Below are 144,179 nucleotides of genomic sequence, written 5' to 3' on the forward strand. Positions count from 1 at the left end.
TAAAATCTGTTGGGTAGGAGATCAGAAAGGACAGTCTCATGGGTAGGGCACTGGAGTGAGACTTGTGGGGTCCTACCCTTCCCAACTGACTTGCGGTGTAACCTTGGCTCATAAGTCACATAAGCTATCTGTGCCTTTCCCCCAGCTTGTGTAGTCAGATCGTACATTCTCTGGGGAATGGACTGATTGAATAGCACCTAGCACCACAGAACAACAATCTTGGCCGGGCCGCTAGACTCTGCTGCAGGAGTTCTCAAACTGTGGTCAGGACCCCAAAGTCATGACTCCATTTCAGTGAGGTTGCCGAGGCTGGTGTTAGACTTGCTGGGGCCCAGGGCCAAAGCCCCAGCCCCACTGCTTGGGGCTGAAGCTAAAGCCTGAGTCCCTTGTTCAGGGCTAAGGTTACAAACCCCTGTCAAGGGCAAAAGCCCTTGGACTTCAGCTTTGCCTCCCTCCCCGGCCTGGGGCAGCAAAGCTTGGACAGGCTCCATCTGCCTGGGGGCGTAGTCATTTTTGTTATCAGAAGTGGGTCATAATGCAAAGAAGTTTGAAAACGGCTGCTCTGCTGTAATAATAATACGGAGGATGCATCAGAGTAGTGAAGTCACAGTCATCCTGTTTTAGCTGCAAAGCCCACCAGCAAATGTACGTACAAGCAGCAGGGCCAACTGCCTGGTTGGGACCCTGGGCAAGGTGGGAGCCTGCTCTGCAACCACAGAAAGGGGCAGGGCCTTGGGCAGGGCTGGGGCTAGGCAGGACTCAGCACTGCCTGGGGAGTGCTGCCCCTCCCCCAGGCAGCCCTCAGTGCTGCTCCGAGTGTGCAGAGCAGCACTCCAGCAGTGATTTAAAGGGCCAGGGGCTCCAGCTGCCACTGTTGTTGCAGTAGCAATGACCGGGAGTTCCCAGCCCTTTTGTATCACCAGGCCCTGGGGAAGTTGCTCCTTTTGCCCAACCATATCGGTGGGTCCGCATACAAACCATGTTTTTCATAACTGCACCTCATTTAGAAAATAATACATTTTAATTTCACATTTTGCCATCATACCCATCTTACCTTCAAATACTTTACAGGGGATAAATAAACTTGTAATGGTAAAAGCAACACCAACCGCAGAGGACAAAACAAGTTAGGAGGCAAAGAAGATATAATCTTCGTTGAGATTTGATATGGGTTAAAAAGTGGACTATGGGAATGTGCAGAAGTCTGCTTAATATGTCAAAATCTGCGGAGATGAAGACACGTGTACAGCCTTTTTCTTCACGTTTGATACCATTTTTATTTTTGTAAGCAAATGATATTGCAAACTATGAAATGAAGATGAGCGAGAGTTTCTTTTGCCCAGTGGTGAGTTCTTTTGTATGCCAGGATAATGTACAGAATACATGTTTAACTTTTTCCAGATCATGGATTGATGCAGTTCATGTGTTTGTGTACACACTGGGGCTGTGTCTACATTGGCACCCTTTTCCGGAAAAGGGATGCTAATGAGACACTTCAAAATTGCAAATGCCGCGGGGGATTTAAATATCCCCGCGGCATTTGCATGAACATGGCTGCCGCTTTTTTCCGGCTCGGGGTTTTGCTGGAGAAAAGCGCCAGTCTAGACGGGATCTTTTGGAAAATAAAGCCTTTTCTGGAAGAGGAATAAGGGATCTTCCGGAAAAGGCTTTATTTTCTGAAAGATCCCGTCTAGACTGGTGCTTTTCTCCGGCAAAACCCCGAGCCGGAAAAAAGCGGCAGCCATGTTCATGCAAATGCCGTGGGGGATATTTAAATCCCCCGCGGCATTTGCAGTTCCGAAGTGTCTCATTAGCATCCCTTTTCCGGAAAAGGGTGCCAATGGAGACACAGCCATTGTGTATCTGAGCCATCAGGCATTAAAGTATTTTCAGGGAGTTAGTTCATACACTGAGAAAGTGTCCTGACTGTTGAGTCATTCTAATTCCTGTTCTATGGAATGTGGTATGACTTCCCTAAGGGCTGAATGCAAGACTGGAATTTTGTATTATTATTTTCTCATACCCAAGCAGGTGAGACTTTTAAAACTGTGGTGACTCGACTGGGATGCAAACCCAGAGATTAAACTGGCATGTAACAATACCTGTCTAACACACGAGTTTCAGACAAAGCTGTCATAAATCTTTAAACCCCACAGTAAAATTAATGGGAATGGCACAGAGCAAGACCTTGTCAGTTTCATAATCGGTCTGTGGGTGGAAAAAATTCTAGTGGTTTCTTTGAGGCATTCGGCACTCAAGCAGTTGGCACATTGTGGCCATTATCCAATTACAAATGCTTTTTGCTCAAAAGAATTTGGTAGTTATTGCTTTTAATGTGTCCAAGTTAAACAGTCACTAGTTCAGAGTGAAGGTGAAGAAAAGACTGCATAGTATTAATGATATAATGCTTGGCACCTACACCATTCTGTTTATCTGTAGATCTTAAAGCACTTTAAAAGGGGAGGTAAGCCCTTCCTATTTTGCAGCAAGGGAAACTGAGGAACAGTAATGATACAATCTGTGGAAACTACAGACTGGCTACATTTGACCAAGTAAATGTTTGTCTGGGAGCCTGAGGGTATGTCTACACTACAAAGTTAATTCGAACTAACGGACGTTAGTTGCCAACACCAGGGAAACTCTACTGCCCCCCTCCCGGCCCTGGACCTCTTAAAGGGGCACGGGCTGGCTACGGTGCCCATGCCAGGTGCAAGCCTGTCTGCACCCAGCCAACAGACCCTGCACCTGGCACGGATCGAGCCACCCACCCGATGCCCCCCAGCCCTCCCCCTCTTCCCGGGACCAGGCTGGCGGCTCCCGGGAGCTTGCCCGGGACCGCAAGAGGCGGGCACCCGCCTGGGCCAGTGCGGACATTATGGACCTCGTCCACGATCTCCGCACTAGGCACAGGAAAGTGGCCGGCTTGGGCAGGAGAGCTGCCAGCCTGGCCACCCAGGAGCAGGTGTGCAAGAGACTCAAGGGGGTCCACTGAGACCCCCGACCCTGAGCCCTGAGCTTATAATGGCCGTACTGGGTCAGACCAAAGGTCCATCTAGCCCAGTAGCCTGTCTGCCGACAGCGGCCAACTCTAGGAACCCTGGAGGGGATGGACCGAAGACAGTGACCAAGCCATTTGTCCGTGCCATCCCTCTCCAGCCTTCCACAAACCTTGGGCATGGACACCACTCCTACCCCCTGGCTAATACCACTCCATGGACCCAACCTCCATGACTTGATCTCACTTCCCTTTAAACTCTGTTCCAGTTCTAGCCTTCACAGCCTCCTGCAGCAAGGAGTTCCACAGGTTGACTCTTTGCTTTGTGAAGAAGAACTTTCTGTTACTAGTTTGAAGCCTGCTACCCATTCCTTTCCTTTGGTGTCCTCTAGTCCTTCTTTATGGGAACTAATGAAGAACTTTTCTGTATGCACCCTCTCCACCCAACTCCTGCTTTTAGAGACCTCTATCCTGTCCCCCCTCTGTCTCCTCTTTTCTAAGCTGAAAAGTCCCAGTCTCTTTAGCCTCTCTTCATCTGGGACCTGTTCCCAACCCCTGATCATTGTAGTTGCCCTCCCCTCTCCCAGCCTCTCTCTTCCCCTCTCCCACCTCCTTTTCCCAGTCTCCCCCAGTTTTGTTCAATAAAGACAGATTCCAAAAAAAAATACTGGAAAATGCTTAAACTATGGATTACTGCACAGCAGGTACAGTACAGGCTTTCTCTGTTTACATGTGTGAACTGAGCCTAACAACACATCTATGACATGAGCAAGGATTATTATTACATAGCTGGGCACTTAGGTGATAGAGAAGTGGAACAAAGCAGTTGCACAAAGTTACATAGTGTGTTAATGGCAGAGGTGGGAATAGAAAACAGAAATCGTACTGCTTAGCTTGGTACTCTCATCTCTAGATCATGGCAATATTTTTCAATATGTCATGAATTTTTTCCATATATAGCATATCTTTTCAGCCTGTATTTCTCCCAGCAGCTATGCCCTCCCTGGAAGCAATAAAGTGCATTCATAAATATTTTCATGATGAACTGTGGGAAAGAAGCTGTGAGTAGCTTTGACCTCTGGGCAAGGTTAGATTTTAGAACGTACTGTCATCGAAAAATCAGCGCACTAGCAGAGAAGCCCTAGAGACTGCCGCCGTCCTTAGCTGCTTATCGGCTGCTGGGGGAGCAGCCACTGGACATTTTTGAGATTTTTTTAAACTATCCACTGTTGATATGGAAGTAAATATGATAACTAAAAATAAATTATTCAAAAAATACACAGTAGATATTTGTTCCAAAGTTGTTTCTCCATACCCAGCCTGGCTTTATATTTAGACAGTTGTATAGTGCCAGATGTTCCGTCATTTTCAGTAACGCGGCCACGTCTCAGAAGATTTCGCTCACGAATGTAATTATATGAAAACATGCCTGTAATTTTCCATTGCAAATGGCAGATCATGTTTCTCCACTGTGAGTGATGGGTTGGAGGAACAAGCAGCATGTTGATTTGAGATGCTCACTCGGTGGCCTCATCCCACAATTTCCATGGGACCAGGGGCCATGTAGCTGATCTGAATATCCAAATGGGTAATTCCTCAGGGGCAGGGGAAGTCCTCAGGCGATATCAAGTTGACCTGACTGTCCCTATGCAGCCTTTCTGTCCTGGCGTATGGAGCATGTTGGGAGGAGGCAGGGACATGGCCAGAGCAAGCCGTCCTCTAGCAATCACCCAATGGTCGATGGACTCGTGGGGGTTGTTGAACGTGCAACATATTTCAGAGTAGCCCTAGGGCTGCTCTAAAGTAGGCTGGGGCCTGAACTTGTGGCTGGTAGTCTTCAGAATCAAGAAACCTCACAGACTCTTTTGTGGCTCCCCTCCTGTGCTGTGCCCTGCAAACGTAGGGTGCAGCAGAAGCTGAAGCTAAGTACATGAAGTGAGTGCTACACACATGCTTCCCTCACTAACAAAGTGTATGAAGGTAGGGGGTCAGTAACCTTTCAAACAGCTGAGACAGACACGTGGTTTCATTTTGCACCCCTTAAAGTCAAGGGCAGAGTGACCGTATGGCACCTTTTGGCCAGGACAGTAGCCCTTTTTAAGCTCAATCCTGGACATCCCAACTTTTTTGGCAAAACTGGGCATTTCTTCTCATTTGCTCTTGCAGACGGCTCAGCAGTTGGCAGGAATAAATGGGACAAAAAGTCCAGTTTTGCCAAAAAAAAGTGTGTGTATGTGTTTTGGGGGTGGAGGAACATTTGGGGAGCAAGTAGCAATGTCAGGCACCAAGCTTTGGGTTGTCACACCCAGGGCCTCAGGCCAGCTCTGCGCTGGGGTCAAGAAGGGCTTAAGTGAGTGCTACACAGTGGGGGATGGACTTGAGCTGTCAGTCATTGTTAGTGGGGCTCAGGTTGCTGCCCCCGCTGGAGTTTAGTCTGTAAACCCTGTGCCAGGGAAGACGCTAGGGCCAGCCGTGAGTAGTGTACTGTTTTCCTTTTGGGAAATATTGTCAATGGGAGCTTTGCTAATAGCTTTGTTGGCAGCAGGACTGGGCCCACAATGGGGAAGAGCTCTACAGCAGCGTGCAAAGTGACCGAAGAGTGCTCTACATTAAAAGCATCTCTTAAGTATTGGACTTCTATTCAGATAGTGAGTATAGCTCATCAAAGTGGTGGCACAAAGCCACAGACCACTGCTGGGGACCTCCCAGGAGCCTCCAAGCAGGGAAGTCACCATGACCACACTGCCACTCTTTAAGAAATGAACACTCCTGCCTATGGTCAGTCCACACCTTGTGCCAAGGACATGTGGTCTCACAGACCCCTGTGCTTTCTCCTCCTCGCATTCACAAGAACCAGGAGTACAGTCGTGGCTGTAACCTGTTGAGAAGGAGGCACCATGTTGGGTTTAAACTGGTGACCTCAAAGTGAAATGTTCTGTAAGTCATGTTCAGTCTGCTGGGCCACCCAGTCACCTGACACTTACCAATCCCACGGGATGATAGGGCCAACGCAGCTACATTGAGTGGAGAGTAGAAGGGAAAGCAATAGGGCGTGATGTCACAGTAATGTGAGAGGAAGGGGGAGCTGCGAGGGGCAATGGAGGGGTGTGTGTGGGTGGGAGAGTAGAAGTAGAAACGTCTGTAACCCTATCAAAAGCCTAGTCTAATCAATAACGATCCAGAGACTGAAGATATTTCGGACCTGCAGATGAGCGCCGAATAAGCGCAACAATTTGACTTGCTTACCAACAGATGTTGATCCAATAAAAGATATTCCCTCACTCACCTAGTCTCTTGAGGACTATTGGATGCATTTTACAGAAATTCTCTGCTATAACCGGTGGGTGTACAGATATTAAGAAAGAGGCAAGCACAGGTGAAAGATAATTATCTTCCCTGAAAAATAAATCCAGCCCTGGAATCCCAGGTGGGTTCCCTCAATCACAGGATCAGATAATACACTGGAAGCAGCAGTGTCTATTCCTCATAGCAAATTCTGCCTCTCCAGCTCATTCTCATGCACTCTAGAGATTTAAGAGGGTTAGCTCCTGAAGACACACAATGTCGTACCAATACTGTGTAAGTATGTAGGGTTGTCAACTGTCTAATTGTGCAAAGCCAAAGATGTTTGCCCTGTGCCAACCCTTTCTTGAGGCCACATCATCCCATTCACTCAATTCCCTCTGTCACTTGCTTTTTTCAATCACTTTCCCCAGGCTGGGGCAGGAGTTTGGGGTGTGGGAGGTGATGCAGGATCTGGGAGGGAGTTTGGGTGCAAGGTTCAGGCTCTAGGCTGAGCCAGGGGGGCAGGGCTGGGATGTGGGAAGAGGCTGAGGAACCTGGGGTGGCTCTCAAAAGCCACTTGCACACCTCTCTGGCTATAGCTTCTAGGTGGTGGTGGGAGGGTCTCCACGTGCTGCTGCCCACAAGCACCACCATAGCAGCTCCCATTGGGCACAGTTCCTGTGGCGGGGGCAGCGTGCAGAGACCACCCCCTCATAGCCTCTGGGATCGTGCCAGCTGCTTCTAGAAGCCTCACAGAACCCAGGCTGGTAAGGCAGCTTGTTCTAGCCCTGTCAGATTGTTAGCACCCCAAATCTCACAGCTTGACTGAAGTAACCTCTGAGAGATAGGGTCTGATTCTGGGAGACTCCTGGCAAAAGTGGGAGGGGGTGGCCAAGCTACTTACTACAGTAATTAGGTACTGGGACAGTAATTAGGTAAACGAGACATCGGCCTCCCTTGCTCGGAAGCCAGTGCCCTCCTGTGCAGCTGTTTCAAGCTGCTGATTGACAGAGTTGTCTCCAGACTAAATTATGAGACCTACAAGCACTGGTTTGATTTGTCATTTGCCCGGGTGCCCCATTTACTGCTGCCAAAGCCCTCCAGCCACTACAAACGCAGCAAGCTACACTGTATTTAAAGTCCCTCTACATAAACTAGCTGTGACAGGGTGTCTGCCCCACACTGGCCCATTAAGAGTTAAAACCTACCCCTGGGAGAGGGCTGGAGCAGTGGAGCCAGCAGCTGAGGGAGAGACAGCTAATTAGGGATCAATTGAGGGCAGTATAAATTAAGGCTCCTGGAGGGGTGGAGACAGAATCACTCTTGCTCCAGTGATGGAGCAGGAGGGACCTGGCTGCCAGGGAAGCTAGAGGCTTCCTGATGTAAAGCAGGGCTGAGGAAAGGCAGGCTGAGCTGGGGAAGCTCTGGCAGGGCAAACCCCCAGGATGCCGGACCTGAGGGTGCTAGGGCAGCAGCAGGTCCACACCCCCTTGCCAATGATGAGTGGCCATTTCAGACTGCAGTTTGCCCCTGAGGCAGGGGCTAGATGAAGACTAGCAGAATGGTCACTGAGGCAAGGTAGGCATAGGGGGTTGTAGGTTCTCTGTGGCAGGCAGGCAGTGCCCAGAAGGGAGGATGCTGCCATCTGGGAGGGATGTGAGTCCTAACACAAAGTGGTGGAGAATAACAGCTAATAGCAGGCATGACACCAGCCAGAAGGGGGCACTCCAGGGCTAAAGAGGCTAATTCTTGAGTGACCAGCAGGAGGTGCCATGGCATTGAGTCACACCTGTTCTTTCCATGTTGATTTGTGGGTCGAGGTAGTCTCTGCACATGTATCTCTCCTGCCCCTGTAGAAGTCTGCTCTACAATAGCCTCTCTGGCTCTGTTGTTCCTGGTTCTGGACCATGTGATCAGCTCTGTGCAGGCAGGGGGTGTGCCAAAGAGATGTCTATCATGCCTCACTGCTGCTCAGAGAACTGCAGAAGGTCTAATATCGTTTGAGACTGCTTTACATTTCCTTAGGAGCCAGAGTAGGATTGCATGGGAGGCAAATGCCAGAAGGGTGAAGAGAGCTCTAGAGTTGGTGTGCAGTCCCTACATTTCTGCATGGATCTTCCCCCACTCAAAGATCCATGCAGGTTTTTCTGGATTTTGGAAGCTAAAATACTTCTTCCGTGGTGAGGCAAACCCAGTTGCAGGAGAATAGAATATGGTCTTTCCAGTCCCCTGTTTTTATCGAAGGGGAGGGAGAGAAATCAGTGCACTGTGAGATAATTAACCTCTTAGTTACTGATTAATGGACTACACCCAGGATGTGTATATCAAACAGAGTAGGTGTTACCTACACTATAGTTCAGTCTCTGTGCCTTTGGGCCATTCCTTTTCAGTATCACTGAATGATTTTACTTATGTTAGATATAGGCCTTTAGGTTTGGTTTTAATTTCCTGCAGCCTTAGTTTCAAATGAGAGCAGGAGGGACGATGGGGTCAGCATGATTTGGATCCTCATTGCCCTGATATTCTGCAATTGTCTGTTGGTTTTCTGAGTACCACAATCTGGCCAAGTCTAATGACTGTAAAGATAAAATCACCCCTGTGCAGAGGGACTACATTTGAGAGCCCTCAACAGAGCCATTCCCTACAGTACTGTGAATCGGGGCCACTGCTCTGGGCCCCGCACTTTCGGAGGCCTTGCAGACAGGCACAATTGCCAGCACAGTCAGTCACAGAAGTGACAGGTTGGTCCCAGAAGTGATGGATTTGTCGCTTCCACCCCAGGCACCCCCTTAGGAACAGCCCTGCCCCTCAACATAGAGCAAAAATGTGATTGATATAGTACTTAGCTCTTGTGCTGATTCTTTGTGCATGGCTTGAATTTCACCAGAGAATAAAATTCTGCTGTATAACAGCTTCCTTTTCCCCTTGCATTGTGGGTGTCAGAACAATATTGCCAGAGATGTAAACAGGAATAAGAGATGAGACTGTTGAAATCATATCATATTTATTACATACATGAGATATAAAAACAGATTACCAAAACAGCATCATTTTTTGTGAGGACCCTGGCAAAGAAATACATTGATGAAGCAGATTGGCAGGCTTGTAATATTTATGGCATTGCAATTCCCCCTATTTTCCTCCTCATGCCCATGAACAGAATACACTCTATCAACTGAGGTTTAAAGATGGGATACAGAAAAGGTATAATCTAGTGCTGAAAATGGCAACGACAGTGAGGTGACCCATACATTGGTATTTAAATGGAAAATGGCCATATATACTGCTGTAAATAAAAACACGGGGGAAAACAAATTGAATGTTCAGTTTTAAATTCTAACATTGAAAATAAAATAAGCTCAAAGTCCACCATGAAAAATGGGGCTGTGATATGTGAAACAACCCTTTTCGCTTAACAAGTCCATTTTTTTGTTAGCAGGCAGAGTTCTTATCCTCTGGCAATTGCATTCTTGCTTCTTGTCCTGTGTTGTTTGCAAAGTCTCAGGGATAGTCAATACCTATGGGGTCCAAACGCTGTTCTGAAGCTGGGACCTCAGTGCAAGTACATTATCTGTCAGATTGCATCCTTGAATTCTCTGAGTGGTCAGTGCCAAGACCACATGAGGATTATTCCCTTTTTAGCATTAATTTTGTCCACATTTAGGGGTCTCCTGGAGTGTTTGTTTCAATAGGGTTTTGTAGGCCATCTTCACCCCTTTTCTCCAGCAAAATTAAATGTGACAAACAATGAAGTGGCAGGTAGTAAAGTGCTTTATACAATGAAATATTTACATTTGGATAGGATCAGTTTTAACACTTTGTGGCCAAAACGTCACATACGCTGCCCCTCTTTAGTAAAACATCGTTGCTGACGAAGAGCTGTGTTTGGCTCATAGTTATGCTGGTGTAAACACAGAGTCATTCCATTGACTTCAACGGGGGTTCACACCGGTGTAACTGAAAAAAATTGTTCGGCCCGTCACCTATAAGTAACCTAGCTGAAACCCTACACATTCCTTTAAAGGCACATGGGACCTCTTTTTGATGATGGTACATGGGACCTTGTGCTATTAAAGAGCGTTGCCAATGGAGCTCTCCCACTGATACAAACATAAACTCCAGGGCTACGTCTACACTGGCCCCTTTTCCGGAAGGGGCATGTAAATTTCACTAGTCGTCCTAGGGAAATCCGCGGGGGATTTAAATATCCCCCGCGGCATTTAAATAAAAATGTCCGCCGCTTTTTTCCGGCTTTTAAAAAAGCCGGAAAAGATGGTCTAGACTGGCCCCGATCCTCCGGAAAAGCGCCCTTTTCCGGAGGCTCTTATTCCTACTTCAAAGTAGGAATAAGAGCCTCCGGAAAAGGGCGCTTTTTCCGGAGGATGGGGGCCAGTCTAGACCCTCTTTTCCGGCTTTTTTAAAAGCCGGAAAAAAGCGGCGGACATTTTTATTTAAATGCCGCGGGGGATATTTAGATCCCCCGCGGATTTCCCTACGACGACTAGTGAAATTTACATGCCCCTTCCGGAAAAGGGGCCAGTGTAGACGTAGCCACTGGGTCACTTCTACTCTTCTTCCTCTGACTCTGTGGCGAGGCAAAAGTTCACAGCCTGCTGCATTCCTCTTCTCTCCTCCCCTCTGCTGCCAGGAGCGAGAGGATGGCACAAGCTGAGCATTTTCCCTTCACTCCCTGATAGTCAGGGGAAGAGGAAGAAGACCCAATACTCACGGCTGCAGCCCCCGCCCAGGCCACTGGGGAAAAGGGCTATGGACTAAGCCCCTTTCACTTATCTGGCTATCTGCTGCTTAGCAAGGTAGCCTGCAGGAGAGCCCCAGGAGAACGGCAGGGATCAGCTCAACTGCAGCTGAGCACCCCAGTCAGTCGACTTCTTGCTAGAGCGCATTACTGGGTTATTTTCACCTCTTGTTTCAAAAGAAAAGTAGACATAAAGGTGTCCTGTTTTGTATCGACAGGACAGAGGGCAGAGTAGCACAAAACAGGACTGTCCTGCATTAATGAGGACAAATGACCACCCTAATTCCTGGGGAGTGATCACAGCATGAGCTGACGTACCCAATCTCATTTTAATCTCGCCAGCTCAGGTCCTGGAGCAGTAACACCCCTGCAGTGCAAGCTTCAGTGTCAGAAGCCTGGCAAATCCAGATCTGAAGACGGGTTTGCTCAGCCTGTGCTGAACCATGAGCTGCCACAGCTCCACTGGCCCAGGATTTAAGCTATGGAGATTGAAGTTAGTTGTGTGTTTTTGCCCTGAATGGCAACCACTCCCAATGACTGCAGTCAAGCCATACACTCGGAGCATAGCCATGTAAATACAGGGAGCTCCCTCAACTTCACTGAGGTTAGTCAGGATTTACATGGGTGTAAATGGCAGCAATTTGTGTCCATCCTCTTTAGTTTATGGGCATGATTTCCTCCTCACAATTTTATAGTGGTGTAACTTCGCTGTCTTCAAGAGAGTTACTCCAGAATTACACTGTGCTATGTGAGGTGAAAATCAGGCCCTATATTTTTTTAATTTAACATTAGGTCACATGAGCACCCTTCCAATGAAGATCCAGGAGACTACATGACCCATTGACCAGGAGGGGTTACACTAGACAGAGCCTCTGCCTTGGAACACTGATCTACACATTTGGGCACTCTTTTCTGATGTTCCAGTTTTCATTGGAGAGGTCTTTTGTGTGTGAAGTTTGCATAAAGAAATGCCGTACCTGGTTGTTCACTTCTAGTTGCAGTCTCTTTTTAAAATCTCTAAGACTTTTCTTCCAAGAGCTGATTTCCACTGGTGGACAAAACTTTTCATATTGACTATCAGTCTCCCAGTCCGTACCTCCTCATGCCCCGCTACAAGGTATTCCAAGCCTGTAAATCATCAGAGAGGTCAAGGGTTGTAGGGCAGAATGCTTACAAAGGTATCTACATGGAACATTAATAGAAGTGGCTGTTCTGAAGGAAAAAAAACATTTATTGGTGTAGAAATAGTGTACATATGGAGAGATGCATCACAGTCAGCCTTGTGCCAGTGAGATCTGCATGAGACGCTGTGTACAGGCTCTGAATCTGGTGGTGACTCACATTGTACAGGTGTGAGTGGGAAGAGCTGTGATGGTAGAGGAGCAGAGGGTGTAAAAGGTGCTCATTTTCATACCCTTTGTTTACAGTCTTAATAGAAGTTGCTACATTAAATTAACTCCAGTGCAGCCAGCATAAGGCTTATGCAACACTCAGACCCTCATTAAAATCCTCAAATTAGGGCATACATGGGACATAAATGATCTATAGGCCTCATGTTGACCTTCTTCTGCGCAGGGGCAGATTTCACTCCCGTTAAGCCCCAGATGGCCAGGCACAGCTGGCATGGTGTGTGTATAACTTGTTTTCTGTTTGTGCATGTGTGTTATAAGAGTTGCACAAAAAGGGAAAATCATGAAATATGCAAACAAAACAAAAAGTTCCACGCTGCTATTTTTTAGCTCTTGGTCTGAAGGTGAATTAAGATTCCGAATTTAAACAGATTAGTACAATGTAGCCTAGGAAAGCAGTTATTCTCATCAATAATTCATTGATCTATTGAATTTCAGATATTTAAAAATACAGGATCTGCTGCAGACCAGTAAGGCAAGTTCCATATGTATTTCTAGCCTGTCATGGAAATCCACAGCTGCAGGTTAAACGCCTTTAGGAACACAATTAGCTACAAGACACTCCAGTGAGGCAATGGGGCTATTAGAAGAACTGGAATGAGCACCTGGAGGGTGCCTGAGGGCTTGCATTCAAACCAAAACATGCTTCCTTACATTCTGCCTCACCTAGACTTTTCAGAGATATGTTAGCAGCATCCTTCTAAAATCTTGCCTGATTTCTAGATATTTCCACAATCCAGTGAAAAGCAGCAACACAGAATCCTGCACATGGCTCCATTACCTGCTTTTGATGCCATAGGCCTGATTTTGAACTCACCTGATTTTACATAGGTGTAACTCTTCTGTTCATGGGAGTGGAACTGCTTAAGTTATACTAGATTACTGGCACTGAGTCAGGAAAGTACTTAAGCAAGTGCCTGATTTTAAACACAGGAGCATTGTAGTTGGCATCATCATGTCAAGTGACAGCCACTTAACAAATGTACCATACTTAGTGACTGACAGACACTGTGTGTGTGTGGGAGGGAGGGGGGGAGGGGTTTTATGTCATTCAGTCATTCAACGCTTTTTGAAAAATTACCACAGAACTCAAAATTTTTCTCACCGACACTAGTGTCCATGTACAGACATGTTGCTGACCAAGCAGTCCTATTGAAATCAATGTGATGCCTCGCATCAAGTTAGGCACACCTTGTTGAGACAGGGCTAGTGGGAGGCAGAGGGAAGAATGTGTCCCTAGATGTTTCATATAAGGCTGCAAGTTATGTGAAGAAGCCCTGATGGCACACAGGAATCTGAAAGCTGTCCTAGATGGGCAACTGACAATGCCCCTGGAGTCAGGGAATGATGATGATTATTAATATTCTGATATTTATATAGCACCCACAGGCCCCAGCCAAGCTGAGGGCCCCTTTGTGCTAGGGGCTGTGCAAACAGTTTAATGGATAACCACAGCTGGTATGAAGACGCCATAGTGGCCTCTGTACCAGACCCTTCTGGCTCCCTCTGACCATTCTAGGGGCTGTTTCAAAGATAGCATGTTGGGAGTGTGGCTGGATGCTCTCATATGTCCCAGCCAGCCTCAAGATCTGGACAAGAGAAAGCTGGCTTGGAGCTATCTTTGCCACCTACAACTCCCTAGACACAGCTGAAGATTTAGCCCAATGTAGGTTGTAGTTTTTAGCAGAGGAAGGGAATTTTAAAAGAGCTAATTCCACAAGTAACGGAAATAAGCTAGCTATATAATTTGATACAATTTACTATCTGTTTCATCTGAGTTTTTGGGTACACACAGTCATTTGGTGTAAGGTAAACACAGGATACATATTACAATATGACGCTTTGCAGGGCACTCATTATGGCTAGATCAACATTTCTGTTAGAAACATAATTTTTTTAAAGGACCATAAACTCCCCCTAGACGAGGCAGCTTGGCATGAAGCTCTAAGTAGGGAAGCAAGTTATTTTTTATTTAGCAGTTGATTTTGCAGACTTGCTTTTTAAAAAAAAAAAAGTGGCTCAGCTGCTTTTATGGAAATGCAAATAAAACTAAAAAGCTTCCTGAGATGTCTGATTCTGGTCTTCAAGGTTGTGAATTTCATCTCAAATTCCTTGTTTTCAGTTATGAGGAACGCTGTGTTCTTTTCCGATGTTTGGCAGCACTGCGATTAGGAAGTGGAATCTGTTTCCTTGAAGGTGATTAAGACACTTACATCTTTTGTGTTTACTGCCCTCTTAAAAGTTCACGTGTGTGTTGGAAATATTCCTTGTAGGAACTCAGCGAGCTTATCATCGGAACAGCGGGGTGGTGCAATGTGATTTGATGAGTGTTTTAAGATTTTTGTGGCTGGAAGCTCATGATCCTAGCTTCTGTTCTGTATTGCTGGGACAGAGTGAAAACAGGCTATTTTTACAGTATTGTTTCTCTTTGATCTTGTCCATGTTTTAGGGAGATATCATTTTCAGAGCAGTTATGGGTGAGAAAATTGTTTCATGTCTGCTTTGACTTTTTTGTGCAATTGTTCATAGTTTTTACTGATCTGAAGGTTATGCGTTCTTATTCTAAGAAAAGAGTAAATGGATCATTTATCTTAAAATAGAGTACTACCAACTGACCAAAAATTTGGAATTCTTTTTTACTCACTTTCTAGTTTTTGGGCATGAATGTTGCACTTGGTTCATGCTTTCAAGCTTTTCTCTAGGACACTGAGGACTAGATTCTTTTGCAATCACAGGCCTCCAAGAGCTGGGGCATTAAGAAAAACACCAAGTTCTGAACCAGTGATGAGCTCCATGGAAGCAGATCCCTGTGCCAGCAGCAGAGCTCTGTGTTGGTACAGGGTCTTCTCATACCATCTCATTGCAGGATTGGGGGATTAGTCCTTTTTCCTGCTTAGGGTATATTTGTGAGAATATCACTATTTCCTTAAATGTATTCATTACTTGAATTCATTCAATTAATTTTATAGAAGTGTTTTTACTGTACTGATGGATTCCAATTCACCCAATATCGGATGGTTTGTCATTGTGTTACTCCCGTTACACACTTGCATGAAAGTGAAGTAGGACTATGGTAGAGTAGGGCCACAGAATTAAAAATCTGAGTTCTGTTGCTTGCGATTGGTCCAGATAAGTCACAGAATTGGCTCTGTGCCCTGATGGGAAGTATGTACAAATATGTATGTGTGCAAAATTAAAGTGCAGTGGCCATGACAGTACACTCCTTTTGCTTTTCACAAACTTTTCTGAGAGGAAAAGGCTCATCATTTTTTTGAGGGTGGGAGGGGGGTTAGCAGTAGTTTAATTGCTGCGAAGCTTCACCTACAAAGGCGCAGGTAACTATAGTAGTAGCGGCCCACCAAGGGCTAACCCTGGTGAACTGGATCTGGCCCGCTGGTCAATGTTTGCCCATCTCTGATCCCTTGATCTTCATTATTCAACCCTAATGGAGTTTCACTAGAATTACACCAATAAAGCTGAGATCAGAATCTGACCTTTCCTGTTTGCTTTTGCTTTACATATGGAAACATTAAGAACCTGTATCTATTGCATTAAAATGTTTACGGATTTTTGCAAGTATCCATATCTTATGTGCTTAAATAACAAACTCAGGCACAGGGATGCTGTTTCACCCTAATCCCTGTGCCATGAGAAGTATATTAAAAAGAATACATAAGTACATCAGCTCTATCTTCTGTAGGTAATCCCTGAAATTCCATGTACTGTAGGGAAGAAAGCATTTTATAAAATGTTTTAGAAATGATATAAAAATCTAAATAGAATAGAACAGAAAGAAAATGTTTCAGCTAATAACTGATCATTTGTGCTGAATAGTGAAAAAGATAGTTTGGCGGGATTTTGGTTTCTCTCTATTGAAAAATTCTCTCTCTGAATTTCTGGGTTTCTGTGATGCTCACCAAGGTAGCATGCATTGCTTTACCGGCATTGAGAATACTTCATTAGAAACCTCATCATCTGGTCACTAAGGGCATGTCTACACTAGGAAATTATTTCGAAATAACAAATCATAACTCCCGAAATAACTATTTTGAAATAAACTTATTCCCCAAGGAAAGCAGGAGTACAGATTTTGAAATAACCAGTCTGTTATTTCAAAATAACGAGCTTGGCAGTGTGGACGCTCCACTTATTGTTTTGAAATAACTCCCTAGTGTAGATCAGGGCTGAAGGACAAGCAAAGATGATCTAGCAAACACCCCCTCCCTCCCAAGAAAGAGCACCTTTTGCATCATCCTACTCTAAGTTAATTCAATACTACTTTCGAAGAAGGTATTCTAAGCCTGCACCCCTTTGGGAGAAGGTTATAACAGTAGAACAGTAATATGACCAGAGCTAGAACTGAAAAAACTGGAATGTGTTATTCTGGATCTCAAGCAAAATTAGATTTGAAAATAAGCCTCTCTTGTAGGTGCCTGGCTCTACAGACAGCTGCTTTCAGGAGCGAGGGCAGCGAATGACTTGTGGGTTAGCTATATAAAGCTGTACTACTGTAATTATGCTTTACAAAGAGCAGTTTCACTCTTCTCAACATGTGAAGTGAATAAGCATTTTCTATACCAAATACAAGTAGTCCACTGAAATTACACTTAGTGTTTAAATGATGGAGTAAAATCCAGTATTTTAGTGAAGAACTATAAAGTAAATACATTTGAGGATGGGGATGGAAGGACGAAGAAGCAATCAGTATAAATTTGTTGGGGGCATAGTTCTCACGAGGCCAAAGCCAAATACCTACCAGGATTAAGAATTGGACAAGTGCAGCCTCTGTTAGTCCAGGATTCCGGGTAGAGAGTTCGCTTTCCTCGCAGAATCTTAAACTTGGTTGATTTCAACACTTTCTTGATCTTCACATTTACTTCTGCATGGGAGCCTTTGTCATGAGCTGATAAAATCTTTGCTTTCACCACTGGGAGGGCACAATTTCAAAGGAAGGAATACATAACATGGTTACACCCACCTCTCTTTTGAATGCAGTTCTCAGAGTTGAGGACCAGCATGAATACACATTTGCAGAATTAAATGGAAAGTTTGCATTCGCAGAGTGGGTGCATCTACACAGCAGTCGCAGAGTGTGTTTGCAGCTGAAACCCAAAGCTAGCTCATGTACAGCTATCTGAAGAGAAAATGACACCTACAGCTCCAGTGTAGACATACCCATACAATCTTACTGCCATGCTATGCCGGCTGCTGCAGAAATGACCTCTAAAAGAGCAGTGATGCCAGTAAAGGGATTTAACACCTTATAACAATGTGTCTTTATTTAGAGTCCATATTAAAAATCACAAGAAGACACCTTTTCTATACTGCAGCACCTCACTTCAAGCTTCTGATGAACCCTTCAATTCAGCTCTTGTCTTTGTAATTTAGCTGACACCATGTTATACTGAGCAATGAAAGGGTGGGAACCCTGAGTGCACTTCAGATAAGATTTATGAAGTTGTTTTTTGCTTTTATTTCTTATCTTTTGCTAGATTAAACACTGTCACTATCGCAGTCAGGAAGCAGAGCAACACAGAGATGGATTTTTTTTCTAATACTGCTAAGCCAGGGCCATATTTCAATGACATGCGGCCCCTTGAACTTCTCTTTGTGGGTGACTGTGCAGGCTGTAAGGGCCTGGATTATCTTTCACTGCATTTTAAACTCTAGCACGAGACAGAGCAGGTGCAAAAAAGTTTGAAAGCGCATGAAATGAAGGGAGTGTTATACAAAGAATTCCTTCCTCTGCATGGTGTCAAGACAGTTCACTGGCGTTCAGCTGCATGCTCACCATGGACAAAGTTTTCCCCTTACTCCTTTAAGTCTCAATATGCAACCACTCTAACATCACCCCGTTCCCACCAGTGAGCTCTTGTTGACAGGAGGCTGGTCTTTAGCAGTGAACTCTTAAGGGTTGATGGAAGAGATTTCTCAGTGAATGGTCTGTGCCTATGGAAATCATTTCGTCTTGTGAGACATCAGAACTCAGAGCTAATGGCTTCCAGACAATGGTGCAGGGATGACTTTCTGGACAAGGTCTATCTCTTAGTATTGGTCCTTGAGCCAAGAGGCTTTTCTAGTGGTTAGAGGGTGGATAATGGAGCTAGACACTTGATTGTGCTTGGCCATGATGCGTAGTGTGTACCTCTGTGTGTGTGTGTGTTTATAATTATATATTTTGCACATTGCCTAAATACTTGTGGTGACTTGCATCAAATAAAGGCCCAGTCCTGCATTTCTTGTGTACCCTGTCCTCCCACTGAAAATCAAGGGGGTAATGAGGATGTAAAACATGCAGGGAAAAGTTCCAAATGTATGAAGGACCACATGCTGAGGCTGGCAGTTGGAAGCTGTGAGCTTCTTAACGAGGATTTGAAACCTTGAACCCTCTGTTTGTTGGGCAAGCCTTAACCAGGGTGGGGCTATCAGGAAGGCCAAGGCTATATAAAGCTCACTAGTAAGCAACCAGGGAGCTTAGTGAACAGGAGCAGCTAACAGGGAGTTTCATGAGGGAACTAAGAGGGGGAGTTGGAAGGGGGCTAGGTACGCCTGGTATTCTTTAAAACATTTAAACTAAACTAAAACCAAAGCTAGCTGATTTAAATAAAAACCTTATCAATAATCTAATTATCTGTAAGAATGCAGACAAAAGCCCAGCAGCAGAGTGGGGGCTATCCTGTTTATTGCACCTAACGCAGCATGTATAATTACCTGCCCTGTGGACGGGTGGCGTATGTGTGCATTTGGTGCAAAGAGCTCCTGGCCCTCAGAAACCATGTACAGGCTCTGGAGGTCAGGATGGCTGAATTGGAGGAGCTAAGGGAGGCAGAGAGGTATGTAGATGAGGCTTTCTGGGACACTGGAACTATCTCACCTCTAGTCAGGCAGCTCCTGTGCTCTTAAGGAGGGTGAAAGGCTCAGGGAAGGAGAACAGTCAATGGGAGCAGTGGGAAACCATCCCATAGCTGTGATCCTCCTTCCAGAAGATGTTGTGGTATCCTCTCACACTGAGGATACCTCTCTGGGGGAGGGAACTCCAGTCATTAGGAAAAGGCAGGTGTTAATAATGGGGGATTTGATCATTGGGAATATAGACAGCTGGGTTTGTAATGACTGGGAGAACCGAATGGCAACTTGCCTTCCTGGTGTGATGGTTTTGGATCTCTCAAGACATCTAGATAGTCTTATGTGTAGTGCTGGGTAGGAGCCAGTGGTAGTGGTACATGTAGGTACCAATGACAGAGCGAATGGTAGGAGAGAGGTTCTGGAGGCCAAATTTAGGCTACTAGGAAAGAGACTGAAATCCAGCACCTTGATGGTAGCATTCTCTGAAATGCTTCCAGTTCCATGCACAGGGCCAGGTGGGCAGGCAGAACTTCAGAGTCTCAATGCATGGATGAGGGGTTTAAATTTATTAGGAACTGGGGAAACTTTTGGGAAAGGGAGAGCCTATACAGGGAGGATGGGCTCCACTTAAATCAAAATGGAACAAGATTGCTGGTACTTAACATTAAAAAGGTCATACAGCAGTTTTTAAACTAAGGGCTGGGGGAAAACTAACAGGTGCAGAGGCGTACATGACATCTCTTAGGGGAGGGTCTATTAATAGAGATTCTCAATGTTCTGGTAAAGAGGAGAGGATAAAGTACAGGTAAGATCACATGAGAAACAATCAAATGAAAAAGAGTCTAACACTTCAGGAAATGGCAGACAAATAATGACAAATTATTGAAGTGCTTATACACAAATGCTAGAAGTCTAAATAATAAAATGGTTGAACTAGAGTGCCTTGTATTAAAGGAGGATATTGATATAAAAGGCATCACAGAAACTTGGTGGAATAAGGACAATCAATGGGACACAGTCATACCAGCGTATATTGGAAGGACAGAACACGTTGTGCTGGTGGGTGAGTGGCACTATACGTAAAAGAAAATGTAGAATCAAATGAAGTAAAAAGCTTAAATGAACCAAAATGTGCCACAGAATCTCTAAGGGTAATAATTCCATGCTCTAATAATAAGAATATAGCAGTAGGGACCACCTGACCAGGATAACGATAGAGACTATGAAATGCTAAGGGAGATTAGAGAGGCTATCAAACTAAAAAGCTCAATAATAATGGGGGATTTCAACTATCCCTATATTGACTAGACAGGATGGGTTTCAGAGATAAAATTTCTTGATATCTTACATGACTGCTTCTTGGAGTAGCTGGATCTGGAATCCACAAGGGGAGAGGCAATTCTTGATTTAGTCCTAAGTGGAGCTTAGGTCCAAGGGGTTAATATAACTGGACCGTTTGGAAAGAGTGACCATAATGTAATAAAATTTCCCATGTGGTGGGAAAAACAGCTCAGCAGCCCAACACTGTGGCATTTAATTTCAGAAATTAAAAGGTACAGTGACAAAAGTAAAATTTCTGCAAGCTGCATACAGACTTTTCAAAGACACCATAATAGAGGCCCAACTTAAATGTATACCCCAAATTAAAAAATACAGTAAGAGAACCAAAAAAGTGCCACCATGGTTTAACAACCAAGTAAAAGAAGCAGTGAGAGATAAAAAGACATCATTTAAAAAGTGGAAGTTAAATCCTAATGAGGAAACTAGACAGGAACATAAACTTTGTCAAATTAAGTGTAAAAATATAATAAGAAAAGTCACAAAAGAGTTTGTAGAACAGTTAGCCGAAAAATCAAAAAGTAATAGCAAGATTTTTTTAAGTACATCAGAAGCAGGAAGCCTGATAAACAACCAGTGGGGCACCTGGACAATTGAGATGCCAAAGGAGCACTCAAAGATGATAAGGTCATTGTGGAGAAACTAAATGAATTCTTTGCTTTGGTCTTCATGGATGAGGATGTTAGAAACCTAAGCCATTCTTTCTAGGTGACAAATCTGAGGAATTGTCCCAGATTGAGGTGTCATTAGAGGAGGTTTAGGAATAAATTGATAAACTAACAGTAACAAGTCACTGGGACCAGCTGGCATTCACCCGAGTTCTAAAAGAAATCAAATGTGAAATTGCAGAACTATTAACTGTGGTTTGTAACCTATCCTTTAAATCAGTTTCTGTACCTAATGACTGGAAGATAGCTAATATGATGCCAATATTTAAAAAGGGCTCTAGAGGCGATCCTGGCAGTTGCAGACCAGTAAGTCTAACGTCAGTACCGGGCAAATTAGTTGAACCGACAGTAAAGAATAAAATTGTCAGGGACATAGATGTACATAATTTGTTGGGGAAAAGTCAACATGGCTTCTGTAAAGGGAAATCATGTCTTACTAATCTACTAGAGTTCTTTGAGGGGGTCAACAAACATGTGGACGTGGGGGATCCAGCAGATACAGTGTACTTTTATTTCCAGAAAGCCTTTGTTAAAGTCCCTCACCAAAGGCTCTTAAGCAAACTGAGCTGACATGGGATAAGAGGGAAGGTCCTCTCATGAACTGATAACTGGTCAAAAGACAGGAAACAAAGGGTAAGAATAAACGGTAAGTTTTCTGAATGGAGAGAGGTAACTAACGGTGTCTCCCAAGGGTCCATATTGGGACCAATCCTATTCAACCTATTTATAAATGATGTGGAGAAAAAAGTAAACAGTGAGGAGGCAAAATTTGCAGATGATACTAAACTGCTCAAGATAGTTAAGACCAAAGCAGAGTTTCAAGAAAGAGCTTCAAAAATATCTCACAAAACTAAGTGATTGGGCAATAAAATGGCAAATGAAATGTAATGTTCATAAATGTAAAGTAATGCACATTGGAAAACTATAATCCCAATTATACATACAGCATGATGGGAACTAATTTAGCTGTTGTTACTCAAGAGAGAGATTTTGGAGTCACTGTGGATAGTTCTTTGAAAACATCCACTTAATGTGTAGTGGCAGTCAAAAAAGCAAACAGAATGTTAGGTATAATTTAAAAAGGGATAGAGAATAAGACAGAGAACATCTTATTGCCTCTATATAAAACCATGGTATGCTCACATCTTGAATTCTGCATATAGATGTGGTCACCTCATCTCAAAAAAGAGATACTGACATTGGAAAAGATTCAGAAAAGGGCAACAAAAATTATTAGGGGTTTGGAACAGGTCCCATATGAAGAGAGATTAAAAAGACTGGGACTTTTCACCTTAGAAAAGAGGAGACGAAGGGGGAGATATGATAAACGTATATAAAATCATGACTGGTGTGGAAAAGTGAATAAGGAAAAGTTATTTACTTGTTCCCATAACATAAGAACTAGGGTGACCAAATTAAATTAATAGATAGCAGATTTAAAACAAACAAAAGGAAGTTTTTCTTAACACAGTTCATGGTTGGCCTGTGGAACTCCTTGCCAGAGGATGTTGCGAAGACCAGGACTTTAACAGGGTTCAAGAAAGAACTAGATAATTCCTAGATGGTAGGTCCATCAATGACTATTTGCCAGGATGGGTAGGAATGGTTTTTCTAGTCTGTCAGAGACCTGGAATGGATGATGGGAGAGGGATTGCTTGATGATTCCCTGTTCTGTTCACTCCTCTGGGGCATCTGGCATTGACCAGTGTTGGCAGACAGGATATTGGGCTAGATGGACCTTTGGTCTGACCCAGTGTGGCCATTCTTATGTTATAAATAAAAATGTAATTTTCTCTATAATTGTTCCTTGAAAATGATCGTGGGTAGAATCAGAACACAGGCAAACTGGGTGTCTGCCAAGTGACATGCCTAGTGAGTGTTCATGGGAATCCACCTCTGACTCTTGGCATTTCTTGTAAAGTTGCAATAAGAGAGGTAAATATTATTGCATCCTTTATTCAGTTTTGCTGGTTTAATCCATTTTCATGGGGCACCAGCCTCGCTGACCTTACACTTTTATACCATCTCCTCAAACTGCCCTTGAGGTGCTAACAATAACTCAACCCAACAAGAATATGTTCACCTCGTAACTCACCATATGTGTACTTCATTCCACAGAAGACCTTGGGATTCCCTAAAACTTGTTCTTTGCATTCACATTTACCTGTGGAAACAAGCCAAACCCAAAATGTCCCATGAATAGTATCCAAAAGATTGAAACATGCAGCAAAGGAAGGGAATGGACCAGAGCAGTAGGTGGGTAATGGGATGTAGTAGAGCTTTTCAGTCTATCATTGCAGGTTTAGGTCAGTCTGCGTGGGTAGAGACAGGGTCTAGCTGAAATCCTTGCCCCACTGAAGTTAGTGAGATTTCTGTTAATAACTTTGTGATGGCCTGGATTTCACCTCTTGTTCTTATCCCACACTAGCCCTATAAGGTGCAACTCCATTGACCTCACTTGAATTACTCTGCTTTACAGATGAGAAAGTAAAAGGAGAATGAGGCCCACAAAATCATTACCCAATGACTCTGCTTATTCAGTGGTCGGTGTGAGAGGATTTTGAGGGCTCCCTCACTTTCCAGCAGTCATAAGCCACATCTTAAGGGAACACCTCCACAGAGAGTGAGAATACAAGGGTTGTAAGCAGTGGTAACCAAATGCCAGCAACATGCAGACCGCATGGGCACATGATTATTCATATTTTCATTAACACAACTCCACTCAGAATGAGGTCTGAAAGCACCCATAGGACACCAGGTGAGACACAACTGAGCATGTTTCCCTATTGCATGCCCCTCTCCTCAACTCTGAAAAGCACTTATACATGGCTGAAGCACAAGCTTATCTTTCAGAACATACAAGCTCCCTTTCATCAGATGACACATTTATTCTAAAATTGTAATCTTCCTATTTTTACCTTTTAATAGTATAAACTCTCCAGTCTCCCACCAGACCTGTCTCTGTGCCACCTTAGGATTCCCCTGGGCCAGAGGAATGCTCAGCTAGGGACATCCACCAGCTCTCCACCCCATTCGTAGTACAGTATAGGGGTGCTGTAAAGGGGCCTGAGTCCAAGGCCTTCTCAATATAGCTTGTGATGTTCTGTAGTATTCCTCATTGCAATATAGGCGTATTTGTACAAATACCCTTTACGTCTAATAGTGATGGGTTTGGCAGAGTTTTCATTTTAAGCTCCTGACCCAGCAATGCATTTAAGCAGGAGCTTAATTTTATGGATATGTGTAGTTCCACATCAATGCCAATTGCACTGGATCGTATGCTCAAAGTCAAGCACAGTGCTTAAACATTTTGCTTGGTCAAGTTCCAATCCCCTATCTTCAGAAAACTGGGCTCCAGCTTGAAGATATATTCACAAGATCTTAGCCCAAGAGGAATTTTTTTGCACAAAATCTGAAGGGAAGGGGAGAAAAAACCTCTACTATGTTGAGTTACATAAAAAACATAAGAAGCGAGTCTTTTCTGATTCTATCTCTGCATTTTGACTTGTACTGATTCCTCAAACCACCCTTTTTTGAGAAATTGAACTAAAGTCATTAAGGGCAACTTGAGGATTTGGAATTAAAGTCAAAATTTGTTTAAAATGAGATGTTACAGATGGTCATTCTATAAAGCAAATTAATTTCTATTGTGCTCTTGGAACAAAGATTTATATTTAAAAGCCTCATGGATAAACACTAAGTCCCCCCCCACACACACTTAATGTATCCTCAGGATTTTTATCATGCAATTTATTGCACACAAAGAAAATGGCACTCGCACATGACTTGATGAGATGGAATGACTTCAAGAAACAGGTGTACAGCCATTCTACAAAACATAAACGCCCCAGTTGTGGAACTCTTCTGGTGGTGAATGCTTACTCACGTGAGTCATTGCGCTAAAGTCATTAAGATTAGTCATGTAAGTAACTGACAGAGGAACTGCACAAACAGGCTTCTCGTATATGCATCATGGCAACACTACACAATATTTTTAGGAGGACAAATGAAAAATAACTTCTTCATTTGAAATTACAGCTGGACTATGAGTAGTCTGTAGCTATGTCACAAACCACAACAGCTTCCAAACTTGATATGAGAGTCTGAGAAAATTATGGTGTTGTCACTCTTATTTTAGAAACTCTTTGATCCCATATCTAATTTATCTGGGTGGTATCACACTCTTTAAATAATATTATCATCAATTCACGCAACAGAGCATAACAGCTCTGGGCAAATATCACAAAAAACAAAGTAAAACAAAACCCATTTAAAATTACTCTGATGTAAATGTGCAAAAGCCTGAGAATTCATGGTTCAGGATGAAGTCTCACGCAGATACTCAAGTTATCAACCTCTGCACATTGGCATGAGATTTTAAGATGGGACTTTCTGCCTAGACTTTAGAGATCCTTGTGTATGTGGGTCAAAGTAAGTTTTTAAATGTTCCTTATGGTTTTTTTGGGGGGGAGGGGTAGTTGAACAGTACTGAACATTGGACATTATATTCCTCGCAACCACCATTGCTAAGGCATTAAACCAAAGCAACGCTCTGCTGCATTTTCACAAGTCACTTTCAAAGACTCTTTTCTTGTTCATGAAATTCAATCTCTTAGTAATGAGAGGGGAGATGAGAAATATGTTTGAATCGGGCATCTCACCTGAATGCCGAAGAGCAGAGAATCCTTGTTCATCCTCCCATCCCCATGTTGGCTCACTCTCATTAAACACAGAACGGAAATCAGAAATTTCATGATGCCAGACTATATCTGCACTGTTATAATAAAGGGAAACTGAGAGGCATTTCTTAAGAAATCAGTCGAAAATACCACAAATTCAATAAATTATCACATTTACTATCAATAGTCCATTTCTCAGAAATTTACCATGGAGTTTCTCCAGAATTACTGGTATTGTAAAACACACAAAAATGAACAGCCTTAGAAGGTGAACAGCTTGATCATTGCAAATTCTTATATTTGTGTTGTGCTTTTTATATGCTCATAGACTTACAGACTTTAAAGCCAGCAGAGACCATTATGATAATCTAGTCTGATTGCTGGGCATTGCACACCACAGAACCTCACCCACCCGTTCCTGTAATAAACCCATAACCTCAGGCTGAGTTACTGATATCCTCAAATCATGATTTAAAGACTTCAGGTTACATAGAATCCATTACTTACACTACTTTAAACCTACAAGTGACCTATGCCTCATGATGCAGGGGAATGCAAAACCTCTTTCATGGTCTCTGCCAATTTGCCCCAGGAGAAAATTCTTTCCTAACCCCAAATATGGCAATCATCTAGACCCTGAGCATGTTGGCAAGACCAACCAGCCAGACACCAGCCAGCTTGGCCTACAGATGGTCATTGGTAACCTTGCCTCCTTAGCTGGTTTGATTTAAAATGTGTTCTTCTCTACCATCCAATAAAATAGGGCTTGAACTTGGTCCATGTAAATCAATGGAATGTTTGTGATGGACTTCAGTAGGAACAGGATTGAGCTCTTCAAATGCATGGAAAAAAACCCCACAGAGTATGGAAAGGGCTTGAAGGTATCAGCAGCAAATACCTAGATGTTAGGAAGGGGAGGTTATATGTCATCACCCATGATACTATAATAAAATGGGCCAGTCTCCTGACATAGTATTGTTAATAATTCAAATGTATTACTAACCCCAGATCCCGCTGCTGGATCAAAGTCTGAGAGTATGTCTAGACTACATGCCTCTGTCGCCAGAGGCATGTAAATCAGACTACCCGACATAGTCAATGAAGCCGGGATTTAAATATCCCCGGCTTCATTAAAATAAAAATGGCCACCACGTTGTGCCGGCTCAACTGATCGTTGGCACAGTGCGGTAGTCAAGACACGGTTTACAGGAGCGGTCGATAAAGGCTTCTCCTGTCGACCAATCCACGTCTTGACTGCCGCGCTGTGCTGACGATCAGCTGAGCCAGCACAGTGCGGCGGCAATTTTGTAATTTTTATGAAGCCGGGGATATTTAAATCCCAGCTTCACTGACTATGTCGGGTAGTCTGATTTACATGTCTCTGGCGACAGAGGTACGTAGTCTAGACACATCCTGAGTTACTAAACTCTGAAGCCCAACAGTAAAATAAATCTAATTATGGCAGGGCCAGTGCATCCCCTGTGCATATGCACGTGAGGGTGGAAGGATTTCCTCCTATTTTGGTGGGCTCTGTGCTCCATATAGGCACAGGAAGCAGGGACACTGGAGGAACACCAATGAATGGAGGACTGGCTGAATTCTACAGCACCAGCTGAGTTCAGTCCTGCTCTACTAACTCTCTTGGGCTCCCTGCTGAAACTGCTACAGAGCAGCTGCAGGGCAACTTAGACAATGGGAGCACACCTCCAGCTGATGCCCTGCTATCTGGGGGATAGCTGGGTCATCAGAGAAACACAGCAGGATAGCCATTCATATATGTAGATAGTGCCTTCTCTGTGGATCCTCTAGATCTGAAGGCTTGGAGGGTATAATCCACTGCTCACCTGGCAGTCAGCAAAAGCCCACCCATCAAAAGCTCTGAAATGTTTTGCAGGAAATGGTGCCAGGTAAAATCACATGGAGCATTTAGTCCTCTCTGCCTCTTTCCAATAGGTTTCTTCATGGGAGGAGGACAATTTGGCCCAATATTGGCAACATCTATCCATTTATATACTAGGTATTATCAGGTTTTCTGTAGTACCAGTCCAAAGAATAAAGACTATCTAAAATAATTAACACTTATTAATTACGGGTTTATGATCTAATTGTATTTGTGAGTCTCAAGCAGTAGCATGTCTGTCTACTCACCTGCTGATGCAGTCACCAGTCAGGGGGTCACAGCTTCCAGCACAGTCACATGGTCTGCAGCCATACTCTCCGAAGCCCCAATACCCCACCATACACCGGTCACACTGAGGACCTGCCACTCCAGGTTTGCAGGGGCAGTCACCATTGCTGGGGTCACAGAAGGTATTAGTGCTGAAAGGAAGCAAGGCTGATCCAACCGGGTGGCAGGAACACACTGCCGTACAAAGCAAGTATATCATATAAGTGTATTTGGGATGGAAATTAGCAATGCTAGATAAGAATGCAGAGTAAACAGATTAGTTCATACAACACACAGCTGAGCTGGAAGTGCTCATTATTTTACACTCTTGTGGAGCGAGGTGTAATAGTTACCCAGAACTACTGGACTGGCACAGCACACACATTTTCCAGTCATTACATGAAATGTGAACTGACAATCAAGCAACAATTTTGCATGAAATAGTGTGACACACATGCTAAACCTAGCGAGTCTACTCATGATGATGTTGTTTCTGGACCTTATTCTCCTTACTTGTATGAACCTGACTGGAGGAATTCCCTCTAGAAATGACAAGACTTTAATTTTTATTGTATTATAATTAGTCAAATTAGCTTGGTTGCGTGTTGTGTTTCGCCAAAAGTGGAAAGTATTACCACTAAGTATTTAGTCAGCTTATCGCTCTAGGGCCCCAACTCAGCAAGGTGCTTGAGCACATGCCTAACTTTAAGGTTCACACTGAAGGACTTTATTGAACCAGGACCTGGATCATCATTGTACATTCTCCAAAAAAGAATCATAACACAACTGCTTTCTGAGGTAACAATTCATAATGCTTTTGCTGCAAGACGGTTTGAAAAAGTCAATTTAATTTAAATGAATGATGGGTACAATTTAGTCCTTTTCTGGCATTTAAAAACGAAGTGGCCATTTTGAAATGCTGAATAAAAAATGAGGGCCCTGATAACAAAGGGTCACTCAGGTTGTATACAAAGCACCATCCTGCTCTTGTATACACCCTGAAACACCAATTTTTCTGAGTTTGTGTAAAGTTTTCTAATCAGAAAACTGAAAAGATTCATCATCCCTGAACAAGGAAAAGGTCTTCTTCACTCTTCTTTCATTTTCCTCTTCCCTGTTTACAAGTCTCATATATCAGAAGCTTTCCTTATGAGTGGAAAAAATCTACATGTGGTTCTTTCTGAATACCATCAGTGTTGGTCAATATAGCAGCCACAGGAATTGTCAGAAAGCAAGGTTACTTTTCTTCTCGGAGAAAAGAGAGGGTACAGTAGGGACAGACAAGGAGACAGAGAGATAAATCCCACCTTCCAAAATGGAAAAAAATGGAGGCACTTCTACATGGAAAAGTTTGGAATTTTTCTCCCCTTACATTTTCCCATATGAAATCTAAGCCTCCTTTTGCTGTCTTTGGCATCCAATATAGACAGGGCTGAAAAAGGGTCCAAATTTAAATCAGGGAATTTTTTTCAGTTTTTTGGGGGGTTCAAATTCAAATACCAAGAAATTTAGACTGAAAATAAAAATAATTTGGTCTGGAAATAACTGCTAGGGAGTCTTATGGGAGCTGCCATTTGGATGCCTCAAACCTCTGATTCTCTATTATAGGCTCTCTGGTCAGAGCACATCTCCCATGATGCATTAGAATCTTTTTAGAGAGGGGAGGCTGTACATCATGGAAGTTCCTGGCTGTGGTGCATTATGGGAGCCCAGGATAATGGGGACATAAGTAAATCAAATGGCTACTCCATTAGGGCATGTCTACACTGGGGAGTTATTTCGAAATAATGGGCTTGTTACTTCATAACAATAACTCCTGCTTGTGAAGAGGATAACGCTTATTTCAAAACTGTAATTTCGACATAGTGTTAGTGTGGATGCTCATCTGTTGTTATTTCAAAATAACTACTCCCCAGAGTCACTGAAAGTAATTGCACCCCATGCTTCCTGGGGCGTTAAGTCAAGATAGCTCATCCCCATTAAGGAAGCCTGCCTCAGACTAATTTTGAGGCTTCCCTGTAGTGTGGACGTGCTATTCCAAAAGTTATTTTGGGAGTTATAATTTTGAAATAACCTATTTTGAAATAATTTCCCAGTGTAGACATAGTCCCAGGCACCACAGTGTCATTTCCAAATCTAAATATTACAGTTTTCAAGCATTTTTTTTTTACAAAAAAATCATTTTTTTTCACAGAAAATTTAAACTTACATTTAGCTAAAACAAGATTGGGCAGATTCCGACCCATGGGCTCGATCTGGTCTGGATCCAGTCCGCAGGGTTAATCCCCAACAGTCCCCCACCTCCATATTTACCTGCACCTCCACAAGTATTGGAGGATTGCAGCTCTGGTTGGCCATGAATTACCATTCGTGGCCAATGCAAGCAGCGGGTAGCAGGGACCCGGTCTGATCTGATGATGTTTCAGTAGTTTGACGTACCTGAACTGCAGTTTTAACAGACTAAGTTAGCCTTTAATATTGGCAGCCAATTCACAATACTGCCTGTGGTATAGAATCTGCAAAACCCCCCTCCCAAAAAATCCAACAGTGTCTAAACAAACAAAACACCCCCCTCTCCACTCCAGCCCCTTCTTCCCCAAACAAATACAATTATAGAAAATAAGACGATAAAAAATCCTCTACATAAACTGCATAACTAGCTGCAGGCAATAGACTTTAGTACCTTTAATAGCATAGTTTTCAGCAGTGCTCACTGAAGCTCGCATACCTTTGTCCTGAAGGCTGTCAGGTATTTTACACTTGACACGGGCATTCAAACATGCTATTTTCTTACTCAATGCAATGGATATTTATGGCATTTCTCAACCCCCTTAGGGGAAAATAAAGTACCCTACACTCTTCTGGTCTCATGCATTCAGTGGGCTAAATTCACCAGTGACATACATGGATTCAATTCTGCTGAAGTCAATGGAATTGTATTGCCTTAGGCTAAGGATGAATCTGGTACAGCAGGTTACATTTTAGCCAATATTTTCTCCATTTTTTCCTAAGAGCTGCTGTTTGGAGACCCAGTTCTCACAGTTTAATGGATTCTGTAATACCATGGCCAATAACTAAAATTATCCCATGAAAGCTGGTAGCAAAGATCCAATCTGAGCATAAGAAAGAGCTGAACTGAATCAGAGACACACATTTAGTTGATTATATTTTAACTTTCCTTTTACAGCCTGGAAGAGTCAAATTTTCAAAGACCCCCCTCACCCTCACATTTGCTCACCTACATTTTTTGTCTTTATATTTTGAGATTTGGAAGCATCTCCTGGCAGTTTGCCCCTAAAATCAGCATTCACAAGTATTCTTGACACTTCAACTCAGAAGTATGGCTTGACGGCAAAATCATTTTTCCCTTGGCCATCTGAGGCAGGGTTCTTGGAAAAGTCTCTTTGAACAGGTGAGAGTTGCCTTTTGAAGTTGGGAATACAAATTATAGAAGATGCTTTGCAATCCCCCAACCTCTGCTCTCCCCCAAAAGAAAACATTTTAAATTGCTAGAGACTAAGGGCCAGAAAAATTATTCAAGCAAATTCATACTATTCTTGCTAATCTTAACTAGGAGGATGATCAGACCAGAGCCATTGTAACTAAAGGTAGTTACATATGTAAGGAACTAAAAATTAGAGCTGGTGTAACTAGATGCAACTCCCACAGAAGCCGTAGGGTCAAATTTAGTCAAGGAAGCAAACTATTGTACAAAAGCTACACATTGATGTAATCATAGAATCATAGAATCATAGGACTGGAAGGGACCTCGAGAGGTCATCGAGTCCAGCCCCCCGCCCTCAAGGCACGACCAAGCTCTGTCTAGACCATCCCTGACAGATGTCTATCTAACCTGTTCTTAAATATCTCCAGAGAGGGAGATTCCACCACGTCCCTTGGCAATTTATTCCAATATTTGACCACCCTGACAGTTAGGAATTTTTTCCTAATGTCCAATCTAAACCTCCCCTGCTGCACTTTAAGCCCATTACTCCTTGTCCTGTCCTCAGAAACCAAGAGGAACAAATTTTCTCCTTCCTCCTTGTGACACCCTTTTAGATATTTGAAAACCGCTATCATGTCCCCCCTTAATCTTCTTTTTTCCAAACTAAACAAGCCCAGTTCATGAAGCCTGGCTTCATAGGTCATGTTCTCTAAACCTTTAATCATTCTTGTCGCTCTTCTCTGTACCCTTTCCAATTTCTCCACATCTTTCTTGAAATGTGGTGCCCAGAACTGGACACAGTACTCCAGCTGAGGCCTAACTAGTGCAGAGTAGAGCGGCAGAATGACTTCACGAGTTTTGCTTACAACACACCTGTTGATACAACCTAGAATCATATTTGCTTTTTTTGCAACAGCATCACACTGTTGACTCATATTCAACTTGTGGTCCACTATGACCCCTAGATCCCTTTCCGCCATGCTCCTTCCTAGACAGTCGCTTCCCATCTTGTATGTATGGAACTGATTGTTCCTTCCTAAGTGGAGCACTTTGCATTTCTCTTTATTAAATGCATAACATTTGGTCAGAAAATGATGCAGGCAGGAAAGCGGTGTAAAGTTCACTGATCTGGCATTCAGGGAGTCAGACCATCAGGCTAAGACTATCTGCTAAGGCTGCTTTGTAGCAATGTACCAATGCAAAACAGCTACAAGATCTATCTGAAAGGCCCCCTGAGAATTCCAAGGGAATTCTTTAGTGACATAAGCCGCTCCCTTGCTAGCACCCCCACTGTAATGGGCATGGCTGGCGTACAAGTTGGTGATTCCAAGCTGGAAAGTCCCACGAGGCTGTTCTCTGTTATGCCTGGCAATCCATTCCAGGATCCTGCAATCCTCTGTATCTTTTTTGCTCCTGAACTTCTCCAGGTGCACAGAAACTGGCTCCCAGGATCTGGCCCAGTAGCTGCACAAAGTAAATGTAAGTTATGGGGCCAAGAAGAAGAAGGTAGGTTTTCAGGAAAAGCAACAAGAAGAGGAGTAGCAAAATAGAGGTAGGTAATTAGCTGCTTTCCTCTGTCCCTTACAAGATATATAACTCCTGCTGCCTCCTTGGCATGTCTGTAATACTTGTTTCACATCTGCTGGCAGGGCCAGGGATGGGGGTGGAAAGAAAAGTGAGCCTGTTAATTTAAGGAAGCAGGGGCTCCCAACTGCTGCCACTGTTACTGGAGCCATGGCAGCAGCTGGAAAGAGGCTATGACACTATCTTAACTGATTACCTAGGGATTCACTACACCAACTCCTATCCCCGGGGCCCAGGCTAGGGGATGTGACTGGGGCAAAGAGAATGTGGCTGTACTGTCCCATCATTCTGGAGACTCCTGATTGCTTGTTGGCACACCAAAGTCAGTTTGGGGGGTGATTTCTGTGGTGTTTTTATACTGGCAAAATCCCTAATGTACATGTATTTATACTGGCAAAAATGTGCTTTAGCTGGCACAGCTTCTGTTTGGGAAACTGGTACAAACTACTCTTGTTAAAACCATCCTTTGCTAGAATAAGGTGAGGCTAGACAATGAGCGTTTCCCAGGGCAACTAGACTGAGCAATTTTTCTAGTGTAGGCTACATCCAAGAATGCTCTCTTGGACAGGAGCAGATGGTACAACTTAGAGTAGCTTGGAGGCAGTGCTATGTAGCACCAACCGCCTACTCGAGCTCACAGCCTACTCAGCTCCCTGATGGCTTCACAATTGGGAGAGCTCAGAGGTGGATGCTTGGTTCATGGGGATATTTTTGCATGTTGTTTTGAAAATACGGTAACTGTGTGACTGCAGCTTAGGGTAGGCGCATGCAGTGAAACACTGTAAAGAAATAAATTGCACCCCACAACTGTGCAGAACACATGCAATAGGCACGCCACATCACAGAGAAAAGCAAACAGATAAGTACCCAGACAACACAAGGATTTCACATAAAGCAGAAGGAATGTGCAAGTGTGTGTACGGTCAGGGCATAGCAGGAAATTAGTTCCAAAGGACGGACAACTTGGAGCTTGGCAGTTATAGCTATTTCTGTCTGTGACAAGAGCAGTTGGTGAATATAGGGTTGGGGGAGGAAACCCACCAGCCTTGACTTTTCCATCTGAGCCCCGCCCCTTAGAGCCATGCCCCTGCACTCCCACTGCAGGGGCAGATTTCCAGTCACCTGCATGAGCCTCCTTCACCCCGGAGCACAGGTAGGGCAGACGGTATGCAGTCCCAGCTTCTCCTGCCCCAGAGCACAGGAAAGGCAGGTGTCCCCATGGGATACCTCCTCAGCCCCTGGAGCACAGGCAGGGTGTACTACTCCAGTGTCCCCAGCCTCAGTGCAGCTGAAGCTCTAGGGCATCCCAGGAGCTACACTGAAGCAGGGGACGGAGTGTGGGCAGGGCCACTCCTAGCAGCTTGGGAAGGCAGTGCCTCCCCCTGCCTCTTATACCTGCTACCCATGGTCTATGACCCGATGACCTGCCCTTCTCAGAGCTGCTTTTGGACTCTGTTTTCTCCTGCCAACTACCCTGAAGAAGCTGGGGGGAAACTATAAAGCAGAAGCCACTAGAGTAGTGAAAATCTGTGGCCATGGGTAGATGGGATGGTGCTCCGTGGAGAACACATTTATAACCTTAGAGAGAAGGTTCAGGGGAATTCCTATCACACAGGGGAAATGTGGCTTTATTGTGCACAGCGCAAATGAGGATAGAATTATGGAAGTGAGATGGGGGAAAAAGCTGTTAGGCCATCTAACCCTCCCTCCTCAACAAGACTGTCAGTCTGTACTTCAGGGCTAGCTATGACTAAACTCACCCGGAGACAGTGTTTTCTCTTCCTCATATTCACGTGATGGCACTGAGAAACCAACACACTGTGTAATGCATAAGAATACTTGGAGCTCAGTAGGGCTGGTGACAGGCCTGCTGGGACCCTGGGCAAAGTGTGTGGGAGGGTTTGGCTCCGGGGAAGGGGTAGGTTTAGGGGGTTAGGCTTCCCCAGCTAGCCCTCATCACTGCCTGACCCGCACCACACTGGGTTCCGGTGGCGTTTTAAAGCGCCCAAGTATCTGGCCATTGCTGCTGCCGCGGTAGCAGCAATGGTGGGTGGCAGCCCTAGGTCCTTTTAAAACACGGGTCCCAGGGCAGCTGCCCCCTTTGCCCTCCCCGTTAGCAGGCCTGGAGCTCAGTAATCACAAAGTGCAAATATTAACCATCTGTCTGCCTTTGGGAGTTGCTGTCTGGGACTAGGAAACATCTTGGCTGAAGATGGGGGAAACATCTTGGCTGAAATCCTGCCCCTGTTGAAGTCAATGGGAATTTTCCCATTGACTTCAATGAGGACCAGGATTTCCTCCCTAGCTCTGTGTTATGAATGAAGGTTTCGTTTCCGGAGTTCCCAGATACCTTTGGCAACACCAAATAGCTACCCTAAGAACCCTGTAGTATAAAAGCAAAATTAAACTCAGCAATTATGAAACCTGCCTTTTTGTCCCTGGCTACACTGTAGCTGAGACTTAAAAATCTATGAGGTATATAAAATAAAACTGGACATAGGGGAGGGAGAAAGGAAGTTACCCTCAGTCAAACTGCTATGTTAAATGGTAGAATGCCCTGTTTTATCTGGTACACACCTACTCCTGAGCAAATACTATATACTGCTAACCTAAAAGTATCTTTAAAGATTATGGCCTAACAACTCCTATATTTACTTTGACCTTGGTACTGTTTTAATTTTCATTGCTACTTTGTGGTTGAGCAATAATGTTGCCTTGAGCTAAGTACAGCATTCTACAGTCTTCTCTGTACGGTTATCAGACACGTCCCTTGTTACTACAACAAACTATGCGCAACACAAAATTTGGAAACATTTCATGCACAAACTGTAATTGGAATTATGTAGGTTGAGCTCACAGTGTTCATTCACCTGCTGTTCAATTGGAGAGCTATCCAAAATACCATTAACCCTGTATTAGGAAGACTCTTGAAAACCTTTGGGGACACTGAAATATTCCACACGGGATTAAAACAGTCTAACCTGCAACATTACACTCTCCATGACCCCATTCCTCAGTACTGCACTATGGGCACCCCACAGATGAGGACAGCTGCTAAGAAGGCTGGGATGAAGGGATCTAGGCAGGAATGGAGGACTAGCCATTATCACATAGAAGAAATCACTGAAACAGGGTTGGGAATTTTTCAAAGAAAAATTTTTTCATCAGAAAATGTTGATTTGTCAAAACAAAAACTATATGCAAGAAAGGGTAGGTTCTGACAAACTTCCTGCTTCAATGTTTAAAAAAATATTCAAAAATAATCAAAATGCTCCATTTTCATATCTTCAAACAAAAGCTTTTTTTTAAATGATTTTGTTTAAAAAATTATACTTTATACTAAAAAAGATTAAAAGGTCAAAACTGAAACAAAATGCTTCACCATTATTGAAACAGAATGTTCCAATTGATCCAGTCCAAATTTATCTATGTATTTAGATTATCAGTATGTGAGAAAGATTTGAGATCTTGATTTTCATACAGTTCTGGAAGAGAGAGAAACAAATTCAAATCTCAAACTCTAACAGGCTGTGGAAAATAATTTCCAGGCCAGCTCCAGCTGTGTGGCCTATTCTGGAATGCAAAGTAAATTGGCCAAGAGGTCAGAAAGGAAAGCACTAAAGGGAGTCTGAAGTTGTGGGGGTGTCCAGAAGAGCAATTATAGGAGATTTTAAGTCTTTGTCCTCAATAAAGTCAACTTTGCCCCATTAATTTGTAAGTTTTCTGTCAAGTGTACATCTTCATTAAGCCAGTTTAATGCTGTCCAAATTATCTTGCTGGGTTGAATAAATAGTCTATGTTCTGTAACGGCTGTTCTACACAAGAAAATTAATCCAAATTAACTAAGGTTATGGCAACACTAGATAGTTTACAGTGGCACAGTAGCACCAATGCAGTTGTGCTGCTATAAGATCTCTAATAGACCTGCTCTAAGCCAACAGGAGTGAGTGTCCCTGTCAATTTAATTAATCCATCCCCAATGAATGGCAGTAGCTATCTTGGCAGGAGAAGCTATCCCACCAACACAGTGTTGTCTACACTGGCACTTAGGTTGGAGTAATTTACGTCACTTGGGGGTGGCTTATTCACATCTTTGAGCAACATAAGTTACACTGACATAAGCAGTAGTATAGACATAGCCTTAAAGTGTACATTTGAGGTTGACTAGTTAAACTGAATTAAACTCCTTAGTAAACACCATCATTCAGAAGTAAAGTGACCTCAATAGTTTATCCTAATTAATTTCCAAAGTGACTAAACTAAAGTGCATTCAAAACACCTAGGCCACATGTACACTGTAGGCTTCTTGTGCAAGAACTGTTTTGTGCAAGAGTTCTTGTGCAAAAGGTCTTCCACAAGAACGCGTCCACACTGCCATGTGCTTTTGTGCAAGAGATGTGTTTTTGCGCAAGAGCATCCATGGCAGTGTGGATGCTCTCTTGCGCAAGAAAGCTCTGATGGCCATTTTAGGGCTTTTTTGCGCAAGAAATTCATGTTGCCTGTCTACACTGCTTTCGTGTGGAAGAGCTCTTGTGCAAGAGGGCTTATTCCTCGTGGGGAGAGGAATAACTCTTCCAGAAGAAGCCCTGTTTTCCGATGCTGTACTGTAAATTTACTTACGCAAGAACGCGCGTGCAGTGTAGACGCTCTGCAAGTTTTTGCGCAAGAACAGATATTCTTGAGCAAAAAGCCTGCAGTGTAGATGTAGCAACAGGGATTTGATGTGGTTTAACTAATCTACTTCAAATTCATACCTTTAGTTAACTTAGATTAATTTTCCTGAATCTCCCCATGTAGACAAGCCCTAATATACTCCCAAATAATAACAGTAGGAAAGCAGACATTATTAAAACCAAAGGTAAATTATTAAGACTTTGCCTTATTGTAGTAATTCCTGTTTTATGTATCGTTTTAAACATACATTATCATTGGGATTTAAATAACACAGATTTCCTAAATATAGAGAGCTCCTTAAATGGATTTGCTAGTTACATTTTTAAAAAGAGACATTATTAAGACACAAAATCCTAACCCTTTATTGTCAGGAATATACCATTTTACACTTTTTAAAAAATGAGATGCATGAGAAAAGTAGAATGTTTTGTCAGTAAAAATATCCATTAATCTTATCATCTGTACAAGTCTACCTCTTACCAAGATTGCTAAACTTTTCAGCCTGGTTCTTAGCAGTTTCCTAGGATTTAGAGTCAGTGGTAATATTTACAGATAGTTAATTCTGTGACATGATGGTTGATTGTTAGTTTGATTTTTTTATACACATTGGTATTTTTCCATTTGAATCATAATCTTCATTTTGGAGTGGAACTTTCCAGTAATTACACTAATACTTATTTTGCAAGCACATTTTCTCTGTGTTAGACCATACTCAATAATGACCCTTCCCAATCCAGGCAAGGTTTGCATTGGAACTACTCGACCTGGGAGGACTGACTGATACACTATTTGTAAAACATGTCAGTTCAATTCCTAGATTTGTCAAGCAAAGGCCACTACCAATGTACTGGTACAACCCACTTCTTCCATCCCCCAGCTGGAATGTGCTATTTCTCAGGTGCTATCTCTCAACACCACATTCAACTCCCATTAAAGTCAGTGTAAAAATGTATATTGGTTTCAATGGCCTTGTCTTTACTGGGGAAAATGGTTCAATAACTAACATGAGGTAAAATCCTAGTGAAGACATGGTAATTGTACCTCTAACACATGATACCAGACCAACTAAAAGCTAGGTTCCCCCATGGTGTTTGGTGTGATCGGCTGACACATGAAAATTGCCTTTTCTCCTTGTGTTAGTAGCCATGTATCTGTTAATATGAGGTAAGAATGCACCTTTTTCCCCAGTGAAGATGAGAACTGGAAAAAAAACCAAACCTTTAGAACATGAGAGGCTGAGTCCAGGGTTCTAATCCATTTTTTTCTGAACAAAACCAAAACCAAAACACTCTTGTGTTAAGGATGTTAAATACTGGTTAATTGAATAGTCAATTAACTTCATGAATTCTTATCTGTCACTCGATTGTTCTATAGTCCCCAGGGGCGGGGCTAGCAGCCAGTGCGCCCCACTCCCGAGGAGCCCCCTGCCACTCCAAGCTGCTGCCTCTGTGTCAGAGGCAGCAGTGCGGGGTGCCAGGTGGGAGCTGGTCCATGAGGGGAGCCAGTTTAAAACCCAGCTCCCCTCATGGACTGGCTGCCTGCCTGATAAAGAGGCAGCAACATGGGGTGGCAGCAACCTCTGTCCTGTGAACTCCCAGACTCAGTGCGAGCCGGAACTGAGCCAGGTTGCCTGCCTGCCTGGCTCCTAATATACTTTAAATGCAGAGCCACAGCGGGGATAGGTCCCGGACCCAGCACAAGCCAGGATTGAGCCGGGCTGCTGGGGGGAGGGGGAAGGAGGAATGTGTGTAGTCTATTGCATTAACCTATAAGCTTTTGCTTATCGATTAATCAGTCAATCGACTACACTATTGCATCCCTATCTTGTATATAACCTGGCAATAATGACTACAGGAAAATATATGATATCACAGATGAGGAGACTAGAGATCATAAAGTGTGTAAGAGGGTAATGGAAGTAGGCAAAGGGACACTAGGAAAATATCTGAAGTAGCAGTGTTTAGAAATGTGTTGACTACATATTATAAAATCAAAATATTATTTACATATGTAATGAAGGTTACACTCATTTTCATGAACTGTATTTTAAAAGGAATCAGGTTGGTATATTATACAAGGTCTATAATCTGGGATAGACCCACATCTTTCCAGTTGGTGAAATCAAACATCCAGAGGAGAACTGATCCTTCAGCCAGCTCAGCCTCAGTGGAGCAAGTAAATGCCCAATGAGGTGACAAGGTTAGTTTGCCACACAACTCCAAATGAAGCCACCGGGAACCACGTGTCAAATGCAACCACAGAATGCTCCTCTGTTCATTCGAAGGATACAGCTAATTTTTCTATTCTAAGGAGAGATTCTTGCAATCCTTTCTGAAGAAGATGGATTCCATTTTCCCTTAATGAACACCCCCATATATGAGATAGATTCTGTCTACCACATTTGGAGAGACTGCACTAGATTATGCAGTCTCATGCCAGTGTAAATTTTGTGAAATCAGTGGGATTTGTAGCTGTAGAGCTAAGAGCTTTACTTGGGCTCACTAAATTTCTCTTTCATTGTAATCTATTCAATGTGGCTTGTGGATTTTACAAGTCCTGGGTGATTTTTGCATTTGGATCTCCCCTGTGAACTATATAACTCAGAAGTCTCACCAGGGTTAAACTTGCTGAACACATGTTAACTCACATTCAAATTGCTCCTGTCAGATCCACCTGCTTCTGAGAGTCAGATGATTTAGGATTGTTGGGTTTTGCTAATTCCTTCCACTTTTGGCCAAACCATCCCTTTCAGGGCTTCTGCCAACACTAATGCAGAACATGTGCCGATATGGAGCTCTGTTCTCCAAAAATAGCAGGAGAATGATCAAGAAGCTTCATTTAAGTGCAGACCCCCTTCAGTGTATAATTAACACTAAATTATGGAGAGCCAGAGTGCTGATTTGTGAATAGCATCTGCTGGCCTTAGTCTGGCAAACTCTACTGTTTTTTTTTTTTTTTTTTGTAAACAACATTAAACAATCCCAAAGATGAAGAAGTAAATGTACTGTTGAGAGCCTACAGCCATCTGTTAAAGCAACACAAATGAAAGATGGGAGGATCTTGTCTTCTAGTATTTACCCCTCAAATTTCAATAGCTATTTTATTAGTTAATTGACAGTGACTTACATTTGCAGGCATCTGGGGCAGAGAAAGGCCTTCTGAGATCTCGGTAGAAGCCTGGCTTGCAACGTTGGCAGTGCTGTCCTTCAGTGTTGTGTTGACAATTATCACAGACACCACCACTGCGATTCCCTGAGGCCAGCCATGCGTCCATGTCAAAATGACAAGTGCCAGCATGCCCATTACATTTACATGCTGGGATCAAGCCAAAGGGAACAAAAAGGCTCATTAAAATAGGAAAGATCATGGTGTGTATAAAAGGTTAGTGCAAATGCGGAAAAACGCTCAAACAGCAGCAGGGCGCCTGACAGACTTGCTGAGTCCCTAGCAAGATGAGGGGGGAGGAAGCCTGGCTCCACACTCTTGGAAGGAGCAGGGCCTTGTGTGGAAGGGTCCAGGTGGGGGGCTAGCCTCCCCCAGCCAGTCCTTTAGCACAGCCCAGAGTGAAACGCATGGGGCTGCAGCGGTGATTTAAAGGTCCCAGAGCTTTGGCCACTGCAATAGCAGTGGCCAGGAGCTTTGAGCCCTTTCAAATTGCTGGGCCCTGGGGAAGCTGCCCCCTCCCATCAGCAGGCTTTTATAGAAGCAGCTACAATAGCAAAGGAAATCAAATGTAGCTACAGAGCAGCAAATATCTTTTAAACAATTCTCAGTTATATCAACACTTGCATTTCCAGTATAACTAAATGTTCAAGGAATCTTGCAGTGCCCTGTAGGGATGCACTGAGTGAGTTATACTGGTTTGAGTCTAATGACTTAGGGTTTCAGTTTTAGTAATGTAAGTCCTCTGACATCTTAATATTGCTTTTTTCCTTCATTTTCTTAAGCATGGCTCTTTAAACGTACAGAATTAACATCTATTCTAACATAAATGGATTGTGGTTTAGTAGATACGGTTTTGAGTAACACGCAGAATGATCATGCAAGAAAATAATATGGATTCTGGCATGTGTTGAAGGTCCTTGCAAATAAAAAATAAAGCATTCAAGACCAAATGTTTGCACAGTGGGCTTCATTTATACATTCAAATGTATAAAGTACTTTTACATTATCCCAAAACATGCCAAACCAACCTAATTGCCATCTTTGAGAGGGTTTCTGTCATAGTGGATGAAGGGAAGTAGTAGATGAGTTATATCTTGATTTTACTAAGGCTTTTGATATTGTCCTACATGGCATTCACTTTAGCAAACTAAATGATGTTGAGATGAAATTACTATTCAGATCAGTGCACAACTGACTGAAAGATTGTATACTTAAAGAGTGGTTATTAATGTTTCGATTAATTGGGTCAAATTGTGTGGGTGTATGTAGTTGGGTCCCATAGATGTCAGTCTTAGGCTCAGAATAATGACTGGGATGATGGAGTGGAGAGTATGCTTATAAAATTTGCTCATGACACCAAAATGGGAGAGGTTGCAAACACTTTGGAGAACAAGACCAGAATTCAAAACAACCTAGACATATTGGAGAACTGGTCTGAAATCGACAAGAAGAAATTCAATAAAGACAACAGCAAAAAATTACATTCAGGAAAGAAAAATCAAATGCAAAACCACTAACTACAAAATGGTGTTAGTATTGCTGAAAAGGAGGAGGGGATTATGGTGGATCACAATGTAAACATGAGTCAACAATGTGATGCAGCTGCAAAAAGGGTTAATACTATTCTGAGGTGTGTTGTATGTAAGACACCGGAGGTAGCTGTCCTGTTTTACTAAGCACTGGTGAGGCCTCAGACGGAGTACACTGATTTTGAGTGCCACACTTTAGGAAAGATGTGAACAAACTAAAGCAAGTCCAGAAGAGAGCAACAAACGTGATAAAAGGTTTAGAAAGCCTGACCTGTGAGAAAAGATTTAAAAAACATGACAACTTTAGTTTTCAGAAAAGACGATGGACGGGGGACCAGATAACAATCTTCAAATATGTCAAGGACTGTTATAAAGCGAATGGTGAACAATTGTTCTCTGTGTGCACTGCAAGTAGGACAAAAAGTAACTGGCTTATCCTTTACCATGGGAGATTTAGGTTAGATATTAATGAAAAACTTTTAAACTATGCAGTTAGTTAAACTATGCAATCAGCTTCCAAGGGAGGTTGTGGAATCCCCATCATTGGAGGTTTTAAGAACAGGTTGGACAAACACCTGTCAAGGATGGTCTTGGCATGCTTTGTCCTGCCACAGCAGAGGGGCTGGACTTGATGGCTTCTGGAGGTCCCTTCCAGACCTACATTCTATGGTTCTGTGATTTTTATTCACAAATATTGTTACTTCTAGAAAATGACACTTCCATCAAAACCTTTAATTATTTTATTTTTTACTTTCAATTTAGAACACTGAAAAAGTGCTCAAATGCAACCAAAAGCAGCATCTATTTTTAAGTCAAAAGTAAGAGGGAGTAGCATTGGGAAGGTGAATGGATTTGTTCAAATTATGTGTCTCTGTATACATGCAGAGAGCGGAGCCAGGGACTCAGCAGCTGAACCAGGGATTTGGCTAGAAATGTCCAGAGACATCCAAGTATGTAGTAGCTACAAAGCAGATTCTGTAAATTTCTTAAATCTTCATAGAAAGCCATCATTATGGTTAGGCAGGTCTTACTTAATCTCTCTCTGAGATATGAGCCAACCACAGCTCAGCAGAAAATGTCGAAAATACAAGAGCAACTGGGAGACTGTGAGGGAGAGAGAAAGAAGAACATGATTCATGGGCAGAAGGTTTGGCTTTGAACCTTTGGACTGAAAAAATAAACTACTGTAGTATAAAGAACAAGGGTTACAGATGCACATGCTGGAGCATTCTCCCAATCATTGAATATTCCAAAATGAAACATAGGTTGCAGTCAGCTCATGCCCCTATCTAGGAGCCTCTCTAAATACAAATAATACCACAGCAATGCACTGGCCAGTAGTTCCATCTCCCCTAACTCCTCCAAAAGCCAAGAAAAAACATGAAAGATGGCAAATCTGAGCTATTTCAGGCCAAGGCAGGTGGGCATTCCTTAGGCCTTTCTGGAGAACTTTCTGTGTATAGCAGCAATGACTAGAGTGGTAGATATATTGGGTGTGGCCACTTAGAACACCTCAGAGCTGATTTTTCTAGAGTTTCTAACTACCTACAACACTTAGGGCACGTCCACACAGCAGGGCTAAAGCAGAAATAAGCTACGCAACTTAAGCTACGTCAATGGCGTAGCTTAAGTTGAAATAGCTTATTTCGGCGTTTGGCGCTGTCTACACATCAGGAAGTCCAAGAAAGAGCACTCTTCCTCTGACTTCCCTTACTCCTAGTACAATGAGGGTTACAGGAGTTGGAGTAAGAAGTCCTCCAGATCGACATTATGTCAAAATAACTGCTTGTAGTGTAGACGTGGACTATGTTATTTCAGAATAACACTGCTGCATAAACATAGCCTTACTGTCTTCATTAGGAATTACAAGTGCTTAGCAACCCAGAAATCCAGCTCTAAAAGTGAAAAGGGAAGCACCCAGAACTTACATGGACACTTTAAAAAATGTTGGCCTTAATTTTTAACATTGGCTATTAAATGCCAACATTTAAAATCTTCTGGCAATACTGAAAAATGGCAAAATAATCCCCCCAAACAAAAGTATATCTGCATTCATTTATAGTGTATCAGCCAAACAGCTGTTAGTTGTGTCTGACTCTTCTTTATATAAAAAAAGCCAGAAAATGAAAGCTGCCCCAACTCTTTATTTGAAGTTCTGTCTCTCATCCAGTGTTCAATATGCTCTGAGCTGTTCTATGCCTATAACAGAAGCCCAACATCTCAAGCAGTTGTGCTTTGATTCCACAGGAAAGCCAAGCAAATACCTAACATGTTCTCGGTAGAGTTTACATGCTAGCAGCTTTGCAAACAGACAAGTTACCAATGTTTAAACACGCAGTGAGCACTGACGTCCATTCTCGAGTTCACAAACAGCTGTCTGTCGTCCGGCTATTGGCTCCCTTTTTGAAATCTCAGAAAAAGATGTGTGGTAAGGAATTTCATTTATGCTGACATTCTTGAGGCACTGTCATGAGTTGGTTACTTACATCGGCATTCTTTTGGGGCTCCAGTTTTGCCATTTGCAGCCTGCCAGGGCTGGTCATTGTAGAGCGGAGCACAATGCTGACAGTGAAGACCTGCTGTATTGTGCTTACACATGCACCTTCCATGGACCTAGAGAAGGAAAACAGAACAAAGATCATTTACTGAATAGACTGCAAGGTCTCTGGGAGCAGCGACTGTGTCTTTATATGTGTTTGTACCACACCTAGTTCAATGGAGTCATGCCCTGAGTTCTGGGCACCTCTGTAATAGTTAAATAACTCATACAACAGAAAAAGGACCTGCATAGAATCTTCCTCACTAGTGTGAAGCCAGTCCAGGGGTAAATAGTCTGCACTTGCGCTTTCAGACATAGATACAAATACTCTTCTTGGGATTTTCAAAGCACTATTAGTTGAGGAGTTCTAGCAATGGAATGAACTTCCAGAGGAGAATAGGTGAAGCCCAGAGTCTGACTGTCTTTTGAAAACAGTCCCAAACCTTCCTCTTTGAAAAAAAAAATCTTCCCACCACAGTAAGAATGACACTCACAACACAGACACACACAAACATAGAGCTTTTATCTTGCAAGGGGAGAAGAGCCAGAGATGCTGTGAAATCCACTATGGATACTGTTGCTATTGGCTAATGTGGAAGGTACACAGATAACATGGTGATGGGCGGCGCGGCAGTATAAAATCCCAAAACAGATAGATTATAATATAGTTTTAGTAACAGGCTCTCTCAGTTGCCATAGTTTATCATGTGCCACTCTCTGAAAGCCATTCGTATGGCTACACATTTAGGGCCAGATTTGCTGATGGTACATAACATCTGAAAAGCCTAGTGTAAGGAGAACCCTTGGGTGAGGTAAACCCTACCAACCCCGCTTCTAGTTGCTAGCATAATGAACACATTAGTGCTGTGTCTAGACTGCATCCCTTTTGTGGAAAAGGGATGCAGATTAGACACATCGCAATTGCAAACGAAGCGGGGATTTAAATCTTCCCCGCTTCATTTGCATGAACATGGCTGCCGCTTTTTTCCGGCTCGGGGCTTTGCCGGCAAAAAGCACCAGTCTAGACGGGGATCTTTCGGAAAATAAAGCCTTTTCCAAAAGATCCCTTATTCCTCTTAAAAAAAGGAATAAGGGATCTTTCGGAAAAGGCTTTATTTTCCGAAAGATCCCCGTCTAGATTGGCGCTTTTTGCCGGCAAATCCCCGAGCCGGAAAAAAGCTGCAGCCATGTTCATGCAAATGAAGCGGGGGAGATTTAAATCCCCGCTTTGTTTGCAATTTCGATGTGTCTAATCTGCATCCCTTTTCTGCAAAAGGGATGCAGTCTAGACACAGCCTAGAGGTGTGACAAAGGAAAAGCAGGTGGGGCCAGAGTGCTACTGTGATGTGGCTATTCTAAGATCAAGTTTACACTGTGGGGCAATGTCGATCTATGATATAAAACTACACGTAGCTGGAGTTCTATGTACCTTAGGCTGTGTTGCCACGGGGTCTCCACTGTGAGCAACTGATGGGAGGAAACTCTCCCATCGACTCCCCTTACTCTTCTTGATCCAGTGGAGTAGCAGAGTGGAGGAGGGAGCAAATGGCAGTCCACTTAGTGAGTCTTAGACCCACTAAATTGACCCCTTGGAGATTGATTGCCATTGTACCGATTTCCTGGTAAGTTTGGAGCTGTTCTCAGAGCTAGCATGGCCTTGTTAGGGCTCCTGCAGTCCAGCCGAAGCATCACCAATGCCTAGTACAGCAAGATTTCTTTGTTTTACACACAACACTCCAGAATGGTATTAGCCTTTTGTATTACTGCATCACATTGTTGACTCATATTAAAATTGTGATCTACTATCTTTTCAGCAGGCCTACCACCTACTAGGGATGTCAGTGACTAGTCAAGTAGTCGACTACCCGATAAGCATATGCTTATTGGGTAGTCGAATGACTACTTGGCTAGTTGCTTCCCCACCTTGCTGCTTCTATCAGCGATAGCAAGGGGGTGAGCAGGAGCCAGTGCTGGGGGGAGCCAGTTTAAAAGTGAGTTCCCCCCAGCACCATCTCCATGGGGGAGCAGGGGAGGTAGAGGCGCAGCAGGGAACCGGGGGGAAGCTTCAGTTTCCCCCTTAGGGTATGTCTACACTACCCCGCTAGTTCGAACTAGCGGGGTAATGTATGCATACCGCACTTGCTAATGAAGCCCGGGATTTGAATTTCCCGGGCTTCATTAGCATAAGCGGGGAGCCGCCATTTTTAAATCCCCGCTGCTTCGAACCCCGTGTAGCGCGGCTACACGGGGCTCGAACTAGGTAGTTCGGACTAGGGTCCTATTCCGAACTACCGTTACTCCTCGTGAAACGAGGAGTACCGGTAGTTCGGAATAGGCACCCTAGTCCGAACTACCTAGTTCGAGCCCCGTGTAGCCGCGCTACACGGGGTTCGAAGCAGCGGGGATTTAAAAATGGCGGCTCCCCGCTTATGCTAATGAAGCCCGGGAAATTCAAATCCCGGGCTTCATTAGCAAGTGCGGTATGCATACATTACCCTCCTAGTTCGAACTAGGAGGGTAGTGTAGACATACCCTCACTGACTAATCAAGTAGTCAATGGAAATTCCATCAATTACTCAATTAGCTGATTAAATGAAATTTAACATCTCTACCACCTACCCAGTTATTCTCAATTGTGTAGTTGTGCATTTGATTTTTCCTTCCTATGTATGGTACTTTGCAGTTGTCTTTATTGAATTTCATCTTGCTGATTTCAGACCAGTTCTCCAACTGGTCAAGGTTGTTTTGGATTCTAGTCCTGTCCTCCAAAGTACTTGTGTAAACCTAGGACCTCTGGAGCTTAGTGTAGGAGCTTCTACAGCTTTAGCTATAAAGCCAGCTGGCTTTCACTCTAGGCTGTAGAGCTCCCTTGTTTTCATCTCTCGCTGTAAATGGTCTAAGTGCCACTACATGGGACAGTGAACCACATACGGTGTGTGGGTTACACTCGCAACAACTTTTTAACTTCCACATGATTAAATTGGTAAAGGCATCCTAGCATTTAAATTGAGGTGATCAAACAGAGGTATTTTATTTTTAAATAAAATTTTACCTAGAGCTGAAATACAAAAATAAATGTAAAACAATATTCAGGGCATTTCAAACGAGAGTCTTTCTTCAATATCTGACCAATATTCAAGCTCAAAAGATCTTTCAGTGTTTCATTTTTGCTCAAAATGAGAGTTGAACAACACCTAATTACTCAACTTTTCCCCTTCTCTAGCTATGCTTAAAATTATGTAGAACAGAAGCTAATAAATCAAACAAGCTTGCTTAGATTATGTCCTATTAAAATAATGAGCTAGATTCACGGGTCCTCTCTGGCTGATTTGTGCTGCTCCAACATTACACAGCAGCTGCAAAGCCAGCTTGACCAGCTAGATTTATGGCTGCTTTAGACTTCAGAAGCAATTGAAAGCAGCCAGTGTGTGCTGAGGAATATGGCTTAATATATGGATATGTTTTTAATTACTGCTGTAAAATGGTACCTTACATTCTTTTGTTTGTGCTTTTATAACCTTCATTCTCAGTGCACTGGGCCTCACAATTAAACAGAGATTCTGGAGAAAAATGTGTAAGTAAACATGGGACTATTATGAACTTCTGGAAGAAACTAAACAGAAAGAGGCCTTGAACATGCTGTAAACAACCCCTGCTTGGTACATACAAATGCACGCGCACACACACAGAATGGGCAAACAGTTTTATCTAAATATTGTTTGTCTCAAAAATGTCCAGCTGCAGAATGGCAGAAATGTACTACACCTATCTTGATCTGGTGACTGTATTTTTGTTTGACTGAGTAGGTAACATTTTGATGATATTTCTATTGCTTGGCATTGTGTGACACTATGGCTGTTTGGCAATTAGACTGTAATGTCACTCCGGTGTGACTTTTGAAAACATAGTTCTCTTGTGGGGTAAGCTGTACTGCCGAACAATTGCAAACAGAAAGGTGATGGGTGCTGCAGTGAAGGTACCACTCTATGTCAGCCCCAAAATGTCAATAACAGGGAAGGCTTGATCGTTGATCAGTGTTGAGGGGCACTGGCAACACTGTCTCTGACAAATTAACCAGTGATGGAAGCTCTCTCTTCCGTAGCAAGACCCCTGCGCTGTCTGATTCACTCGGTGACATCACAATGCAGTATGTGTGTTTACTGGAGGCTCGTTGCAGTTTAACTAGCCTCATGAACACAGTTGATGTGTGATCCTGTGTAGTGACAGCCCAACAGTGGCCCTATACAGCAGCAGCATCAAAGATCATGATGCTGGTCAGCTGTTCGCAGCCAGCCAAAAGTGATACCCGCTCAGCAACAGAACAGCTGGTGACTGAAAAGACAAGACTGTTTGGTGCCCAGCTCTGCATGGGCAAGAGGAGGGATGCTTTTCCAGAGTACCAGGGTGAGGCAGGGAAAAGGAAGCCAGAAAGTGGGATGGGGAAAAGGTGGAAAGGAAGAAGAAAGAATGGGGAAAGGAACTGCTGTTCCAGCCACGCTGTTGCTGTGCCTGAGTCTCAGAACTAAACATGACGTACCAGGCCCTGCCGAGCTCACTTGTTATCTTAGATCATGGACACGGAAGGACCTCACACTACCTTGACTTACCTGTACCTCTCCCACTGACATTTGCAGACACTGTCAGCTGCTGCTCTGTGGCAAGGAAAACTAGACCTTTCACCAAATCTTTCCTGATATCCAGGTAAAATCTCCACACTTCTTAGGGTACGTCTACACTACAGCGCTAGTTCGAACTAACTTAGTTCGAATTAGTTAATTCGAACTAAGCTAGTTCGAACTAACGCATCTAGAACTAAAAACTAGTTCGAACTAGCGTTTTGCTAGTTCGAACTAGTAACCACATTGAGTGGACTCTGAACAGGGCTTAAGGATGGCCGGAAGCAGTGCCGGCAGGGCATAAAAGGAGGACTTAGAGCATGGAGATACTGTCTCAGGCTAGCCGAGGGCTGCGCTTAAAGGGTCCCGACCCCCACCCCGGACACACAGTTCTAAGGGGTGCCCCGCTTGCAAAGAAGTTCTGGCTTGGAGTGCCCTGAGTGCCCACACTGGGCACATCACACCACTCGGCCATCAGCCCGGCTGCACTTGCCGCAGGCTGCCATCTGGGGAGAGGGAGTAATTGGGGGGCTGCAGGAGAGCTTCCACCCCCAGAAGCCCGCAGAGCCAGCCCAGTCCTCCCCATCGGGGGCTCGTACCCCATTCCTCCCTCACCTCCTTCCACTTGCCCTTCCCTAGCCCCCCTTCTTATTGATGTACAAAATAAAGATAACGTTTCTTCCAACATTGACTCTGTCTTTATTGAAAAAAACTGGGGGAGACTGGGAAAAGGAGGTGGGAGAGGGGAAGAGAAAGGCTGGGAGAGGGGAGGGCAACTAACATGATCAGGGGTTGGGAACAGGTCCCAGATGAAGAGAGGCTACAGAGACTGGGACTGTTCAGCTTAGAAAAGAGGAGACGGAGGGGGGACAGGATAGAGGTCTCTAAAAGCAGGGGTTGGGTGGAGAGGGTGCATTCAGAAAAGTTCTTCCTGAGTTTCCATAAAGAAGGACTAGAGGACACCAAAGGAAAGGAATGGGTAGCAGGCTTCAAACTAGTAAGAGAAAGTTGTTCTTCTTGACAAAGCAAATAGTTAACCTGTGGAACTCCTTGCTGCAGGAGGCTGTGAAGGCTAGAACTAGAACAGAGTTTAAAGGGAAGTGAGATAAAGTGATGGAGGTTGGGTCCATGGAGTCCTATTAGCCAGAGGGTAGGAGTGGTGTCCCTGCCCAAAGTTTGTGGAAGGCTGCAGAGGGATGGCACGAGACAAATGGCTTGGTCATTGTCTTCGGTCCATCCCCTCCAGGGTCCCTAGGGTTGGCCGCTGTTGGCAGACAGGCTACTGGGCTAGATGGACCTTTGGTCTGACCCAGTACGGCCATTGTAAGCTCAGGGCTCAGTGTCGGGGGTCTCAGTGGACCCCCTTGATTTTCATGCACACCTGGTCCTGGGTGGCCAGGCTGGCAGCTCTCCTGCCCTAGACGGCCACTTTCCTGTGCCTAGTGCGGAGATCGTGGACGAGGTCCACGATGTCCGCACTAGCCCAGGAAGGTGCCCGCCTCTTGCGGTCCAGGGCAAGCTCCCGGGAGCCGCCAGCCTGGTCCCGGCAAGAGGGGGTGGGCTGGGGGGCATCGGGTGGGTGGCTCTGTGCCGTGCCAGGTGCAGGGTCTGCTAGCTGGGTGCTGGCAGGCTTGCACCTGGCACGGGCACCGTAGCCAGCCCGTGCCCCTTTAAGGGGTCCGGGGCCGGGAGGGGGGCATAGAGTTTCCCTGGTGTTGGCCAGAGTGGCCACCAGGGAAAGCTGGGGAGGGCTAGCCTCCCACTAGTTCGAACTAAAGGGCTACACAGCCCTTAGTTCGAACTAGCTAGTTCGAACTAGGCGTTAGTCCTCGTAAAATGAGGTTTACCTAGTTCGAACTAAGCGCTCCGCTAGTTCGATTCAAATTCGAACTAGCGGAGCGCTAGTGTAGCGCATAGGAAAGTTAGTTCGAACTAACGTCCGTTAGTTCGAACTAACTTTCTAGTGTAGACATACCCTAAGTCTCAAATTGTACCCCTATATTCTGATTTTGTTCCATATTTTTAATACATTATTTCATCCTGGTGAGTACTTTTTTGGGGCCTTCTGTAGGCAGCAGGAGCATATTACTATGCAATCTCCTTTTTCAAGGCTTATCGTGCTGAGCTGACTTTGCATTTCCATAAGCCTCTCCCACAACCCCCCACATTATCCCTCTTCCAAAACCAGAGTATCAAATCCAGTGCAGAACAGTGGGGCCTGGAAGCTGTTACACCAGATGGCTGTTTGGGGATCTGATTGTAATGAGTTTGGTGGGCTCTGTCTCCGTTGGCATGGCTAGGAGGCTACTTAACCCACAACTGGCATATTTAACACCCCATTGGTGATTTCAGCTGAAAGGCTCAGGGCAGAAGGACCCGTATCACCCTTAGGGTATGTCTACGCTACCCCGCTAGTTCGAACTAGCGGGGTAATGTAGGCATACCGCACTTGCAAATGAAGCCCAGGATTTGAATTTCCCGGGCTTCATTTGCATAAGCCGGCCGGCGCCATTTTTAAATGCCGGCTTGTTCGAACCCCGTGCCGCGTGTAGCCGCGCGGCACGGGGTTCGAACAAGCCGGCATTTAAAAATGGCGCCGGCCAGCTTATGCAAATGAAGCCCGGGAAATTCAAATCCCGGGCTTCATTTGCAAGTGCGGTATGCCTACATTACCACCCTAGTTCGAACTAGGGTGGTAGTGTAGACATACCCTTAGGGATCATCCCTCAGATAAAGGACAGTCGCAGTGCAGAGAAGTTTGTGCTTCCTGTGTTGTATGGATCGGTGAATAAACAGTGGCCTCCAGCCTTATCTATCTGCCCTGTCATATAGCACTGGAATTATTAACACTTCCCCACACCTGTGCCAACTTTCAGCTCAGTAAACAAAGCCGTTTACAGTATTCCAGATGTGTCTCTGGCAGTGGAAATAACTTGAGAACTAAGCACCAGAGCTCAGCTTATTCTAGCTGCACACAACACAAACATGTATTTTTATTATCAAGAAATCCTGTAAGGCAGGCCAATGAATGAGGGGAAAGGACAAGTGACGGGGAAGTAGAGGGAAAAGAGAATGGCTAGAGGAACAAGAACACCTAAAGCTCAGTCTACATTAGAGCCAGCATGACTCTTGTAGGAACCACACAATATGGTAGACTGAGCCTACTCTCACCAATAGTACAAGAGTCAATGGGAAAGCAGCTGTGGAATGGGGAGCTGGGTATAAAAGTGGCTAGAGAGGTAAAGCTGGTAATGAGTAGCTGCTAATCTGAGACAGCCAGATTCTGCAGTTGAAGGCACACACACAATGATTTCCCCGGAAGCCCCATGTTCTCCTGAATGCAGGGCCTGGCCCACACTGCTTGTTGATAGAAGGAGCACATTTTTTTTCACTTCCTTCAATTTACATTTGCAACTATAAGGCTTTTGCATCTGGGATCATGATGGAGCATCGCTAAATACACAAACACAATTCTCAATTCCTTTCACCGATTCAAGCATTCATACAGCCATTGGTTCATTTAACCAGAAATACCTTTTCCCATTACTTATTCTTTCTGTCCTGGGGTCTTTATCTGCTAGTTCACTTTCACACTATTTCCCTTCTTAGCTTGACAGCTCTGCTGTAATGTCACTCATTATGCTATACAATGCAAACAGTGTTACAAAAGTTGATTTGTGTAAGATAAACGAGTGACTGGTTTCTATGCACAAAGACAGTTGCTAGGGCATGTTTCCTTCCTTTGTCTTTTGTTGCTAAATTAATACCATCCAATGCTCCTTTTCAGCTTGCAAATATGCTTGTGTTTTGGTAAATCTTTATAACACACTTTCTCTGTGATTTATTACGTTCCAGAATTCACTGTAGTGAGCAAGAATAAAGTGCTGTCTATAAGTAATGTACATGGCAAATCACTTTTTATTTATTCATTTGTATTTCTGGATGTGTCTACGTGGCAAAAAAACTCACATTGTCAACAAGTCTCAGAGTCTGGGTCAACTGACATGATCTCATAGGGCTTGGGAACATCCAGACTACTATTTTTTGTATTTTAGGAGTCCCATAGTGTGAACCCATGTCAGCTGATCAAGGCACTGAGACTCACTGACACAGGTCCTTTTTTTGCAATGTAGACATGCTTACAATAGTGCCCAGATGTGAAGCCAAGATCAGAGTCCAGCTGTATAGCGTCTAACACAAACAGAAAGCCCTTGCCTCAAAGATCTTACAACCTAAGCAGACAAGATAGACAATGGATGGGAAGGAAAACAGACTTTAACAGACTGTTTCTGTTATTTAACGTTTAAATGTACATATTTCTTGCAGGAAAAGGGCAAGATACAAGTGCAGAGGCAAGTTTAAGACTTGGTTATTCTCCGCCATAGCTTTTATTTTTGTACATTTTACACTAATATGCCCCTCCATTTTGTAAACTGTTCACTTACTGAAATTATTCCCTGCCCTTTATCCAAGTTTAGTCTATCTAGATACTTATAATTAGCTCATCACTATGGCATGTGATTTGATACCTAATTTTGGTTTTGTATCCATCTTCAGTATTTAATAAGGCACCTACATTGTTGGTATCTACGGTCCATGGCTGAAATCCATGAAAGTATTTAGGCTCCTAACTTTCACTGAAACCAGTGAAAGTTAGGAGCTTAAATACCTTGGTGGACCTGGTCCCATGCAACTAAACTTAGTATTGAGAATGTCCTAATTCACACAGCCTAGTCCTTGCTAGGAAATAAAGAGCCTATTGCAGAGGAACAACCACGCGTTCAATACTTGACGGGCAGCTGTGAAGTTTAATAGCTCCACTGAGTGGAAATAAGCCAACTCACACCAGTCGAGCATCTTTCTTTAGTGTCTCACTATTAGGATATGCTCGGTGGTGCTAGTTTGATGCTCCTTGTTGAATGTAGGTTTACTGCCACCTGTCAGGTCAGTCAGTTTTCAAGCTGCACTTGCTGACAGGCCATCAGATGCTGTCAGTTTCTCTCCAACTCTGAAAATGAAACAGATTTTGAAAAAGTCTTTGGGGACTTGACATAGTGCCTCAGAATATTAAGGAGAGCCATGAAGTCAACTTCTTGATAACAGCTTTGACAATGTGCATTATTCATTGTTAACTGTCATAAGGCTGAACTCTGTTCTGATTCCATGCGTGTGCTTAGCTCTCTTTTTTTTAGTAAGAGTAAATATACAAATACCATATTACATTATTAGTGTTGCATCTTCAAGCAATAAAAAAAAACTCTGTATACCCTGTGGCAAGGGAAAATGAGGATGATGGGCAGCACTTACAGGAAAGGATGAACATAATTGATAATTCTGGTTGCCAAGAAAAAGGGTATTTGACTGTATGTGGGGAGGAACAGTGGAAATACTCCTGGGATGCCAGCCCTTGCCTGCAGACATCAGCTGAGCAATTCTTTCTATGGCTGATATAGATGTAGAAAAACAGCTGTAATTTTACACTTACATTGTTAAGTCAGAGAATTTTGTCTGGAGTAGCAGAGTGTATCCTGTGATGCCTCCTTCATATTTGTGAGTCAGGCATTGAGTAATTATATGTTCCATGGTCTGGTCTTTGAGACCACAGTCACACACTGAAGAGTTTTTCATTTTCCACTTGTGCAAGATCTCTATCTACCATGTTTTGTGCAGATGCCATTAATGGTTGCCCATGAGCTTTGTGGGAGATTAAAGCCAGGGATCTTCTGCATTGGGTCTTTCACAAGGGGCTCGTCTACACTGGCCCCTTTTCCGGAAGGGGCATGTTAATTTCAACTATCGTAGTAGGGAAATCTGCGGGGGATTTAAATATCCCCCGCGGCATTTAAATAAAAATGCCCACCGCTTTTTTCCGGCTTTTAGAAAAGCCGGAAAAGAGCGTCTACACTGGCCCCGATCCTCCGGAAAAAGCGCCCTTTTCTGGAGGCTCTTATTCCTACTTTGAAGTATGGCATATGACAACTACGTTTCAAAAATGCAGCCCATGGAGGTTGATTGCTTGGGTTAACCTTGAAGGCCTCTCAGAAGTTGCAACTGCTGTGCTGGGTCATGGAGAATAAGCCAGTCCCTGAGACAGTTGGGCTACGTCTACACTGGCCCCTTTTCCGGAAGGGGCATGTAAATTTCACGACGACTCGTGAAATTTACATGCCCCTTCCGGAAAAGGGGCCAGTGTAGACGTAGCCTTGGGCTTTTGTCTAATTAGGGAGTTGCATGCAGATGAGAATGCCGGTACTTTGAACGGGACCCAAGAGTGGATGGAGAACCTATGCAGAGCACCATGCACCAATGAGAGATGTTCTTCACTGATTATTGTCTGTCAAGTTGAGGCCCAGTTTCTGATCCTGGTTCTTATGGCAGATCCAACTGGCAGGGAAACCCGGTATTCAGCTCTTGGTACATTATAATGGCTGAGTCCAGACTGATCTCAATGGTGGGCTTATGTCTGAAGGGCTTTCTGCTACTAGAGATTCAGCTGAGCTCATTCCCTTTGTGCAGTAGTTGAAAAGCACTCTATAAGACTAGGTATTATTATATTATTTTAAACTACACTATGCTAAGCACTTGAATGCACTGTCAGAAACTATCATCCATTGGCCAGGCATGACTTAGAGCTGTAGACCATTGAAGGCAATTCATAAAATCAATATGTCAGCTTGAACAATTAAGAATTATCAGCACAAAAAACTGCCACTTATCTGAGACTAATAATCATTAGTCAATCTGCAGTAATAAGATAAACAGATTTGACACTAGGTCTAACTGTGCACTGTAGTTTAGCAAATGTTTTATTAAAGGTAAATAATTAAGTAATCAATTACCACTCCTTCATTCCTATGACCAAAATCATGATACTGACCTGCATGTCTCAAAGCCATGGGTGTTGGGTATGTAAGGCGGGGGGTGGGGAAACCTTTGCCTTCCCAAACCGTCAGGCATAGCCCTGCCCACACTCCGCTGTTGCTGCCTCCAGCGCCTGCTCTCCTGGTGCTCCAGGACTAGAGAGGCCAGGCCTGGCTGCATGGTGTGGCCTCCTCATAAGAACATAATAACGGCCGTACTGGGTCAGACCAAAGGTCCATCTAGCCCAGTATCCTGTCTGCCGACAGTGGCCAGCACCAGGTGCCCCAGAGAGGGTGGACCGAAGACAATGATCAAGCAATTTGTCTCCTGCCGTCCCTCTCCAGCCTCTGACAAACAAGGCCAAGGACACCATTTTATCTCCTGGCTAATAGCCTTTTATGGACCTAACCTCCATGAAATTATCTAGCTTCTCTTTAAACTCTATTATAGTCCTAGCCTTCACAGCCTCCTCTGGCAAGGAGTTCCACAGGTTGACTATGCGCTGTGTGAAGAAGAACTTTCTTTTATTAGTTTTAAACCTGCTACCCGTTAATTTCATTTGGTGTCCTCTAGTTCTTCTATTTAGGGAACTAATAAATAGCTTTTCTTTATCTCCACACCACTCATGATTTTATATAGCTCTATCATATCCCCCCTCAGTCTCCTCTTTTCTAAACTGAAAAATCCCAGTCTCTTTAACCTCTCCTCATATGGAACCCGTTCCAAACCCCTAATCATTTTCGTTGCCCTTTTCTGAACCCTTTCCAAGGCCAAAGTATTTTTTTTTGAGGTGAGGAGACCACAACTGTACACAGTATTCAAGATGTGGGCGTACCATAGTTTTATACAGGGGCAGTAAGATAGTCTGGGTCTTATTTTCTTTCCCTTTCTTAATAATTCCTAGCATCCTATTTGCCTTTTTGACCGCCGCTGCACACTGCGTGGAAGTTTTCAAAGAACTGTCCACGATAACTCCAAGATCTCTTTCTTGATTTGTCGTAGCCAAATTAGCCCTCATCATACTGTACGTATAGTTGGGGTTATTTTTACCAATGTGCATTACTTTACACTTATCCACATGAAATTTCATTTGCCATTTTGTTGCCCAGTCACTCAGTTTGGTGAGATCTTCTTGGAGTCCCTCACAGTCTGCTTCTGTCTTGACTATCCTAAACAGTTTAGTATCATCTGCAAACTTTACTACCTCACTGCTTACCCCTTTATCCAGATCATTTATGAATAAGTTGAACAGGATTGGTCCTAGGACTGACCCTTGGGGGACACCACCAGTTACCCCTCTCCATTCCTCCCTCCCCTAGTGCTCCGGGGCTGGAGAGGCTGGGCTGGGCTGGGCTGGCCCACCTAGCACAGCATGCCCTGCCTTCCCCCTCCCTGGTGCTCCATGCAGAGCCCAGCCCAGCCTCTCTAGCTGCAAAGCACCGGGGGAGGGAGGAGGCAGGGCGTGCTGCACCATGTGGCAAGGCCCAGCCTAGCCTCCTTCTTTCCTGGTGCTCGAGAGAATGGGCCAGGCTGGGCCAGGCCAGACGGCACAACGTGCCTTCCACCAGAGTTAGGGAGGCTGTGATGAGTGTACGCCTGCTCCCTTTCCCTTCCCGTTGTTGGAAGGGGGGATCACACATATGGTATGCTGCCCTGCCTCCCTGCCATCACCGACCGCCCATGCTCAAAGCCATAGCAGTCCTGGATGCCAAGTATGAAATAAAGCTGTTTCTAAATCCCAAACAAATCTGGTAGTTTCATATCCTACTTTATTTCTTATTTATTTTGTATGTCCACCATAAGCCTTTCACCATAGCCTAACTAACTAAGTTTACCAACCCCTCTTCCAAAATGGAAGACTCGTTAAGAGGCTGTAAGGAGTCTAGGGCAGCAACATGGCCTCCCTCCAACCTGGAAGAGGAAGGGCCCTCTAAGACCCCTTGGTGGGCAGGTCGAATCTCACCCAGCCCCACCCACAGGAAGCTGGAAAGCGGGATCAGGGGTATAAGAGCTCAGAGCTCAGTTGGAGTCTGGTGGTTGAACAGGCCAAATGCTTGGCCTCAGCTCCTGCAGCAAAGTCCCAGCTACGCTGCACTGGGAGGACTGCATTGGACCGCCAGGATCCCTGCTGACCCCCAACGACTGGCCCGGGCTGCTGTGCTAGGTGGGCTGCCATGGCCCAAAGATTCGATGACGCCTCCAAGACCCCTGCCAGGCCCCAATGACTGGACCAGTCCACCTGGGCCCCTACCTGAGCTGGAACCTATGGACACTCTGCCAGCACCTCCATCCCCAGCTGACCCCGAGGAGCAGCGCCTGAGCCAGGTAGGCCCCCAAGGGTCCTAGGCTGGGATGCAGTGGGGTGGGTGGGCTTGTGTACCCCCTGCCATCCCTCCCCTTGGGTGGCAGGTTTCCCCTTGTGGGGGCAAAACTCCTGTGCTCTCTGCCAGCGAGGAAACCTGACTCTCACCCCGTTGGGACCCGGCTGGAGCCTTAAATTGTTATTGAACCACTCTTGGTAAATTTTTGTTTTTCCACCCTGCCCTGACCCAGGGCTGGGCCTTACAAGCTGCTTGCCCAGTCCGTGCCCAGGCTGGGCCCTTAATTGTTAATCCATGGCTCTGCCTGAACTGGGGGGCTCTGAGGGCAGGAGGCTGGCACTGGGGGGGTTGGGTGCAGAGGACTCTGGGGTCAGTGGCTGGCGCTGAGGGGCAGTGGAGGAGTGGGGGACTCTAGGGGTTAGAGCTGGCACTCTAAGTCTCAGGGAGCATATGCTTATTGGGTAGTCGACTAGTTGTCTATTCCCTTACATCCCTAGTTTGTTTTATCCGGGAGGTCAAACCAGATGATCACAATTGTTCCTTTTGGCCTTGGTGTCTATGAATATTATGTAAATACAAGCAAACAAAAAGCAGCTCTACTGTATTTCTTGTCGATCTCAGGGTAAAGCTTGCACAGGTCATACGTACCACCTGGAAGACTCCTGCCGCCTTGACAGGTCTAAATCCCGCAACAGGTACACAGTGATCAGCGTGGCCATTACAAAAGCAGCTCCCCTTTACAATGAAATCATAGATTGCATAGTGTTGGGACTGCTGAGGCTTTGCATTCAGGTCATTGCTCTGACAGGGACAGGCCTGCCGCTTAAGCAGCTGCACTCGAAGATTGGTGATCTTCAGCTGTGCCTGAGCGTCAGCGCTGTACGGGTCCTCCGCCGAGTAAGGTGGTGACAGAGCTCGGAATATAACCTGAACAAAGGAGAGCAGAGACAAATCCGTAAAGAAGAACAGGGGAAGTGAGCTGGAGTCTTTCTGAACATCTTGCCTCTGGTTTGATTTACAGGGCCGTCCGTGACATCTGGAATTGACACACCATTAAGATGTGATGAGGTTTTTATCACACCTGGGGAAGGGTTGCCTTTTGTTATGTTATGGAACAGCTGTCCCCCATGGTGCACGAAAGTAATGAGTTAAGTAATCAGCAGGGGGACTGACAGATTTTCCAGGTCCCTGGGCAAGGTGGTGTGGAGGCTGCCTCCATGCTCCCAGAAGGGGCGGTGTCTCGGGCAGATGGGGACAGCCAGCTCTCAGGGGACAGCCACCCACACCGCGCTGCATCCCCCCCAGCCAGCCCTTGATGCTGCCTGGAGCACAACACCTGGGGCTCCAGTGGAGATTTAAAGATCCCAAGGCTTTGACTGCTGCCACAGTAGCTGCAGTGACAGAGGCCAAGATCCAGGGGCACTTTTGAATTGCCAGGTTCCAGGGCAATTGCCCTCTCTGCGCCCCCGTGCGGGCCTTGTGTTGAGATTCCCAGTGTGCTTGTCCCAGCTGCAAGGTAGTGGGGGAACAAAGTCAGTTTTATCCAGGGGAGAAGTATTCTTGTTCTTTTTAAAACGTCAGAGTCTGATTCTGGAAACACTTAGGGTGTGTCTAGACTACATGCCTCCTTCGACGGAGGCATGTAGATTAGCCAGATCGGAAGAGGGAAATGAAGCCGCGATTAAAATAATCGCGGCTTCATTTAAATTTAAATGGCTGCCCCGATCTGCCGATCAGCTGTTTGTCGGCAGATCGGGGCAGTCTGGACGCGATGCGCCGACAAAGAAGCCTTTCTTGATCGACACAGGTAAACCCGAGGCTTACCTGTGCCGATGAAGAAAGGCTTCTTTGTCGGCGCGTCGCGTCCAGACTGCCCCGATCTGCCGACAAACAGCTGATCGGCAGATCGGGGCAGCTATTTAAATTTAAATGAAGCCGCGATTATTTTAATCGCGGCTTCATTTCCCTCTTCCGATCTGGCTAATCTACATGCCTCCGTCGAAGGAGGCATGTAGTCTAGACACACCCTTAGAGTAGGTCTCCACTGCAATTAAAAATCCAAAGCTGGGCTGTTTCAGCTCACTCGGGCTCCCAGGGCTCAGGCTAAGGGGCAATTTAATGAATGTCTAGGCTCAAATCTAGGCTGCAGCTCAGGCGTTGGGAAGTAATACTGAAGTCAGTGGGCTTATTCACAACAGTAAGCAGTACTTGAAGTACTGAGTGTTGGCAAGAATGGGCCCTAAGAACGTAAAAAGTTTTTGTCCATTTGCTTATTAACTCCCACTCCCTAGACTGGGTATATTTTTGGCAAATAAAGCACAGATTTCCAAATATTTGGCTCATGTCAGACTCAGGGTGCTTCCTAGTATAAGCCCGTATGCAGGAATTTCTGTGGGGGGTGCGAGCGTGGGAGGGGCTGGTGGTTGCCCTGCCCCCGGGGCCCAGCCCTGTCTCCAGCCTCACTCCTGAGGGGCGGGGGCAGGAATCAGCCCCAGCCTTCCCCCAGCCAGCTGGAGCATAGGGGACAATGGGCTGCCCCTGCCTCACGCTTACTTGGAGGACCATGAACATAAGAACATAAGAACGGCCGTACTGGGTCAGACCAAAGGTCCGTCTAGCCCAGTATCCTGTCTACCGACAGTGGCCAGCACCAGGTGCCCCAGAGAGGGTGGACCGAAGACAATGATCAAGCAATTTGTCTCCTGCCATACCTCTCCAGCCTCTGACAAACAGAGGCCAAGGACACCATTTTATCCCCTGGCTAATAGCCTTTTATGGACCTAACCTCCATGAATTTATCCAGCTTCTCTTTAAACTCTATTATAGTCCTAGCCTTCACAGCCTCCTCTGGCAAGGAGTTCCACAGGTTGACTACACGCTGTGTGAAGAAGAACTTTCTTTTATTAGTTTTAAACCTGCTACCCATTAATTTCATTTGGTGTCCTCTAGTTCTTCTATTATGGGGACTAATAAATAACTTTTCTTTATCAGCCCTCTCCACACCACTCATGATTTTATAGATCTCTATCATATCCCCCCTCAGTCTCCTCTTTTCTAAACTGAAAAGTCCCAGTCGCTTTAACCTCTCCTCATATGGGACCCATTCCAAACCCCTAATCATTTTAGTTGCCCTTTTCTGAATCCTTTCCAAGGCCAAAATATCTTTTTTTGAGGTGAGGAGACCACATCTGTACACAGTATTCAAGATGTGGGCGTACCATAGTACCATAGTGGGGGATACTTTCACACCCTTCGCACCGCTACTGCCTATGGGCCTGTAGTGTGAAAGTGATTAGGTGTGGTGAGTAATAACAATAAGAAGATAATCCAAAGGACTGAGATAGGAAAGAAAGAAAGTAAAACTGGGGGCCATTTAGGTTTAAGCAATTACCATTTAGTCTTTATTTAAATTCAGTAGGACTGAATAGGCAAAAATTGTTTTAATTGGCGAGCACTAGATAAAAATTACTAATTTTCTTGATGAGGCTTATTTGGAATTTGTTAATATAATTGTCTACCCAGTGTAATATCAGAAACATGTAATGTATTTAATCTATTACTTCATTATTATTGGTATGATGTTACACTTTATGTTAAAGGTACATTTAAAAATCACTTATAAGAGGATAATGAATAATACCGTATTTTAAAAAATATTTGAATAAATAATTCATAAATTATTTATAAACATCTACAAATCTATGATACATTCTGTGTGTGTGTGTGTGTGTGTGTGTGTGTGTGTGTATATACACACACACACACACCATACTTATAAAGTATGAGATATTTATGAATGGTTCACATGTTCACGAGTATCTTTAGTATAAAAAGTGACCATCAACACTGTTATTAACATAGTGTTGACTATAGGCAGATTATAGCACTCAAGATACAATGTGCAATAGACCCTCCCTGACTCAGGGACCTCACAATCACAGGTCCTGATCCTGCTATTATAGCACCTATGGACATGGAGTGGTCTGCCTGTGGTACCCCCATTGAAGTCTGTGGATCTCTGGATGGGTGTAGCAATTGGCTCCCCATACCACTAGCTGCAGGCCTAAACTAAACAGACATAGAACTCATACACAGGGAAACCCAGAGGAGGGAGAAGCTGGGCATCAAGAAAGTTAGGTTTAATTCCCAGCCATGCCACAAACTTTTGGGAAGTCAGCACAGCTGTCTGACCCTCAGCTTCCCCAGCTGTAAAATAGGGTCCATAAAACTTACTCCGACTATCTCCCTAGCGGTGTTTAAATTCATAAATGTTTTATAAAGCGACGGAATGAGCTGTCTGGAATGAGCTATAAACACAGAGGTGATTATTACCCAGCAGCGAGGGAGCTCAGTGGGAGGAAGCTGAGAAGAGGCAGAGTACAAGATGCAGGAGGGGAGCAGTGGGGCTCACAGCCTCTCCAGGTCCCTGGGAAGGCAGGGGTGAGGGGAGCCTGCTCCACACCCCCAGATGTGGCAGAGCCTTGGGCAGAAGGGACAGGGCTGGGACCAGGCAGCCTTTAGTGCCACCATGAGAGCTACCCACCCGCAGCCCTCAGCACTGACTGGAGCATACCGCACGGGGCTCTGCAGCACTCCAGCAGCTATACACTAGCATCTGCCACGGCTAGGAGCTCCAGATTCTTCTGTAGTGCCAGGCCCCAGAGCAACTGCCTCCTTTCCCCCTCTTCTGCCCCTAAGGTTACCAGATGGCTTTCAAAAAAATACCGGACACACATGATCTCAGAACAGGAGTGGGGGGTGCTGGTGGAGAGGGAGTCGGAGGGAGTGGAGCTGGCCGAGGGGAAACTGGCTGGTGGGAAGCAGGGCTGGCGAGGAGGGAGTTGGGGGGTGTGGGGCTGGCTGGGGAGGAACCGGATGGCAGGGAGCGAGGCTGACCTGGGTGCACGCAGATCCTGGGGTGCTTCCCGTCCCACGCATGGTCCTGGCGGGGCGCACGGGTCAGTCCAGCCCCAGGGATTCCATCCCGCCCTGGCCCCACCCCCCTCCTCTCTAATGCATAGCTGTGTACTGCCCGGCTGGTAGACACGCTCACACAGTACGCAACTACATTCTGATACTCATGATAACAATATAACGTACTTAATTAGAAAACACCGGTTATTTATATGTCCGGTATTTTCTCAATTTGTTTCCTGGACAGAAAGCTCAAATATGGGACTTTCTGGTTCAAAACTGGTCACTTAGTAACCCTATCTGTCTCTGTCTCCCCATCTGTCCCCTCCTCTCCTGCCCCCCACCATCAGCAGGCCAGGAGGGGAGCAATTGAGCTGAAGCACTTTAGGTGAGCCAGATGCTAAATTGTTCCCCTGTCCTAGTCCTTCTCACTTGCCTCTTCCTTGGTCCCCTGTCTCTTTTCCCTGGGCTCCACCCTTGATAATGGGGGGGGGGGGGGGACAACGATCAGCTAACAACATAGCTACATAGATGAGACATGCCTTTAAAACAAAAACCTGCTGTGACTGAACGATAATAGTGGCTCATGATGCTGCCAACTGACCAGACTGCTGCTTTGGCCTCTCCTGGCTCTCCTATCCCCGGAGCTCTGCTCCGGTCTGCTACCTGGCACTTCTCCAGAGCTGCCAAGTTCCAGGCAGAGGAAGCCTTGTCAGGGGATGGAAGGAGATTTAGAGCTCTTTACAAGTCTGAGCTGCATGGCGGCAGTGTGCTTTATGAGCCCTGTCAGCCTGCCAAATGTGGCAGCAATCAGCCTGCTGGTGACAACTGGGCGTCCCGGTGCCTGACGTTGCACATGAGAAAGCAAATAATGCCACAGCACCGGGCTCTGACAAATGCAAAGTGGACAATGGTCCATGTGCTGCTTCTGCATCCAGAGCACATTTGTGCCAAGTTACACCCATTGTCCATATGGCAGCTTTAAAGACAGGCAAGCACCTAGTTCCCTTTACCTAACAGACCATAAGAAATGGGCTGGTGGAGGATGGGCGAGGCAGTGGGAGGACAAGCTTGTGAGTTGTGTTCACCATGAATAAAAGTGTTGAGCCTTGGATGAGGGATATAAATAATTAGTTACACGCTTCAAAAGGCCTTTGTCTCTCTTTCAGTGACACCCTACTGCTTTTGTACTCCTTCAGAAGAAAAAAATAAATGAGGCAGGTACGAACACAAACCCGAACACATCCCAGTGTCAGGACCTGCACAAATCCCCAGGGTTTATTATTTACCCAAATGTAAAGCTGTATAATTCTAACCACAATAGCATTTTAGGGGCTTCATGAACATGAGATGCCTTCAGATACGGAAAAAAAACTGGCTGGAAAACATCCAGGTTCCAGACATTCATTTCCATATAGCTGAAGTGATGGAAAAAGCAGGCTGAGAATTTTCAGTTAAAAACTAGCACTTTGGGTTCCTCGTGATTAAAGACCAACAAAAATAGCATCTGAAAGTCCTTTCTGGCTCAGATCAGAGGAGTGAGGGAAATATGGAACAGGGAATAATTCATATAGGCATGGCTCTTATTTCTATTATTTTCAATTACTCTTGCCTGTCAAGCCCATTTGAAACCAAGCACGTGGTCACTATTTACAACCTTAGTGCTGACCAATTAAAAAGGGGATGGAGGGGGGGGGGGGGGAATGTCTCATTATTAGGTGAAATCTTGGCTCCACTGAAGTCAAAAGGAGTTTTATCATTGACTTCAGTGGAGCCAATATTCCATCCTGGTTCCTATAAGGTTCATTTCTTTTTTATGATTGCTTGACTACCATGATGCTAAACATGATCTCCTGTCTGTAATTCCCAGTAGACTCTAAGGACCAGATTCACCAATATATGCTGGCTGTTTTGTGCTGCTTCAGCAATGCAAAACAGCTATAAACTCAGCTTAACTGGCCAATTACACCAATTATTGCTGCTTTTCTTCACTGGAGCAGAGCAGATTAGTGGATGCATACTAGTGAATCTGGTCTTAAAATCATTAACTTAATAAACAACCCCCACTACTAGGTTCATTGTAACAAAATGCAAGTTCTCTCTAAAAGAAAATAAAACCCAAATTGCCATATAACGAGCAATCCTCTTCTCCATCCTAGCCAATCGAGCTGGAACCTCCAGATGCAGTATATTAAGAACAAGAACACACTTCCTGGCTGGATTTTTCTGTTCAATTGTCAAGCCCATTGACTTATGCCATCACCTCTCAACAATAACCCTAGCGTATCTCTTGGTTTGCTCCATCCTGCCTCATTAATAAGTAATTTTCATACTTGAAGGGCTAGCTGCTCCAATATCTCCTTCCTGCTCTTTCTGAGTGCAGGTCCTAGGAGGCCCCAGACCTTTACCACTCCTGGGGTGGAATCATCTGATTCTCCAACTTGCAGAATGGGCCCTGGGCTTCAGTACTTGGAGGACTGACTGTGCATATGACCCTACTGGACTGACTGACTGCTGGTACTGGAGGTTCTTCCCTTCAAGAGTCTGTGACTAAAAGTGAGTCTAGTGACCACACAGGCTTCTTAAACCATCGTCTCCTTTAATTTCAACAATACTAATGAAGCATGTAGATAAAAGGATTTAAAACAACAATCTACTTGCACGTCTTCCTTACCTCTAGAGTTCCCATCCCTCGTGATAGCTGCCTGAAGCAGACCTAACTTCTTTGGATGCCTCAGCAGTGCCCAGACAGACTTACAGCTCCTCTACAGTAGCCATTCTAAAGAGGGAATTCCTTTAAAACCCACTAGGGATCCTCTGTCCTTGTGAGTTTCTAGGCTTTTACCCTTCTTGTCTGAAACTGTTTGGTAGGCTACACAAGAGGTCAAGCCAGATTCCACAAAGCCAATGGTTCTGCCATTATCTTCTAACAACCTAGCCATCAATTGTGGGTTGCTTACTAGAAACCACTGTTTCCCCCCTTTAGCCCGTTTTCCCAATATCCCTGATGTATTAACCCAATATAGCAGAGTTGTTGACTCGAGTCCCATGACTTGAACTCGAGTCTGACTTAAGTCGCCTAGGTGACTCGACTTGAGACTCGACTGGGGTTCATTGTTTGTGACTTGAGACTCGACTTGAGACTTGCTAATTTTGTTAAATTGACTTGGTGAAAAAATTGTCTGAAAATGCCAATATTGATGGCTTGTACAAAAGTGACTTGACGTTTTTTAAATTAAGACGTGAGACTCAACTTGGGACTTGACTCAAAAGTGACTTTAGGGACTCGAGACTCGACTGAGACTTGAACTGTAGTGACTTGAGACTCGACTTGGACTTGACAATGATGACTTGAAGACAACACTGCAATATAGTAATACTGTAATTATACACCACGTCAACACATAGTATTAATGAATTACAACATACCAGCTCCACAACCCTCATGCTTCTCTTAACTAATTTACTTAGGTGAATTTCAACATTTGACTAAGGAGACCACACTGGTTCCAGGCATGGGAGAGGAACAACAAATTCCCCACACCCACTATGCAAGTCTCATATTGCATGAGCTGTAAAGTTAATCACCCATCCATCTCAAAAAGTACTGGAAGGGGTCCTGCCCCACGAGCATTCATCCACTGATGGCTATTGTGTGATTAAAAGGGAAATTATGTAATAGAGAAAAGGGGAACAGCCAAAGGAGACTATTCAGTGGGCGCTAGATGCTGCCATTCTTACATCAAACAGTCTGTTAATCCAAGGATTGTCCTATTAGTTTCAATGGAATGTGCTCATGGGATGAGGTATTACTCAGCTTGTCAATAAGGGTGGCCTTAATCATAGGCACAGGACCTAGGGATGCAATGGGGGGGGGGGGCTGTAGCATCGTAGGGCTCCTCACCTAGCTCCTGGGGTCCCTGCTATTGCCCCACGCACTAGGGTTTCAGCTGCCAGCCCCGTGTACCAGAGACTCTGCTGCCACCCCTGCATGCCAGGGTTCTGCTACCTCCCCACCTGCCAATGGCTCTGCTGCCATCCCTGTGTGCAGAGCTCCTAGTGCGTGAACAGCAGCCAAGAAGGTCTCAGCTGCTGGCACTGCATGCTGGGGCTTTGCTCTCAGCCTCAGCTGGGTGTAGGGTTGGACAGGAGCAGGGGGGCTCAGCACCCCCACTTTTAAGAATGGTGCCATACCACTGGCCTTGGTATTTAAGACTCCCTTAAAAATGTGTAGCCCAAGGTCCAGTGTGCTTCAACAGCAGCCCTGGGAACTACAAGTTGTGGACTACAAAGTGTGCCATGTTGGAAGAACTTCCTGCTTCCTGCCAGGAAGTGCCCTCTGCCCCCAGCAGGGTCTCAGCAGGGACTGAGCTGGGAGCAGCACACAGGCTGCATGCAGAGCGGAGGGGTGCTGAACTGTGATCCTGTTCTATGTCTTTTTTTTTTTATAGAATAAAGCCTGTTTCTGGTGATTTATCTGAGTGGGTCCGGTCTGAGGTGCACACGCACAATACACAACACAGAGCACACAAAGGAGCCTCAGGCCTAGTCTCCCACAGTTGTGTAAGGAGTCACCAGGCTTTCCCCTATGCTGAATAACCTCTCACTGGGCTAGTGAACAGGAGGGGTTGCAAATGCTTATTCAGTCAGGTGCACAAGATGGACTCTTATAATTTAAAATGATAAAACCCCCAAACCAACACTAACCAATGCCCATCATTACAGCCCTGCATGGGTACAACATTGGTATCGGCATCCACATCTGAAAAAATGATTCATGGATATCTACATCCACATCTGCGGATGCAGATACCTGCGGAGATAAAGTGTATATCCACAGATTTGCAGGGGTTTGCCCATTATTGTATTTCCCAGTTCATCCTATCTTTGCATGTCTATCTTTCAGGCTCTGAGTCTGTATATACTAAATCCCAGTATAACGTTCATTACTGTGAAGGTATTAGGACTACTCATGATTGTAAGCACTACATCACATAGATGCTGTGCAAAACACAAACATAAAGGAAGCCCCTGCTCCAAACAATGTGAGGATCCAATCCAGCAAATGCTCTAACACCCAATACATAAGTAATAAAGAGACTCCCCAAAATATAACCTACTATAAAGACTTTTTCATTCACAGTGTTGCCAAAGCTCATGATTGTATCACAAGTGTTGTGTCATTAGGTATTTTCCTTCAGACTTTTAGCTTCCTGAGTTGTGAGAATCTCAGCTGCCTTTTAAAAAAAAGTAAATTTCTATTCCTCATTTTTCAGAAGAAATATGATTGGAGTGTCCTCCAAAGACTCAAAAACCAAAAGGCACCAAGCTTAAATTTTTTTAAAATCTCTTGATTTTTAAAGCAATCTTATGATTTTGGAGCCTGACCCAGGATTTTTGAATCACTGAGGTTGGCAATACTGCATTCCCCATGTCTGTAAGTCTGAGTTCATTGGGTGATCCTCAACAATAAACCCAGCGGGCAGAGATTCACGAGGATCATACAGGGATGCACAACCTTTCCTGCCTGCATGTCAGTCCTTTTGTGGGACCTGATTTTGAACTCCATCTACTGTAAATCTGCAGCATTTCCATGGAAATCAATGAATCTTGTGCACCTGTCAGTTCAACATCTGTGTTTTCTTTATTTATAAGAGATACATTCCTCCCTCATCACATGAAATTCTTCTGTTGGATCATTAGTCTTATAAATGAGATAGGATGCAATGTTGATATAGCAGTCTTTTAAAATTGAGACAAGAGATTTTCCATCTTCTTGGGAGCAACCCCTGTGTATAATCAAGATCCCTTTTGAAAAAGACCTCGTGGCAGAACTGGTCAGAAAATGCTCTCTGCATTTTAATGAAAAAAATTAAAAAATATTCAAGCTTAAGCAAAAATTTGAACTCCAAAATATGTCATCTACAGCCTGAAATATTACAATTTGGAAATGTTGCTGAGGTGCCTCAAGGGACTTCTAATTCTAGTGCCTCATGCTCCTATTCCCTGCTACAATCTAGGCTCCCATGATGCACTTTCTTAGGTCAGGTCTACACTAGGGAACAAGTTCAAATTAAAATACACGGGAAAAAGACCCCATCCAAAAGCCTTGCAGGCTAGACTTGGGGGGAGGGGATCAGCACCCCAACAGGGGGTTGGGAGGGCGATGCTGGAGAGAAGGGTACTATCACTTACAGCCTGAAGGTGTGTGGCTACCGCCAGAGCAAGTCTCCAATCTGTGGCAATTCTGCAGCACAGGCAGGGCCGGGGACATGTGGGGAAACAGCCTTTACATTCCAAAGACACTTTTTGTGATGTCCCTGTGCCATACAGCAGGGTTAGTTTTTCTTTAACCTTTCCCATTTTCTCCTTATTTTTTAAAATTGGTTGCTGCTTAATGAATTGTATTTGTTTGAACTATATGCAGTAATCAGTGCACCAGAGAAATGTCCAGAGCAGAGAGAGCATCCCAGAATGAGGACACCCTAGCCCCTCTCCTGAGTAACCACAAGACTGGGGGTTGAGCCCCTCCTCCCAGAATCCTGGGCCCAGCCTTGTCAGGGTTATGAGGACTCTGCCGCACATGAATCGAAAGGGAGTCCTTCATGTCAGACAGGCCTGTGGGTAAAGGGAATGGGAGCAAGGACTAAGATCCTTTCACTAGCCAAATCCAGGAAAGTTCCTCACAATAGGGGGACCATTCCCCTGCTTAAATATGCAGTAGGGCAGCCCTTTCCCTCACACTCTGGACTAAAGGGTTAGTCTAGACTGCAGGGATTTTCCGAAAAAACTTCACTTACATCCACATTGCAATCGCGTTCTTTCGAAAGAAAATTGAAAGAACAGAGGGGTTTTTCCAACATTGGTAAACCTCATTCTGAGGAAGAACACCTTTTCCGACAGAGCTCTTTCAGAAAAAGGCGAGTGTGGATGCAGAAGAGGGAGTTTTTTTGAAAGAAGAGGCCTCCAGGAAAAAGCCCAGGTGCGCTAGTGGCCACTCCGTCCGTAGCAATCTCAGATTACATGCGAGAGAGTGTCCAATGAGTGTGGACGCTCTCTTTCAAAAAAGCAGATCGCTTTTTCAATGCACTTTGGCATGTAGACACTCTCTTTCAGAAGAAGTTTTTTTGGAAGATCTCTTCCGAAACCCTAGGTGACAATGGATGTAATTATTTCATCTTTTTCTAAAGAGCCCTATCTACCTGCAGCTCCACAAATGTGACAACCCAACCCAACATGTAAATAAAACAATGTCTTTGAATGTGCTGCACTCAAATAACCAGGCTGTACCATAATAACCTCCATTTATAAGTACATAAAAGTCTTTTTGCAAGTACCTAAGTATGTTTACACTTGTGAAACAATAAAAGGGCAGCTTTTTAAATATCTACAGTGGGAAGGAAAATGGCATTGAGAACACAACAAACAGGCCGTGAAGTCAAAGTCACCTGAGAAAATCAACAAAAACAGCAAAAGATTTATAGCTATTATTGATTTTCCAGATGGGTCATAGGTATGTTTAGATCACCAGAGCTTCCATTAACCTGACCTCCTGGAGCCTGATTCTTTTCTGGCAGGATATCAGAGACTGCCATCAAAACCAACATGAGTAACTCATACAAACTACAGCGGGAGAATGGGGGCCCTGAATTTGTAAAGGCACATGCCCTATCTCAGGGTTCATCACTGTAAGAGACATGCATGCTCTAGGACACTTCCTCTTCACAGCTCGTCCTGCACATGTGCACCCCGTGGAGAGAGACTGAACACACCCATATCAGCAGGTTTCACATAAATGGGGAGGAGCACGCTGCAGCATAGAAAAAGATGCAGGCCAGTGCTAGCATAGTGTAACTTTACCTGGACTAAATAGTAAACAAATATCATGCTGAAAATTTAACAGAAACCACTTTGTTCTAATCAAGAGCCTCCCAGTCTGATCCTTGTCATTCGATACAGTTGAAGGCGGATCCTATTTAGTTTTCTTTTTTTTTAAAATGTATCTTATATTAACACAGGAAAAAATGGCAATAGGAAAGTATATAAGATTTGCTATTTTCTCAGAAAGGAAAGTGAGGCTGTATCTCCACTACAGAGCCTATGACAGCTTAGTCTTCCCAGATAGTGCAGAATAGGCAGGCGTTTTTCTTCTAGACTATGTCTACATTACAATGATCTATCGGAAAAAGGTATGTAAATTGTGCTCTGCACCCACCCCTTCCCCAGAGCCAGGCCCTCCAAGCGCCCTCCCCCATCCCAATGTACTCACCCCTCCCCCTGAGCCAGGCATCCCCAGCACCAGGAGCACCCTGCCCCAATCAAATCCCCCCCTACCCCCGCAGAGCCAGGCACTGGAGGAACGGGACAGCCGGGTAAGGAAATGTTACTTTTAAAGTCACTGCTCCTGCCGTCTGGCCCAGCTGCCTCGCTCACATTATTTAGAGGGAGGCATCACCTGGCCAGCTCCCGGGTCTCTGCTGGTCACGTGGGCCAGAGAAGTGTGCACTCTGCTCTCACCCCAGCCTGGCGCCCCCCCCCCCCCAGCATGGCACCCAGCAACTGCCCTCTCCTGCCCCCCTTCGCTACAACTCTGACACGCTCCTCACTCCCCCGGCCCCCGCCAGACACGGGAGGAGAAAATTTCACGTCTGGTATTTCCTGTTTTTTTTACTGAACAGAGCCTGCAAATAACAGACCGCCTGGGTGAATACTGGACAGCTGGCAACCCTAACCCCAGCACCCTGCCACACCTTGCTTAGTGGCACTGACTGCAATCCAAGTCCCCCATACAGAGGGGCAGACTCTGCCCTATGTAAGATTATTATTTTTATTCAAGACTTAACTGTAGTTTAGATGATCCCAGTAGCATCTATTAACAGAAATAGAGGTGGACGGCATAGTTCCTGCCTGCATGGCTTCACACAAAAAATTCTTCCCCTGTCCCCCTCCTCTGGAGAGCTGCACAGCAGCACTCGTGTGGCAGGCGACAGCTTCGGCAGATAGGGCCGGCTGAGACGGCATGGTGAGGGAGCCGCTAGGGCGGGGGGCCAGGACCTGCCGCAGCCATGTAGCGGAGGGGAGGCCTGCTCCAATGGCCAGGGCTGCCACGTGGTGGGGGGGCCGGGGTGTGTTCTGGCAGCTGGGGCCTGGAATGGGACCTACCACATGGCAGGCGGGTCAGGTCTGCTCCAGCAGCTGGGAATAGGATATATCTCGTGGCAAGGGAAAGGGGGGTTTCTTCTCCGGCGGCCGGGAACATGTGTATGTTAATAAATTGGGTGCCAGAGTGGCACACATCCAAACCAGTGCACATGACCTCAATATTGGTGCCCAAGCCAAAACTCATGCCACTCATAATTGGAAAATCTTAGAGGGACAGAATGGCCCGGTTAACACTAGGCTTTGTTGCCATACAATTCCAACTGCTGCTTCCATCAGTGGTTGCTAAAACCACACACGCAGCACCAGCAGCCACCAGCATGTTAACTACCATGGGGGACAGGCCTACTCTCAGTGAGGGCAGATAAAATGGGGCTTATAGAGTCACTGGAGCCCTTTCTACACTAGTATTCCCACCAGTAGAGCTACCACCAGTGGTGACAATGATGGGAAGCTTATAGCAAAAATGCCCATAAACCAGCATAGACAACAGCCTAGTGTGCCCTGGCAAATGAGTTGAGTATTTCCATGTAATTCACAGTCACTTATGGTAATTCATGGTCCCTGAAACCTATTATCTTAATACTCTCCACACTTCTTGTTCTGGAACTAATCCCATAAACAACCAACCCCAGTTGGGATTTGCAAGTGTACCAAAGTGCACTGGCCACTGACTTCATCTGCAGCCATCTGCATTCACATCCTCTGAAAATCAGGTTCCCAGTGCTCTGCACCGTACAGCTCTACTACTGTAGCCCCACAGATACCAGCATCCTTCCAGCCCAGAGCTCCTTTTACAATAACACAAGTTTCCCCATGGCAGTTGGCGACAGTAGCAAATGCTTTCAACCTTTGTTTTTCTGATCTGAAAAAGCTTAAACAGGAGAATTTTATTGGGTCAATTAAGCTCTCTTTATAAAAGAGATGTAAAAGTTGAAAGCAGTCACCTCCCTGGGTGAGCCTGATGGAAAATCTCCCAGCTGGTAATTAAGGTGATTTGTAGAAATGGTAATTGTTTTGGTGCAAGGTGTGCGCCCATGGGGACTTTCCATAATGTGAGCCTGCAGCAGTGGCTGCTTTCAACTTTCATCCAAGAAATTGGATTGGGAGAGGAAAAAAAGAAAAAACGCCTGATCAAACTTTTTAAATAGAAAGTAAAATATAAACTTGGCCACTATGCTGAGGAAATGCGGTGGAAACCCATCCCAGCCAAGCAGTCCCACTTCAAAGGGGTTCGCACCCTCTCTAATATACCTTCCCTCCAAACTTAAATGCAGGTCTGGCTTCACATCTGTGCTGTTTATTTAGTTCTTGTATAGATACAAAGTAGCCTGACAGGTGAGAGTCTTTCCATACTCCTCTCTCTACACCTGCCCATCAATGGTAATTATGACATAGACCTACCAGCATGTTAAAGAAAGACATAAGTGAAGCTATACAGCTGTAAATAAGGGTGGGAAATCTGAGGTAATCAAGAACTGAAAACTTGATTTGAGTCACAGAGTTTCAAGCCATTTGATCATCTAGTCTGACCTCCCATATCTTACAGGTCACCAGCATCTGCTCACAGAAACTGAAATTAAACCACAATATTACAGCCTGAAGGAGACTAGACTATTATGTGCCACAGGCAGAGTGTATGAGGGATGAGATGTGTTTGTGATGTGGGCTCTGGCAATGGCAGGGAATTCATTAAGTGAGATATACTCAGAAAATCCTGGAAAGTGACCCACACCCATGCACTGAACAGGAAGGCAACAGACTTCTCCTCCCCACCATGGTCACTGCCAGAGTGCCCCAGGGGAAAATTCCCTCTCAGTTGCATCTATGGTGATGTTTTGTTGTGGGAGGATTTGGGTGTTTTTATAAGGTACCTATTGGCTAACTCTTGCACTGAGGATACCTCTCCAGGGGACAGAACTTCAGTTAGGAAGAGACAGGTGTTAGTAAAGTTGGTGAGAGAGTGGCAATATATGTGAGAGAAATCAAAGAATCAGATGAAATAAAAATCTTAAAATAAACCAAACTCTATCATAGAATCTTTATGGATAGTAATTGCATGCTCGAAAAATAAGAATATAGTAGGGCTACATTACCAACCATCTGACCAGGATGATGACTGACTGTGAAATGCTTGGGGAAATTAAGAGGCTATAAAAATAAAAAAACTCAATAATAATGCGGGACTTCAACTATCTGCACATTGACTGGGTACATGTCACCTCAGGACAGGATGCAGAAATCAAGTTTCTTTAGACCTTAAATGACTGCTTCTTGGAGCAGCTAGTCCTGGAACCCACAAGAGTAGAGGCAATTCTTGATATAATCCTAAGTGGAGCACAGGACCTTGTCCAGGAGGTGAATATAGCTGGACTTCTTGGAAATAGTGACCATGATATAATTAGATTTAATTTCCTGTAGCGGGGAAAACACCACAGCAGTCCAACACTGTGGAATTTCATTTAAAAAAGAGGGACAACACAAAAATGAGGAGGTTAGCTAAAAAAATAAAATTAAAAGGCACAGTGGCAAAAGTGAAATCTCTGCAAGCTAAATGGAAACTTTTTAAAGACACCATAATAGAGGCTCAACTTAAATGTGTACCCCAAATTAAAAAAAACATAATAAGAGAACTAAAAAAGTGCCACCGTGGCTTAACAACCAAGTAAAAGAAGAAGTGAAAGGCAAAAAAGCAACCTTTAAAAATGGAAGCTAAATCCTAGAGAGGAAAACAGACAGGATCATAAACTCTGGCAAATGAAGTGTAAAACTATAATTAGGAAAGCCAAAGAAAAAAAGAATTTGAAGAACAGCTTGCCAAAGCCTCAAAAAGTGATAGCATTTTTGTTAAGTACATCAGAAACAGGAAGCCTGCTAAACAACCAATGGGGCCACGAGAAGACTGAGATGCTAAAGGAGTACTCAAGGATAATAAGGATATTGTAGATTAACTGAATTCTTTGCATTGCTCTTCACAGATGAGGACTTGAGAGAGATTCTGAAACTTGAGCCATTCTTTTAGATGACAAATCTGAGGAATTGTCCCAGATTCAGGAGGTTTGGAACAAATTGATAAACTAAACAGTAACAAGTAACCAGGACCAGATGATATTCCCCCAAGAGTTCTGAAAGAATTCAAATGTGAAATTGAAAAATTACTAACCATGGTTTGTAACTTGTCCTTTAAATCAGCTTCTGTACTAAATGACTAGCTGATAGATAATATGACACCAATTTTTAAAAAGGGCACCAGGCCCTGATCTACACTACAGAGTTATTTTGAAATAACCCCCTTATTCTGAAATAACAAGCAGAGCGTCCACACTATCAAGCCCGTTATTTCAAAAAAATGGCTGGCTATTTTGAAATCTGTACTCCTGCTTTCCTCGGGGAATAACTCTTATTTTGAAATAGTTATTTCAGGAGTTATCATTTTGAATTTGGTTATTTCAAAATAATTTCCTAGTGCAAACATGCTCTAGAGGTGATCCTGGCAATTACAGGCTGGTAAGTCTAACTTAATTAAATACTGGGCAAAGTGGTTGAAACTATAGTAAAGAACAGAATTGTCAGACACATAGATAAACATAATGTAGTGGGGAAGAGTCAACATAGTTTCTGTAAAGGGAAATCAGGCCTCATCAATTTACTAGAATTCTTTGAGGGGGTCAACAAGCATGTGAACAAAGGGTGGTCCAGTGAATATAGTGTATTTAGATTTCCAGAAAGCCTTTGACAAGGTCCCTCACCAAACACCAAAGGCCCTTAAGCAAAGTAAGAGAGAAGAATTGATCACTGGTTAAAAGATAGGAAACAAAGAATAGGAATAAATGGTCAGTTTTCAGAATGGAGAGGGGTAACTAGTGGTGCTCCTCAGGGATCATTCATAAATGATCTGGAGAATGAGGTAAACAGTGAGATGACAAAATTTGAAGATTATACTAAACTGCTCAAGATAGTTAAGTCTACAGCAGACTGTGAAGAGCTTAAAAGGATCTCAAAAAACTAGGTCACTGGGCAAAAAAATGGCAGATGAAATTCAATGTTGATAAATGCAAAGCAATACATATTGGAAAACATAATCCCAAGTATAAAATGATGAGGTCTAAATTAGCAGTTGCCACTCAATGGAGAGATCTTGGAGTCACTCTGAAAACATCCAATGTGCAGCACCAGCCTTCTCCCCCCCCACCCCAAAATAAAACCCAAACAGAATGGTAGGAATCATTAAGAAAGAGATAGAGAATAAGATAGAAAAGAGCGTATTGCCTCTGTGGCTACGTCTAGACTACACGCCTTCTTTGAAAGAGACTTTTCTGAAAGAGCCTCTTTCAAAAAAGAGCGTCTAGATTGCATTATGTGGATCGAAAAATAGATCTGCTTTTTCAAAAAAGAAGGCACCCGGAACCGCTTCTGGCAGGACATGGGGGCAGCATTTACATCCTGGTGCTGCTTCATGCCCTTTGCAGAGACGTGTGCTTAAAGGGATCCCCCTAGACAGCCATTGCTCTGCTCCTGCTTCTGGCTTGTCTACCTCCTAGAGAGAAAGCAAAGCTGCTGCAGTGCTTGCTCTGGTTGCCCTGCTTCCTCGGACACCACAGCAGTTTCTTTTCTGGTTGGTTTTCCTGCTTTTCATTGTGTTTTTGGCCATGGAGCCCGAGCTGCCCCTGGGCAGGCGATGGCCCCATACTGCATCTTCTGCTGCTCCTGCCCCATATGGACCTTGACCAGAGCTACAAAATCTTTGTCCAGGATGCAGGAGCTATGCCCTTGCCTCCAAACTTTTTTGGGGACAGGCGGATTTGCAGGCATGAGGTGAGTTTAGACTGGTGGGACCAGTTCATGATGGAGCTCTGGGACAATGAGCAGTGGCTCCGCAACTTCCAGATTTGGAAGGCCACATTCCAGGAACTGTGTGCCTGGCTCGCCCCTGCTCTGCAACACCAGGACACCCACCTGCGGCCCGCCATCCCCCTGCAGAAGTGAGTCACTATTGCCCTTTGGGAGCTGGCCACCCCCGACAGCTACCGCTCCATGGGACACTGGTTTGGCGTCGGGAGGTCTACTGTCGGGGCCATTTTGGTGGAGGTAAGTCACTCTTGGGGAACAGGCCCTGCTGAGTGGGGGGGCTGAAAAAGGGGGACTGCCAGGCAAGGGCAAGGGGAAGTGGGGGATGGAGTGGCACTTGGAGGCGGCTCCTTCGCTAACCCTGCACTGATGCGTGGGGAACCGGGGGGGGGGGGGCATCCTGACAAGGATTCTTCCTGAGACCAGATCTCCAGGAGGTTTTTTTATTTCAGGCCCTGACCAGGCTGCTGCTGCCTTTTGGAGCCCCTGCATGGGTCATCTTCACTGTTCCAAGAAGGGCCAGAGGGCCTTGAGACTGGGACATGGCTGGCATGGGTGCTGTGGCTGGCTTCCATAAAGCAATGCCTGTCTGGGCTCCTATGCCTTTAAGAGGCTGCGGACAGAAACAATAAAGCTGCTCAGCATGGTAAGGAAGGACTGTCCACCAGGGCTTCTTCCTGGAGGCCCTTTTTTTCGAAAAAACAGGCTCCCCGCGTCCACACACACCTTTTTTCGACAGATCTCTGTTATTCATAAAACAAGGTTTACCGCTGTCGACAAAACCGCCGCATTCTTTCGATTTACTTTCGAAAAAGCAGAAGGCTACTTTTTTTCAAAAAAACCCTGTAGTCTAGACACACCCTGTATAAACTATGCTACACCCACACCTTGAATACTCTGTGCAGATGTGATTGCCTCATCTCAGAAGAGATATATTTGAATTGGAAAAGTTTCAAAAAAGGGCAATAAAACAATTAGAGGTATGGAACTGCTGCCATATGAGGAAAAATTAATAAGACTGGGACTTTTCAGCTTGGAAAAGAGACAAATAAGGAGGAATATAACATTATGACTGATGTGGAGAAAGTAAATAAGGAAAAGTTGATTGCTCCTTCCCATTATACAAGGTGTTTTGAAGATGAGGGCCAAGTCCTTGAATTTGACTTGACAACTTCTCTCAAGAGTTTCTATTTAGATTGTTTTAGTTGTTTCCTATCAAGCCATTTTTGTCTTAGCAAAAATCTAATCTAATGAATTTCTGCTCTCCTTAAGAATGCTGATAGAAATACAATACATATAACATTTCTCTAGCAATTATTTTTCTCTGAAAGTACCAAAGATTTATCTACCTTGGCACATCCACCTGAACTTTAAATACAACTAGAAGAGAAACCTATGAAATGTTCATCATGCCTTGGGTAAAAAAAAGTGTTGGAAGAAGCTGTAAATGATTAACAAGACGTGGGCAGTTTAGAGAGCTTAAAGTAGGCAGGTAATTGCTCATTGGGTCTTCCTCTAATGTAGGATTTATTTGCCTGCCTGTCAGATAAAGTGGACTCTACAAGAGAGATGTCTCTCTTTTTTTCAGTGAGAAGTATTAACATTATCTGTGTTTGCACATTCACAATGTGCACTTCAGCATTATTAATGTGAGATTGGACACTATGAGGAAAAAATCAGAAGACCAGTTAAGCATATAGATTGCACTTTTTGAGAAATCATTAAGCTCACTATGGGCCATATATATATATTTCTATATATATCCTTATGGGTCATGGAAAGCACTAGATCTCGGCAGACAACCCCCTATATATGGTAATACGAATTCTGCTGAGCATACTAAAGACAGTTCACTGAAAGCCATCAATGAGGCACCACAGAGATTACATATTTTGTGGTCTTTATGATAGGTGGCTGCTTAGTCCAGTGACAAAGATGACAATTTTAGAGTAGACCACTCCCACCAATCCCTCCTGTAACCTGTGTAACACAAAGATAAAAATAGTTAAACCAGCCATAAATTCTGCCTCACAATTTAAATGTTAACAATTTAAGCAAAAATCAAATGCAAATTCTCTAAATTTGAAATACCCGATCTTTTAGAAAATTGATCCCAATATCCTATTTACAGTATTTAGTTTATGTGTTTGAATGTGTTTGTTTTCATAGTTTCAAGGAACTAACATATCTCAACTTTGTAAATAAATATCTAGGGTTATAGAAGCTCTGTATCATAACATATCTGCTGATATGCAGATATCTGTGCAGGACTATAGGTGGTCAGCAATGGGTCAATCAGGAGCTGTCATAACAGGGTGAGTTAATAGACAGAAATAACAACGAGCATGTTTATCCCATATGCAGTTCATATCAGGGATCACCCCCTACGTGAATTATGAAACTCAAAGTACTTTCAGCCTCAAAGACTATAAAATGTAGGGGTCAGATGTCTGATGAGGAATGCGCTAATAAAAGTTACACAAAACCCTCAAGGATTCCCTAGAAACAGCTTTAACCTGTAATAATCATGTGACATCTTCACTCCTTCTTTTCAAGATCATGCTGGTTTGTTTGTTCAATCTCAGTACAGCACATTGCTAGATTATGCAAGTCTTCCTTATAATGCTACACATATGAACGAGACACAGTGCCGAGATCATATCTTCTACTGGACCAACTTCTGCTGGTGACAGACACAAGTTTTTGAGGATATACAGAGCTCTTCTTCAGGTCTGACCTTCTTCAGGACTGAGTCAAACCTGTTTTTCTGGTATCCACTGTCCTCAATTTGTAGCCCCATGTGCAGCTCTCTAGTCGTGAGAGAGTCCTGAAGACCTCTGTATGCTTGAAAGTTTGTCTCTCTCAGCAACAGAAGTCGGACCAATAAAATATTACCTCATCCACCTTGTCTCTCTCGTAGCATGGGACTGACACAGCTACAACTCTGCACATATAAATAACATTCAAACCAGAGAAATATCAATTCAGGGCAGATAGCTCAAAAATCTTGGACTTTGTCATCTCAGATTAACCTGTGTTGCTCCTTGAACAGTTTGTTCCTAAACTGGCTTTGTTTGCTTAATCAAGACACTATTGCCAGAAATAAATAGATTACAAAATTGCTTGATCATTTTTATTGTAGCTTAGGTTTAGTCTCCTGGCTTGCAACTCCCTTTGGATTTATAGCATCATCACATATGCACTAATACAGTGATTTTCAAAGTACGGGTTGCAACCCTGTACTGGATTGTGGAAAGTCAGGCACTGGGTGGCCTTGTTGTAGAGATCAGCAGGGGTGCTAAGGACAGCTTCCTGCCTGTTCTGGCACTGCAGACCGTGCTGTGCCCTGGAAGCAGACAGCAGTAGCTCCAGCTCCTAGGTGGAGGTGAGTAGCAAATTCTCACAAGATAAAAAAGCGAAACAAACCAAAAAATGAAGCCAGACCCATTTCCAAACAAACCTAAAATGAGCTCCATCCATTTTTGCTTGGCAATGCTTGGCAATGTGGAAGTGTCGAGCCAGAGCCTGGGACGGGGCAGAACTGTGGAGCTGGATCTACTGTCGGGCACTTCCAGGTACAGTGTGCCAGGACAGGCAGGAAGCCTGCTTTACCATCCTGCTGCATCACTGTCTGAGAGCCACTGAGGTAAGCCTGTGATGCAAAAATCCCCTATCCTATCCCTGAGCCCTGTCCTGCACCCTAAACACTTCATCCCCAGCCCTGTCTCATAGCCTGCACCCCCCCAAACCCCGAGTCCCCACCAACATACTGAACCCTCTGCCCTCTCCCCAGCCTGCACTCCAAACCTCTCATCTCTGGCCCAACCCCAGAGCCCACACCCTCAGGCAAACCTTTCACCCCCACACCTTCAACCGGTCATCCCTGTAGCCCCACCCTGTAGCCTGCTCTCTACTCAAAAGATATAATTATGCTGGGTCATGTGCATCAACAATTTTCTTCAACTGGGTCTTGAGAAAAAAAGTTTGAAAATCACTGCACTTTTAATTATGATTCTTCTTTTCAAACATTAAAATTTGCAAGGCTGCACTGTGTGTCATCAGAAAAAGAACAGACACACAAGAACCCCTTTGGTCTGCTAGCAAGAAAAATGATATTTAAATATTCTTCCCTCAGGCCACTTTCTCTTCCCTCCCTGCTCTCCCCCATTAAGATTTATGTTCTCAGGTTTGGCCTGCCTGCGGTACCTGTTTAGTGTATGTGAGATCAACTAAGCTTGGAGCTTCATCCCAAGGATGAGACAGATAGAGAGCTGCACTTGCTTGTTCAGAAGCAGTGCCATTAAAAAAAAAAAAACCTGGCTCGCTCCCCAGAACCACAGAATAACCTCCAAGCACAACACACAACTTCACAAGTCTGCAAGATCGGGTGTTCAGTTAAACAGTTTCCATGAGAACACCTGCAAAGGGACCAGAGGATCAAGGGAATTCCTTTGCAACCCAGGAGTAAATACATTTTCCTAAAATATTTTTAATATGCAAGTCCATATCACATGCAGTGTTCATGTAGCTGTGATGGGCTATATCTACACTAGCAAGATTTGCTGATGAAAATGCTATCGACAGGCAGGAGTCACCAGAACTGGAAACTTGTCAAACCGGTTTTTCTGGTATCCACTGTCGATAATTTGTGGCCCCATGTGCAGCTCTCTCGTGGACAGAAAGAGTAAAGCATTTTAGGCTTGCATCCCACAGTGCACTGCGGCATCTTAATGTACGAAGTACTATGGGAACGTGGAACATAGTGCTAGGCATGATGAGAATGTGAAAAATGTCCTATCAGCCTTCTATTTTCTTCCCAGGCATCCCTGGGGTTTTCTGGATTTCGTATCAATTCGAGAAATAGTGGTGAGAAAACATGGTCCCCAGCCTTCTGCCTCTTATCGTGAGTACTGTGCAGAATAATCACACAAACCGGCATACCTAATTATGGACCTACTAGCAGACAATGATGACGAATACTGGTCAGATATGGATTATGATTCATCAGAGTCTGATTCAGAAGAATCACCAGATTCATCAGAATCCAATTCAGATTTATCAGACTTAGAGAACGATGAATTGAGATCTAATTTTATTGCAGCAGACCAGAGATACTCATTGGATTGTTGCTTTTGGGCTAAGGAAACCAGCTCTGAGTGGTGAGATCGCATTGTCATGAATGGATGGGACAGAGAGCTGTGGCTACAGAACTTCAGGGTGCGTAAAGCAACCTTCCTGCAGCTGTGTGCTGAGCTGGCCCCCTGAACTGCGGCGCAAAGACACTTGAATGAGAAGTGCTCACCCAGTAGAGAAGCGTGTGACCATTGCTTTGTGGAAGCTGGCCACTCCAGATTGCTACCGTTCAGTTGTGATCACTTTGGAGTAAGCAAGTCTACAGGGCAATATTTATGCAAGTGTGCAAAGCAATAAATGACATTTTGCTGGACAGGACAATGACTCTGGGAAATGTGGATGACATAGTGGCTGGCTTTGCTGAAAAGGACTTTCCTAACAGTGATAGCGCAATAGATGGGGCACACATCCCCATTATAGCACCACTCCACCTTGCTAAAAGTACGTCAGTCATAAGGAGAACTTCTCCAGGTTCTTGTGGATCACCGGAGGCATTTCCCAGACATAAATGTGGGATGGTCCGGAAAGGTGCATGATGCACGCATCTTTAGGAACAGTGGTCTGTACAGGAGAGGCTGTCTGCTGGCATTTTCTTTCCAAAAAAGAAATTTGCAGTATGGGATGTGGAAATGCCATAGTGATCCTCAGTGAAGCAGCCTACTCCTTGTAGCCCTGGCTCATGAAGCCTTACACGGGGCACCTGGATAGTAGTAAGGAGTGGCTCAACAACAGGCTAAGCCCCTGCCGAATGGTTGTTGAATGTAGCTTTGGCAGATTGAACGTGAGATGGAGGTGTCTCTATGGCAGGCTGGACCTTTTGGAGGCTCATATCCCCAAGGTGTTGGCTGCATGCTGTTGCTTACATAATTTCTGAGAGAGTAAGGGTGAACCATTTCCCTGTGGGTGGAGCACTGAGGCACGGGATTTGGACTCACACTTTGAACATCCAGATGCTCAAGCTGTTAGAGGAGCACATAGTGTGGCCATCAATATCAGGGAGGCTCTGAGGAACCTCTTTGACAAAGAGAAGGCCTGAGATTTCTGTGTTGGGGAGGTGTAAGCAAGGCATTCAGGCCAAAGTGTTTGATGTGGGTTGTTTAATAAATAATATAAAATCATGGAAACATGCAGGACATTTGTCTTTTATTGTATTTTAAAACCTCACAGCTGTGCTAACATCCAGCTGTCATCATTGGCTTCACAGAGAGTGCAGTGCAAGGGGAAGAAACCATTGCTGACCACGATAAGTGTGTTGAGGAAGAAGGGTTGCTGGATGCAGAATTGCACCTTTGCAGCCATGCAGGGCTGGACCGAGCTATTCCGGCGCCCCGGGCAGACAAGTTAATTGCGCCCCCGGGTTGGGGGAGGGTGCGTGCGCGGCACCGCCCCCGCCTGGCGCGTGGGGGAGGGCGCGTGCGGAGCTGACGGCAGCAGGACAGCCCAGCCTGGCTACCGCCACTGGCGCACAGCCTGGGGCCACCTAGGGCGGGCCGAGCCTGGCCGTGCAGGACCCCACGGCTGTCGCTGCAGGGGTTAACACAGCCCCCGGCCCGGGCGGCCGCTGCAGGGTGGCCGCTGGGAGCTGCTGCAGCCCGCAATCCGGGAGCCAGGCGCGCGGCTCCTGATGGCAGCTATAAAGGGCCCCCATAGGTTGGTGCCCCGGGCAGCTACCCAGCTTGCCCATGCCTTAATCTGGTCCTGCAGCCATGCATGATGAAGTTGGGGGTGGGGGTGGGGGTCGAGGCACAGTTCTTGGGAAAAGACTTATGGCTTCAGGAGCAGAGGAGGCCTTATGTTATGGTCTCTAGTATTGTTCATGAGCATTATACTCATCAGCAGGGCTCACTGAGCTGCGGTGAGCCCCGCTCGCCAGCCGTGCTGTCAGGTGTTCTGTGCATGCGCAGATCGCTCAAACCCGGCTCTTCCGGGATGTAATCTACTCGCCATGGGCAAGTAGATTACATAGATTGTCTAGCCCTGCTCATCAGTATGTGATTTTGTTCCAGGCTGGGGACAGAGATTGCCCTCTGCACCACCATGGAATTGGCCAGAAGTCTGATACATCAAACTGGCCGATTGCTGGGATCTGATGGAAGCCCAAATCAGGTGTGCAGGTGTTTCTCCTCTTTTCTTGCTCTCTGGCAGTGTAACCCACACATCTATTGGGTGTGGTCCCATGTATTAGTAGCACTTGGACCACTTGCAGAGGGAAAGAATGAGTGTGTTCTACAACCTTAGCTGAGAGGCAGATAGGTTTTAGCTGAAGTGGTAGAGGTTCATACACTAAGCTCCAGAGGTCCCAGGTTTGGATCTGCCTGTTGGCATTACAATAGCACAGATCTGATGGAACATGGTTGTAGGGCCCAAAAAACTCCCCCTACAGATAAGGAGAATCTGGCCTTCAGTTTGTAGACCAGTTTTGGTACAAGGCTACAACAGAGAAAATTTCCTGCAGTGGGTACCCAAGAAGAGGAGAATCTGTGGAGTCTGTGCAAGAGCTGGCCACCAATTACATCTTCGTATTTCCATTCTTTTCTCTTGGCTCACTGGTGCATACACTGTGGCTACATCTACACTGCAAGCTTTTTGCGCAAGAAATCTTTTGCGGAAGAGTTCTTGCACAAAAACTTCTTGAGCAAAAACACATCCACACCTCAAAGCGCATTGCAAAAGCGATGTGCTTTTGCGCAAGAGAGCGTCCACACTGCATGGACACTCTTGCACAAGAAAGCTCTGATGACCATTCACAGAATGGCCATTAGAGCACCTGTGCTTTTTCCCCTAGGGGTTTCTTGCACAAGAAACCCCTCTGAAGCGTCCACACTTGCCTTTTTTGTGCAATAGCTGTAGCGCAAAAAGGAGTTACGCCTTGTAAAAGGAGGTTTACCTATACCGGCAAAATCTCTCTCTTCTGCCATTTAACTGTTGATTTACTTGCACAAAAGCACATTTGAGGAATGGATGCTCCACAGGTTTTTATGCAAAAGCGGCCATTTTTGTGCAAAAACCTTGCAGTGTAGACATAGCCTCTTTTATCTTGCTCTTGAAAGAATTCCACTTTACTTGAGACCAGACTGAAGTAGGAAAATAGAAACCCATGCTACCAAACTGGAGGCCAGAGTCTGTTCTCATGAAGAATCCAGTTTAGCAAAGGGCGTAACTGCTTAAGTCCACTCCTATTCAAAAAAAGTACTTAAACATGCACTTAAAGGTAAGCATATTTTCATGTGCATTGCTGAATCAGGACATTACTTTACAGTAATTCCACAGTCACCTTGATAATTATAATGGTGTTACACTAATTTAGAGTGATATAAGTGAGATCAGAATATGCCCTCTGCCCTCATTAGATAATGATTCATTATAACTTTACAGATCAATAAAAAGGTCTTATTTATTTCAGCAATAATATTTAACATTAAGAGCTAATCACCGACAGTCTCCATAATTATCATACTTTCACAGTTGAATGCTATTGCTTTTCTCCCCCATTCCCATTAGCTAGTGAAATCAGTACATTCCAAATCAGTGGACTTATACCAACTTGGTTCAAAATACTCCATTTACTATAATTTTTGTGAGACTTTATTCTAAGAGTTTTTGAATGTGTATACTGAAAAGCCAGTATTCCATGCACAAGAAAAAGGTCTCTTTTACTGCAGGATGGAACCAAAATCAAGAAAATGCAGTACTTGTTTAATTAATGCCTAACCAACAGATCCCTTTAAACTATTAATATATGTTTCTTACACAAAAAGGTTTGTGAGTAGCTAGGAGAAAGAAGACAGCTTTTTCACGTCAACACTCAATAAAAGGCTGCTGTATGGTAAGTTTTATTGAAGAATAATGGATCAGTCCACATGGGATTTGCATTCCTTTGTACTACATGTTCTTTAGGGGCTGTGATTAAGGATAAACAACTCTTCAGAATCAGAAGATAGTTTTTCAAGCTGAAGCAAAATAGAGCAATGGGACATTATGCAAAGCCCATGCAAATATGTTGCAAGCAAGCAATTAAACCGTAAAGTGCAAGCTGCATCATGACAACAATGAAGAGCCTAATAATGACTCTGTACAAGAAACTGAATTTGCTGTCAGTTTGATTCCAGCTCTTGAGATGCAATTTACTTTTATGAAGATTAAGTCAAAATTTATTCAAATGTTAATGTTCCTAAATTTAACATTTTAAGAATAGTTAACTTTTAATTGTGCGGTCCTATTTGTAATGCATCAGTGCATCCTTTGTGTACATTGTGGAATACTCTGTTGCATAAACTGTGATCCCTAGACATACGTTAATTAATTGACAGAAAGATATTAACATTATTCAGGCTTCTGTCCATTGTTATGGAAATTAGTTTCATCGTTACCACATTAACATAATCCCCATTGTATTAAATTCCAAATGTTCTTCTCTTAGTAGACTCTACTTCTAGGGCCTGATTCTCTTCCCTCTCATATCAGGAGTCAATTAAGTTACTCCAGTGCAAAGCAAGAAAAGAAGTGTGTGTGTGTGTGTGTCTGTGAAAGAGAGGACTATCAGAGTTTCAGGGCAGCTGCACCTCTATTTGCCCTTTGTGGTCCAAAGGCAACCAATGTAGGGGTCACCACTGTTAGATGGAGACCCTCCTCTCTCTCTCTCCTAACCAGGGATTTTGAGGCTGCAGAGCTCCCTGCCTTACTCTGTGATATCCCCTGCAAGCCAGAAGGCCTATGCTTTGATTTCTCTGTGAAAGCTACAATGAGTGTATTGCAGCTGTTGTGAGGTACCACACAGGCCCCTTCTAAGCAAGCACGTTTATTCTTATAGAAAAAGTATTCCATAGAAAACACTGAAACAATAGAAGAACCTACATACATGCTAAAAAGTTTATCAGAAGTTCACCCCATTCCAGCTTAAGGCTCTGAAAGGTGTTTGTCCTTTATCACCACAACTGGGTTTTTCCACTGGTTCAAGTTCATCCATCTTAGATCCAGAGCCCAAATCCAGAGAAGGTGGATCAGCCATTTCTTATCTGATCTTGGACTTCTGCATCAGATAATCAGCTGATAAGAATCCTCCCCTCATGGCATAGTTTCAAAAGGCTGGATTTTTCCATAACCAGAGTTGGGTAATTTGCATAGACTCCCACTAGGGATGCCCCAGGAAGTCCACTTATTATCCCAAAAATCCTATTTGCCAGGCACATTTTCAATAGGATCTTTTGAACTTCCTTGCCTGTCATATTTTCCCTTAGAATGGTTACATACAATCCTGGCTCACAATAACACATAAATGTATTACAGCAGTGTCTTTCAAAGACATTTCAGGAAATTACCGGGTCTGTCATGAGGATAATCAGGCTTATAGTATACACTCCTTATTCTCAACTCGTGGTAAGCAAATTTATATGCTACAGCTTGATTGGAAGTCAGGTCTTTGGTGCTAATTTCTTCAGTGGAGCTAATTTCAGAAATTGACTGGGAATCATTTTAGAAGCAGTACCTCAATGTAATAAATGGGTCAAATTCTGGACAGTTATAGAGCTGGCTACAAGCTGGATGAACATTAATGCAGTATCAGTTGACTCCTTAGTTTGGGAACTTCATCTTTGATTTGTCATGATGAAATAATATTGTGTATTTCTATTTTCACCAAAAGAGTTCTCTTTGAAGTCTCTTCCCTCCAGACTACTTCTGCCAAAATGTCTGGACTGTGCTTTCTGACCTGAAACCTCACCCTGGGATGCCTTTCCATGGCTCCTGTCATAGGTCTGCAGAATATCATGTCTGCATTGGCTGGAATTAGAATTAGGGTTGAGTTCTTCTGCCCCTTGCTTTCCCTCAGCTCAGAGGTTTTCCGGCATGAGCTTGTATGCCCAGGCTGGATAGAAAGTAACTCTGCTTCCCAGTAACCCTACTGCAGAACACTTCACTTTATCACAGTCTACATGTGTAAATAAGAGTAAACTACATAGGTTACACTAAATCACACAAGGTCAGACAGTGCCCAGCTCCTTTGCAAAGGAGTTTGTGAGCAAGGAGCTTCCCCATTTATGACCCTCCTCCCTAGGGGGACAGAGCATAAATAAAGTCTTTGGGTTTTTTGGTTACATGAGTGCAAAAACTGTGTCAGACCAACATTAGCTACCCAAACTGGGATGGGGAGGAGATAGAGCCGATACCCCATCGCTTTCTACACTGGCCACATGCTGTACTTTTTTAAAGGGAGACGCAATGAGAGTACGCAAAGTCAATGCATACACCTCTTAGAGTTGCATTGGGCCTGATTTTTCATTGCCTACACCCTTTTTGGTCAGTTACACCCATTGGGGGAGAAAAAGAATGGGAGAGTGGTACCTGGACAGAACAGGGAGCAAAATGAAGAGGGAGCAGGGGACTCCATGGAAAATCTTCTGGAGTAGTGATCTAGCTTTCTGCTTCCTTGCACCTGGAGGAGTCATTTGCATCTGTGCAAAAGGAGTCAAAATGGGTATGAAATGCTCTCACCAATGTGAGTGGAGAATTCTGATTTGGTGATGTTTCATGTAAGTTGTGCACAGGTGTAAATGGCAGTGAATACAAAACACTCTCAAACTAGAATTCTCCACTTACATCAGCAGTAACATTTTACATTATTGCTAGATATAAATATGCCAGTTTTTTTCATGGGAAATTTAAAAAATTGTTCCCCCATTTCCTCTGAAATTTCCTGCAAAAGTGTTTTGGTTTCTTTATAAAAAATATTACCTCTAAATGAACTGACTAGATGCAAAGTAGCGGAGAATTAGATCCAGTGGTTTTGCAATTGCCAGAATAAAGTAAGCAGAGCAGTAGAGACACACAGGAAGAGATCATGAGGCTTAGAACAAAAACAGCAGAGGATTCAACTGTGGAAATTAAATGAGAAGGCTGCAAAAGTGGAAGATCAGGGACTGATGCAAAGGCTGATAGGCCCTGGTAGCCTGGGTGTATTGCAATACGGTGTTTGGAAGTGTTTGTGGTCCTCTCTAGCAAACAAGTAGACACATCAGAGGATCCCAAGACTTACCCAGAGAGGGGACTGGGAGAGAGGTTGGGAAAAGAATGAAACTTCATCTATAACACAGCTTCTTTTCTTGGCCCTGTTACTTTTTCAGCATTCCTATGTGCAGCTCCCAGTTACTGTGCCAGAATAGGAAACACAAAGCTACTCTATTAAAAGAAAAAGATGAAAAGCAGCTCCCAGAGCCAATTCATTATCTCTTATTTCTCCATATTTCTCCATAAATGTTGAGCTTTGTGCCTTAAAAATGAACCTACAGACTTGGCATTTTGCCTTTTATGGTGTCATAAATCTCTGAGAATCATCATCAAGGTAAAGATGCAGTAAGGGAGGGTTTCTGAGATAAGAATGAGGCTAGTCCTGTTACTCGCCCAATTTTTATTCATAAAAATTTGTCTTTCAAAAAAAATCTGTATTTTGGCCCAAATTAATTACTTGAGACTCCTTAAAGGGAACATTCAATGAGTGTGCAAAAGGTTGAGTTGCCAAAGCCACTGCTGGCTTATATACAGGACATTGGCTTGGAATTAGCTTTCACTTGTGTAAAAAGTATAGAGGAAAGTCACGATTCTTTATTTACATAGCACGAAAGTGCACAGAATCTTCATTTAAAATCTACATTTGTCAGGACGCAGGGCCAATCTGCTAATCCATTTGGGCCAGACCTGATACTGATTTTCCTCTCTGTCTAGCCCTTTCACAGCCCCTTGTCTCCCATTCTGATTTCTTGGTCCTGCTTTTTGAACCCTGGGTTGAAAAGCTTGTTCATTTTACCATCTTCAGACAAGCTATTCCTACCAAGCTTAACTGTGAAGTATCTCAAATCTCTGTTTCTTGTAGGTACCAAAGGCTAGATCCACAAAGAGATCTTAAGCTCGGTATTGGCACCCTGATGCCCATTGGAATCTTCATCCTTAAGTTAGGCGCATGGGGATTGGAGAGTTGGGAGCATAAGAACGGGAGTCATAAATGCAAGTGCTCTGAGCAGGAAGTAGGGTTGCCAGATGGTTTAACCAAAAATACCAAACACCTCCCACCCCCCAAAAAAACCACTGGGGAAAAATTCTGTTCAGGAAAAAAAAAAGGGGAGACCAAAGTTGTTGAGCAAAAAAAAAAAAAGGACCTCGAGTTATTAAGCAAAAAATTTTTTTTAAATTTAAAAAACCCAGAGTGGCCCCTTTAAGAAATGATTTTGAGGCTTTTTGGCCCTAACAGGTGGGCCAAAAAACCTTTGAGGCTGCCAGCAGCCATCCACCATCTTGTCTTCCTGCTCCGGGCCAGACAGCTCCACCGTGGAACCAGGTAAGCACCTGGGATTTTCGCCTCCTGGCAAGGAAAAAAATCAGAAAATACCGGACATTTTAGGTGTCTGGTATTTTCACCGGACAGGAGGCGAAAATACCGGACTGTCTGGGTCAATACCGGACACCTGGCAACCCTACAAGGGAACCACCTGATACCCAGTATGAAATGCAAAAAAGGGGGGGTGGTGGTTTACAATTCACTTCTCAAAAGAAATTAGGCTGGGAGTTACCTACCTGTGGACCCCTGGAGTTAGACATCTAAGCTTCTTGCTCACATACGCAAAGAAAGAGAGATGATGGTACCAGCCCCCTCTTATTCAGTAGTCCATAGGTTACAGCCCTGACTCCACATGTGGGAGTGCCCTATTCTAATCCCAGCTCTGCCTATTGCGGGACAGTGACTCAAACACAGGACTTGCACCTCCTACAGAAGTGCCCTAACCACTTGGTTAACCGGGGGAGGGCAGCACTCAAGCGCTCCTGCTGAAGCTGTTCCATTTCAGAAGCTGAGCCAGTGAGAGCATGCAAGTGCCAATGGCCTAGTTGTTACTGGAAGAGCCAGATTCCAATCTCTGTTCCACCTCAGACCTCGCGATATGAGTGACCACATCTGGAGACATCGGGAAGCAAAGGCCAGTGTTAACCATTTGGTCCCAACTAACTTGTCCAAGGTCACATCTGTTAGTGATAAAGTCACAAACATAACCCAGAACCTTGATTTCCATTCCTTTTTTTTTTTTTTTTTTTAACCTTTAGACCACACTGCTTTTACACAGTCACACCCAGCCTGGGGTTTTTACCTTGACTTTTATATATGATACTGAAACTTTCTCAAGTGGCGCTCCACATGGCTCGTGTGCAGTTGGTTGTCATACTATGCAGTAGTTGCCTTATATTAAAGAGATCTGTTCGTAGTTCAGACTTTACACTGATGCTTTGAAGAATACTGAGCCAGCTCAGTTGCAATTAAATAATACCCTTTCGAGCTAGGTATTTTAAGATGGTGCATATTTGAAACTACCGTTTCAACTGAAACTGTTTCCATATGTCTGAAATTAAGTGTTACGATTAGTGGGAGTCAGCAGTGCATAATTTAAAACAGCACACACAACTCCGGTGTTGCTTTAGGTGAGATACACATTGCTATTGGCTGTTAGAAGTAATTGCTGGAATGTAGCACACTGTAATAAATTAAATGTGATATATGCTAAGCATGCATGCTTGCCATCTGGTTGCCAGAGAGTTGCTGTTATTACTTTGCACGTAAATACAAGTGGTATTTAAATGCAGGGAACTGAAGTGTGCCTAATGCATAAATTCCCACATGATTTAGGGCTCTAGCCCCCTAGACTCAACATTTGTTTTAAAATATGAAATAAGAAGAAAATTTGGAATTGGAGGCCTCCTTTCTTTGCAATTATCACAAGCTACAATAAAGTGAAGCCAACATATTAGATATTGCAACAATAAAGCCATTCTGTGAATGGACTTCTTTGTAGCATGCTACCTCAAATACTCTGAATAATACTGAATTCCTTCCATTATCTAAGCTATTTGTTGATTTCTACATGTGCAGGTCTCAATCTCTAGAGCCCTGCAGATTTGCAGATAGTCACTTTATATCAGAAAATGTCTGCGGATAAATGCATATCCAAATTTTAAATCTAGAGATCTGCAAATCTGTGGGCATCTTTGTGAATCACAGATCAGATGCAGATATAAATTTTGTATCTACACAGGGATCTATCAATCTCCTAGTTGCTGCACATGCAGAAAATCTGCTGATTTTGCATGCAGATTGATTCAAGGCCTGTATTTGTACATCTCTATGTGGACACACTTTACGGGGATGACTTCAGTGGGAACTGTATATATACATAGTAGCTACAGACCAAACTTGGATGAGCCAAATCCTGCCCTGGTTTACACTCTTTGCAAACCTGCTAAAGCCAGGGCTGAATTTCTTCATTCTGAGCATCACCGGTAGAAAGGCTAACAGAGAATTGTGTGAAAACACACGAATAACACTCTATTCTATGGTCAAATTAAATGGGAGTGGTCACCAATCCTGGTGTGGCTATTGCCATAAGGCTCAACCTTACGAGGTAGTGTGGCATTACATCACCTGTGGAGATGGCACACAGATAGTGGAGATGCTGAGAGCCTCAGAAACTCCTGAGACTGGCACCTCCTCCTGCTACTTTTGCAGATTCCCCTGTTTTGTGTGTCCTAACCCCATGAGGAGGTGAAGCCTTCTCTGCTTTTACCAAAGGAAGGGGAGCAGAAAGCAATTTTCCCTCGTGGTCCCCTTATTGTAACCCTTAATCGGATTAATAAAGAAACTGCTAATGACACTGGCGTCTTCAGTGAGCCTAGAGGCTTTCATTCCTTCAATGAAAAGAATTCACTTGGAATTTTCTCTTCAGATTAGAACAGCTGCTGCCCTCCTGTGACTTTTTACATAGGAGGGTGCACTTTCATGAACAGATGTGCATAATTCTTTGGTCAGGTACTCCTTACTCCTTTCTGTACCAAAATGGGGTCCAAAGTTGGAGAAAACTGACTCTGAATAACTCCAGAGATGATGACTGACATTGTTTGACTCTTCACATATAAAGTTAATTTTTAACAGTTGACTATCCTTATGACCCATTAGCAAGCCAACTGCATTCAGACTGTGGGCTGGATTCTCAGCTGAGGTAAACAGACATAAAACAACACTGACATGAGCCAGATGAAGCTCTGGCCCTTTAAATTCAACTGCGATCAAAGCCCTGCTATGGAGCAAACATATTCTTCTGTGAAGAAAGCAAACACAAATTGAAAAGTGTCCAAAGAAACTTCCCTTTGGATGCGAAGTATGAGGGAAATTAAACCACAACTTAATTTATTCATATCTGATCCTTTAGTTTAAAGGCCAGATTTTGCACTGGACTATCTAGATGTGATTTTCACTGAATTCAGTGAGAATCACACATGGATATCCCAGGGCAAAATTCTTGCTGAATTCAGTATGAATTACACAAACATCACCAAGAATGGAAATATGGCCCAAAATATCTATGAATTGAATCATGAAACTCCTGGGATGAGGGTGGGAAGCTCTGAGGATTCTCCATATCAACAGATAATTTACTCAGTCTTAGTCTAGACCACAAAGTTTTGCCAGCATAGCTAAGCATAGGTACGCGGGCTAGAAGTATAGAGGGGGAAAAAAAATCACACCATCGACCATTATAGCTTTGTTGGCATAACCCCCAGTGTAGATTCAACCATGCCATTGTGAGTGCTTCTGTTGACATAACTAGTGTCATAAGGGTAATGGTGTTACTATGCCAACAAAAAGACCTCCTTCTATTACATACACTATGGCTGTATCTACACTGAATTTCCGGAAATGCTTAAAACAGAATAGTTTCCGTTATAAGTATTTCTGGAAAAAGAGCGTCTACATTGGCAGGCTGCTTTTCCGGAAAAGCCCTTTTTCCGGAAAAGCATCTGTGGCCAATGTAGACGCGCTTTTCCGGAAAAGAGCCCCGATCGTCATTTTCGCGATCGGGGCTTTTTTCCGGAAAAGACTACTGGGCTGTCTACACTGGCCCTTTTCCAGAACAGTGTTCCGGAATAAGGACTTATGCCCGAGCGGGAGCAGCGTAGCGTTTCCGGAATAGCGGCTGATTTTGTACAGTAGAGCGTCGTTGCTTTTCCGAAAATTCAAGGGCCAGTGTAGACAGCTCGCAGCTTATTCCGGAAAAGCGGCTGATTTTCCGGAATAAGTGGCCCAGTGTAGACACAGCCTATAGCTCAGCTGAGATAGTTATACCAACAAAGCCTTTGTAGTATAGACAAGCCCTTATTTATTAGGAAATGTATATTGATCCCCAGCATAATGGCATGGGAAGCCTTCTCCAAAGAAAATAATCAATACAGCCTAACATAATAAAACAGCTTTCTTTTTGTTAATAACTCATCCTATTTTCTATTTTATTCTGAAGAAAAAATCAAAAGTTTGATTTAACAAACAAAACGCAACTGCAAAGCACTGTAAACTGAGCATCTAACTCTTTGAAGACCACTAGAGGGAGCAGATTTTACCAATAGTCCACTGAGGATACCTCACCACTAATGAAAGTGTAAACCCAGAGATAGCAACACAACAGATCTTCATTTTTGTATTAGAGTTTCATTGGTGGGAATCTCTCAGATAACTAGTTGAATGACCAGTATAAGCAAAAAATAAAAATAAAAATGAAAGGGTGCATTGTGTAGCAGATATGTATGTTCTTTATTTTCTGCTGTTTGTAATACAGAAAATAACCTCTTTCAATATTGTCATTTTTCTTTTAGCAAATGTGATATTTTTCCCCTCTGTTTTTCTTTTTACTTCTTTTTTCATATTAGTATCCATGCATACAGCATGAATGAGAGAATGGGGTTTCTTAATTAACTAGTATGTCCTTCTTCCACAGAAATACATGAAAATTACAGCATCTGTGTAAGTGGCTCTTTTTGGTTTCTTTTACTTTAATTTCTTGGTGACAGTGATAATTATTTAACAGGGACATGGATACCATCAACAGAAAAATAATCCCATCTCTTTCAAATTTTGACCTACTGTTACAAAGTAACACTTAAAATTACTAAAACCGAAAGAGAGCGGAGAAAAACATTTTTCTTTGTTCTTTTTTCCTTCCCTTTTATGTGTTGACTTTCTTAAATTAATAATATCTTTGTATATTTGCCACTTTCAACATTTTTCCGGTATAGTTAATTCAGTTGTTTCTTGTGTGGGTCTTTCACAAAGCAACACCACGGAGATTGGCAGAGAAGATCAAGGCCAGGTGTTCTATCTCCAGCTTCTTTTAACTCATTTATTTAAATGTACTAGATTTCAAATTGATAGTGGCACTTTAAGATGAGAAATATAAATTCTGGAGCAAAGATTATAAGGATTACAAGTAGATTTAATTCAGGGCCAACATTACTTGATAGTTGATCCTTTTAACATGCCAGTGAACTTACCTCTCCCCCAGTGCAAGGAAAGGGTCTTGAGTATCTTGAAGTGCAAATTGCTCCTTTCTTTGTCACATCATCGTCCAGACCAAAGGTTGCTGAACAGTTAGTAGAAAAATACTTGTAAGGCTTCCATGTTTTCCCAAAATCCTGGGATCGCTCCAGAACCATGGCAGTTGGCCTTGGTGACTTAAAAACCATGATTATGTGAGTAAAGTAAAACTCAGCTTCCAAATCCAGCTGGATCTTCTCCTTGTGCATGTCCTCAGCTGACTGCCACCACGTGCGAGGCAATCGGAAGGAAGAGTCGGCCATGGCAGAGGGCGGGTGAGCCCGATGGGTATGAGCAGCATTGCATTTGTCACACTTGGGCTGCTTGCATGTTAGGTCTGCATTCTCACTGTATGAACAGTACAACTCAGTGGAGTTGCGCCCACATGTGGTATCTGTCCACAATCTCCGTCCATGGGCTAGGTTTCCCATCCGAGGGTTGCATGCTTTTTCGCAGTGGGACCCAACTCCAACAACACTGCTCAGTCCTACGTGAAGGAAAATATGTGTCAGTCTAAAGCAACCTGCCATGATCAACCTCATTCTCAGACTACTGCATTCAGTCTGCCATGAGAAACAGCTCCTTATGTAACCCTCACATTAGTGGACATACATCTTGCACTGGCCAACACAGAGAACAGGGAGAGAAGTCCAGAATCAGGGGATGAATCAGGGAGCTGCTAAAAGCAAGGACAGCCCTCAGGATTGTACCTGTTTTAGTGTCTTCCTGGATCACAGGCCTGCCCTAGTCATGCCTCCTCCTGGTTCCAATATGCCCCCTGCTATTCCACCTAGGAGAGCCCTTCAACAGCCATATGACCCCTTTGCTTTAGCCTAGCTACCTCTCCTTCTGCAATGGATGCTACACTATACCCAGGGGCAGTAGATGCCCCCTAAGGTTTAGTGTGGTAGCCAAGGAACGCTGGGGTTTCCTGGAAACCACATGCAGGAAAAATTCTTAATGGGCAGTTTCTAGGGAACCCTGAAAGTTCTTTAGCTATCCCAATAAACATTATGGAGCACTTCCTGGTACAGTGGAAAAAAGGAGTATTCCCTTCTCTCGCTGTCCTGTCGGGCTTACTGGGCAAATGAGGTAGGTGAGTTTTGGGCAAGAGACAGAGGGGTGAGTAGTGCAGGGATATTAAAGCAAGATGCTTCAATATTCCTACTGAACCTGGAGGCTGTTTGCACAGTAGGAACATTGAAGCATTCCCTCCCCAGGTGCTGCAGAGGTCAGGATTTAGCCAGTACACTGGTTCATATTTTGGAAGTTTGTCACTAATGATGTGTAAAGAAAAAATTCCACTGTTGAAAGGGTGCTGGCAAGTTGCCCTGCAATTTAGTCTATGTGGTTTTTGTTCAGGTTTGTCTTGAAGTCTTGTTGATTTAAAACTCATACAATTACAGTGTCTAAACAGAAAATAAAATCACCACGGGGGTCCAATATGAAACCTTTTGCAATGCTACAGTCACGGTTTAGTAATTTTTATTACAAACTCTCCACCTATTAATGAAGCTGGCAGTCAGACAGGAACTAGATTGCATTTTATGACTCATAACCATTTAACTTGAAAAAATAAACAAAACAACTGTGATGATTTGAAAATGGGCATGCCAAAACATTTGAAGTGCATAATGTGTTCTTTATCACCGGGCCAAACATACACAATAAGTTTTATGCATCAATTATCATAGTTTCTTCTTGGTCTTTTTGCGAAGGTCAAGTGTCATTTTGGTTTACTATCTATTACATCGTTTATCTGGGGGCTATTACCATTATTCAGCTCTGGTATATAATGCCACAGTTGTGCTGGAGTTCTATCTCACACTAGCAGAGTGATCTGATAGATTTCCCTCCCCATATCCATTTCTAATACCAGGTTTTTATAAGTTTATTCAGAAAAGCCGTGGGACATTGTTTCCCCACATTTATTATAAAACACTCACAAATGGGGAGACAGTATTGGCTAAAAATATCTTAGCTTTTATTGATCAAAATCTCTTGGGTAATAAATCCACCAGGGGGATAAGAAATTAAGTGCAATAAAAAGGACTATTCAGGCAAGAACTAAAATAAGACAGTCCCAGCTCAAATTTACAAAATATACTTATGCCTATAACAGTGAATAAATATAACTGTAGAATTCAAAAAACAACACTTTGCCTTCATAGAGATCCTTTTCAAAGTACTGTCCAAACAGAAACTAATTTATATAGCTCTCCTGAGAGGTAGGGAGTATTTTTACCATGTGCATTATCAGTTAGGCCTACCATCGGCTGACCTAATTTATGTGTTGGCTGCTGTTTTGGATGCTTTAACTACACTAGTGTAGTGAAGTCACCTGTGAAACAAACAGGCCAATGTATACTGCAATACCCTCCATTACATTTCAAATCACTACCTCTAATAGAAAGCACTTTTGTGAAGAAATAAACGTCAGTTCTTAGTCAGGACTCCAGTATGATTTTTAATTAGTATCCATATTGATCAAGTTCTATCTTTGTCCTCAATATTGTATAGTACAATAAACTTCCGATAATCCGGCACCTTTAGGACCCAGGGGGTGCCGGATTATCAGATATGCCGGACTATCAGAAGGGGGGGCTATGAGGGGTCTGAGGTGGGGTGGGGTGATGCTACCCCAGACCCCCTCATAGCCCTCCCTTCTGATAGTCCTGCTCTGCCCCAGGAGTCCCCGATTCAGCCGCTGCTGGTCAGTTTCATCAGCGGCTGAATCGGGGGCGCCTGCAGCAGAGCAGCTGGGGTGCTGCTGGGTTGGTCCGGTAGCGCCGACCCTTGGCGCAGCGAGACCAACCCGTCAGCACCCCAGCTGCTCTTGGGGACGCCTGGGGCAGAGCAGCTGTGGTGCTGACGGGTTGGTCCAGCAGCGCCGCTCCTCGGCGCTACTGGACCAACCCAGCAGCACCCCAACTGCTCTGCCCCAGGTGTCCCCAAGTCAGCTGCTGCTGAAACTTATCAGCGGCTGACTCCAGAAAGCCAGAGGCAGAGCTGCTCTGCCCCGGGCTTCCTGGAGTCAGCCCTGGTCAGTTTCAGCAGCGGCTGAATCGGGACGCCTGGGACAGAGCAGCTGGGGCGCTGCTGGGTTGGTCTGGTAGCGCCAAACCTGGGCGCTGCGGGGACCAACCCAGCAGCACCCCAGCTGCTCTGTCCCAGGTGTACCCAAGTCAGCTGCTGCTGAAACTGACCAGCGGCTGATTCCAGGAAGCTGGGGCAGAGCAGCTCTGTCTCGGGCTTCCTGGAGTCAGTCGCTGGTCAATTTCAGCAGCGGCTGAATCTGGGACAGCTGGGGTGCTGCTGGGTTGGTCCAGCACTCCAGCTGCTCTGCCCCCCGCTTCCTGGATTCAGCGCTGGTCAGTTTTAGCAGCGGCTGAATTGGAGAAGCTGGGGGCAGAGCAGCTCCAATGGTCCAGCTGCCCGGAGCACTTCCGGGTTCCTGATGGTGCCGGACCATCAGGAGTGCCGGACCGTCAGATGCCGGACCATCAGAGTTTTACTGTACATAGAAGAACCTGGGACTAAAATCATTGTCCTGCTAAAGCAGTGTTTCCCAACCTATGGGTCGGGACCCAATTTGGGTCGCCTTTACATTTCAAAAGTGTCGCCAAGTGTTTCCCCAGGTAGCTCTTCCTCCTTTCCTTCCCCCATTTTTGAATTGCTTTGGATCACCAAGTCTTCCTGAACTATCAGAATGGGTCCCCATCTGGAAAAGGTTGGGAACTGCTGTGCTAAAGTCAGTGGAACTTCCAGAAACTGTTCAGATGCAAATGCATTATGCATAAATTGACAAATGGATTAATGTAAACACTTTTTGTAGTCCTCTTGTAGGCCTGTTTCCTCGGGGCTCTGTCCTGCACAGGTCTAAATCTACAACTTCCATTAAAGTCTATGGATGTTGAGGATACTCAGAAGTGGTTAGCACCTGCTAGCATCAAAGCCTTACTCCTATACTCCCTGGGACCACAGTTCTCATTCTTCATTTGAGAGTGGCTCCTGTTTCCACTGCAGTCAATAGGGACAGGTCAGGCTCTTGGAGTTCCCAAGTCAATGCCACTTACCTCGAGGAAAAACAAAATCTTTGAATAATATTTTTTTTTCAAATGAAAAAAAAATTGCATGATGTTTGCAGAGTGCTGCAATTTGTGTGAGGTGACAGTTTTCTGGCGTAGTGCTGTTTCTCACAAGAATGCAGCAAAACTGACAGATTGGAGCATTAAGATTTTCACAATGTTAGCCACAAACTAACGTCAGCTCTTCCATTACCAGAAAGTGGTGCTTCTCCATACTCCTTAATGGTTATGCTTAACCATTTCCTATTTCATATCATACCTACTGTACATACCACTGAAGAGCAATCTTTAGTTAATGGACAAGAGTACACAAGATACACCATGTACCTGTAAAATCTCGACATATCATACTCTTCCTGTTGTAATCATTTCTTCAGTTGATGCACTTGCCTTGTAACTTTTCACTTACACTCTTGCAATCGATTATATGATTTTTCTATAACAAGCTGATAGTGAGGGTTGTTCAAAAAGAAAATCAGCCTCGGGCTTGAAAACACTCCAAGGAAACATTATATAAACAGATTATATAACACAATATTAAAGCCTAATTATGAAGTGTTTTGAAGTCCCTGTAAGTGCAAAGTGTTATGCTATTTACCTTTGGTAAGACTGGGAAAGGGGTTTAAGGCTTTGGTTCATCTGTATGCTAGTTCTGCCCTCAGTACTTGTAAAGATAATTACAAGCATGACTAAAAACCTTTTTTTTACTAGTTATAGAAATGTAGCCGTGTTAGTCTGGTGTAGCTGAAACAAAGAACAGGACTATGTAGCACTTTAAAGACTAACAAGATGGTTTATTAGGTGATGAGCTTTCGTGGGCTTATCACCACGAAAGCTCATCACCTAATAAACCATCTTGTTAGTCTTTAAAGTGCTACATAGTCCTGTTCTTTTTTTTACTACATTGTGAATTCTGCTTTTCCCACTTCCCTCCAGTATTGAAGTAATGGCTCCCACACCCCAAGGGTGACTGACACCAAGACTGTTAGAAGTACATTATCTTGTAGATCTTTGCTGGTAAGACTCAGAACAGGCAGTAAGGAACAATCTCAGTGGTATACAGCTGTACTTATGCTAACCAGATACCAAAGATCTTCTAAACAAATAAGTCAGCCAAAGGGAGTGAATGAAAGCTATCTTATCTTTACTGCAGGTAAAGGTGCTGCGAGCAACATGAGCGTAGGCACAGTGGGGTGTCAGCTCTAAGGGTCAGTAAAGTCCAGGCATGTTTATCTTATTTGAGATCTTTGGATTGCTTTGCTTGTGCATAAACTTGAAGTAGCAGTTACTTGACAAAGAATGTACCTCTCTGACTTTTCCCTCGGAGTCAGATGTGATAAAGGGTTAGCACATAGAAATCACAGCTGGAAAACACTTATCAGAATGCACTACCAGGGCAGACAAAGTGCACTGTTTGGTTTAATTTTGGTTTAATTTTAGCTGTCTTGCATGTGGGGGTTCCTAAACGTTCAGCGTCTGAAAGTTTTTCTTAGTGTTCTAGTTAAATATTCCATTCTCCAATTCCATTGTCATTACCTCCTAGTTTTCTCTCTCTCCAAACTATTCCGGGCAGTCACCACATCCCCTCCTGGGTGTTGCTTAACTAGCCTATATCTTTAGCCTTTGAAAACTCCCCTTACCGCTGAAACTGGAGAGATGGATGCAGACGGCAGGTGTGCATCTGCAGTGCTGCATGGGAAGCAGCGTAACAGTCTGCCCCAAATGGAATTTAATTGGTATTCTTGAAAAGAAATGCTGGCAGAAGGAGAACTGACTCGGGAAATACACATGTGGTATGTCCAGGACCCAGCGGGAAAGGAAGGTGGAAAAGGGAGGGAGAAAAAGGTGACTTAAACCTAGAACATTTTACCGTCTGAGGACCCCTTACCAAGGAATCAGTAAAACCCAAGCAAAACAAAGGAACCTAAGGTCCGAACGGTCACTTTCCCGCACCCCTGGCTGATCTTGATCGGGGAAGAGGTACCTTTTGCTTTTACAGGCCGTTCCATCTAGAGCTAAAATAAGCCACGCACTTTACTCGCTTTCCTGCTAAGGAAGCTCCTGTTCCCTTTTACTTAGGGAAAAAGGCTGAGTTTTTAAAAAAGCAACTGAATGGCATTCCCCAGTGCTAGCCTGGCATCTTCCCTTCCTGGATTAACTGCCCCTTCCCGGCGTCTCCCCTGCCACTGGACTCTTCACACTCTCTTAGGAACTTGTCAAAGAGTCAGTGGCGTTAAAAAAAAAACTCCCCCCCCCCCCCCCGCTCTTTACTGGCAAGGCTGATGAGGAACATTGGGGTCCGCAAAGTCCCAGGGTGCCTGCTCGTTACACAGCGGGGTTGTACATGGCAAGTACAATTCTTTGTTCGCTCTGCAAATGCTAAGCTGGCGAGGAAGATAAACGTTGATGGTTAATGATCGTTAAGGGCATTTACTGCCCGGAACCATCTGCTGGCGGCGGCAGCAGGAAAACAGGGACTATTAAGCCATTTCATAATCTTGACACTTATGTGCCCCCGCGGCTGCGGGCTTCATTCCTCCCCCGCGGCTGAGGGTTGGGGAGGCGGGCGGGGAGGGCTGAAAACACACCGAGAAGACCAACCTGCAGCTACCGCGGAGCAGCCCAGAAGTGCAAGGAGCCGGAGCCAGCCCTCCATGGCCAAAGCGCTGCTCCAAGGGCATGGGGCGCGGCGGCCCGGGAGCCCGCAATCTCTTCTGCACAGGCGGACGGTGCTGCCGAGCAAACGCTCCCCGGCCGGTCATTCAGCGCGCCCCGGGCAGGCGGGAGGCTCCGGCCCCCGAGTTTCCCCCGGGCAGTGACATCGCGGCCGGGACAGCGGCTGCCTCCTGCGGCCCCCGGGGAGCCGCGCGCCGGGCTGGGACCATCTCACTGCCCCGCGGGGCTCCTGCTGCGTCCGGGCCGGGCATGGCCCGCGGGCCCCCGGCGCTTCACTGCCCCGCCCCCGCCCGCGGCTCTGGCCGGCGCCGCATCGCCCCGCGGAGCCCCGGTCTCAGCGCCTGGCTCCTTCCCCGCCGCGGCCAGCCCCTGGCGCTGCCGGCTCCAGCCAGGAGTGGCGGCTCGCGGCGCTGCGGCGCGGGGCCAGCCCGCGGGGGGACGGGCCGCGCTCCGAGGGGCTGGGGGCTGACACCGCCCCCCGCGCATCTCCCCCAGCCCGCCTCCCCCGGGCCCCGCGGGGCCAGCCCCGCCTGGCAGCCGTGCCCGCCCGCCCCCTGAGCAGCGCTCCGGCCAGCCGCTGCCCTCCCCATCAGCTCCCTGGCCTCCCCTTCCTGCCCCGCCAGCTCCCTGCGCTTCCCCTCCCAGCTCCCTGCCCTCCTCCTCCCTCTAGCCCCCTGCCCTTCCCCTCCCAGCTCCCTGCCCTCCTCCTCCCTCTAGCCCCCTGCCCTTCCCCTCCCAGCCCACTGCCCTCCCCCTCCCGCCCCACCAGCTCCCTGCCCTTCTCCTCCCAGCTCCCTCTCCTGCCCCACCAGCTCCCTGCGCTTCCCCTTCCAGCTCCCTGCCCTCCTCCTCCCAGCTCCCTCTCCTGCCCCACCAGCTCCCTGCCCTTCCCCTCCCAGCTCCCTCTCCTGCCCCACCAGCTCCCTGCCCTTCTCCTCCCAGCTCCCTCTCCTGCCCCACCAGCTCCCTGCCCTTCCCCTCCCAGCTCCCTGCCCTCCTCCTCCCTCTAGCCCCCTGCCCTTCCCCTCCCAGCCCACTGCCCTCCCCCTCCCGCCCCACCAGCCCCCTGCCCTTCCCCTCCCGGCTCCCTGCCCTCCTCCTCCCTCTAGCCCCCTGCCCTTCCCCTCCCAGCTCCCTGCCCTCCTCCTCCCTCTAGCCCCCTGCCCTTCCCCTCCCAGCCCACTGCCCTCCCCCTCCCGCCCCACCAGCTCCCTGCCCTTCTCCTCCCAGCTCCCTGGCCTCCCCTCCTGCCCCGCCAGCCCTCTGCTCTTCTTCATCAGCCCTGCCAGCCCACTGCCCTCCCCCTCCTGTTCCACCAGCTCCCTGCTCTTCCCCTCCAACTCTCTGCCCTCCCTTTCATGCCCTGCTAGCGCCCTGCCCTTCCCCTGGTGCCAAGCTAGTCCTCCTGCCCTTCCTCTCCTACCAAGTTAGACCCCTGCCTTCAGCCCAGCATGCTCTCCTGGCCTTCCCCCTCCAGCCCAGCTAGCTTCCTCCCCTCCATCTGAGCAATGCCTCTCCCAGCCACTCCTCTGTTTTGCCCTCTCTCCAATTCGCACCCCTCTTTTACCCCCTCCAATCCAGCTAGCCCCCACCCTTGACCGTTCCAATCCAGCTACACCCCGTTTTTCCCTTTCCAGCTAACCTAGTCCTTCTGCCCTTCCCCTTTCCAGCCATCCCCTTGGCTACCCATTATTGCTACTTCCCCTCAGCCCTAGCTTCCCCAACCACCTCGCTCCAGAAGGCTCTTATCCTTCCCATCCTCTTCCTTCAGCCATTGCTGCCTCCAGACATTTTGCCCCAGCCATTTTTTTCTCCCATCCAGATCAGCCATTCTGTGCCACAGCCACCAACCTGCTACTCTCTTCCCAATAATCCCCCCCTGCTTCCCAGCCCCTATCCCCTGCCCTTCCAAAGCCTCAGTCCCACAGCTCAGCGTTCATTTAGTCCTACATCCCTTATGTCAATGGGTTCATGAAGCAGAATGAACTCACTTCCAGGCTCCCACCCCAATATCACTAGGGTCTGTTTGACACAAGAAAGGAAGAAGGCTAGATGGAGACTGTGCTGCACTGAAAGCCATTTGCTTCCCTGTGCTTTAAACACAGACACATTTGTGAGAGTCAAATGACAACATGAACCAGTGCTCATCCTAACACACCTGTAAATGGTTCCCTTCACCCCACACTGCATTTCATCTCCCCTTCTGCTAAGTGTGTACTAGAAACCTTCTGTCTCCTCAGCAGCCACCAGTTGGATGAGACATAGAAGTCTGGATCCAGTCTTCTCAGAGAGGTGACAGTCTGCAGCCCAGCACTTTGATTGTCAAACAGTGAGCACACGAGAGATTACTCTGGTGGGTTTGGGACAGTGAGTTCCTGTCTAGACGCACATGCACACTGCACATGTCTAGATAGGCATGAGAGAAAATGACATCAGTGGTGGAAATGAGAAGCCTCCTTTGTGTTATGTAAAACTGCATTGAAAATTAGATCTTCAAAAGTTATGGGACTAGTTGTGTTACAGAAATAGAGGTAACTGAATACTTGGGGGCAAATGGTACATTTCTACAACCAGAATGGATAGTAACAGGACTAGATACCTCTTGGAGGGCATTTTAATAGTCCATATACTCCAGAGGATTATAAAACCTATGATCAATGGAGCTATATTTGTTAAGCATTTTTAGTCTGGGAGGGGGCATGCTGAGATGTGATCTTAATATGAGAACAGTAGTTTTAAAATAGTTGCCCAAGTTCAAAGTGCAAAGAAAATGTCTGAAAAATTTTGTAACAGTTACAACATGCTCACCCACCAGGTTAGATTCAGATAAGTAAAAAAAGTGATTGTTCAGAAGGTTTCCATGCTGGTTCTTCTAGCCCTCCTGTGCTGAGACTGAACATCAGAAATTACAATCTCAAAAGGTAATTATTTGAGAAAAACACATTTTGGGGAAAGCAAAGGCTGTTGGGCTACAAGAATAGACCCCATCCTCCACCACAAATGATAGGCCCAACAAGTGTGTCTATAGACTACAGCTTTCCACATAGCACACCACAACTGTCTTCTTCCACTACACTTCCCAAGTGTCCAGGCAAATAATTAACTATCTATCCTGCTTGCGGAGTTCCTCTTCAAAGAACTAATCCAGTCTACTATTGTTGAAATAGTTAGAAGATTTTCTGAAAAGATTCAGAAAAGAGTTACAGGAGTGATTCATTCTGGAAACATGCCAACAGTGAGAGATTTAACAACCTCAATCTACTTAGTTTATCCAAGAGAAGATTAAGAAGTAGCTTGTTCAAGATCTGTAAGTAGCTACATGATGAAGAGAGTTCTCATAGGAGATGGCTCTTTAGCAGCAGAAGGCATAAGAAGATGAAATAGTTGTCATCTAAATTTGTCTAACAATGAGGGTGATTAACCATTGGAACTACTTTCCTTGGGACATGGTGGATTTTCCATCACTTTAAATCTTTAAATCAAGAGCTGAGAGCTTTCTCAATGTTATGTTCTAATGCAATGACTAGCTCTGGAAAGTTGCCATTTGGGGCTTGAAACTGCATGACTAAAGTTAATCAGAGGGTTGCCATAAACGTAAATGACCAGTCCTTAATGCACAAGGAAGGCCAGAATCCTAAATTAGTGTTCTCTTTGTGTTTTTTCTTCTCTGTGGGTATGTCTACACTACCCTCCTAGTTCGAACTAGGAGGGTAATGTATGCATACCGCACTTGCTAATGAAGCCCGGGATTTGAATTTCCCGGGCTTCATTAGCATAAGCGGGGAGCCGCCATTTTTAAATCCCCGCTGCTTCGAACCCCGTGTAGCGCGGCTACACGGGGCTCGAACTAGGTAGTTCGGACTAGGGTGCCTATTCCGAACTACCGGTACACCTCGTTTCACGAGGAGTACCGGTAGTTCGGAATAGGACCCTAGTCCGAACTACCTAGTTCGAGCCCCGTGTAGCCGCGCTACACGGGGTTCGAAGCAGCGGGGATTTAAAAATGGCGGCTCCCCGCTTATGCTAATGAAGCCCGGGAAATTCAAATCCCGGGCTTCATTAGCAAGTGCGGTATGCATACATTACCCCGCTAGTTCGAACTAGCGGGGTAGTGTAGACATACCCTGTGATAGTAAGAGGACTATAGCTAATGGTTTTGTCATTGATTCACACATGGTAATGGACATTACTGGTAGTATCATATGCTAGACAAACTCTGATATGCACCCTAGTGGCTATATTGATAGTAAGAGTGACATCTTATTTCAAATTGGCTCAGCACCTCCCCACACCACCCAACGGGAGGGAGGGGGCAGCCCTGAATGTGTGAATACTCCAGGGACACAGCATTGCTCACTCAAATATGGCCCAGCATCATGATGGAGGGGCAGCAGGACCAAAGTCAGTGGAGCTAAGACTCTGTGTGCTGCTCACAATGCCTGGTATAGGGCACTGAGCCCAAGGAGTCCCATGGACTAGAGCAGCAGGATTAGTGCAGGGTGGACTCTTCACAACTCCCCCCATGACCACTCAGCCCCCTGGGGGCAGAGCATGTCACAACCTTCACCTCACCTAGTCTCCTCGCAGATCTCCCATGTAATTCTTACCCATTCTGGCAACCCCACTCTGGACTGAGAAGCCCTGAGGTATAGCATCTGCCTCTCCCCAATGGCCTTGTATTGCACACAATCAGCATTTATGATCAATTACTTTCAGTGAGTACAACATCATTCACATTTGTACCTTCCTGCTTCATGATTTTAAACAGCCAGACAAACAGAAAAACCTGTCGGCCACTTAGCTGTGTCCAGTACTTTTCAGAACCAAGGTTGCCAGCCTTCAGTAAGTTCATGGACAGTCCATAAACAATTGAACCTGTCTGTAAAGTCATTTACATGTCAGTAAAAAAAACTCACCAAGTTTCAGTGGAGCTGAGGACTCCCTCCCACTTGGCCCTGGAGTGAGATCCTCACTGTGGGGAAGCTGCAGGGAGTCTACAGTTCCCAGGGCAGAGGCTGGCAAGGGCTGCTCTTCTCTGCCTATAGTATGAACTCTACTTTAGTGTCATTTGCGTCAGCACAACAGCAACTTTTGGTGGGCATGTGTGCAACACCCCCCCTCAATGGGCTCCCTGGGGCTGGGGAGGGGCAAACAGGGTACAGCATTCAGGACCTAGCAACCTCCCACAGGCTCCCCAATGATAAGTCACAGCAGGGCAATTACTTACATATAAGAAATAAATTGTCCGTTCTTGTGCTGGAAGGATTATTGACTGTCAAAAGTGGACTTGCAAAATTACTAAAGCAACGGTTGACAGTATGGCTGCTACAGTGGATAATCACAAACTGGAGAACTTGGAGGATGGTGATGTGACCAGTAAGTAGGTTAAAGTAGCGTAATAACACTGTGTTGTGTTGTTTGAATAAAAATACTGGATGTTGTTCATTTTTGTCCTTTTGAGCCATCTTTATATTATGTAAGAATGTCGCTAAACAAAAGTTTGGTTGTCTGTAATATTATTCTGTACTGTCCATAAAAATCATGTTCAGCAGTTGGCAACCCTCTTCAGAACATAAGAACAGCCACACTGGGTCAGACCATTTCTCCGTCTAGCTCGGATGCTGTTTTTCAACAGTGCACTGTGCCAGGTGTTTCAAAGGGAGGGACCTGAACAGGGCAATTACTGAGTGATCCATTTCCCATCATGCACTCCCGCCTTTTGGCAGTTAGTGGCTTAAGGAAACCCAGAACATGATGGTACAACCCTGACAATCTTGGCTAATAGCTTTTAGAATCATAGAAATATAGGTCTGGAAGGGACCTCAATAGATCATCCAGTCCAGTCCACTGAGGCAGGACTAAGTATTAGCTGCACCGTCTCGGACTGGTGTTTTGTCTAACTTGTTCTTAAAACCCATCAATGGCAAAGATTCCACACTCTCCTAGGTAACTTGTTCCCATGCTCAATTACTCTTACAATTAGGAATTGTTTCATAATGTCTATCCTAAATCCTCCTTATTGCAATATAAACTCCATTAGTTCTTGCTCCAGTTTAGGAAAACAATTTATCACTCTGCCCTTTATAACAACCTTTAACTTACTTGAAAACTATGTCCCCATTCAGTCTTCTCTTCTCCAGACTAAACAAACCCATTTTTTTCATTCTTTCCACATTTTCCAGATCTTTAATCATTTTAGATTAGCTCTCCTCTGGACTTTCTACAGTTTGTCCACACCTTTCCTGAAATGTGGTGCCCAGAACTGAACACAGTACTCCAGTGAGCCTTATCCGTGCTGAGTAGAGTGAAATAATGACTTGTTAGGTTTCTCTTTCAACACGTCTGCTAATACATCCCAGAATGTTGCTCACAGGTTTTGCAGCAATATAACATTGTTGGCTCATATTTAGTTTGCGATCCACTCTGTCCTCCTAGTCCTTTTAGGCAGTACTCCTTCATAGACAGTCATTTTTCCTTTTGTATTTGTGCAATTGATAATTTCTTCCTAAGTTCAGTACTTTGCATTGATCTATGTTGAATTTCATCCTCTTTATTTCACAACATTTTTGCAGTTTGTCCAGATCATTTTGAATTCTAATCTTGGCCTCCAAAGCGCTTGCAATCCCTCCCAGCTTGATACCATCTACAAACTTTATCAGTGTATTTTCTATGCCATTACCCAAGTAATTTATGAAGATACTGAACTGAATTTGATGTAGAACAGAGTGTTACAGGCTTTCAATCAATATGCCTTGCCAGCTTAACTATGAACAACTGATAACTACTCATTGAGTATAGTTTCTCAACCACTAGTGTGCTCATCTTATGGAAATTCACTGAGGCTGTATTTCTCTAGTTTGCTTATGAGAAGGTCCTGTGAGACAGTATCAAAAGCCTTACTGAACTAGAGAAATATCACATGCTTACAAAAAAGTGAGCATGATGGACCCGTCCTCCATGCTCGTATTTCTTATACAATATTGGAACTGCTAGAGCTACTTAAAGAGCAATCACATCATTGGAATGTATTTGTTAATGACTTAGACCTAGATTGTCCCCCACTAGCTCCACCCAGAAAGGTCTCCTATGCATATGGAAACTCCTCCCCCCTCCCATCGAGGAAGAGGATTCAGCCACCTCTGCATGTGGATGCTAGAGAAAAGGGATGGAGCTTCAGTGGGTGGAAGGGCAGGAATGGTGGGTTCATCATAGAGCCAGAAGAATATACATTGTCCCCCCTCATGTACTGTGGAAATTAATCAGAAAAAATAATGCATCCTGGTGCTGTGTCGGAACTCCTGGGAGAGCTGGGCTTTGGCTCAGTCAGGGAAAGGCCATGGTAACATGGTTGCAATGGAGCTGTGCTCTCAGCAGGCCCATTGGTGGGTGGAGGAGGGGAGGACGGGGGAGGGAGGAGGAGAAAGGGTGCAACTGTCCTGGGGCCCAACAATTCAAAGAGGCCTGAGGCTCACAGTGACCGGAGCCCTGGGCTCTTTAAATTGCTGTGGAACCCCGGGCAGCTTGCTTCAGGTACTAATGGAGAAAGGGCACATCTGAGCAATGCCAGTTGCCCTGTCCATACCCCTTCTTGTTGAAGCCCCACCCCTTCAGGGAGACCAGAGCCAGGCACCTCTCCATCTTGCCAAGGGGTCTACCGAGTGTGTCTGCTCACCTGGCTGCCAGGTTGCGATGGGGCCCATGAAGGGGCAGAACAAGTGCTGGGGCAAAGGGACTCTCACATATTGTTGTGGTCTTCTGTGGTTTCTCTGGGATTTCTACACATCCTGAGGTTTCACCCACATTTGAGAGTGAGACCCTCAGCCTTTGCTGCTGGGTCCATATTCTGACCTCCCAAGAGGACAAGCTGAGGGACTTCTGTGAGGGCCACTGTCTGGCACGTTCTTCTCCTGAAGCCCATTGCCAAGGGGAGGATGATCTGAGGCTGACATTTTAAAGCACATTATACTAAATTAATTTTAGAAAAATACTTCCCTGAAATACCATTCCTCTGCCCCCTGCTTGCAGTATTAAATGCAGTTGGACTTTATACATAATTATGCATAAAATCTCAAAAAATATATATAAAATAAGGTTTACTTTTTAACTGGAGGTCTATAAAAAGATTGCCCATCTCTGTATTGGCGTCCGTGTAAGTATGTGTATTCCTGTTATAGTTTAACAAAGTCCCTTTGGGTAAGGTGCTTAAAGTAATCTGATGTAAGCACTGTCACATGTGTCATTTGGCGTCGTACCGTGAGTTCACTCCTAGTTCTAGAAAGGAGGATCGTGGGGAGTTTAATACCATACCTGGGACAGAGCTGTTATTGAAAGGGAGCATCATTGGTGTTAGGGGGTGGGAAAGACATGAATATTCTTTTTCAATGAACATAAGTGCAAGATAACTAGTTTTAGTACAGATGTTAATTTTGATGTACAATCTCATTAGCCCACAAGAATGCCTGTGTATTTTTCTGTCCTGCAGTTGTGCAGCATTCATTCATCTTATAAAAGAAGTATCACTTCGTATGATAAAATTAATCTGCAGATGTCATAGCAGGATGGCATAGTGCAGTGAAAATGTATTGCATCTTTAATGCCCATTGGGCTAGGCCCTCCTCTGAGATAGATTGACTAAGATCCTCAGAAGTCAATGACATGATGCTGGTTCACAGCAGCTAAGGATCTGACCCAAAAGATAATCAGCTATTGCAGCATCAGGCCATCTGCCACTACGTGGACAGTGTAGTATAAAATGTGTCTTATTATCCAAAATATTTTCATGTGAGCCAGGCTATCCAGCTCTTTTGCACCATTCCTGAATGGCACTAGCAAAATCTGAGGAGTCCATAGCAGTTTACATCCCGCCCTACCACACAAGCATATATACCACTATATACGGTGGCAGTTCTTCACTTGAATCATTTTCGGCTTCTTTGTTTTTCACTTAAGCTGCGTGTGGGGGTTTTCTGTCGCACTAATGAGCCAATGATCCATTGTAACAAGAGCAAAAGCAAAACTGCGATTATGATCCATGCTTACAATGAAATGTGCAGCACCATGTTGGACCAAATAGATTAATATACAGATGGCAATGACCGCATATAATGCAGTTATAAACACTTAATTGAAATCTGTCAAATGCACAGCGCCATCTGGGGACCTCATATGCCTGGAGGAATCAGCTTTGCTTGTTATTCATTACTGTGGGGAAAATGTGCACCACAAGTTGTTTTCCCCCTCTGCCCTCCAAAGCTTCTCATGCCTCTCCCAGAATGTGTTCCATGCCCCCTGGGGGCACCCCAGTCTGAAAACCTCTGCCTTGAGCCCTGCATTAAAACCTAAAGTGATGCCTTCTGCACTGGGATGAATTTCAGCCATATGCCATGAAAAGCACTCCAAAGAGATTTCTGACTCATATTTTCACTGGGTTTTCTGTAAATAATTAGTGACTAATATAAAAAAGGTTTTAATTGTTGGGTGTGAATGGCAGTGTACAAAATATTAGGAAAGCAAGAGTTCTGGAGCATCACAATAGCCACTCTCCACTCCCTTCAGGAATTAGATTGAAGAAATAATATTGCAATATGTAACAAAAGGATCATAAGACTAGGGTTCTTACACTTGTAAAGACATATGGTTGGTGCATCGCATTGTGGCTTGGTGTATCCTTACATTAGCCTGTGTGTGCAAGCTAGAAGAACACTTCTGATGTCAGTAATAAGAGACTAAGGGTATGTCTACACTACAAAGTTAATTCTAAATAACAGTCGTTATTTCAAATTAACTTTAATAGCATCTACACATACAAACTGCTATTTCGAAATTAATTCGAAATAGCGGAGCCCTTATTTCGAATTTAGTAAACCTCATTCTACGAGGAAAATACCAAATTTGAAATAGCTAATTCAAAATAAGTGCTGTGTAGACACTTATTTCGAATTAGGGGGCCTCCAGCCCTTCCCAGTTTCCCCTGGTGGACACTCTGGGCCAAACCAGGAAAACTCCTCTCCTCTCCCCCAGCCCCGGGGCCCTTAAAGGGGTAGACTCTGGCCACTGGGCACGTGCAAGAGCCAGGCCTTCCAGCAGCTGCTGACCCTCAGCCAGTGGCCATACGATGGCAGACAGTAGCAGCCAGCTCTCCCCACCCAGTCCCCCAGTACCCAGGGGCCAGCCAGGGGCCGTAGATGGCGCGCACCCTCATGGACTAGTGCGGAGATCATGGACCTCATTGAGGTTTGGGGGGAGGCCCCAACGTCCATGATCTCCACACGAGGTGGAGGAACGCAGCCGTCTACGGCCTCATAGCGGCCACCATGGCCAGGAAAGGCCTCAGGCGCACCCAGGAGCAGGTGCGCCTGAAGGTGAAGGAGCTGTGGCAGGCATACACCATGGCCACCAGGGGCGGCGCCGCAGCAGGGGCTGCCACCTGCCCCTACTTCCCCGCCCTCGACCGACTTCTGGGGGGTGGGGCGGTCCACACCAGCCCGGGAGGTAGCGAGCTGGGAACTGAGGGCCCTGACACGGGCGCACCAGAGGGGCCACCACCAGCTGTCCCAGCACCGGAGCCAGCAGGGTCATCCAGAGAGGCCATACCAGGTAAGTGCCAGCACTGTCCCCTACCTGGGGGGGAGGTGGAGAGGGAGACCAGGGACCGCACACACGGGCCATGCCTCCCACGGATCATGCAGCCACCTGTGCACGTGCGAGCACGTGCCATGCCACCCTTGGGCAGGTGGTTCCAGCTGTGTGACATCCAGGGGCCATGGCCCAATAAGCACACGCATGTGTGAAGAGACCTGACACACTCCTGACCCCGGGGCAGGACCCAGCAGGACGCGCTCCCTTCACACGCCCTCTCTACACAGAGGCAGGGGACATCTCTCCCCCAGCCCCTGCTGCACTATACATGGCAGAGGGGCGTGGGTGCAGTCTTGGGGCAGCTCCCAGTCCTGGGGAGAGCCAGACATCCTGACCATGCCTCTGTGCAAGCACATCGGCTCTGACGGTGCAGGGCACGGTTGCCCTCACGTCGCGGGGGGGCTGGGCATCATCCACTGTGTCCCCAGGGAGAACTGACCACTTCTCTTCTTTCTCTACAGCTGCACCAGCTGCTCGTGCAGGGCGCACCACCCTGCCTGGGACATGCTCCCGCACTCGCGGCCTCAGCAGGACCACCACCACGCGGAAGGGGTACCAGGACCAGCACTTGGGGGCTCTGCGAGACCTGCATTACTCCATCCAGGCCTCGATGCAGGAGGACTTCAGCTCCACCGGAGCAGCTTGCTCAGGACCGAGCCATGTGCTCAACCCTGCAGGCCCTGCTGCAGAGCATGCTGCCCCCCCAACTACTGTTCCTCCTCCCACTCCTGCCCCCCTCCCACCTCTTCCTCCTCAACCTCCGCAACCTTTTCCCCATCCCCCCTAGGGATGCCAAGGCCCCCTCCCCCGCAGAGCTGGTAGGCAGTTGGCCTGGTGAGACCCTCAACCCTGAGCACTGAGCTTCCCCTCCCCCTTCTTCCCCTTGCTTCCCACTTCCAGCTCCCTCCTCCCGGTTTTCCCCTTCCCCTCTCCCACCCTCTCTCGCCTCCATTCCTCAGTCTCCCCAGAGTTTCATTTTCCCTCCCCAGTTGTGTTAAATAAAGACAGTTTCTATTTTTGAAAATATGCGTATTTTATTTGACATCAGGAAGGAGGGGCTAGGGAAGGGTAAGTGGAAGGACGAGATGGAAGAATGGGGCACAAGCCCCCAGTGGGGCAGATCGGGGAGACTGTTAGCGCTCCTCAGGGTGGAAGCTCTCCTGCAGGGCCCCCTGGATCCTGACAGCCCCTTGATGGTGCTCTCGGATGGCAGCCTGCAGACAGTGCAGCCAGGCTGCTGGCAACATGTCCACGAGACACAGCAGAGTCCCCGGGGGCAGGTCTAGTTCCATGTTGCAGAGTGCCGTGGTGTCCCAAGTGAGGGCAAGCGGAGCACTCCGAGACACAAATGCTGTCCCTCAGTGAGGTAAACCAGCAAGCATAGAAACCTGAGAACTGTCTGTCTGAGATGGGTGGTCGGGTCCCTTTAAGCACAGACCTCGGATAGCCTGAGGCAGCAGCCCCACACACTAAGTCCAACCCTGATGCCCTTTTGGCACTGGTTCCGGCCAGCCTTACCTTCGATTCAGGGTCCACTCAATGTGGACGCACTATTTTGAATTAGAAAAACGCTATTTCGAATTAGTTTTTGTGTCTAGATGTTTTTATGTCTAGAAATAAGTTAATTCGAAATAGCGCTGTAGTGTAAACATACCCTAATTAAGAACTCTGCGGCTATGTCTAGACTGCAGGTTTCTTTAGGAAGAAGCTTTTCCGGAAGAGGTCATCCAAAAAAATTTATGTTGAAAGAGAGCCTCTACACAGCAAAAGTGCATTGAAAAAGCAATCTGCTTTTTCAAAAGATAGCATCCACACTGAATGGACATTATCTCACATTTCATCTATGATACTATGGATGGAGTGGCTACCAGAGCACCTGTGCTTTTTCCTCTTTCCTCTTCTTTCGAAAGAACTCCTTTTTCTCTGTCCACACACACGCTTTTTTCTGAAAGAGCTCTTCAGAAAAAGTCTTCTTCGTCATAGAAAGAGGTTTACTAATGTTGGAAAAAACCCTTTATTCTTTTGATTTTTTTCTGAAAGAACACAATTGCAATGTGGATGTAAGTGAAGTTTTTTTTTTAAATGCAGGTTTTCTGAAAAAACTCTGCAGTGTAGACATACCCTGGGTGATGATTCCCACTTAGGGTGTGTCTAGACTACATGCCTCCTTCGACGGAGGCATGTAGATTAGCCAGATCGGAAGAGGGAAATGAAGCCGCGATTAAAATAATCGCGGCTTCATTTAAATTTAAATGGCTGCCCCGATCTGCCGATCAGCTGTTTGTCGGCAGATCGGGGGAGTCTGGACGCGATGCCCCGACAAAGAAGCCTTTCTTCATCGACACAGGTAAGCCTGGTTTCACGAGGCTTACCTGTGTCGATGAAGAAAGGCTTCTTTGTCGGGGCATCGCGTCCAGACTCCCCCGATCTGCCGACAAACAGCTGATCGGCAGATCGGGGCAGCCATTTAAATTTAAATGAAGCCGCGATTATTTTAATCGCGGCTTCATTTCCCTCTTCCGATCTGGCTAATCTACATGCCTCCGTCGAAGGAGGCATGTAGTCTAGACACACCCTTACAGTCGAACATGAGAGGGATAAGTAGTAACCAGGTCCCTAAGATCTTATCTACACAGGGTTAAACAAATGATTGTGCTTGCCTGAGCCTTTTGACTCCAATTGGTTTTAAAACTGAACCTGGTTAGAATGTCTGGAAGAACTCCTCAGTGTAGACAAGACATAGGAAGTTACATCTTTGTTATACCTCACATGAGCAAGCAATTCCACTGTGTTCATAGTGGGCTGGGCAGAAGGAAAAGTCTTGCTCTGTAGAAGAAACCAAAAATTGGGTAGATCTGAGCTCTGTATAGACTTAAGCTACTGCTGAGGTGAAGGAAAGACGCCGATCCTCCAGCTACTAGTTGAGGCTTTTTAGACTCTGTATATTGCTTTGACATTTTACAAGAGGTATGTCACTAAGCTAGAAATTTTCCTATTTTAAGAAAATCAGAGCCTGAATCAAATTGCATTGAAGACAATGGGAGTCTTTCCAACAATTTCCAGGGCTTTGAATTGGACTCTGATCCAAAGCTCTGGAAAGTTAGCTAGCTCTTGGGCTTTCAGACACATTGCTAGTTTTTTAAAAAGCTGGTTGTTTATATTCCTTGTGCTTTTTCTCTTTTTTTCAAACTACTGAATTTCTTCCAACTGCTATCAAGCACATCACTGACTCATGACATTTTGGGACAGTTTGGCTCTTCAGTTTCCTGTGAGCAAGTTAGCTACAGGATAGTGCAAAGCAATGACTAACAACTCACACTTCCTCCTTCAGTTATTTTTAAAGCTAAGATGTGTTTTAATAACAAGCTTAGTTGATATTAGTTATAACCCCAGTAACAAATGAAGAAAAGCAGAGAACTTTCCTTCTCACTGTACACTGTGATCCTTTTGAGCCAAGTATTTGACATGCTGGACCAGCATGCATAGCAGCATGAAAGCACATTCATGGGATTTAGTGTAATTGGGAGTCAAGTCACAGTAACAGTATGGCAATGATAATGCTATTCCTAAGAAGCCTGTAATGAGAATGGAATGCACCCTGTTTCTGCCTGTCATTGGGAAAAATGTAGATTCATTAGTGAACATGAAGAGAGGGAGAGAGAGAGGAAAAGGAAATCCCAGTTTTTTCATCAAAAGTTTAATATACTCCACATAGAATTGAAGCTAAGGCAACGTGAGTGTATGAATTCTTCTACTATTACATATGACTACCAAAGGATGTTCCTTTTACCAAAAACATACTGACCCACTTTTAAAATGGGCTGCCGAAGCATAGACTCCTTTTCTATTTGTCCATAGAAGAGTCTCCTGCAGCCTCAGTGCCCTGCATACCTGAAAAGGGGGATTTATTTCCTGGAGGTAGATGCATGTTTTTTTTTCCCGTCACTGCCCTTCCTTCAGTGTGTATGACAAGGAAGGGAAAGTTTACAATGGCCTCCATATGATTTCAGCCAGAGGGAAGTATCATAACATCACAATACCTCCCTGGCCAGCACCTCCAATTATTTTCTCTATGATAATCTTGTACAGGTATTGCATTACGAAGGGAGATTGGGGCCACCTTTTCCCACTATCACAACAAAGTATTTCTACTTCCACCATGTTCTGTGCCAGCAGAACCCAGAGTTGACTGGGCATGAATCAGGCCCTGTGCATACATAGCTAATCATTTAAACAGGTTTGAAACTAATAAAAGAAAGTTCTTCTTCACACAGCGCATAGTCAACCTGTGGAACTCCTTGCCAGAGGAGGCTGTGAAGGCTAGGACTATAACAGAGTTTAAAGAGAAGCTAGATAATTTCATGGAGGTTAGGTTCATAAAAGGCTATTAGCCAGGGGATAGAAATGGTATCCCTGGCCTCTGTTTGTCAGAGGCTGGAGATGGATGGCATGAGACAAATCACTTGATCATTGTCTTTGGTCCACCCCCTCTGGGGCACCTGGTTCTGGCCACTGTCGGCAGGCAGACTACTGGGCTAGATGGACCTCTAGTCTGACCCAGTTTGGCCTTTCTTATGTTCTTATGTTCTTAAACAATGCTCCCTTCCACTGCATGTCAGAATTTAGGCTCCCTTCTTCTGGTATTTCATTTCCAAACCATAGTAGTTTGAAAATGACATCAATTCTCTCGAACTGTATTTTGCATGCGCAGCTGGTTTTTATCTAGCACTATAGCTCTAGGCCTTTTTTTACTCTTTCCCACACATTTTGGACAAGCTGGAATGAAGAGGAACCAGCTAATCTGCACATGGATCTTGAGGAGGGGGAGCAGTTGGTGGGTAGTAAACATGATTTGCTCTAGAATCCACAATTTATTCACTAGATTATTGTAGTCACCATTTATTATGGATCTCAAGTATCCTTTGCTCCTACTGGCTCCCCTGCTTTCCTGAATTATTGACCTCAAAATACCAAAAAGATTATGAAATTTAGGTGCCAAAACTACACTGAAACATTTTAATTCAGTTGACTGGACTCTAGTACTTACTGTAAATCATTACAGAGCACTGTTACCATCCAGTTCAACCTCCAGCCAGGAGAGGGCTCACTAACAATCACAAGAAAGTACTATTTGAAGACAGAGGAGACCTGGCTTAGGGGAGAGCTGGGAGCAGCCCGAGGCCTTGTTTACACTGAGGCTGTGTCTACACTGGGCCACTTATTCCGGAAAATCAGACGCTTTTCCTGCATAAGCTGCGACCTGTCTACACTGGCCCTTGAATTTCCGGAAAAGCAACGACGCTCTACTGTACAAAATCAGCCGCTATTCCGGAAAAACTATTCTGCTCCCGCTTGGGCATAAGTCCTTATTCCGGAACACTGTTCCGGAAAAGGGCCAGTGTAGACAGCCCAGTAGTCTTTTCCGGAAAAGCACGTCTACATTGGCCACAGACGCTTTTCCGGAAAAAGGGTTTTTCCGGAAAAGCAGCCTGCCAATGTAGACGCTCCTTTTCTGGAAAAACTGAAAACGGAATAGTATTCCGTTTTAAGCATTTCCGGAAATTCATGCCAGTGTAGAGACAGCCTGAGAGATACGGTCGAATTTATGAAGGTTGATTTTTTATTATTTAGAACCCAATTTTGTAAAATTGAAGGGTCATGTTCCCCTTTATGTGCATGTGTTCCACACAGTGCATCCCTTCTAGGGTGGCAACCATCGCCTTTGACAGCCAGCTGTACAATGTGGGTAGCTGTCCCACAGTTCCTGCTGCCTGTTTGCATTCTTGATTATGCTCCCAGCACCTTATGGGACTAAAACATTGCAGTGGGTGGTTCTGGGTACATGTCCTCAGCATCCCATAATGCTCTTCTTTCCTCCCTCCCCCCTGCTTGAAAGCAATGGCAAACAATCTTTTTGTACCCCCCCCCCCCCCCCGTCTATCTATGCACATAGCAGAGCAAGCACAGGAGAAGCTGGAGTGTCTAGGAGATTGCTTGTGTGATGGCTGTTTTTCTGACAAAACTCTGTGGTGTAGACATACCCTATATAGTCATGAGAGCTGGATAGAGACATACGGACTTGCTAGCAGGAGGCCAGAAGTAGCCTCAGCAGCAGGATAAAGGCTGTGCTGTGCAGGCAAGGGTACTTGTGGAGGGGTCACTCTAGGACTTCATTCTCCTGTAGTGGGCTGCCATAGGAGCAAGGCTGGCATCTGTAACTTAAAGCCATTGTACCTAAGAAAATTGCATCTTTGATCTCTGGCAGCCTGAATTAAGGAATTCCCAGTTATTTCTTGGGAATCTGGGAGAATTTTAGTACAAATGAAACAATCACAGAAACAATTCCCTTACCTTGTCAAATCTTTTTTATAACTGGCTCTTTTTAAATAGTATACATTTATCACAGTACTATACAGTATTTGCTTTTTTGGGTCATCTCTGCTGCTTGATTGTGTACTATTGGGTCCAAATGAGGCATGTGGTTGACTGAAGAGTTTGAGGTTCTACTGTATTCTGTGTTGTGCAGAGGAGTTCATTTGTCCACTAGTGAGAAAAAGTGACATCTAGTGTCAGCTACAAGATAAAGACCATGGCAACATTCATATACGATTATAGCACACAACCAGGGATTGTTAGACTTGGTGATGTGCTGGTTACACCCCCTATGTTGGCAGAGAATGTAGAGTCTGGAATATGGACCCTACACCACCACAGGATTCCTCTGGAATTTGGTTGGTCTTCTTGGGGCCAGATACATGGGCTTTACAGACAGAATTTTCTGTAAAGAGTGTGGTGCAAAGGTGCCAGGGACTGATCACATATTGGGAGCCGTTGCTGAAAAATATGTAAGCTCACATCTATGTGCTCGGGTGTATTTTGGGAATTTAGTAGTAGAAACTTTGTCATAGATTCAAATCCTGGCTCTGCCATTGATTCATTCTATGGCTTTGGGCAAATCATATAACTGCTCCAGAACAGATTAATCCCTCTTGTAGCTCCCATGATTTCAATTAATTTAAGCAGGCTTGAATTTGGCTCTGTGTCTGATTCCCCATATGTAAAAATGCTTAACTGGTTAATGTTTGTGTAATTCTCTGAAACCATAAAATATGCTATATGGCAAAGTAGTAGCTTCCTACTGTTTATTCCAGGCAATATATGATATATCTCATGCTGATGTACTGTACCTCCCATTGGCTAATTTTAGACAGGAGTATGTGACTAACTGGTGTATAGGGCTAAAAGCTCTGACACTTGATGAAGTTACAACCCTGTCTTCAAAATGTTGAGCACAGGTATGTTAGACCAGGTTAGATGCCTGTCCATCCCAATACACATTTTCCCAATATTGGTATCCCAGAACAACTTTCACTTAGGCTCTCCAGACATACTGTATGTCTTGCTTTTTGATGGTATGCACCAGCATAATCAAGCCCTGAGCATCACTGATCTCTCAAATCTACAGAGGAAGGAATTCAAATAATAAAAAGATGGATATCAATTACCTTGTAATGTAGTAACGTCCAGGGACAGCTACATGGATCAGGGCTAGCTTAAGGGAAGGAAGCCACATGATCTCCGACCACAGGAATGCTAGTCAATGTTAGAAAAACTAATCTGGATTTAAAATTGGATGTGCTAAACCAGTGATACTCTATTAGATCTACTCATGGGCTGACTTGAGAATTGGTGACAACACAGGGGCCTTTTACGCAAAAGGATGACAAAAACAAAACACCCTTCAGTTGCCAATAAAGACCTTGACTGCAACATAAATAGTTAGTGGTTCTATTTTGTAAACAAAGTATTTAAATCAAAATTATTACCTGTGTTTGTGGAAACCTCTATCTCCGACAAGTTTTGTGAAGAGTGTTTTGTAGGAGGCACACACTCGTGAAGATGTTTGGGTATGTCTACACTACCACCCCAGTTTGAACTAGGGTGGCTAATGTAGTCAATCGAAGTTGCAAATGAAGCCCGGGATTTAAATATCCCGGGCTTCATTTGCATCTTGCCAGGCGCCGCCATTTTTAAATCCCCGGTAGTTCGGACTCGGTGCCCGCAGCTACACGCGGCACAGAGTAGGTAGTTCGAATTAGGCTTTCTAATTCGAACTACTGTTACTAACGAGGTGTAACGGTAGTTCGAATTAGAAAGCCTAATTCGAACTACCTACTCCGTGCCGCGTATAGCTGCGGGCACGGTGTCCGAACTACCAGGGATTTAAAAATGGTGGCGCCCAACAAGATGCAAATGAAGCCCGGGATATTTAAATCCCAGGCTTCATTTGCAACTTCGATTGACTATATTAACCACCCTAGTTCGAACTAGGGTGGTAGTGTAGACATACCCTTCAGGAGGGGATTGCAGTGGAGGTCTTTCAATAATGTTCAGGGTCGAAAACCCAGATTCACAGTGGTACATTGAGCCAAACATGGTTAAAAGATAGAAGGTTAGTTTTGAGCTATTTTTGTTTAGCATGTTCAGTCAAGACAAACGGGACTTTGGTGACTAGAATTTTGCTTTCAAGACATCTGAGTTCTGAAGTCTTATAATTTATAATGGAAAGGCACCTTCATCAGTTGAATCAAGAATGCCCTTTGCTTCAAAAGGGCAAGGTTCATCAGCAGAGACAACAACCAGATCACAAACAAATACAAAACCAAATCATTTGGAATTTTAAAATTCTCAAATCAGATTTTAAAATTATTGATCAGATTGTGTAGGAATTCTTTCATCGTTTCCATCAAAGTGTCATCAGTAGCAACAACACACAATGTAGGAAAGTGCAACATCTTTCCTTTTAAGTCTGTCTGAAAGATTTCAAGATTCTTCTGAAAGTCACATATTTTTCAAACAGATCCCTAACACTACTTGCATGGCCTTCGAGCTGCAAGTTGAAGGAATTCAAGTGACCACTACTATTTCACAATAAAGCTATCTGTGACATAGAGGGGACACCATTCATAAATTCTAGAGACTTGCAAGCCTTGTTCACCCGTGGTTTGAAAGAAATTCTTTTATCTCTTTTTGGAGTGCTCAACACCTCTCTAACACGGACTCCCTTGTTAACCAGCCAGAATTGTTACTCTGCAACACACCGCTATACTCATCTGAAACATCTCATTAAAGAACTTATTAATAAGACTGTTGCAAACAAGACTATGCTGAGTCTATGTAGTTCACTAATCGCATCACAGTACCCATTAGTTTTTTTTCCAAGTGCCCAGACTACTGACTGTGCAGGGTGGTCTGGTGAATGATGCAGACACGTATATTTGATGAAGGGTGTATTGCTGCCAAAAGTGAAGCAAAGCCATTCTCTTTCCCGCACATGAAGGGGCCTCAGTCTGTAAATAAGTTTACTTTTTGCAGCTCTAAACCATTAAAACACCCCAACCTTTTATTTTTTCAGAAATGATCTCTCCTGTGGCGTAGGTGTCTAGTGAAATTAAACACAAAACTTCTAACTTGGAAATTTCACTATAATAAAATCTCACAAGCAGTAATAGCCATGCTGTGTCACTTAAATTGCTTGATTTGTCCATTGCAAGAGACATGTATTTGGCTTTTTTAAAATTGGAAAGCAGTGCTGACAAACAATCCTCATAAACTACTTCCAGTCTTCACACTGCAGTGGAACCAGACAGAGGAACTTGCTTGACATGGTGAACAGTATCATCTTTGTTTTCATGTCCAGCCAGGGTGCCAACAGCCTCCACAGGCCCCTAGGCAAGGTCAGGGTGGCTAGCTGTGCACTCCCAGAAGGGTGGGGCTCCAGGTGGAAGGGGTGGGACTAGAAGCAGTGAGTCCTCCATGCTGCCCAGAGTGCGGCGCCCTCCCAGCCCTCAGAGATGCCTAGAGAACGGGGTGTATTGCTCAGGCAGTGATTTAAAGAGCCCGGGGCTCTTGCTCCACTACTGCTGCAGTAGGAGCCCCGGACTGCTTTGAACTGCTGACCCCTGGGGCTGCTTCCCCTTTTGCTGCCCCCTCACTTCCATGTCAGTGGTCTAGTTTCACTTACCGTGGTGCTTAAACCACACGGTGTTCATGGGAGACGCTCTCCCACCAACTTACTGTAGGCTCCTTGGGGAGGCAGAGTATAGAAATCAACAGGAGACTGCTCTTCCACCAACTTAGCACATCTTCACCAGACCTGCTAAATAAAAACATAAGCACATAAGAATGGCCATACTGGGTCAGAGCAACGGTCCATCCAGCCCAGTATCCTGTCTGCCGACAGTGGCCAATACCTGATGCCCCAGAGGGAGGGATCACAACAGGTAACCCTCATACGATCCCTCCCCTGTTACCCACTTCCAGAGAAACAGAGGCTAGGGACACCATTCCTACCCATCCTGGCTAACAGCCATTGATGGACCTAACCTCTATGAATCTATCTAGCTCTTTTTTGAACGCTATTAAAGTCCTAGCCTTCACTACATCCTTTGGCAAGGAGTTCCAGAGTCTGACTCTGCTGAGTGAAGAAAAACTTCCTTTTGTTTGTTTTAAATCTGCTGCCTATTAATTTCATTTAGTGACCTGCTAGTTCTTATATTGTGGGAATAAGTAAATAACTTTTCCTTATTCACTTTTTCCACACCAGGCATGATTTTATAGACCTGTATCATATCCCCCCTTAGTCTCCTCTTTTCTAAGCTGAAATCAATTTCAGCATCACCAATTTTGCTCTGTAGACATGCTCTCAGTACAGTACTTTCTGCATAGCAGGGATGTAGACTACGATACCGTGATGCACTGGAAGACTTTAGTTGTTAGAGACTGCATCTAATCTATTTTGATCTCTCGCTGTATTTAGATCTCATAGCACAAGTTATTGTATGCAAGTGTCACTAGGCTAGCAGAATAGTTTGTGGTTAATAATATAACCCGCAAAGGGAATTTCTTTTCCCATGCCTCTAATATGTGCATGTGAAGAATTTCTCTGGAATGTTATGTGGTCTGACAATTCAGTTTCTCACACATAATATTAGAATGGCAGAATGTAGGCTTCAAGAACCTCACAAAATGCACCGTATCTTTGTTGTTTTGACAGCATAATTTTATAAGACCCATAACGGGATCTAGCTGTGGTTAAATAACATACACACACAGTCTGTATAGCCATCCAGTCAGTGATCAATCATGGTGTTCAGCCTTGGATTGTCAGGATGCTTTCAGACATGGGTATTTTGGAATACTTACATCATGTGAGGGACTTGATTCTCCACTGTGCTACAGCTCTACAGAGTTGCAGTTGAGCGGAAAAGCTGTCAGGAAGCCAATCACAGTTCCCTGATTCCGGTTGTCCTGTTGTGCATAAGTGAATGCTAAAGGGGACCTCTGGGACTTTGTGCCCGTAAGAACCTCACTCTGGTGTATTTCCCCTCTTTATCTTTAGATGCTCCTACTCATTTCCATGCCAGGCCAAGGGTATTCCAGGCATGTTATAAAGACTCATTTCAGAACCCTCCTCCCCAATGCAGAAAAAACCCTGCAGTCACCACTCTGTACTTCCTAGCCTTCTCTGAAGTAGTCTCAGGGTATGTCTAGACTACATCCCTCTGTCGCCAGAGGGATGTAAATTAGACATACCGACATTGCAAATAAAGGGGGGATTTAAATCTCCCGCTTTTCATTTGAATAAAAATGGCTGCCGTGTTTTTCCGAGTCAGCAGAGTGTCGGCAAAAAGCGGCTGTCAAGACAGGGATCGGGCGACAAAGCCTTTGTCGGCCGATCCCTTATGCCTTGCTGAAAGTCCTTTCCTTATCAGCTAGTTACAGGAAGACAGCAAATTGTCTGTCTGTTTCTCTCTCTCTCTCTCTCTCTCTCTATACAGACTAGCATCTATGTTTTCACCTTAAAAGCCCTAACAAAAAATAAGGAAATCTGTTGACAGCGTACATAACTAAAAATAATATAAGAACAGCCATACTGGATCAGAACAGGGCAGTCCCTCTAGACCAGTATCCTGTCTAGCAGTGGCCACAGGGAATGAACAGAACAGATCATCATCAGGTGATCCATCCCCATTGCCCATTCTCAGATTCTGGCAAATAGAGGCTAGGGGCAATATCTCGGTTCATCCTGGCTAATAGCCATTGATGGACCTATCCTTCATGAATGTAGCGAGTTCTTTTTTGAACCTGGTTATAGTTTTGGCCTTCACAGCATCCTCTATCAAAAAGTTCCGCATCTTAACTGTACATTGTGTGGAAAAAAAAGCTTCCTTGTTTTTGTTTTAAACACGCTACCTATGAATTTCATTTGGTGACCCATAGTTCTTGTTTTATGGGATGAAGTAAACAATACTTCCCTATTTGCTTTCTCCACACCAGTCATGATTTTATAGACCTTTACCATATCTTCCCTTGGTCATCTCTTTCCCAAGCTGAAAAGTCCCAGGCTATGTCCAGACTGCAGGCTTCTTTCAGAAGAAGCTTTTTCGGAAGAGATCCGAAAGAGAGTGTCCACAGTGGCCAAGTGCATTGAAAAAGCGATCTGCTTTTGCGAAAGATAGTATCCACGTTGGTTGGACGCTCTCTCACGTAAAAGGCCACCTGGAACCACTTCAGGCAGGGCTTTAGGTCAGCAGTTGCTTCCGAGTCCTGGTGCCAGAGCCTTGCAGAGACATGCGTTTAAAGGGACCCTCCTGGACTGCCGTTTCTCTGTTTCTGCGGTATGCTCTACCTCTCCAAGGGACAGCAATGCACTTGCAATGCGTGCTATGGATGCCCAGATTTTTTGGACACCACAGCTTTTTCCTTTGTGCATTAGAGCCAGAGCTGCCCCGGGACATGCGATGGCCCCACATGGCCATGCTGCAGATTCTGCAGCACTTTGTGTCAGCTGCCTTCCTGGTCCTGCACAAGCTCAACCCCCGAGCTCATTCTTGGACCCCCTCCCTGGGTGCGGGAGCAACAGCCTTGCAACTGCGACCCACAGTGGAGAGGCGTTTCTGGAAGCTGGACACCAGTTCCGGCTGGTGGGACCGGCTGGTTATCGAGTGGTGGGACGACCAGCGGTGGCTCCAAAACGTCTGCATGCAGAAGGCCACCTTTTCAGAGCTGTGTGCGTGGCATGCCTCTGCCCTCTGACAACGCAACACCCACCTGGTCCTTCTCCTCCTCCACCATGACCTCTGGCTGGGTGACGACGGGCATGTCGAGTCTGGTGTCTACCACAACGGGTGGGGAAACGGCTTCCCCACCCCCCCAGGATCTGGTGCAGCTCCTGGTAGTAGGGGCAGGTGTGGGGTCCTGCCCCAGAGTGCGAGCTGCACTCTCTGGCCCTCACGTATCCCTGGCAGAGCTCTTTCACCTTACTCCAGACCTGTTCCAAGATTTGGGGTGGGTGTCCACACTCCACCAGGGACTCGGCCATGCACCCGAAAATGTCGACATACTGGTGGTTGGAGCAGAGATCCTGCAGTGTCTCCTCCTCGCCCCACAGCTCAAGGAGGGACAGGATCTCTGCTCCAGACCAGGAGGGTGCCCACCTCTTGGTCTCCCTTGGTGGGTCCTGGGAGCCCTGCTCATGCTCCCTTCAAGGGCTGGGGGTGGGGGGGAGGGCTCAGGGTGATTGTGGGTTGGCCATTTCTGACAGTCTGGGGTAACAGGGAGAGCCGCGCGGACAGGTGCTGCTCCTAGGGCCGGTTTCCTGCCATAAAACTTGTCCAGGGAGCCTGCAGCTTTAAGAGGGGCCAGCAGACAGGAACTATAGAGTTATGATTACTTTGGACAGAGTGGCCACCAGTGCACCTGTGTTATTTCCTGAAGGCCTCTTCTTTCGAAAGAAAACCTTCTTCTCCGTCCACACAAGCCTTCTTCCGAAAGAACTCTTTCGGAAAAAGGCTTCTTCCTCATAGAAAGAGGATTACCACTGTCAGAAAAACCCCTCTGTTCTTTCGATTTTCTTTCAAAAGAATGAGTTTGCAGTGTGGATGTAATTCAAGTTTTTTCGGAAAAGTGGCCATTTTTCCAAAAAAACTCTGAAGTGCAGACATAGCCCCAGTCTTATTAAATCTCTCCTCAGATAGAAGCTGTTCCATGCCTCTAATCATTTTGTTGCCCTTTTCAGAACTTTTTCCAATTCCAAGGTATCTTTTTTTGAAATAGGACTACATCTGCACACAATATTCATGATTGGGGTTTGCCATGGATTTATACAGAAGCAATATATTTTCGGTTTTATCTATCCCTCTTAATGATTGACTGCTGCTGCCTCTCAGTGGGTTTTCAGAAAACTATCCACAATGAGTTCAAGATCTCCTTCTTCAGTGGTAACAGCCAATTTAGACCTCATCGATTACAACCCGGAAGAGCCGGGTTCGGGCGATCTGTGCATGTGCAGAACAATCTGCGCATGTGCAGATCGCCGGACAGTGTGGCTGCTGAGCGGCGAGCCCTGTATATATATAAGCGCTTAGTTCGAACTAGGTAAACCTCATTCCACGAGGACTAAGCCTAGTTTGAACTTACTAGTTTGAATTAAGGGGTGTGTAGCCCCTTAATTCGAACTAGTGGGAGGCTAGCCCTCCCCAGCTTTCCCTGGTGGCCACTCTGGCCAACACCAGGGAAACTCTATTGCCCCCCTCCCGGCCCCGGAGCCCTTAAAGGGGCACGGGCTGGCTACAATGCCCGTGCCAGGTGCAAGCCTGCCAACACCCAGTCAGCAGACCCTACACCTGGCACGGCTCGAGCCAGCCACCCGATGCCCCCCAGCCCTCCGCCTCTTCCCGGGACCAGGCTGGCGGCTCCCGGGAGCTTGCCCAGGACCGCAAGAGGCGGGCACCCGCCTGGTCCAGTGCAGACATCATGGACCTCGTCCACGACCTCCGCACTAGGCACAGGAAAGCGGCCGTCTAGGGCAGGAGAGCTGCCAGCCTGGCCACCCAGGAGCAGGTTTGCATGAAAATCAAGGTGGTCCACTGAGACCCCCGACCCTGAGCCCTGAGCATAGAATGGCCGTACTGGGTCAGACCAAAGGTCCATCTAGCCCAGTAGCCTGTCTGCCGACAGTGGCCAACCCTAGGGACCCTGGAGGGGATGGACCAAAGACAGTGACCAAGCCATTTGTCTCGTGCCATCCCTCTCCAGCCTTCCACAAACTTCGGGCAGGGACACCACTCCTACCCCCTGGCTAATACCACTCCATGGACCCAACCTCCATGAATTGATCTCACTTCTCTTTAAACTCTGTTCTAGTTCTAGCCTTCACAGCCTCCTGCAGTAAGGAGTTCCACAGGTTGACTATTTGCTTTGTGAAGAAGAACTTTCTGTTACTAGTTTGAAGCCTGCTACCCATTCCTTTCCTTTGGTGTCCTCTAGTCCTTCTATTATGGGAACTAATGAAGAACTTTTCTGTATGCACCCTCTCCACCCCACTTGTGCTTTTAGAGACCTCTATCATATCCCCCCTCCATCTCCTCTTTTCGAAGCTGAAAAGTCCCAGTCTCTTTAGCCTCTCTTCATATGGGACCTGTTCCAAACCCCTCATCATTGTAGTTGCCCTCCCCTCTCTCACCCTCTCTCTTCCCCTCTCCCACCTCCTTTTCCCAGTCTCCCTCAGTTTTGTTCAATAAAGAGAGATTCTATTTTTGAACACAATTGTCCTTTATTTTGTACATCAGGAAGGGGGGCTAGGGAAGGGTAAGTGGAAGGAGGTGAGGGAGGAATGGGGTATGAGCCCCCGATGGGGAGGACTGGGCTGGCTCTGCGGGCTTCTGGGGGTGGAATCTCTCCTGCAGCCCCCCAATTGCCCCCTCTTCCCAGATGGCAGCCTGTGGCAAGTGCAGCCGGTCTGATGGTCGAGTGCTGTGATGTGCCCAGTGTGGGTACTCCGGGCAATCCAAGCCAGGACTGCTTTGCAAGCGGGGCACCCCTGAGAACCGTCTGTCCGGGGTGGGGGTCGGGTCCCTTTAAGCACAGCCCTCGGCTAGCCTGAGACAGCATCGCCACGCTCTAAGTCCTCATCTGATGCCCTGCCGGCACTGCTTCCGGCCATCCTTAACCCCGGTTCAGGGTCCACTCTGTGTGGACATGCTAGTTCGAATTAGCAAAACGCTAATTCGAACTAGTTTTTTAGTCTGGATGCGTTAGTTCGAATTAGCTTAGTTTTTGAGAAAACATTTAAAAATGAAAATGGTTGTTTAAAATCAATGTGTAGCTTTTCACTTCAAATCAAATGGAAATGTTGTGGGTTGTTTCCATCTCCACCCATTTTCTCTTCCTTTGTTCTTTCTATCCACCACTACGTCAGGGGACATTTTCTCCTAACTTGTGTTCTGCATTCATTTTCTTGTGGAAGAGTGAAGGAGTGGGGGCAAAAACTGGTGTTTGTTTCAATTTAATTCAATTTGAAATTAAATGAATTTTGTTTATTTTGGATTGACCTGAAACTATACTTTTCCCTTCTGAACAATTTCAACATAATGTTTTAACCAAATGAATTCTATTTTGTTCTCAGTTTTTCAAGCAAAACATGTAGCACTCACCTAGCTGTTTGCATCCTCAAGTCACAACATAGCATTAACAACAGGGAATGAAGCAGGTAAGTTCTGTATATATTGTAAATATGGGGAAATAGAGAGAAGTTCATCGAACTACAGTACCCAGAAGTACATAGAAAGACAATGGCAAAGCCACAATTGCAGATGCAGAATAGAAGTTTAGGAAAAAATAATTGTCATAGTTTATGTGGGATTTGTTAGATTAGTTTTATATAATACTCCCTCTGTTCACGCTCTTAACTCCCATTATTCTTTATCTCAAAGCATAAAAGTCTTCACACCTCCAATCTGTGGATTGATTATTCCAATGAATAATGCTTATACCTTGTGCAAACATCTTCCAAAGAAAAATGTGGCTTTGACTTTGATCTCTGATTTTGAGGGGCACTGTATCTTGTAAAGCCAAACATGTATTGCAAATTCACAACTAGAATGCATAAAACAGCACCTTTGTAAAATTAGCTACTGCAAGTGGCAATATTTGTTTGCCCATCTAAAAGCTCTGTGTGTATGAAATATTCTTTGGGGTGTATGTAAGTCTTGAATTTAAAGAAGGAAAATAAAATCAATAAAGAAACAACATCTTAGTGTTGCCATAGAAACAACATTGATAGTGTTGCTGGGATGTGGGACTTTTTTAGATTATCATAGATTCTTGGTGCAAGAATTTTAATTTATGAGTTAAAAGCTTGTGCTAGCTTGTCCCTGAGACATTGTGTAATATTAACTGAATTATGTCAAGCATTTTCTGTCAGCTATAAGATTTGTCATAAATCACAAGAAATCTTGTAATAATGTAGTTCTGGGTTTTATGTCTCCAAAAAAGCCCCTTTCATAATGTGAAATACTGACTCTTAAGTTCTTTAATGTCTTTCTTTCCTCCCTTCCCTAGGGCTATTCTTTTTTCTTTCTTTCCTTTCAGGGAAGTTAGATCTTTCCTTTTGAATAACTGGAGAAAATGAAATATTTAGTTCAAACCCATCTTTGTGTCTTTGTCACTCTGTAATGGGACAATTTCCCAACACTAACACAATTTTTTAAATACTTGGGACCCATTTCAAATTTGAACACCTCCAACCATTCCACATTTCAGCTGTCACAGAAGCATTTAGAAAACAAACTGGACATCTGGAATTGAATACTTCTGTACTATAGTCACACCTTAATCTCAGTCCAGATTTGAATCCAAACTTTGTAGCTCTACTATGATTTACACCAACATTGCAGATCCAGACATCTCCAAATGTTGTTGAAGTTGGCATCACGCCTACTTGCAGATTCCCCTAGCATAAGGCTAATTCAAGGGGTCAGAACCATTCCTATATGCTTTATATAAGGCAAAGAAATAAACCACCATCTCTGTGACACAAAGGATGGAGGAAAAGTAACATTTCCACAAAAAACAAGGAGAAGGAAGCAGACTGTGCAACCCCATACTGGGTAGTTCCTGGGTGTGCTCACTGATGTAAAGATTTCAGAGCTCAAATGAAGGCCAACCAAAAATAAATGAGACTTTCAGCATGTCTGAAAGGAAGCCACTGAGAGGACTCCCTTTGGAAGGAAATCCATGCTTTGGAGCTAGGGAACAAACACAGATTTACTCCAGATGACCATAACTGGTAGGCAATAACATAGCTCAAATGGCAATTACTTAATTATTTCTGGCTGTGCACAGAGCCAGTCACCTCCTGAGCAGCTACACATGCCCAGGGGTCACTCTGTGGTGCCATGCTACTAATGTTGCCCCTCATCAAGGCCCCTTAACTCACAGTTCATAGCCAATTTAAAACTTTCCCCTTCTGGGGTCCCGTTTAGTTAGACCTTACATAGTGGTTCTCCAGGTCCCCAACCTGAGTTCATTCATTCTCTCCCTTGACAATAAGGCACCTCCAGGCCTTCTTCTCAGAGCTAAGCCTCAACTCAATGTCTCTCTGGCTTTATCTGTGTTGAACTCAACCCTCTGGTTTCTAGGCCCCCAAACCCTTCTCCCTGTCAGGGTCTTTATTAGGAACTAAGCCCTGTACTTACCTAATGGAAGCTCAGCCTTCCTGTTCTGGCTTTCAGGCCCAAACCTCTTTAAGAGGATCTCTAGGAGGAGTCTCCTAGGCACTGCAGCTCATTTCTGTTACAACTCACTTAGCTTCAGTGTCTTCCTTATAGGGACATTCCACAATTTTCTGTGCTTTCCTCTGCCAAGACAGCCTCTTGCTGCCCTTTATATGACAGTCACCCTGAGCTCTCTTTGCGTTGTGACTTATTCTGTAATTAGAGTTGGCTAACTCCAGCCCTTCAGGGGCAAACCACCGTATTACAAGAGCCTAGATCATAAAGGGATTGATATAACAAAATTGGGTCCCCTATTCTTGATCCTTTGGCATATTCAAGATGGGAGGGGTTGCAAGTGCTTTGGAGGATAGGGTCATAATTCAAAATTATCTGGACAAACTGGACAAATGGTCTGAGGTAAATAGGATGAAGTTTAATGAGGACAAATGCAAAGTACTTAACTTAAGAAGGAACAATCAGTTTCACACATACAAGATTGGAAGCAACTATCTAGGAAGGAGTACTGCAGAAAGGGAGATACGAGTCATAGTGGACCACAAGCTAAATATGAGTCAACAGGATGAAACGGTGGCAAAAGAAAGCAAAAATGATTCTGAGATGCTTTAACAGGAGTGTTGTGAGCAAGAAGTCATTCTTCCCATCTACTCTGCGCTGATTAGGCCTCAGTTGGAGTATTGTGTCCAGTTCCGGGTACCACATTTCAAGAAAGATATTGAGATATTGAGGTCCAGAGAAGAGCCATCAAAATGATTACATGTCTAGAAAACATGAGCTCTGAGGGATGACTGAAAGAATTGGTCTTGTTTAGTTTAGAAAAGAGAAGACTGAGAGGGAACCTGATAGCTGTTTTCAAGTATCTAAAAGAGTATTACAAGGAGGAGTGGGAAAAAAATGTTCTCCTTACCCTCTGATAAGACAAAAAGCAATGGGCTTAAAATGCAGCAAGGAAGTTTAGGTTGTACATTAGGAAAAAATTCCTAACAGTCAGGGTGGTTAAACATTAGAATAAATTGCTAGGGAGGTTGTGAGATCTCCATCACTGGAGATATTTAAGAGCAGGTTGGATAGTCATCTATCAGGGATGATCTAGATTGAGCTTGGTCCTGCTATGAGGACAGGGGATTGGACTTGATGACCCCTCGAGGTCCCTTCCAGTTCTAGTGTTCTATGATTGATTGCCAGTTCAGGTCAGGAATAACTAGGGTTGCCACCCACCCCCCCAAGATTGTTCTGGAGTCTCCAGAAATTAAAGATCAATCTTTAATTAAAGATTATGTCATGTGATGCCTCCAGGAATACATCCAACCAAAACTGCCATCACTAGAAATAACCCTTTTCCTTGCTGTTTCGCAATTGCGGCAGCCTCTGAACCCGCTTCAGTGGAAGCCTAATTAGTCTGGCTTTCACTAGCCGAATGAACATAGGCCAACTTGATAGGAAATTTGTCTGAGACCCCTCAAACTTCTCCTGGATCTCATCAAGGGAAACATCTACTAGAAACAGGATGAATTCAGAGGTTTTTCAGCCCAAGCAAATAATTTGCTATCCTTAGCAATCAGTTAAAAGCTCAGTACCTATTTGTTCTACAGAACTCTAAGATATTGTACATTGCAGTTCCATGCGTTGTAGAATTTTACAACATATTCTCCATAGTAGAAACACATGAGAACTTAAATTGCATCTGGTTTGACTTGATTACAATAAATGCAGATGGCTGTTCTATATCAATATTTTAAAAAAGTAAGCATTGCCATGAAATTGCCACTCCTAACATTTACAGGGGAGCAGGGGAGAGAAGTCAGTGTTGAGGTCTAATACTTCTTGCTTATGAACAACAGCTGCCATTTTTCAAGTTTATGTTGGTCTCAAAATATTGGGACACAAACACATTCTTCACCAGTGGGAGAGTGCATTTCTGCATTTGAGTCATATTTTAAGAACTGAATCATAGCTAAGTGTTCAGGGAAAAAATGATCATTGGCATTCTTCTTTGGACTTGGTCAGGTCCAGAGGTCTCAACGATAGCATTCACAGATGAGGAATTTTCCATTCTGTTCCTTTTCCATGTTTAACTACACATCTGATTAGCTGCACAAAAATGTGATGGTCTCTCGCTCCCATCCTGTCAAGAGATTTAATCTCAAATGTGGTAGTGAAAACTTATTTGACTAAGATCATTTTGATCAAATGTTATACTATATTTTTCAGGATACCAACATATTATCCTCAGTTAAAAGTAAACTACAATTGGAAAAATAAAGGACATCTTCTGGTGTGTAATTTTTGCTTTTTAATGATGTTTGTCTACAATAGCCCTGCTTTAACAAAGCATTAAAGCACTTTTCTGAATTAGGACCTTAGATCTAAGGCACCACCGAAATTCCAATTAAGAACTCAGGGTGGCTCTTAAGAGGGAATTAAGTTATATGTACAGATCTTCTCCTGGCTTTTCTGCACAGGGATGCATTACGCCCTCCCAGAGCTGATCAAATACTGTATAATGGATTTAAGCCATTTTTGCTCGTGAATCATTTGTGAACTCATCTTGATTTCTGTGTTTTTGCTTCCTATTTTGAAATATTTGCTGACTAGCTGGGCAAATTATTTTCAAACTCTGGGGGTCTCACAAATTCTTCTCTACAAGCACTGACTAATCGTTATTTGTGATTCATGATACATGAGTGCTAGCATGGTATTTGGTTTTGATCACTGACTGAATGACCAATCTTTCTAAAATAAGAATGATGGAAGGTGAATAGTGACTTACATGAACATCTGGTATGAATCTTTGACACTTTTGCTGTCCACAAATATTCTAATTCTGGCACTATATTTGCATATAGTGATGAGTTTGCCACTATAAGTTTCAGTGAACTGAATTGTTTATTCACCTACATATTTCCTGGAAGCTCTGTTTTCTCTGGCATAACCAACTACTTGATAATTTGAAAAATTCAGTAAAACTTGAAGAATTATGCGAATCAGTGAGGTTCTCCTGCTCTTATATTGAAAATTTTAATCTATATTGTTCACTACTCTTGAAGTGGCTTCGGGGATAAGTCTCGGAGGGTATGTCTACATTTCATTCCTCCTCCGAGAAAGGAATGCAAATGCAGACAAGTGAAATTGCAAATGAAGCGCAGATTTGAATTTCCCGTGCTTCATTTGCATAATTGTGTCCGATCACTATTTCGAAATACCCTATTTTGAAATAAAAAATGCTGTGTAGATGCGGTTGTTTTGAAAGAAAACCCTTCTTTTGAAATAACCCTTACTCCTCAAAAAATGAGGTTTAGCGGTTATTTTGAAAGAAGGGTTTTCTTTCAAAATAGCTGCATCTACACAGTGTTTTTTATTTCGAAATAAGGTACTTTGAAATAGCGACCGGACGCGATTATGCAAATGAAGCACGGGAAATTCAAATACACGCTTCATTTGCAATTTCTCTTGTCTGCATTTGCATTCCTCTCTCAGAAGAGGAATGCAATGTAGACATACCCTTACTGACTCATTCTCTGTATTTGGGGAAGTTCTCTCTCCCCCTTCCCTTTTTTTCTGCATCCCAATTTCTGTGAGTGAAGTGTTTTTTAGATTGAAGTGTTTCTCTGGGTATGTCTACACTACCCCGCTAGTTCGAACTAGCGGGGTAATATAGGCATAGCACACTTGTAAATGAAGCCCGGGATTTGAATTTCCCGGGCTTCATTTGCATAAACTGGGCGCCGCCATTTTTAAATCCCTGCTCGTTCGAACCCCGTGCCGTGCGGCTACATGCGGCACGAACTAGGTAGTTCGGACTAGGCTTCCACGAGGAGTAACGGTAGTTCGGACTAGGAAGCCTAGTCCGAACTACCTAGTTCGTGCCGCATGTAGCCGCACGGCACGGGGTTCGAATGAGCAGGGATTTAAAAATGGCGGCGCCCAGTTTATGCAAATGAAGACCGGGAAATTCAAATCCCGGGCTTCATTTACAAGTGCGCTATGCCTATATTACCCTCCTAGTTGGAACTAGGAGGGTAGTGTAGACATACCCTCTCTCTGAAGGTATCCAGGGGTGCCATTGTTCAGTAGCCACATTAGGTCAGGGTTTTTCAAATGTAGCCACCAGGGCCACTTGCAGCCACGAGGAACTTTTCTTGCAGCCCCACGGCCTTCTGAGCAGCGATTTGGGCAAGGAGCGGAGGGGAGCTAGGAGGAGGTAAAGCAGCACCCTCCTCTGGAGTTACCTGTAGTGGTTGGAGGACCAAGCAGCCTTCCGTGAGGTGGTGGGATCAGGCTTTAGCTCTGAGGTGGCAGGCTCCAGCCGTGGGCTCCATGACCCAGCTGCCCATTGGTTGACTCTGTCTATGAGCTCATCACAATCTTCCTCATCAGCCCTGGTCCTCACTGCCTCCCCCAGTGCCCTTTTGCCCCGGGCCCCACAGCCTCCATACCAACCTCCCCATTCAAGGCTTAATTTGTCTCCTGGCTTCTTAAGGCTGAGTAAGTCTGCCATGAAAAGTGATATTTGTATGTTTGTTAATGTCACTTCACAGCAGACTTAGTATCTTGCAAGTGTAAAAAGAAGCAACCGAAAAAGCAAAACAAACAAACAACAAGATAAAATCATGCAAAACACTTGTGTTTTCATTCTGTTTAGGTCCATAAAGCAGTGGTTTTCAACCAGGGCTACAGTACTCTGGGGGTACATAGAGGTCTTCCAGGGGGCACATCAACTCATTTAGATATTTTCCTAGTTTTACAACAGGCTATATAAAAACAGTAGTAAAGTCAGTACAAACTAAAACTTCCTGCAGACAAAATGAGAAAGTCAGCAATAGTGTGCTGTGACATTTGGACTGTTATGTCTAATTTTGCAGACAAGTAATTTTTAAGTGAGGTGGAACTTGGGCTATGCAAGACCAATCAGATCTCTGAAAGGGGTTCAGTAGTCTGTAAAGTTTAAGAGCCACCACAGCAGGGGCGGGGAACCTCAGGCCCGGGGGCCAGATGTGGCTCCCAGCTTGCCTGGATCCAGCCCCTGACATTCAGGGCTCCCCCTGGCATTGGGGAGCCTGCGCCTACTTGGAACGGGAGCACACAAAATCTACTTGCCTGGGCCCCAGTAGGCTCTGGTGTGTGAGGGAAATATGGGGAGTATCTTTCTCCTTTTCACTCGGGGGCCCTGTCAGTTAAAGTTGTGGGCTTTGTTGTTGTTGTTGTTGTTTTGGCTTCTCACTTGTATGCGGCCCCCGGCTGATTTTTCTGTGGGTCAGCAGCCCCCGGCCCAAAAAAGGTTCCCCATCCCTATACTGCAGTGAAGAAGAGTTTTTATTACTGAGTCTGAAAAAAACTACATACAGAAATTACATTCATTTGGACATGTATATGTGCCTATTTATTTTATCCTAAAGTTAACGAAATATTTTAGGAAAAATTGTCAGAGCAGCCAACAAAAAATTGTTGTGAGAACCCCTGCAGTAGCTAGGTCAAAGGCCACTGAACGAGGGTGGTGGAAAAGTGAAGAGGGCCCTTGTTTGACCAGTGCTCACCGTGCTAATCAGCAAGTTGAAACCCTATTTCTTCCTCTGTCTCCCAAGCACTACACCTGTTCACTAGACAATATCAACAGTGCCGTCAGCTAGAAGCATCATCATAATGGAAGAAGCCCAGACAGTATGTTGAGGCCTGGTGTTTCGGTGTGACAGTGTATTTTAAGTCAGGCTCTTTTATTAACATCTGCAATAATTAATACTGAAAAAATTTAGTTACTTTTTTCCATGTAGCCGTTTTGGAGAGGAGGGATTTATCTGGAATATTATTCAGCTGGGATGGGGAAGTGAAGTGAGGCTGATTTGATGCAGGGCTGCATCCTGCCTATTTCATCCATATGAGTAGTCCCACTTATTTCTGTGGATCTACTCATGTAAAAAGGTAAGCCAGTGCTGTCCCAGTTTTGTCTTCTGATGTAAAAGTCCTAGCAGAATGCTGCAGAGTTTGGATTGCAAATAGAATAGGGGAGTATATTACTTGTAGTTTTACTCTCCTTACCCCATCCCCTTAAATAAATACTTATTCTGAGGATAGTATGAGGGAAATGTCAGTTTTATGAAATATTGAATAGACTAAGAGGAAGGTTTCCAAAAGTTCCCAAGATAGTTAGGAGCCCAAATTCCATTTTCAATAGTGAATTAGACATTTAAGCACCTCAATCCCCTTACCATTCAGTGAGATTTATGTTCTTGACTCACCCTTGAAAATGTGGGTAAGAGCATATCTTTATAGGTAAGGGCCTCCCAAATTCACAGTCTTAGGATTTTAAAAACAATAAATTTCATTATTTCAGCTATTTAAATCTGAAATTTTACAGTATGATAATTGTAGGGATCCTGACCCAAAAAAGGATCTGTGGGAAGGTCTCAAGATTATTGCAGGGGAATGGGATGCTGTGGTTTTGCTACCTTTACAGCTGTGCAGATACTGGTGGCAGCACTGTTTCATAGGTGGGCAGCTGGAGAGATATGACTGCTGGCCAGGAGCCCAGCTCTGAAGGCAGAGCCACCGCCAGCAGCAGTAAGGATGGCATGGTATGGTATTGCCACCCTTATTTCTGTGCTGGTGTCTACAGAGCTGGACCCTCGGCCAACAGCCACCACTCTCCAGCTGCCCCACTCTGAAGTCAGCAGTAAGAGTTGCATGGTATGGTATTGCCTTTCTTACTTCTGTGCTGCTGGCATGGTGCTGCCTCCAGAGCTGGGCACCTGGCCAACAGCCTCTTCTCTTTAGCCACCCAGATCTGAAGGCAGTACGGAAGTATAGGTGGTGAAGCTGCGCTCGCCCTCAAATAACCTTGTGACCCACCTATAACTTCCTTTTAAGACCCCCAGTTTGAGAAACACTGGTCTCCCCTGTGAAATGTGTGTAATATAGGGTAAAATCACACAAAAGGCCAGATTTCACGGTCTATGACACATTTTTCATGTCCGTGAATTTGGTAGGACCCTATTTATAGGGAGTTATTGTGGAATAGCTATGCTGGCGTGTGATGTTTTCTGAAATATTAGTCATCTGCTTAAAATGTGGCACATGGCCAAAAAGGGTTAACCAGCTCCACAGCTGAATGACCCAGGGTTGACCTTTAAAGACTTATTGGGAAGATTCAAGATAATAAGTGGGCTGTTACATTAGTCTAGAATAGAACGTTGAAATGCAGTCTTGAATTGTCAGGGCGGTAGAGTGCTACATGTTTGCTCAGATCTTATGATGTGAACAAACAATCCTTGCCTGTTACTATAGCTTTGATTCAAGATCAGAAGGGAATATTAACATTTATGATGAAACTTGACTGAAGTAGTGTTATTGTGTATATGTCTCTTTGAAGATTGTGGTAAACTGTTTGTGAACTGTTTAACGGATAAATTACCTTGTGCTAATTGCCATTATGATTGGGAGACAGAGGTTTAGTCAAAAGCCTATTGTGCTCTCCCAGGCCAAGAGGCTGTTGCAAAGATCTAAATACCTTTGGGCAGGATCCTTTTTGTTTCATATCTGCTTGGATGTCCCCGGGGAAAGCTGCAAGCCATAAGAAATGAGAGCCCAGGATATCCTAGTTCCCCTTTAATAGACATTGACTTAGGGTCGCAGATCTGCTTGAGGAAAACCTAAGCCACAAGGACTGAGTTGTTGGCTGGAATCTCCCTGTGTATGGATCTGGGACTGTAATCATGGATTAAATTCTAAGAGAACTTTTTGCAACTACATGATTGTCATCTCTGTTATGTAACTGAACCTCAAGAATTGAACGCATGTCTGTACGTATACTGATCTTCTAACCCAGGCCTTGGCAAAATATGGCCTGCGGGCCAGATCTGCCCACGGATGCTGTGAGGAGCCCCAGGCAGGCCCCTTGCTTGCCTCGCTTCAACCACACCCAGCTCAGAAACATGGCTGCAGGGAGGTTTTTCTTTAAAAACTGTGAGTCTGGAGGGGAAGGGGAAAGCTTTAGGAGCTGCTCCCACCCCCAGTACAATCCCATTGGCCAGTTTCTGGCCAGAAACTGGTCAATGGGAGCTGCCTTATTGAATAACAGGCAGCCACAAAGCAGAAGGGGCTCCACAGCACATGGGGACAGGCAGGGAGGCTGATTCAGGACCTGCTGCTGGCTGGTAAGTCTTCTGGCAGAGCCTACCTCTGGCACCCCAACCCATCCCTTCCTCAACCCTCTGCCCTCCTCTCTCCTGCTCTTGCTCCCTACTCCACATACCCAAAATCCCAGCGCCCCTCCTGTACCCATATCCCCGCACAAATCCTGCACCTCAATCCCCTGTCCAAGATTACAGTTCTCTCCTGCCCTAGCCCACAGCCCAAATCCCTGCACCCCTTCCTATACCCCAATATCCTGCTCTAGGTCACAGTCCAACTCCCTGCACCTCAGTCCCGTGCCCCAGGTCACAATTGCCTCCTTCATCCAAAATCCCTCCCTTATCCCAAGCGACCTTCTGCACCCAACCTCCATCCCAGACCCGCACCTCCTCCATTAATATCATGGAAGAGTGTGGCCCTCGACCACTTTTCAAATTTTTGGAGTGCCCCCCCCATCAAAAATTATTGACCAGCCCTGTTCTAACCAATATGTTGTTTTTTGTCCTTTTTAATAAATGGTAGTTTAGTTAATAAAATTTGGCTGTAAGCATGTATTTGTGATAAGGTCTGAAATATTAATTCACCTGGAAGATAATATACCTGATCCTTTGGGATTGGTAGAACTTTATTTGACAGGGGTATCTGAGTGGTGGCCTGAAGCTGGGTACTTTAAGGGAACAGTGTGGTTTAGACTTCTGATTGACCAACGAGGCAATACAGAATCTGTTTTGTGTCGGTGTGGTGACTATAAACCAGCTTTGGGGACTAGCTGTCCCACTCTAATTGGGTGACCTCAGCTGGCTCCCCTGGGACCCTGCATATCACACGGAGTCCTAAATACAGGCAGTCCCCGAGTTACGTACAAGATAGGGACTGTAGGTTTGTTTCTGATCAGTTTCAACAGCGGATGAATCTGGACACCAGTTCCAACTTACATACAGATTCAACTTAAGAACCCCAGGCGTCCCCAAGTCAGCTGCTGCTGAAACTGATCAGCAGCTGATTCCAGGAAGCCCGGGGCAGAGCAACTCTGCCTCGGGCTTCCTGTAGTCAGCTGCTGGTCAGTTTCAGCAGCGGCTGACTTGGGGACGCCTGGGGCAGAGCAGCTGGGGTGCTGCTGGGTTGGTCCAGTAGCGCCAAGGAGCGGTGCTGCGGGACCAACCGGCAGCGCCCCACCTACTCTACCACAGGCCCTGGGCCTTGCTCCACGTCTCCCTGGTCTGCTGGGGGGGGGGCACTAGCTGCGTCCCCCCCAGCAGACCAGGGAGACGCGGAGCAAAGCAGCGGAGGACCCGGGCCGGACCGCGGCGCTTCCAGATCAGCTGGAAGCGCCACGGGTCTGGCCCCGGGTCCTCCGCCGCTTTGCTCCCTGTCTCCCTGGTCTGCTGGCTCCCCCAGCAGACCAGGGAGACGGGGAGCAGCTTTTCTTACCCCGGAGGAGGCGGGCAGCGGGACCAGGCATCCCGCCACTCCAGTCCTCCGGGGCGAGAAAATCCCCGTTCGTAACTGCGGAACCGACATAAGTCGGATCCGCGTAACTCAGGGACTGCCTGTAACTCAGTGTGGATTCTTTTATTACAATTGGCTTAATCCACTTTAAATTCTCAACCTATCTAATTCTGAATTATCTTGCACGTACAAACAAGCCTTCAGATGCTTTTGAAAATATTACCTTAAGGACCAAATTCTGATTTCACTGATGCTAAATTTACAGCCGTGTAATTCGACTGACTTCAGAGGAATGAGTACAGATTTGCACCAGCATATGTAAAATTGGGACTTTCCTTCCATGTTAGCAAAACTATATTTCTGCACATCCAGCATAAGTTCCACACTGCCCTGTGAAAGCAGAGAAATGTTATGCATTTTAACAAAGTATGTGAGTGAATTCCATGCAGGATGAGACTAGGAATGCTGTCCACAGGTTTTCTTGTGCAGCTATTCACAGTAGTCTTAAATCCACCTGAACTCTACCTCCGCAGGGACATCCCATCTGTTTCTGATTTCTTTTAAAATGACAAAAGCATTTAACTATCACTCTAAACCAAAATAAGGGGGAAATGAAAGGTTGATGTTATCAGATGGAATTTTGTTTTAGTCTGCATGTGGCAACCTTCATGTGTTGTTTTACAAGAATCAACCTCTTGTAATTCTAATCAAGCTATCATCATGAGAAATAAATAACCAAGATAGAAACAGAGATAACAAATAGTGCAGAGCAATTGCTTAATGGGAAAAATATCATTCCAGAGGCTGTGGAATATAGTAAAGGCAAAGGCTGAGAGAAATCTATTAAAACAGAAATTATTTTGACTGTTGATTAGTTAGTCAGTATAAATGTTTTCTACCTTAGCCTTGTTGGGGGAAAGTCACTGGGGCTATGTCTAGACCACAGGCTTCTTTAGTAAGAAGCTTTTCCAGACGAGATCTTTGGGAAAAACTTCTTTAGAAAGAGAGCATTCACACAGCAAAAGCGCATTGAAAAAGCATTCTGCTTTTTTGAAAGATAGCGTCCACATTGATTGGATACTGTCTTGCATTTAAGTTGTGATTACTATTGATGGAGTGGCCACTTAGGCACCTGTGCTTTTTCCTGGAGGCCTTTTCTTTAAAAAAAAACAAACCCTCTTTCCCGTCCACACATGCCTTTTTCGGAAAGAGCTCTGTCAGAAAAAGACTTCTTCCTCATAGAAAGAGGTTTACCACTGTCGGAAAAACCCCTACGTTCTTTCGACTTTCTGTCAAAAGAATGAAATTGCAGTGTGGATGTAAGTGTAGTTTTTCTGAAAAAAGAGCCGTTTTTCCAGAAGAACTTTGCAGTGTAGACATATCCTGGCTGGAGCAATCTGCAACAGTTAGAAGGACGGGACAGGTTCCGGAGCCTTCTGTCCATTATAAGAGCAGCTTGGGACATCCTTAATGAATGGAGTGGAGGAGACGAGCTTCTTGGGCTTCTTCAGAAACTGAAGTCATGCAGGGGCAGACTTGGGGAGTGGGGCTTAGGTGGGGGAGGGGTTAATGCGGGGGTATTTTCTCTCAAACAAGTTGTTGGGGGAGGAATGGACAGGCATGCTCCATGAAATTCCTTCCCCAGCAGGACACAACAGCAGAGTTGCTTTCCTCTCTGGGGCTGAAGAAGTGTTTGCTTGCTCTGCTTCTCTCCCCTGATGCCAACTGGATCTTCCGCTGGCTGCAGATGGGGCCAGCTCAGGCCACTATAATATCTGGTGGTGGGAGCTGCAGGCCTAAAACAGAAAAATAATTTGTGTGGCAAGTACCATTTTAATGCTGCTGCAGGTACTGGCCTCTTCCAAGTGCAACATCGGAAGACCTCAGTTAGGACATTCACTTAACAGTATTGCCCTACTCTGTGTGCTATTTCTCACTTTGGAGGACATTAGTATGATCTATGGGCCTGATCCAAAGTTCATTGAACTCAAGGGGAGTCTTTCCATTGACTTCACTGGCCTTGACATTAGGCCCTGTATTTGGTCACAGGATCCATATTTTACCACTAGGACTTGGAAAAATGAATCCCCCAGCAATGGAGCCTGACAGTGGAGTCTCCTCATGCCTACAAATTTTTGATAGGTGCTCATATATTGTAGATAAATAGAAGTGGAAATAATAAATGACTATTAAAGTATTGCATCTCAGGTGTACCTGCCATTACAATTTACTATCATTATGCTGGTCTGCTGCCAAGTTCAATCAAATATTATAGAAATTATAGTAAACAAGGGAAACCATGAGT

The 144,179-nt window shown here is 44.9% G+C and overlaps 1 protein-coding gene across 5 annotated transcripts; it reads right to left on the reverse strand.

Annotated features, from left to right (window-relative positions):
• Positions 1–9,267: 9,267 nt before the first annotated feature.
• On the reverse strand, positions 9,268–103,614 carry NTN4 (netrin 4). Of its 5 annotated transcripts, none has more exons than XM_006118291.5 (11): positions 103,014–103,603; positions 96,282–96,811; positions 59,526–59,804; positions 45,027–45,153; positions 40,973–41,161; positions 28,125–28,338; positions 25,959–26,071; positions 23,393–23,461; positions 17,202–17,372; positions 12,014–12,164; positions 9,268–9,995 (listed from the first exon to the last, which is right to left on the reverse strand). In XM_006118291.5, exons 1-10 carry the CDS (start codon positions 103,066–103,068, stop codon positions 12,028–12,030), a joined length of 1,884 nt encoding a protein of 627 aa, XP_006118353.1. In that variant the 5' UTR covers positions 103,069–103,603; the 3' UTR covers positions 9,268–9,995; positions 12,014–12,027. The 5 variants fall into 5 exon arrangements, with proteins under 5 accessions (XP_006118353.1, XP_006118352.1, XP_089636539.1 ...); XM_006118290.5 differs by having other exon boundaries at positions 9,268–10,237; positions 103,014–103,601; XM_089780413.1 differs by having other exon boundaries at positions 9,268–10,237; positions 103,001–103,601.
• Positions 103,615–144,179: the final 40,565 nt, after the last annotated feature.

Source organism: Pelodiscus sinensis, chromosome 1 (genome assembly GCF_052426305.1).
Source record: "Pelodiscus sinensis isolate ZL-2025 chromosome 1, ASM5242630v1, whole genome shotgun sequence".
In the NCBI taxonomy this organism is placed as follows: Eukaryota; Metazoa; Chordata; order Testudines; family Trionychidae; genus Pelodiscus; species Pelodiscus sinensis.

What these genes read in the sequence shown, in the direction of transcription:
- NTN4 (XM_006118291.5), bottom strand. Translation starts at nt 103,068, where the DNA reads ATGGAGGGCTGGCTCCGGCTCCTTGCACTTCTGGGCTGCTCCGCGGTA. An exon ending in TGCCCCAGATGCCTGCAAAT is followed by an intron (nt 28,339 to 40,972) that starts GTAAGTCACTGT and finishes TTTGTACGGCAG; the next exon opens with TGTGTTCCTGCCACCCGGTT. An exon ending in ACTGGTGACTGCATCAGCAG is followed by an intron (nt 26,072 to 28,124) that starts GTGAGTAGACAG and finishes TTATTATAACAG; the next exon opens with TGCAGATATAGTCTGGCATC.